The 144,179-nt window shown below is 37.6% G+C and overlaps 1 protein-coding gene across 1 annotated transcript; it reads left to right on the forward strand.

Annotated features, from left to right (window-relative positions):
• Nucleotides 1–67,503: 67,503 nt before the first annotated feature.
• On the forward strand, nucleotides 67,504–68,835 carry LOC111915358 (exosome complex component RRP41-like). The gene is made up of 4 exons (XM_023911020.1): nucleotides 67,504–67,574; nucleotides 68,405–68,483; nucleotides 68,547–68,696; nucleotides 68,797–68,835. Exons 1-4 carry the CDS (start codon nucleotides 67,504–67,506, stop codon nucleotides 68,833–68,835), a joined length of 339 nt encoding a protein of 112 aa, XP_023766788.1.
• Nucleotides 68,836–144,179: the final 75,344 nt, after the last annotated feature.

The raw sequence follows: 144,179 nt of genomic DNA on the forward strand, positions 1-144,179 counted from the left end.
ATATTAATTTATACTGCCTAGAAGGACGCCTTCAAGTAGTTGTATGATTTGATTTGATATAGATTATGAAGAATAGGATAGGCAATACATCCTTAAGGAAAGAAAGGTTTAAAAACACGAATAGTTTTCGATCAAATAAAATTATAGAACAGAAAACTATAAAACCTATGAACTCACCAACTTTATGTTGACGTTTTCAAATTACATGTATTCTCAGGAAGATGAGCCTGGAGGGTAGCTGTGGAAGGAAGGAAGTTATCAAGGATGTTACTGGAAGTTGTTTATGTTTGTTTTATGCCTAGTAATGAATAGGAAATGTGATTGGACGCGTTTCCTGATAGATTAAGTCATAGTCCGTAATCACTTTGGTCAACTATTGTAATATTTATATGAATGAATAGGAAAGTGTTATTCATGTATTTGTATTCTTACGTGTTTTATAGGATAATATGTGTAAATTATATGAATATTTAATAATAAATTAAATTAAATTAAAATACACATCGGAAATAAACGATTACTTAAAGCATATAATCTTAACCTAGTTGTAGTATACGTTATAGGATTCCAGAGATAGAAGAAGCGGTCAGATTTGACTTCGTATGAAGAAGTTGTGTTTTTCGAAGTTTGCGATTAAATTGACACGACTCTATGTCTCGTAAAAAGTTAATTTTTGATAAACTACTTATTAGACTTAGTGATCTAAATAAAAGTTGTAGTTGTCATCAAACTGAGAGCGTGCATATATAGAACATCCAAATCTGACTTCGTGAGAGGAAATTATGATTTTTCTATGATTCGACACATCAATATTCAGCTCAAAATTTGAATTTTAGATTGGTCGACTTTTAGCCAAAATAATTAAACAAGAGTTGCAGATCTCGTTAACAGGAGTCCAAAAATATAAAGTTTGTCAAAAACGAACACCAGATGAGAGAGTTGTGCTTTTTATATGGACTTTAACAGTCTAAGCATGTGTGAAAAATATAAATTTACAATTAGCCAATGGATTCTAAACGAAAGTTGTAGATCTCGTCGAGGGCTTTCAAGGGATATAAACAACATCAAAAACAGAATTCATATGAAGAAGTTATGTAATTTTAAAAATCTAAAAAAAAAAGTACGCGTGCGTGTCAGGAGACCGGCGCGCCTGACAAGACCACTCAGCCCCACCCACTTTCCACTATGTGTCATGTCTATATTCTGCCATATCATTTTGTCCTGACCATAGGTGCGGTGCGCCATGTGATTTTGTCCCGACCGTAGGTGCGGTGCGCGTCCATGATGCGCAGCACGCACAACTCTAATTCGCCCTATAAATACCAGCTCATTTTTCATTCATTCTAGCCTATAGTGAAGCCCTAAGTACTCATCTAAGTAGTAGACTTCAAGTAGGAGATCTTGAGTTAGTATTCTGCCCACTTAGATCTCGGTCATCAATAGCCCTCTGTAAGTGATATACACTTACTCTGATTCCGTGTAATTAATAATTATAGTTATAAGTCGTTACTAGGAAGACTTATCAATGATTCCAAATCGTTATATTGTTTGATATACTTATGGGAGTGAAGTCTAGGCTGGATTTAGTGAGGTGTTTAAAGTGGGATTTCCAAAGAGTATACTCTATATACCAAACGGACCCTACCTCCGATATGATCCAACCCAGTTATTCCTTATTAAGATCTCGAAGTAGACTTTGGGATTATTGAGAAATCTAAACCCTTATGATAATAATTCATAAATCGTGAAATTAGACTAAGACTTAGCATCACATATCTAGGTCTTTTGGAAAAGGTGTAAGGCGAAGCTCTGTCCAATTCACCAATCACCAGACACTTTTGTCTAGTGACTGCGTAGTTATTACCGAGATCATAATCTAAAATAAAAGTATTATTTATATGAAACATTAAATGATGTCCTGTATTATGTGTGTTATATGTTATTCGTATAATTAGGATGATACTATCAGATTAAAAACCGTATTAGAAATCGATTACCTTAGTTTTAAGTCTTACCTTAGGTTTAAGAATATGACTTGTACAGGTTGCTTAGTTAAAATTAAGATTGACATCGAATAGGTCTCATGAATGGGGTAGAGTGTGTGAGATCACAATAGAGTGTTTCTCCTCTTTCTTGGATGTCCGGAAATGGTGGGTCCAGATCAGAAAACTAGCAAGTATGTTTGGGTCATCGACCAGAATAGATGACAACACTTGACTATTCTAGGCAGTCTAGTGAACTACGTTGCTAGCATGGACTTATGACCAATGTACGTAGATAAAATAGGATACCATATTTATCAAATCTCTAAACATTGGTATCCTATTTTATCTACGTATATTGTTCATAAGTTGATAGTCTTAAAGTAAAAAACATGGAATTAATAAAATACCCTTAATCAAACAATAATCATATAAAGATTTATATAAACTCTTATAAATATACCTACATATCTTAAATATCATCCAATTAAATCACAACTTAGGATTTTAGTTGAAAAACGAATCCTAGGGTTAGTATAGTATTGTGGTCGTACCACAACTAGACCTAGAATGTGAAACTAAGTTTTATTATGGTCCGACCGACACACACCAAAACCTGGATGTCATATTTGACAATCTAAATGCTTAAGGATTTATGGATCGATAACTTAGTTTGATTAGTTGATTTAAGAGTTAGACTGAGACCTACTGTTTGAGGATTTTTGGGATCAGTGGCCTAGATGACTTCTTGAGGATCGGAGACTTAAGTCGAGAACTATTATGGAAGGATTCAACACTTATTTTGAAATGGTACACCTTAAGGATATTCGTATTAATGGATTAGAGTCAGGTATTCGACTTACCCCGATATAGAGAATCACAGGAGATACGGTACTACCTACTACATACTTATAATAGGAAATTATTTATATTTGATGATTCTCATACTGTCTCTTATAAACATCTTTCCTGTTTGATGTCTTATGCAAGGTATTGGAGTGATATGGATGACATATGGGTAGGGATGCCAGTCCCCGATCCCGCCCCTGAATACCTCTATTACCCCCGATCCTCCTTTTTTTTTTTTTTTTTTTCTAAAACAATGTTATAATTTATATTAAAAAACTATAATTTCTATGAATTAAGAACCATCGATGATTGATACTTATTAACACAAATCAAATTAAAATCAAATTTATGATAAACAAAAACAATATTATCACATTATCAGTATTTCTAAATTTAACCATAACAGATTTCGAATAAATCTACATTACATGGTATAAATCTGGACTGTAAACAATTATTGAAGCATATTTGTGGAATATAAAAAATTATTCAAGCGGATTCGACAAATCAAATTAAAAATAACCTCACCATAATTTCATTCGAGAATCAAGAACCATTAATACTTCATGTTAATTTTTATTCTTGAAAAAAGAGATGGGGCAAAGCTCAATTGCTTACTCATATAACCGCTAAGAATAAGAACTAAGAAGGTAAATACTCACACACAAAAAACTGATAAAATTACTTAAATTAATAAGGGACACGGGGTGTGAGGGTGAAGACAAATATCAAGAATTAGTTCTTCGTCTTCTTCATGGGCAAGCAAATGTCGGCAGGTGGATGGCGGAAGGCGAACGACGACAGGCGGAGGGCGAACGAGGACAGGCAGAAGGTAGCAGAGGTTAACTGTGAAAACCAAGCTCAAAAATTAGCTCTTCCTTGTTCTCATCGTTCGATTTCTACTATGAATAGTGAAGACGAAGGTTGATGGAAGTCGTAAGTCGGAATCTGATAGTCTTCGTTCGCTAAGTGAAGATGGTTAGAAGCGTGAAAGTGTAGAACGAGATTTGATTTTTGTCTCTTTAGATGGTGGCATCCCACAAGGAAAGGAACAAATAAATCCTAAAATTTGGATATCTTAGGAGTTATGTCAATACATATATTAAGATATTAAATAATATATATTTTTTACATCCATATACAAACAGGGCCCCCATGGGAGTACAGGACGGAAATACCTACTCCGAGCTCAATCCCGGAAATGAACGCTGTTTAATCCTGCCCCAGCCCCGGCTCCCGCTAATGAATTTTTTTTGAAAACATAGTCTCGTATGGTATCGGGGTCCCTCGGTGGTTTTTGACATCCCCATTTTCACGGTCAGAAAAGACCGATTTTGTTTATGCTTTATAAAAATCAGAGTACTTCTTTTATTAATAATGTTGCGGAATTTGTTCACAGAAAAACACGATAAATACGTTATTAAAACATTTTCGAAGAAACATATTTTATTCATTTTAAAACATTTGGGATGCCATCGTTAATGCAGATTCATAAGCATAAACAGAACTTACATTTATTTACACTAGTGATCTACATCTCTTTAAATCTCTCAGTGTAATGTGACTTCATATCAACACCTGTGATATAAATAAACTGAGTGGGTCATGTTAGGAAACCTGGTGAGTACATAGGGTTTTCAACCCACAATAATATATTTATTATGTTTAAACAATCAAACAATCAACCCAATTACCCATCCCCATTATCTTCTTTAGTTTTAAGGATCTACCCTGAGAATCAGCTATTCCTCGTTTATTTATTCCTATGGATCATCCTAAGGAATCGGCACGAATTCCATTGTTACCAAGGCTTATAGATTATAACTGGTGAACACGTAGTCCAAAACATCTGGTAAACACATAGTTCAAAAGTAACTAGTGAACACACTTAGTTCAACATACCTAGTGAACACACTCAGTTCAAAAATACCTAGTGAACACACTCAGTTCAAAATACCTAGTGAACACACTCAGTTCAAAAATACCTAATGAGCACCTTGTTCAAAAACACCTACAGGTTACGAGCCTGCTAGCGTTCCACTTGACTGTCTAGTATCGTCCATGGTCGTCATCTATACTCCACTAGATGACTGGATCACTGTCAACATTGATGTCTTTCATTGTGTTATCACACAACAACTATTTCATCTACCCATGTTTTACCCAACACATTTTGTAGATAAAAAAATACATATACAGTTTAAATCATTTAAAACATGTATCAAAATCTTTCACCCATCATAGACAGCAAGTATTCAGACAATATGCACACATAGCACGTAATTTATATTAAAATACTTCATATCTATGTGTAAGATGAAAGGGACTATGCACTCACTTGAAAGGTGGTGACTCGGCACTTGGACAGCGCTTCGATACTCTCAAAACAATTTCCTTCGATAAAACCTAGTACCAATACAACTAGGGTTTAGTCTAACGATAAACCGCGACAAATTAATAGTCTGACTATTATTATTATTATATAAGCGTTAAATAACACTCAAGATAACTCATAATAATAGCCCAAATAATTATTTGAAGGACCTAATAACATTACTATAATTATTTGGAAGCTATATTAAAAATTGCATAAGCGTAGCTCACTTACAACGATTTTAACGAAAACCGAAACCTTATTTGGAGCAGCATTTCGAAACCGAAAGACCCTTTTTCTCGGGACTCCGGGAGCCTCGGGGTTTCCTTAGGGTGCTACGAGGTTTATCTAGGGTTTATGGGGCTTAAGGAGATAGAGAGAGTGTAGAGAGAGAGAGAGAGAGAGAGAGAAGACTTGAATTTGTGTGGAAGGAAGGCTGCACCTCGCACCCTTTTATAGCCCTGCAACCTCGGTTATGCTGGGCGTAATTCCGAGGTACACTGGGCGTACTCTTGCATCGTACAACACGCGTGGCTTCGCTGCTGGGTCATCGTGGCTCTCCTCGGAACCGCACAAGGGTCGGAACGCGGGGCGTAATGTCTTCGGAAGTGAGTCATATGCGAGGGCTATGTGTCATCTATCTGAAGTGAGGCGTGATCAGCAAGCGACAGTCCAGATGCTGCCACGTCATCAACTTTGCACCAGATTCGTGATTTTCTACCCCGACTTCTAAACATCATAACTTTCGCATACGAGCTCCGTTTTTGACGTTATTTATTTCCACGCGAAGGTGGGAACATACTCTACAACTTTCGTTTATACTCCGTCGGCTAATTTTGACTCGATTTTAAATTTTATATTGTTAACAGGCCAGAACAGGATGGGTCCGTTAAATCCTCATAACTTCTTCATCTGACGTCCGTTTTTGCACATCTTTTTCTTGTTACGCTACTCTTAACGAGATCTTTGATATTCTCTTTTAGGTCGTGTCGGCTAAAAATCACTCTATCTAATATTCGAATTTCGGGCTGTACACCGCTAATCCGAAACTTCGAAAAATCATAACTTCTTCATACGAAGTCAGATTTGGGCGTTCTTTTTATGGACGCTCTCGGTTTAATGTATTCTAAGACTGTCATTCATATCTCTAAGGCTAAAACTCTAACTTTCGTAAATTCACTATTTACGCTTCCCGGTGCCGTGCCGGTTCCGTCGCTAAACTTCGATGGGTCATAACTTCTTTGTTATAACTCGAATTTCGGCGTTCTTTATATGTACGGAAACCTTGAGACATATTATACAGCTTGGATAAGATTATTTATTCTAAATAATCTTTTGTCGAAAAGTCGTTTTCGACCCCTATTGCCTCTAAATTGACTAGCCCAGATCTGCGGGCGTTACAATTATCTCCCCCTTAGGATGATTACGTCCCAAAATTATCAATGAAACAGGGCTTGTATAATGACTCCGTACGTCCTCTCTTCATCCTAGATAATAATTATAACTTCTATATTCCTTCAAGTCTATCTTGCAGACTTATTGACTGTAAGCAGTACTCGATCGTGCACCTGCTTTCTATCTCAGGTTAGACTTCAAATTATGACCTTCAAGTCACAATGTCAATCCTCAGTTGATACGAACTTAAGATGAGTTCTTTTATTACTACAATGGAACGATGTGTCATATTCTAATGACCTATCATCATGTGATGCATTGCTTGGACTCAGGTCGTGTAGAGTCAAATTCCGGAACAGACTATACCTTCCTTCATGTTCTAATCACATCTTAAAGGGTAGCATTTATAGCAACCGTCGCGATACTTCTACTGATCGCTTTGATTAATTCTTCTGGCTTAAGCCGGTGGTACACCGAACTTGGTTCTCCGAACCACATAACATACTCATCGTAGTCAGACTCAATTCGATATAACCACTAGGGTCGGAATATCAACAACACACTTGAATAAAACGAAATCAATTACTAGTTTCTGGGTAACCTTGTGACATTCCCTGATCCAAGCGTGAGTCATGTGCTTCCGGTAGTATATGCATCTACTACCTTTCACACCTACTCATACTCGTCCTAAGTATTGTCTCGCAGTTTTCCAAGTCACTATGCAAGAAAATCACATAACAGTTTAACACACCAGATAACAAAACGAAGGTTTTATATTATTTCTTGAATCTATTACATAGGTGTTCAAGTTCACCCTAGACTATGCCTCTAATAGGCTACATCATACGATACTATGGCTACTGCATAGCTTGATCTTCGGATATGAAGTCCTCATTCTTGATTCCTCGCATGGTTTCCTGCTTTGTCGAGGATCATGTGGAATGCCCTTGGCCTTGGTGGCGTGTTTGGCCTTGCTACCTCGCTTTTCTTTGGGCAATTCTTTGAAAGATGCCCCCTTCTTTACATTCATAACACAACCTCTTGTTGGATGTACACTCATTGGCGTAATGCCCAGACTTTCCACACTTGAAACATGTCACCTCTTCGCCGCATTTTCCAAAGTGTTTCTTCTTGCATTTATCACACCATCTTGCTTCACCTCCTCCTCCAGGCTTTGAGAATTTGCTCTCCTTGTTGGACCTTGAAGATCCTTCAAACTTCCTCTTCTCTCCTGCCTTATCTTTTTCTAGACCCTTTTCTCTTATCTGGGTCTCTACGTTCTTAGCTGCCCTAACAGCTGTTTTCAAGGTAGTTGCCATTTTGACCATTGGGCCAAAGTCCGTGGAAGGTCCCTTAGCAAACCTATCGATCCTTTAGATTTCATTAGGAACCAAGTAGGGAAATAGCTTCATCCTCTCGGTGAATGCGATGGCGTACTCATCAACACTCATCTTCCCTTTCTTCAGGTTCTGAAACTCTTTGCTCAGGTCTATCAGATCTATCTCTGAGCAGTATTGCATTTTCAACTGTTCCATGAACTCTTCCCATGACATCCTTAAGGCTTCTCCTCGTGGCATCGTATCTGCCAATAGCTTCTACCAGCTCAAGACTCCAGTTTTCAGTTATCTTACAGCGAAGACGGTCTTTTGTTTCTCGCTACAGTTGCAGCTCTCAAACACCATCTCCATCTCAGAGATCCAATCCATAATCTCAACATGCTTTGGGCTTCCTGAGAGACTTGGTGGTTTCACACCCAAGAAATTCTTATACATTCGCCCATCCTTGTCGTTTCTCCTCTCCGGGCCATCCCTTCGTTCACCTTGAGTCTCCACTTGACTCACTTGGCGGCTGTAGTTCCCTTCCTCCGATTGCTCGCGAATAAGTTCGGTTGCTAAATGGGCATAGTAGGTTTGTCCCTATTCAACATCCGCCTTATTTCTCCCCTTTGTTCAGCCAACATAGTCCGAATCATGGCTTGTACTCCAGCCATGGTGACTGGCTCAGGTGCAACTTCTTCTACAATAGTTATTTGCTGAACCAACGGCGGTTGGTTCCTATTCTCATTTGCATTCATGTTTCCGCTACGGGTCCTTTCCATCTTGATCTATACATCGAATAAGGTGAATCTAGACCTTTATTTAGGATTGACGTTTAAATCATCCTTATCACTCCGAAACGTTTGCATGCTAGTTCTAATATCGTAGTCGTACGTTTAGAATCCTAAACATATAAGGTTTCCAGATCCGGTCGGCAACATACCAGAGATCCGAATAAATAACAGAATATAAGGTATAAAGCATTTAGCACGTAAAAGCATTTTAGGCATAATTCCTAAAATAAGCTAGTGCTCACACCTCACAATCATCGCTTAGCATTCTAAGTTTAAGTCTAGAAATAAATCTATATTCCTAGTTCGCTTAAAGTAATGCTCTGATACCAACTGTGACATCCCCATTTTCACGGCCAGAAAAAACCGATTTTGTTTATGCTTTATAAAAATCAGAGTACTTCTTTTAATAAAAATGTTGCGGAATCTGTTCCTAGAAAAACACGATAAATACGTTATTAAAACATTTTCGAAAAAACATATTTTAGTCATTTTAAAACATTTGGGATGCCATCGTTAATACAGAAACATAAGCATAAATAGAACTTACATTTATTTACACTAGTGATCTACATCTCTTTAAATCTCTCAGTGTAATGTGACTTCATATCAACACATGTGATATAAATAAACTGAGTGGGTCGGGTTGGGAAACCTGGTGAGTAAATAGGGTTTTCAACCCACAATAATATATTTATTATGTTTAAACAATCAAACAATCAACCCAATTACCCATCCCCTTTATCTTCTTTAGTCTTAAGGATCTACCCTAAGAATCAGCTATTCCTCGTTTATTTATTCCTAAGGATCATCCTAAGGAATTGGCACAAATTCCATCGTTACCAAGGCTTATAGATTATAACCGGTGAACACGTAGTCCAAAACATCTGGTAAACACATAGTTCAAAAGTAACTAGTGAACACACTTAGTTCCATAACTAGTGAACACACTCAGTTCAAAAATACCTAGTGAACACACTCAGTTCAAAATACATAGTGAACACACTCAGTTCAAAAATACCTAATGAGCACCTAGTTCAAAAACACCTACAGGTTACGAGCCTGCTAGCGTTCCACTGGACTGTCTAGTATCGTCCATGGTCGTCATCTATACTCCACTAGATGACTGGATCACTGTCAACATTGATGTCTTTCATCATGTTATCACACAACAACTATTTCATCTACCCATGTTTTACCCAACACATTTTGTAGATAAATAATACATATACAGTTTAAATCATTTAAAACATGTATCAAAATCTTTCACCCAACATAGATAGCAAGTATTCAGACAATATGCACACATAGCACGTAATTTTTATTAAAATACTTCATATCTATGTGTAAGATGAAAGGGACTATGCACTCACTTGAAAGGTGGTGACTCGACACTCGGACAACGCTTCGATACTCTCAAAACAATTTCCTTCGATAAAACCTAGTACCAATACAACTAGGGTTTAGTCTAACGATAACCACGACAAATTAATAGTCTGACTATTATTATTATATAAGCGTTAAATAACACTCAATATAACTCATAATAATAGCCCAAATAATTATGTTAAGGACCTAATAACATTACTATAATTATTTGGAAGCTATATTAAAAATTGTGTAAGCGTAGCTCACTTACAGCGGATTTTAACGAAAACCGGAACCTTATTTGAAGCAGCGTTTCGAAACCGAAAGTCCCTTTTTCTCGGGACTCCGGGAGCCTCGGGGCTTCCTTAGGGTGCTACGAGGTTTATCTAGGGTTTATGGGGCTTAAGGAGCTAGAGAGAGAGAGAGAGAGAAGACTTGAATTTGTGTGGAAGGAAGGCTGCACCTTGCACCCTTTTATAGCCCTGGAACCTCGGTTACGCTGGGCGTAATTTCAAGGTACCTTGGGTGTACTCTCGCATCGTACAACACGCGTCGCTTCACTGCTGGGTCATCGTGGCTCTCCTCGGAACCACACAAGGGTTGGAACGCGGGGCGTAATGTCTTCGGACGTGGGGCGTATGCGAGGGCTACGTGTCATCTATCCGAAGCGAGGCGTGATCAGCAAGCGACGGTCCAGATGCTGCCACGTCATCAACTTCGCACCAGATTTGTGATTTTCTACTCCGACTTCTAAAAATCATAACTTTCACATGCGAGCTCCGTTTTCGACGTTCTTTATATCCGCGCGAGGGTGGGAATGTACTCTACAACTTTCATTTAGACTCTGTCGGCTAATTTTGATTCGATTTTAAATTTTATATTATTAACAGGCCGGGACAGGATGGGTCCGTTAAATCCTCATAACTTCTTCATCCGACGTCCGTTTTCGCCCATCTTTTTCTCGTTACGCTACTCTTATCGAGATCTTCGATTCTCGTTGAGGTCGTGTCGGCTAAAAATCACTCAATCTAATATTCGAAAAATCATAACTTCTTCATACAAAATCATATTTGGGCGTTCTTTTTATGGATGCTCTCGGTTTAATGTATTCTATGACTTTCATTTATATCGCTAAGGCTAAAACTCGCTCTATCGTAAATTCACTATTTACGCTTCCCGGTTCCGTCGCGAAACTTCGACGGGTCATAACTTCTTCGATATAACTCGGATTTCTGCATTCTTTATATGTATGGAAACCTTGAGACATATTCTACAACTTGGTTAAGATTATTTATTCTATATAATCTTTTGTCGAAAAGTCATTTTCGACCCCTATTGCCTCTAAATTGACTAGCCCGGATCGGCGGGCGTTACACTATAAATGGTTTTGGGTGTCGTATCCTTTACCGGAAGAGGACCAGGTTGTGCCATACACGCTAGAGATAGAGAGTAACTATGATCATATAATGCCTTTACCCCCTTACCAGTATTAGTCGAGGAGGAATGATAAGACATTTAAGGACGGTGAGGAGCCTGTTGTGGATGATGAGAAGCATGATGATGAGTTTGGTGGGGGAACCAACAAATATCTCACTGTACCTAGATTCATTCTCCCATGATGACCCTGTGGAGCGTGCTGAGACTAAGGAGGAGGAAACTGCTGAGTCGAAACCATCCCGAGAGATTGTGACACCGCTACCCTCATCTTCTATTCGATCCTTCGGATTTCATACTTCAGTTCCTAGGCTAGAAGAAAAAACATGGGTATTCCAGCCCGATGGCTGATTGGACCGCTGCATGTTGACATTCCAGTCATAGGACTGATTCGGCCTGGGCATTCCAATTCGATGATTGTGGGTCATTATTCATGCTTGTATGTTTATCGTATGTGGTATTTTGGGCTTACCTAGTTGTTTCTGTTTTTTAAGTTTCATCGGTGATCGTGGGAAGGTGAAGGTATGACTGTACACACACATCAGTAACATGACGATTCTGCATTTTTATATTAATTCGATTGTCAATAAATGTATTTTGGAATAAACAGTTTTCTTAATAATGGGTTTATAATTTGTAAGTTTTAACTTAATAAAATGAAAATTTTGGTTATGAAAATGGGACGTTTCAAGTTGGTATCAAAGCCCTACTTTGAGCAATTTGGAGGAACACTTGTGTAAATCCAGTCTCAAACTAGGATCCGAGATTTTTCACAAAAATGTTTTTAAAAGACACTTATAATAAAAGGATAGGGTTTCTTATTTGATTGTTGGCTTGAGATTGGGAACATGGACCCTTACTTAACTTTGGTTTTTACAGGAAGATACAGGGTGTACAGTCAGCCAGAGCCCGAAAGGGAGAGTGGTTCCCAAAATATCCATACTTGCTATATGTGTTGAGTTTTGATTTTGTTGATATGTGAAATGTTAGAAAAGCATGCTATTGGATACTCTAGGGTTCATATACGGACCGTTGGATAGAAGCGTATGATTTTAGTGATGCCTTATGATATAGGGAATTGCTTGTTATATGTTACTTGATTGTGTGATTGTTGCGTGTATGTTGATTAGTTGTATATGGTGCGGGAGCGAGGATAATCCTAGGAAGAGTGCCTAGGTAGTTAGTTGTAGCTTGTAGGAGAAGTAGGTGTTAGCACAGGACCTTGGGATGAATTTTGAATCGACTACGGATAAGTGTGAAAGTTAATATGGGCCCATACTATTAAAAGCACAGGATCCATATGAGATTCAAGAGGAACCTTGAGGTTACTAAGGAACTAATATGAGGGTATCCTGGTGTGTTTAGCACTGTGTTTGATGTCCGATCTTTCCTCGGTATATTTTTAGTATGGCGGTTATTGATGGTTAAGGATCAGGAGTTGGCATCTCTGGAAGAATAGGTGTGAGTGAGAAGGAGATTTGCAAGATCATTGTTACCGAAGTGGCCAAAGCGACCTGCGAGGCGACTCTGTAGTTGTTCGGGTTGGTCAAGACTGTGGTGATCGAGGAGTTTGACCAACATTATTCCTCTGTCACACAGGTAGTTGTTGTTGCAACCATAACAATTATCGTCATTACAGGATCTCAGAGACACGAAGCAGTGTAGTACCAAGAGTTCAATTATACAAAGCCTCCGGAGTTCAGAAGCGACAACGACTCGATCATTGCTCGAGATGGATTTTTGACGTGGAGGGATGTTTCTTCATGTGTTCATGTTTCGAGGGCCAGAAGGTGAAGTTTGTGATGAATCTTCTTTGTTGGGGGCACGAAGGATTAGTGGGAGTTTGTGACTAAGGGCTTTTCACATGCAGAGCGAGCCGCAATAACTTGGGAGCAGTTTTTGGATATGTTCCGTGTGGAGTATGTTCCTCTTGTGGAGTGGGAGCGACTGACATAGGAGTAGTTGTCGCTAAAGTAGATTACTGATTCGGTGACAGAGATCACCAAGATGATCACAAAGAAAGCTGTCTTCTGCCCCAAGTATGTTGTTTCAGTGCAGGTGCAGATGTCGTGATACTTAAGTATGCTCAAAATGGAGATTCGAGAGTTTGTATATACTCAACATTATCAGACCTTGACCGAGATGCAGTCATGAGCCCGGAGGAGGGAGATTGAGTTGGAGATTCAATAGAAGGAGGAGGGATCGACTTCAGGACAGTATTAGCCAACGACCAAGTGGGTCAATTCCGCCGACCCAATTTCAAGATTAGCTAAGGGGAGAATTCCCGAGTGAGGCAGGTGCAGGAAGTTTCATGATGGGAGGTGTCAATCGTTTATATATCGCAGGTGTGGCAAGGAGAGTCATTTTAGTAGGGATTGCAGACGGAGAGTCATTTTCTATTGTGGCCAGGAGGGCCACATCAGAGCTCGTTGTCTCTTTATCGTTTTTGCTGAGGTGTTGGACTTTGCACCCCTTGCTTGGCAGTTACCTGACGGTTGTCATTGGACGACCGGAGTCCCGAAAACTGATGTTTGAGTTATCAGTTATTTTGTTTAGCAATTGTTATAATATTGGTTTTCATATGTAATTCATGTTGTTATTTCAAAGTTCAGTTGTAATCTTGGATAGTCAATTGAATGGAATTATCTTATTTAGGTCTGTTTAAATGGATTTCTTGTTATGAATGGATTAGTTATCTTTGTCCTCAGTTGCATGTGTATTGAAATTTTTGAATGTTCTGTAGGTTCATATTCTCATGTGTATTTGGATATCAGTGGTTGGGATCAAGTGGTAGAGTTCAATATGAAGCAACTATACTACAAAAGACTAGTTAGATGACATACCTTTTGATGTAGCTTGAAGTCTTGAACTTTAAGAGCTTAGCCCAAATAGTGTGGAAGCCTTAAGTGGAATCACAAATCACCAAAAACACCTTGGAAAACTTGAGAGAATAGAATGCACATTAGAAATCGGGCCACCATTGTATCCTCACACCCTAGTGCCATTTCATGTGCCAAATACCTCTTTATATGGTATGGAGGATTGGGGTTTCATCCATGTAAGCCCTAATACCCATGACCTTACATTTCCATAGGATCTATGGGTTAAAAACTCCATGGACTATCCATGCAAGCTTAGCCCAACCTAAATGAACTTGGCCCATGTTATATATATAAGAGTCCATATTTAATTAGTTCCTTTCGATAATTAATTCTAAATTAATAATTGATCAATACTAATTAAATAATATGATTCCAAAATAATATGTTAGAACTTATAATATATTAATATAAATCATAAACATACTATTCTTAAAAGACTATCCATATAAATTGTTTCGGTGAAGTGCAACCCAAATGGACCATATCAAATCGGGTCAAGTACATACTAATTTTAGTTATGGACTTAGAAACTAATCCAACAGTCTTCCACTTGGATAAGTCAAACTATTATTGCGTATGAATCCAAAACCCGACTAGCAATCATAGCTCTTAAAGCCGCTACCGAACTCTGACCTAGTCAATGACTTGTCCATTAGATAAGGGATCATATATTCCTCCATTCTAGATATCATATGGACTGAGACATGGATTATAATCATTATCTTTGTCCATTTCTTGTTTCCAGATTTCCGATTTATGACGACTGACTAATTGAACAAATCAAATCAGTCCAGGCATGGCTAAGCACTTAGGGGTGTCATCACTAATTCATCGAGGGGCCCATATATATCACTTTTATCCCTTCAAGGGTAAAAGGAATGGATAAACTTTGACTCATATGCATGTCCTACTACTTTTTGATTCATACACAAAGACACGTTTTATAACATCAAGTTACTAATGCGTTTTCGTACAATCAATGTATAACCAACTCATACTCAACAAGTCATGTCTCTAGGTTTGAAGAATATAAGATATTATCGTCTCATGATCACTCGTAATAAAATCCAGGAATTGATTCAAATGAGCGTGGGTTTAATCCAATACTCAGAACTTATGAGCACTCATGAATGTTGTAGCAACTCTTGTTATGTCCAACACCTTAGACATCTACAAGCCAACATATGTCATGATAGTCTTGATTCATACCTACTTCCAACATATGAACTACTATGGATGGTTTAAATAACTTAGTCATTTGGGAAGAATGACCTGGTTATTTTGGAAGTCAAAACATGCAAAGTGAAACACAAGAATAATACTAATTCAATAAGGCCCCAAGCAATTTTGAGAGTAAATAGAACACCTTTTATTTAAACACCATATTGATTGCTCATTATTCATTGTATAATGTTTCGAATTTATCAACTTAATACTTGAATTAAAACAATAGTTGTCCCATGCTCCAAGCATGTACACTATGTTTTCTAAACAATAGTTATGTCATACACCAAGTATGCACACTATGTTTGTATATGATCCTTACTTTGTGAAATAGATCAATTGAACATAATTTCAATGATTCTCATTTCACAATCCCAAATCCATATCGTAAATGTAAGATTCTAAATTCCTGCCATTTACCGAAATCTGTTAGATTCTAAACTAATATGCATTGATCCTCTTGTGATGACTATGCACAAAGTCACAAAGACTTGTCAACAAACATTACAGAGTATTCCAATGGAGATCATTCCAATGAAATGAAGTCTCAAATTCAAAGTACATTGCTTTGAACATCCTTCTTGCATTAAGTTTCCTAATCTTACACAGATTTAATGAATAACTTCCACCTTTGGGAACATTTCCATATTCTCATTTTGACTATCACTTCTGAACAAGAGTTGCCTTTTTTCAGAATATGTCAATATAGTCCTCTCCAACAATTTACACCATACTTCCAACTGTCCTTGAGCAACCAATCTTTGGTAAACCTTAGATTTTCCTCGACAATTCCTTAACACTACAAGAAAAATACCCTTTAATGACGCGCAAACAATGACACTCGCAGATTTACAATACGCATTTTTGTGTGTCCTTAAAAATAATGTCAGGTTACCAAAAACTGAAGGATAGAAGACACGCATTTTTGCTTGCCCTGAAATTGGTGTCTCAAGAAAAAAAATTAAAACACGGAGGGCAGCTAACAAAAAAAGCGTGTCCTTTAAAGGTATCGTTTAATATTTTTTTAGGAAGGCGCGGGTTCTCCATTTCGTTTAATAGCTGGGAAATGAAATCCCAAAAAATTAAACACCACGCCATGTATCTCCTTTTTCTCCTTCTACTAATGAACCCTAATAGAATTGTGAGGCTGTCAATCCTTTTAAAGCAACCCATTTTCCTCTATCTTTGCACTCTCTATCCCTTCCCTTTGGAAGCCCTAACCGCCACCACTAGCATCGAACCCCATCATCTCTACGTGTTCGAAATGCATCTGATGAAATCGACAACCGGTCCATCGAACCCCATCAACCCTAATAGAATTGTGTGGAAGGAAGTTGGATTGACTGCGTAATCAGCAACGAGTACCGCTGCTTATTTCACTCGTACTCCGACCGCCGCCGCCTTCCCCTTTCGGTTGTCAACATCTGTAAAGGCAACAACATGCTTGTCATCATCAGATTTTTTCTTTGCTCTACCTGGTTTCCCCTCTCAGCACACACTTTTTTTCCCGCTTCCAACCCACTTTCCTTGAGACAGACCCACCTCCGCCCACCATCACTAACACGTCACCGTCGACCCTGCCTAGTGTCACACCTCCTCTAGCTACTTTGTAAGAATTAGAGAGAATAAATATTGTAGAAGAAGATACGTGGTGCACACACTACTACACTTATCCTTCTTTTCCCTACTCTTGCTTCTTGACGCCATCATCTTCTTTCTCCCCACATCGACTGTTAGCTTTATACATCCCATTCCCAATTCTTAATACCCTATTTCTATTTAATTGAAAATATTTTCCCTTCAGTCTAGACGTCTACTTTTCCTCCTTAGACAATGATTACAAGAATGTTGGATGAAGCTGCTCGCCACCTGTACATATCCCTTTGCCGCCACCTCCTCATGTCACCGACTTTCCCCATTGGCTACATATTTTGTCCAGTTGAATTGAAGGCTAAAGGTTTGATTTATTTATTCATCTCTTGCTTCAAATTAACACTTCATGCTTGGATTCTAATTGACTCTATCTTTTTTTCTTATAGGTTTTTGCCGCGCAGCTCTATTCTTTGATATCAAAGACTTCCAGATTCACATACATCTCGAAACAAGATGGTTTTTCCAAACGATGATGATCTACTTAATCCCCCAGCTGAGTTGGTGAAGCAGCATAAGCTCAAACAACTTGTGCAATCTCCGAACTCTTTCTTCATGGACGTCAAGTGCCAGGGTTGTTTCAACATAACAACCGTATTCAGCCACTCTCAAATGGTGGTGGCATGTGGAAACTGCCAGACGGTGTTGTGCCAGCCGAGTGCAATACTCACTGAAGGATGTTCTTTTAGAAGGAAGGAAGACTGGTCCTATTGCTTGCTTTTATGTATGGTTAATCAGAAGTTGCTTTGGTGCTATTATTTAAAAAGTTACAAGTTGAGTCTTTTATTCTAGTTTTTCTTGTTGGACCCCAACTATCATCTTTTAAAATTAGGGTTTGTGTTTGAGTCATTTCATTGAACGACATGTGAATCAGACCGTCTTCTCACTGTTAAGCTTCTATTAGTATAGATTTTTAAAAGTTTCTTTGAATTTTTTTGTTGGTGACTGGTGGTATCGGATCCAAGAATGGATTTTTAAACTTCCATGTTCATGTGTATGTTTTCATAAAGCATATTTTGCTATGTTTATCAGTTGGTTTCTTTTGCCTATCATGTCAGTTACTGTTAAGGATTGACTATAATAGAAAGTTACTGGAATGATGTATGTGATCTCTAAGTGCAAACATTTGTTCAAAGAAAACACATACATATCAAAGTAAGAATTGGTTTTCGTGCGATTATCTTAGTATTTGTCAAGGTTCTCATAGCAATCTGAATGTTTATAGTCTCACATTTGTATTGATAATTTGATGTGTGCATATATAATTGTAATTCATGTAACATTACATCTGTTAATATACATGACATGAAAGAGGTAACAATGTACTTTTGGGTTCTGATGCAAGGGTATTTTAGTCAATTGCGTAGTTGGTAGAGATTCAATTTGTATGTATAGGAACAGCTCGTCTCCTTGTCTCATCTGATCAAACTATAAGAATAGAAACCAGTGCTCAGATTCTTATTATGAAGGATAGTCATTTAGTTCTTTCATTTACAATGGTATTACTTGTCCCCACTTCTTACATTCACTCCATAATTTTTGAAATGAGGCGAATCACTCAAGTTAATATTCACAATCTTTCAAAACAATACCTTCCAAAAGTGGCTAAACATGATGATAAAATGCTGATGGTAAATATTTATTCTATAGTTAATTAAAATGTCAACAAATTGCAGGAATTAGCAACTTTTTTTTACTCTTTTTACCAATGTGGGGGCAATTAGCTTTATATTTTATCCAGAATATTTCTAAACTAAAAAGTACAGGGACCAAACCCATAACTATGCCATATCTTGACAATTAAAAGGTATACATAATAGCAATATATAACTCACAAAAGTAACATACTTACATTTCAATACCTATAAATGCCAAATATTTGTAGGAAAATGTAAGTACATTGCTATTTGCAGGAAACAAAATAAAGTGTATTGCTAATTTGCTATTATTTGTAACAAAATGTCAGTATACCACTACGTTTATCTCTCTCTCACACACACACACACCTACACATATCATCATATAAATAAGATTATGATTTTCTTTTCCATCCATGAACATGACAGGTTAAAAAGTTGGCAGAAAAGTTGAAGACGAACCCTGATAAGGGAATCCATGAAGATGAGTCGAGCATATTAGAGAGAAAAAATGTGTTTGGGTCAAATACATACCCAAGAAGAAAGGGAAACAGCTTTTGGGTAATTTATCTGTATATTTTTTCTCTCTAAAGGCAAATGAATCGATAATACTCATTATTTGAATATAATTTATTCTAAATTAAAATCGTTGTGTAATATGCATTTGATAGAGGTTTCTGTATGATGGTTGTGGAGACACCATATTAATCATCTTGATGGTAGCTGCTGTTGCTCTTTTGGCACTAGGTATAAAAACAGAGGTTAGTGAACATCTTTAAGTCTAATATTTTTATGTTTTGTTATTTAATTCGTTTCTTTTATGGAAAGATGACATCTTTATGTTATCTACTCCATGGGATCAAAGGATGGTATGATCGGGGAAGCATAGCTTTGCGTGTTATAATGGTCATGGTTGTTAAAGGTACTCTATTTCTGTTTTCTGACTTGTAAGCCAATCGAGAATAAGATAAAGAAAAAGATTATCTCACATAGTTTGCTCTCTTTTAACATGCCATTGTTATTTCGTGTTCTCTAGCCATGCATGGGTATAAAACTTCACTTAAATTTCAAAACTTGAATGAGGAAAATCAGAACATACAGTGTCAGGTGGGTTTTTAATGAATGTATTGATCTTTTCATACAATCATATTTGTCTTTGTTGATAAATAAAGATATGATACTGCAAGGTTCTAAGAGGTGGTAGGAGGATGATGATTTCAATATTTGATATTGTTGTGGGTGATGTCATACATCTTATGATAGGCGACCAGGTAATATGTTTCTAATTTCTTGTGATTTCCATTTTTGCCCTTGTTTACATTTCATTCATAAACCAGGTTCCAGCTGATGGGATTTTCATTTCTAGTTACTCTCTTTCTATTGATGAATCAAGTATGACTGGCAAGAGTCATACTGTATGTTTTCGTAAATTTCTGTTGTTTACATTGTGTTTTATTTCGATTCTCTAGTTTTCAAGGGTAGATAACGTAACTTTAAAAAAAATGATGGAATAGGTTGATAAAGATCATAAATCACCATTTTTAATGGCTGGGTGCAAGGTGGCTGATGGCTGTGGTACTATGATGGTAAGACTTAATCATTCTAATCCCATGCAAAAATACATAAAAAAAGTCTTTTTGACCTTTTTTTTTTCCAAAAGACAAAAACATAGCTTCTGATTTTGGAAGATGTTTTCTAAGTTCTAACCCTATGTGATATTTCTTTTTCCATCACCACTGCCACCACCACCGCCCCACCACCCCCACCTCCCCTACCTCCACCACCACCACCACCATCGCTGCCACCACCAACACTAAAACCACATGGTCTTTTTGTGGTGGATATGTCACAACTTACAACACATACATTTGGACACCCAATGCTAGTTCATAACCATTGATTTTTTCATCAGGGCTTTATCAGATTTACCATCTTCTAAAGGAGTAGATCCTTGCAGTTCTTGTCAAGAGATAAGTGACAATCTGTTCGATCTTGTGATGTTCAGAAATTCCTTAACTTTATCCGCTTCCCACTTCTTGGTCAACTTATAGAATAAATATTTGCATCAATGACATTTTTATGTGGACCTAAATTGTTATCATTCTCCTTCATCCCATTGCTGACAATTTTTCACTTATGTAACCATATTTAGGTCACTAGTATTCAAATTAATACAAAATGGGGATTGCTTATGGCTAGCATCTCAAGTAATGATAATGATGAGGAAACACCATTACAGGTTAGTTCTCTAAACATGCTCTAACCTTATAAAATTCGAAAAACCACACAACAAGTCTTAAAACTGTCATCAAGTTGTTTACAATATCTTATACAAAAACTTTAGGTTCTTATTCATAGATGTATTGACTATGAGTTTTGGTAGGTGCGTTTGAGTGAAGTGGCAATGTTTATTGGTAAGATTTGGCTTTTAGTAGCCGTATCCATTCTTGTCATCCTTCTCATCAGGTAATTCAAAGTTGCATGGGTATAATCACCTTTTCACCCCTCTTTCTTGCTTTTAAGATGCTAATTTAACTAATTTCTGGTTGCTAGGTTTTTCACTGGATACACGGAGGATGATGAGGGAAAATTAGAGTTTATTGCTGGTAAAACTAGTGTCAATGATGCTATGGATGGAGTAATCAAAATTTTCACTGTTATAGTATGTATCTTCTGCATATATATTTTAATTTAGTTTCATTTTCAACTTTGTAATTCTTGAGGTGTCTATAAGTAGCTATTGTTTATGTTGCAGTGCCAGAAGGGCTTCCATTAGTTATTACATTTACAGGTCCTTCATTGAAGACTCTGGAGCTAACATTAAGATCTCCCCACAGGATCATAACTATATTGGATTAAATGATAGGCTTGTAATAGTGATTGGCACCCTACAACAACTGGTGCAAGCTATTAATCTGATTTTATTTAAATTATCCGAAGATCTCTACTATCTTATGTCCATTGGCCCCCCATTTCCATATGTTGCTGGTATGTTTTTTTTGTTACTGATTTCCCTCATACACAGAAGAGTCCAACAAGACTCATCACAAGCATGGCACAAGTAACTACTAGTCTTCTTACTAATACTGTTTATGCCATAAGTGATGTTGCCACCCAAGTCAGTTGAGTAGCACATAAGGTACATTTAATTCCTATTTTTAGTTTGAAGTCCATGGTGTTAAATTAAACTAAGATGTTGCCCAGGGTATTGTTGCTTTTACAATGGACGGCCTATCTACATCAGCTTTTTATCTATTTATTTTTTCTATTATCATATCTTGTAACTTCTCAATGACATTATGTGTTTGTTATAGGATCAAGTTCCAGAGAATGATGTCAAAGGAATTTCTAAGGATAAGCCACTGTATGATCTATCTGTTTCTTTACTTTAATGAGTAAAATTAAAGTTCTAAGGATATTCATATTCCCCTTCATTCTTGATTTATATATCTACATGGAATAATTAATTTTAATTCTTCCTTTTGCTAAAAGTTATGCTTTTGATCAGAAGGAGGCTTTGCTTTCCTTGAAAAAGAGTGGCAAAATTGATGAATTATTATTACAGGTAAAGCCAGTTGACCATTTTTTTATTTTTTATATTAATTTTTTAAATTTATAAGACTTAACAAGATTACCTCAATCATGCTTTTCAGGGTAAAGAGTACATCTTGTTGCTAAACTCAGATAATTTGGCTGAAGTTGTGGACCCAAGTATCCTTTTTAAGTTTATAATTGTTAGTTTCTTTTGACTTAATGAACTTAATATATATATATATATATATATATATATATATATATATATATATATATATATATATATATATATATATATATATATACATGCATGTCGTCTTCTTTTATGACACAGGCTTCCTTGATACGCTTTGCGTGTCATAAACACGCGCGTCGTAAGGTTACGACACGCAAATGCGTGTCGTCTTCCTTTATGACAGGGCCTTTTTTGATACGCGTTGCGCGTCGTAAATGCGTGTCGTAAATGTGCGTCTTAAAAAGACGACATGCAAATGCACGCCGTCTTCCGTTATGACAGGGCCTTTCTTGACGCGCATTTGCGCGTCGTCTGAGCGTTTTACGAAACACATTGTGTGTCGTAAAAGACTGTTTTTCTATTAATGTAATCAAATTAGTCATATCCAATTCTAGTACTTTTTCTCTCTTAATGCCATATGCATTTGCAAAAATTTAGAAAGGATAAATATTATAGCACATGTAATCGAACCTATAGCCGAAGCATATGGGACACGATTCATGATGTCTCATATAAAGACATGATCCTTGATCAGTCTTTTGCTACAATATTTTTTAATTTTCCATGTTTTCATAATTCGATTATGAAGAGGGATGTCGAAATCATAATCGAATTTGAGAACGCAATATATATAGAATTTCCTTAAGTTGAACCATTCCAACATAAAATTCATATATATTTCCTTGACTAAAGATGATTAAAATCTCAATCTAAGCTTTTAGATTTGAAATGAAGTATAATTTCCTCTCCCTTAATTATAGCAAAACAACTTTTTCCCAATTAAAACTTTTTTTTCTATAATTAACATTGCTAACTTGTGACACTTGTTATAATTATCATGCTCCCACTAACATGATGATTATTAGCATAATACTTATGCTACCACTAGCTTTGACATGTACTCAGAAATCAGCTGGACTTCTAGAAATCAATACTTTATTGACTTTCTTACCAAAGTTTTGATTTCTGATACAAGATGCTTTGATAACTGGAATGGGCACAAAAATAGGAATATGTCAACATGATAGGTTATAAACCTCAAGTCGTGTGCTAGTGATAAACTACAGGTTTTATTCTTGATTAGATCTTGAAACTCTTTCAGGATCTTTTAGACTACCACTGTCGTCTTGACATATAAGACTCTCTTGCCAAGACTCATTCCTTGACAAACAAATATTCAAGAGATAGTGCGGATTCTTATCAAGACACACATTTCACACAATTGGCCTTAGTTGGTCTTTGTTTTATCCAAAACATCACAACTTACCAATTTCAAATTTACAAGAGTAGAACACATTTTACCCTAACATTTTACAAGTGTTATAAACCTTTTTTAAGATATGTCACTCAAGTTACAATCTTGGAGTATGACTCTATGAATTGTTTTGGAACGAAGTATGACTCATTTTCTTGATTTAACCATTTCAACAATTCAAGATTCCTCGTCTTAGCCATAGGAATGCACTAAGATGTCCTTAGAGGACTAATTGTGGTATGATTTCTTAATCATTAAGATGATCAAAAAACATGATCCTAAAGTACTCTCCCATCTTTTCAGATTTGAGAAATTTTTATCTTTCTGCCAAATTTGATTCTTCTCATTCGTTCTGCTATACATCAAAACTTTTCCAATGCTTCAGAATTATACTTAAACTTTTAAGTATAACCATATTTACTAAACTTTAGTAAATCATGACGAATAGTCTTATCGATCTTTTGTGGTGGACTTGACCAGTGCACACGAATGTGTACTCGATCCCTTTGTCCTTCACTTGACTCACATATACATGTGAACAAGGAATTAGTCTTAATTTTCCAAAGATGAAAATTCTCATTCATCATACGACTTGCATGATTCCAAGTTTCTATCCAATTGAAACTTGGGTGATGAGAATCTTTCCTTATTTGGTAAATTTAGACAATACCACAAATGAAAGAATCAAATTCATATTTCCATTATTGCTAGAAACATACAAACATGAAATTTCCATAAATGCCATTGCAATGAGATATAAAATAAAGTAAAACACAATTTTATTTATTTATAAATGCAGAAAAAAACTTTTCCTTATAATGCAACTTTAAATGAAAACTATGCTATTACATACTTTCTAGCAATCTATCATAACTCCTAAGTAGTAGCTCAAAAATCCGATATTCGAACCATGCGATTGAAATCCATCTTCGCGACTAGATTCAACATACTCTTCCTTTAAGTTTCCTTCCCTTTGCTTGATCCTGAAGCAGAGTCAAACTTTTTGATTCTTCCTTCTCTCAGATCTTTTAAGTAGCCAGGGCAGCTTCGCAACCAATTCCCTTTCCTTTAGAAATAGAAGCATATTGACCCTTTGGGAATGGTACACTGAACTATCTCAAACTTAGCCTTTCTCTTTACCATTTGTTCAACCGAGTTAAGTATGGTTGATCCCTTTCCATTGGGAAGAGAAAGCTTTTCTGGATATCCAATATTACCATTGTCAATATCCATGGAAGTTTGGGAACTTAATCTTCTAATCAAATTTGCTTTACCAGTGCTCCAAATCATTGATGATTCAGTAGCATCAAGCAAATAGGTAAGATCATTAAGGGTCATGTCATAGTCTGTTACATAGTAGTCCTTAAAGAACTCACTATGTGAAGTGAATTGTAATCGAGATTTAGAAAGCAATCATGATTATATGAATGAAAAGTAAGAACACAAGGAGTAAATATTAATCAAATCTTTTATTGATGAAGAAACTGATTACAGACTTAAGTAGAGAAACATGCGAATGACTAGTGGATCACTCGTTGAATCAATCGTTACTCTACTTCTAACCTCAGTCCCTATTTATAGGAAACATGAGTGTACAAAAAATATACTAAGTCCTTAACAATACGCTTCGCACAAATGAAGACTTATTAAAATAATTAACATGCGAAACTAAGAACAGACACTTCGACTTTTACAATTTCTAGACTCTACATTCTCCCCCTTTGTAAACAGTCGAAGCTATTCAGTTTGTGAGATTATGAACAGCTGAGTGCAATGTTCTTCGAATTTCTGAATACCAAGTGATGTTCTTTTTAAGCTCCTTCTTGTCTCCTTCGTTATTCTTCGTGCAATTATTCATTTGAACAATAAAATTCGTATATTGCGAAGTGGTGTATCTTTCAATCTATGAGACTTTAAACAAAAATCTTTTAGGCTTCTCCTTCGTGTCTTTGCCTACGAAAACCATGCCAAAAGGTTTAAGGCATTCTCCCCATCTGCAAACTTCTTCAATTCTGGTTGAGGCAATGTTGATTCCCAAGAAACTGTGACTTTTCTTGCAAGGCCTGATGCGAGTTCTTCATCAGTTAACGCCAAGCAATCATAGTAGTTATCTATAAATATCTTGATATGTGCGAAACCAAGTCTGAACACATCAGTATCATGTCCTTCGAGCTTGTTTTCCTCCATGCCTTTCAGGATAAGAGCCACTTGAATGAGATCATTTAGATTCATTAAGGGAAAGTCAGCAATGGTAAAATCGAAAGACTTGTTATCTGCTTGGACAACGAAGTATCGAAAATTTTGAAGCATGTTCTCGAACATTTCATCCTTCTTGATATTTAGCACTTTCTTTATCTTCATCAGAGACCAAACTTCCTCTTGATTCTTTACAAGTACAGCATGAAATGTGATTTTCATGTAGGTGTATTCATCAGCATTTTCAAACTTTTCACTGATCTTGTACTGCGCTGTGATAAACATCATTTCGTTTATCGAAAAGTCAAGTTGGCATCTGTCTAAATTCGCAACATCCTAACTTCTTCTAGGATTTTTCTCAAATTCGTACATGTGATTTCCCAAGACTTTGGATTCGATGGTTTCGAATGAGTACAACTTCGCAGGATCACCCTTGTTCAAAGTTGGTGGATCATTTGCTCTTTTCCTTAGAATGCTCTGAATATGTCTTTGTTTTTCCATTTCAGCTTCAGCCTCTACTTTCTTTTTCTTCTTTTGACTTTTTATAAGCCACCTCTTTACCTTTTCCAGTATCCACTGTTTGAGGTTTCGCACTCGAACTCCCTCCTACTGTTGAACCAATTATAATTCCCTTAGGAATTGGCTATGTAAATGGCTTTGTTGTTACCATTGTTGAAGGAATTGGTTTCGTGAGTATAGGCAAAGTTGTTTTAAGCTGAGTCGAATGTAGCTTTCCAACGGTTTTCGCATCATCCTCTTTACTTCCTTTTCTTTCTCCCCCTTGCACCCCTGTGAAAGCAGGTGGGACATTCTTCAGTAAAACAAAAGTAAAATTTGTGATGAGTCCAATGCCTTCTGAATAGCTTGCTCCAAAGTATTGACTTTAAGCATTAAGAATTCTGGAGTAAGATTGAGAAGGCTTCGAAACACAACTTTTTAATTCAATCACCAACTGAATTAGTTTTGCGAACTGCTCCTTATTTTCGTTGTGCTTGGCTTCGATAATTGGAGCAGGTGACTGATAATCAGTGACAATCTTGGTAAGTGCTTCAGCAACAACATCAACACGTTTTTGCACTTCCAAGTTTTGTGAATTAGGATCTTGAAGCTCTTTTGCAATCTCCTTCTTTAACTCCTCAACCTTGAAGTTGACATCTTCCCTGACCTTCTTCACATCTTGTACGAAAAGAACATGTCATTCTTTTGTTGCAATTGTCAGATCTTTTACAACACCATCAAAAGATTTCCCTTGAGCTTGAATGCGAAGCTCATTATTCTTATCAGAATCATCAACTTTCGTAGCTATTCTTTTCTCTGCAGCTTTGATCATTTTTTCAACCTCCAAACCCGATACAGAAGACTTTGTACCAGAATCAGCTTGTGATTGAAGGATTGCATTCAACTTTCGATTCAGGATTTTAAATTGCTTACCTGACATAAGCATATGATCAGGGATTTCCTCCTCCTCTGAATCAAAGTGTAAAGCTTCAAATGTTCCTCCAAAACCTCCTCCTTTGGTTTCTTCATCACACTGAGCTTGCGAAGATATAGGTTGTGGTGTTTCAGGGGATTGTGATGGAAACAATGTGGTGAAGAGATTTTGTAAAGGATGATCAAAGATTGATGATGTGGTTATATTTGTATTCGGGAGAATGAATGGTGGTAATGAAGTAGATAAGTTCTCGGATGAGATGGGTAATGAAGTAGATAAAATGATTGGCATTGTAGTTTCAACACTCATGATAGGTGCCCCGTATCATATACGTTAACAACCATATCAGAAGTAGGTACCTCATCATGAACTGATTTGGTAGTGACTACTTCGAGTGGAATGGTTGTTATAGTGGGAATTTTCAAAGTAATGGGAAGAGAGATGTTTACCATTGGTGAAATTGAAACATGTGGAGTCTCAGGAACCACTTCATCTTCTGATGACTCGTTGCGAATAATCATCTTCCTTTTCTTGTATAGCTTCTTAGTGATGTGCTTCGCAACATCTTGAGCTCTTCTTTTCATTGACATAGGAGAAACATGAGCCGGAATTTCTCTAAACATAGCCCCTTACTACTCACTTCAGTTTTGCGAATAGTAGGAGAGGCAGTCTTCGCATGTGACAGTTTGCGAAGCTTCTTTAAGACCCCTGACTTAGTCGGTATGATCTCATTCGTAGGTTTGGTAGAAGGCTCAACTTTCTCAACCTCTTCATCCTATGATACTTTTGGAGATTCGCATTTTATCTTCTTTTGAGTCTTCTTCTTCTTCTTGGATGACTCACCACTGACTACAAGTAGCACTCCAGTTCGCACATTAGGATCAAAAGTCTTCATGTATCGAACTAACACCTTGTGAGTAGAGGACACTTTGCGAAGCATTACATCAGGAATTCTTGCAATACTTGTGAAGATATTCGCATCATCTTCAACAGCTTTGGGAAATTGGTACAAAGAGAACTCTGTGACATCTTCTCCTTCAGGAACTTGAATTCCTTCTTTCGCATATACTTTTTCCAAAATCAAACTCTAGTACCTTGCACAAGAAATCCCCTTATCAACACTGGTGTTTTCTAAGCTTTTGATGAACTCCTTCCAAAGCTGCGTTCCATAATCGACACTTAGATCATAGTAAAGGACTATAACCATTGCATAAACCTTCATTCTTCCCCTGTCTAGACCAACACTCCTTCCGGTCAAGCATCGTAGAAAGATTCCCAACAAGAAGTTCCAAATGCAGGGTAAGCTTGATTTCCTGAAATCACTTATCTTTTCAAGAGTGGGCTTATGTCCCATCAAATTGAACATGAAGATAATCTGTGAGTTGGTTGGCTTAAAGAACGGTGGGTTATGAGGAATGTTCAAGAAGTCGATGAACATGTTCTTGGTAATACGAACCCTTTTTCATTCACCAGGTTGAACGTTATCACATCTGTTGCATAGTTGAATGACGCAGTTGACACCGCTATTGACAACCAAGTCATAAGAACTGGGAATGAACTGAACATAGCAGTTGACAATGCTGATTTTTTCAATGCAACGATCAACATCTTCAATTCTTCTGGGTAAGATGAGACATTGGGATCAACTTGGAAATTTTTGCTTTGAATCTTCATGAGGGACGTTGAAATAACTTCTTCTGTGTTTGATTGAGTAGCAGCCATTGTTAATCTAAGAAATTTCTTGAAAGAAAGATTAGGGCTTTTTGTTCGTCTGAAATTTTTGAATCGCGTAATGATTCTCAGAAAAGATTATCCCTTTTATATGTTAATCCCAAAGATGAACCGTTTCCAAAAATAGAGTAGGCTACGTGTTCCTGGAAACGTGCAATCAATAGCCGTTGTAATGATCATGCCCCCATAAAGTGCCTTGAAACTAGGGCCAACGGTTACTGGAAACTATTCGTGAGTACAACTGTGTGAAAGAAGATCCTTCGGTATCGAGGTTGGGCTCTTTCGTTTATGGGATTTTAAACGAAGTCATTTACCAGTCTTGCGAAATCTTCAGCCTAAGTTGGTATTACTTAGAACCTCAAGGATTTCGTTAGTGCATGTGATTAAAAGAAATGAGATAAGAATCAAGTTATTTTTTTTTTTGGGATTCTGTGATGTCAAAATTTAGTGACACAAAGCAGTAAAACCCCGGGCAAAGGTTACTTCATTAATTACCAAGAGAGGTAATCAAATGCTTTCGCATTTTCCCATGACATACAATCGAATACTTATAGAGAAGTATCGAAGGGATTCTTTTATAGGCTTAATATGGTGGTTTGCGAATTTCGTTACATATCATCCTAAACATAAGGTGAGTAATTGTAACCGAAATGACTTGTTTGAACATTGTGTTCAAAGACAAAAATTGCTTTGGATTATTTTTGAAGAGTGACAAGGATTTAAGATATATACTCACACGGAAATTATATTCAAAAAAAAGTTTAAGTGCTGGACCCTGTTGGGAAACAAACTTCGTGGGCTTCGAAAATTTGATCAGGATCACTCATAAGAATGAATATAATTTGGAGTATATGAAATATTAGATACAGAAACAAGTGTTTCGTAAAAATATGGAACATAGTTCCCTGTTAATTCCTTAATTTGCGAAGTTTGTGGGTTTCACTTATTTCACGGACTCATGAAACAAGATCATTAACATAGAATGATGATATGTCTAAATCACGATTGGTTTGATCAAGTGACCTCATTGACATGTGTCTTTGTGTGTGTATCATGTTAAGAAATTTTGTGATGAAAAAGATTTGTTATAAGATCGAATGTACCTCTATTATTTGTTGATCAAACAGAAAACTCTTTACTCATTTGAGAAGAGTAAGGTAGCTCTTTTGACTAATGCGAATATAAGCCTGATTGGGAAGAAATTTTCATAAGATAATTTCATTAAGGCTTTCGTTTCTTACACATAGAGTCATATGAGGCTTGGGTCAACATGCTGCAGCATGCTTCTGGGGACATCCTAACTAGTACATGTTTGAAAGAAATGATACCTTCCCATAGAAACATAAGCATGACCTCTTCGCATTTTGCTCTTGACTAATACTAAAAACACACCAAACTTAAAGAACAAAGTTAAAAGAAAAATATTTTTGTGATTTTGTATTTTTCAAATATAAAAGAACAAAAACGAAATCTAATTTTAACAATCTTAAGAAAATATTTTTGAGTTTTATATTTTTCAAAAATGAAAGACAAAATAAAAGAAAATCTTTTTGTTGTTTTTGAATTTTTTTTTTTTAAAAATAGACAAACAAATGAAAATATTTTTGGTTTTTCGTTTTTTTTTTTCGCAAAGCAGAAACAAACAAAATTAAATTGAACCTCAGTTACCAAATGTGCGAATGCGAATCAATGCGAAGCCGCTTAACGCACAGTAACTTCTGAATGATTCTGATTCAGAGCTGCTGAATGGACCTTTCATTCTTGAGTGATTGATTTTGGCACTGAATTCGCATCGATCATCCCTAAACCTGCTAAAATTATCACAAATGATTTTTCATCAAGAGGTTTAGTAAAAATATCAGCAAGTTGTTCAGTGGTTTTAACAAAATGTACTTCTATATTCCCATCTTCCACATGATCTTTGATAAAGTGATATCGAAGAGCAATATGTTTTGTCTTTGAGTGTTGTATTGGATTATGACAAATGCGAATTGCACTTTGAGAATCACAATACAAGGGAATCTTTTTCACATTTATAGCATAATCACGAAGTTGACTCTGAATCCAAATGATTTGCGAAGTGCAAGCAGCAGCTGAAATATATTTAGCTTCAGTAGTTGATATAGCAACACAAGTTTGCTTCTTCGACTACCAATTCACCAATTTTCCATCCAATAGTTGACATCCACCACTTGTACTTTTTCTATCCAAATTACATCCTCCTAGATCAGCATCTGAAAAACCTTGAATGAAGAATCCCGATTTCGAAGGATACCAAAGTCCTAACGAAATTGTCCCCTTAAGATAAGGAAAAATATTTTTCACTGTAGTTAAGTAAGGTTCTCTGGGATTAGCTTGATACCTAGCACAATTACATACTGAAAACATAATATCAGGTATGCTTGCAGTTAAGTACAATAAAGACCCTATCATGCTTCGATAAAGTGTTAAATCAACAACAGAAGTATCTAACGAAGGAGTTAGCCTTGTTCCCACTGCCATTGGTACTCTAAGATTCGTGCTGTTTGTCATTCCAAACTTTTCGAGCAGATTTTTGTATATTTTTCTTGGTTGATTGAAATTTCATCCCTGTTCTGTCTTATATTTAAACCAAGAAAATTATTAATTTTTCCCATCATGCTCATTTCAAATTGACTCTTCATGAGATTTTCAAATTCAGTAGACAATGCTGGGTCGGTTGAGCCAAAAATAATATCATCAACATAAATTTTAACAAGCATAAGATGATTCCCAACTTTCTTTCGAAATAATGTAGGGTCAACTGATCCTTGTTTAAATTTAGATTGTTTCAAAAACTTTGTAAGAGTTGCGTACCAGGCTCTTGGTGCTTGTTTTAACCCATAAACTGCTTTGTCTAGTATGTAAACATGATCAGGATGTTCCTCATTTATAAATCCCGGTGGTTGTTCAACATAAACTGTTTCTTCTAGTTCTCCATTTAAGAATGCACACTTAACGTCCATTTGAAAAACATCGAAGTCTTTGTGAGCTGCATAAGCTAAAAATATGCGAACTCTTCGAGTCTTGCGACAGGAGAAAATGTTTCTTCATAGTCTATTCCTTCTTGTTGCGAATAGGCTTTAACAACTAGTCTAGCTTTATTTCGAATAATATTGCCATCTTTGTCGGTTTTATTACGAAAATCCATTTTAATCCGACAATCGAAACATCAGAAGGTTTAGAAATTAATCTCCAAACCTTGTTTCGTTCAAACTCAGCCAGTTCAGATTGCATAGCAACAACCCAATCTGAGTGTTCCATAGCATTCTTTACTGTCTTTGGCTCTATTTTCGAAATAAAAACATTAAACATACATAATTCTTGGTTCGCATTCAGTACCTCATTTTTCGCACGGATTTGAGCACTTGTCACCATCTTGTGGATTCCCAATCACCTGTTCTTTGGGATGATTCCTTGTCTATTTCTCAAGTGGTGGAAAATCAAGATTGAATTCTAATGGTGCATCTTCGTACATATCTTCATTTTCAAATCCTGCAACAGAAAAATTACCATTTAATTCATGAAATTCATCATTTTCATCAAGATTAATTGTCTCTGTTTCATCATCCCCCCCCCCCCCCCTCAACATGATGTTCATCTTGATGCTCCCCCTCAAAATGATGTTCCTGTTGATCATTTAAAGGTAATTGCGAATGCTCCCCCTCAACTTGATGATTCATAGTCTCATTCTCCCCCTCGAAAGTTTGCTCTCCCTGTATATTTGTGGTCATATGCTCCCCCTCCATACGAACTTCAGGCACACTTTCGCAAGATATTGAATTCATAGTAAGTGTTGAATCATTAGTATGTTTTGAGGATTATGATGTTTGATTATCAGGAGCATGAACTTCCGCATCAATTGCCATGTCAGGAATTCCAAAAATTAAGTCATAATCAAAATCATTGATATCTGAATTTTCAATTTGAGTATCTGAATCAACAAGAATTGATTTATTTTCAAATTTACTATCCGTTTGTTTAAGATAGTAATCATCAAAGGTTAAGTTGAAAGTTTCTTCAACTTTTCTTGTTCGCTTGTTTAACACTCTGTATGCAACTGAATTTTGTGAATATCCTAAGAATATGCCTTCATCAGCTTTTTCTTGGAACTTGGTCAAATTATCTTTTAGATTCCTTATAAAACATATGCAACGAAAAACATGGAAAAATTTTACATCAGGTTTTCAATTGTTGAGTATTCCATATGGAGTAATATTGAATCTTCGATGAATGAATGAACGATTTTGAGTAAAACATGCAGTCGACACAGCTTCAGCCCAAAGATATTGAGGTAAGTTCGCATATGTTAGCATGGTCCTTGCCGCTTCGCATAGAGACCTATTTCTTCTTTCAACAACACCATTTTGTTGTGGAGTATATGGTGATGAGAAATTATGTGAAATGCCTTTGGCTGTGAGAAATGAGTCCAACATTTGATTTTTAAACTCAGAACCATTGTCACTTTTAATTCTGGGAACATTCTTTTTAAGACTCATCTCAATCTTTTTGATAAAATCAATCATCGTTTGAGCAACTTCAGATTTTAACCTGAGAAAGAATACCCATGTAAATCGAGAAAAATTATCAACAATAACTAAAATGTACCGCTTTTTATTGATTATAGCAACAGTCGACGGTCCACATAAGTCAATGTGAAGAAGCTCCAACGGTTCCACGATTTTTGAATCTATCACAATTGGATGACCTTTTCTATGTTGTTTTCCTTGTTCACAAGCTGCACACAAAGTATCATTGTCAAATTTCAGTACAGGTAAACCTCGAACCAAATCTTCAGTGACAAGCTTGTTAATATTGCGAAAGTTCAAATGAGATAATCTTCTATGCCAAAGTCAGCTAACATCATTAGAGGCCTTCGACAATAGACACACTGCAGGTTTGCCCACAATCGGTTTGATGTCAAGTGTGAACATGTCTCCATATCTTTTGGATTTGAGAAGTACTTCATTTGTCTCTACTTTCGAAATGATACTTCCTTCTTCATTGAACACAGCCTGATTTCCAGTACCCACAACAAGTTGCAAAACACTAATCAAGTTATGTTGAAAACCTTGGACATAAGCAACCCAGTTAACTGTGAATTGTCCATTTGTGACTTTTCCATAACATTTCACTTGACACTTGTGATTGTTTCCAAATTTGACTACTCCAGCATTTTCCAAGCTTCTATAATCTCGCAAGTTTTCCTTTCTTCCAGTCATGTGACGAGAGCAACCACTATCAATATACCATTTCGCATCATATTGCTCGTCACATATCACCTACATTTAATGAAAGAATTTAGGAACCCAAGACTTGTTGGGTCCATCATTAGTAGCATTGAACAAATTCTTTGAATTTAAAAACTACGTTTTCACTTTGTCTGTGACACTATCGATTAAATCAACATCATCAGATCTAGATATTGAAATATAGTTGTTCGATAGTTTTGTATTTCCATTGACTTTCACCTCATCCTTCACAACCTTCGCAACTTTCACAACTGGTTTCCACATTTGTACTGGAACTTGCGAATCATGAGATGAGGAACTACCAGTAAAAGACTCATTCACAAACTTGTCGAATGCAGTCTTTATCTGTTGCTTTGAAAACTTTCCATTTTGGTATTGTTTTCCTTGGCCTTCAAGCCAATTGTTGATTGTATATACATCAGATTTTCCTTTTGTATGTGAAACTTTGGCCGGTTTTCTGATCGAAGGATTTGGAAATTTTGGTTGTTTGGGTGAAAATTTTGGTTTTGTTTGAGTTTTGACATTCAAAGTTGTTGAATGATTCGTTAATTTTCTAACATTTTGAAACTTACGATCATTCACAAAATTTTGCGAAGTCTCAAATTTTCTAATGTTGTCAAATTTTCGAACAAATTCATCCTTATTTTTCATTAAAATTTTGTCAACAGAATGTATTGGTTTGTGAAAACTTGTATCCTTTTGTTTGTTTGTTCTTTGAAATTTTGATGGTTTTGTTCTTGGAATTTGTGCTTTCGCAACTTTAGGTTTATCATTAGACACAACTTGCCAAAAGATTGCTTTTCTTGCTTTTCTTTTTGGAACATTGTTTTCTTTTAAACACTTTCCAACCATCAACTTAAATTCGTGAGAGTTCAATTTCACTTTCATCTTTGGTTTTTCATCTTTTTCACTTTTAACCATCCATTTTTGTGATGATTTATGGCGTTGAAAAACATAAGAGTTTTGAGTTAAATTGTTTTCTACCGTATTTTGATTTGCAAAGAAACCTTCGGTAGTTGACCTTTTGTTGTCATTTTCAATCATTTTGTTGAGTTCAGGCTTAATTTCCTCAACATTTCTAGCTGTGACGAAGACTTGATTTGGAAAAACCGTGTTATCAGTGCATGTAAAATTCGGATAGACCACAGTGTTGGTTTCCAAATAATGTGCACCTTTTTCATTAAGAACTTTGTTGAATTGTTTTCTATCACCAAACACTTGATTAACAACAACACGTTGAGGTGATTCATGCGAATCTTTCACTTCTTCTTCATCTTCATCAGTGTCATCTGACTTATAGCTTTCAACTTCCACATTGTCAAAGTCACAAGTTTGCGAAGTAGATGATTTATCATTTTCATCCTTTACTATCGTATCAACTATAATTTCTTTAACTTTGACCTTAGATGTTATATTAATGATAGACAATTGAGAACAATCAATCTCTTCTTCCTCTTCGATATCACTGATTTCACTCATATTATTAGAATTGTCATCGACATCAGCATAATTGTGTTGAGAATCAAGAGTTGAAGTTTCAGTTTTCTTTAAGATTTTCACTTATTCATTCATTGTCAAACTTTCATTAACAATATTAACCAATTCATTCGCATTCAAAAATTCATCAATTTTGACAATACCATATGCGAATCTATCATCATGTATTTTGTCAAATTGAGCAATAGTATTCTCGAAGTCATAAGAAACAACATTAAATTTTTCGCGTTTAAATTCAAGAAAAGGTAGTAGTTTCCTATATTGTTCTTTGCTTATCTCAGATGAATGATGTAAAGCTGTCAATTTCGCATATAAACATTTAGCAGAGTTACAATAAATGTTTCTTTGTGCTAGTAACAACCTAACTTCTTTATCAAGATTGTCCCTATCACAATTTACATTTGTCATTTGTAATTCAAGTTTATCTACTCTGCTTCATTTTATTTCTAATTGTCTTCTTGTCTCAACTAGTTACGAATTTAGATTTTGTGCTTCAGTACTAGCAGAAAACATAACAGCATCAAAATAAGCAACAGTATCATCAAATGAAGTTATTTCAGCATCATAAGCAGATAAAGGAATATTAAAGGATTCAAGAATAGCACGTACCTTAGTGGTTATTGGAGATTTATCGGTGGACTTGGACACAAAGCATTGTCCAGAAACATTCTCTTCGCAATTTTCTTCATAACTTGTGAACATTGCACCATGAGTTGTGTAGCACCTGGTTCCTGGTATGTAAACTTGATTATTAACTCTCCTTATATATTGCATTTTAATCTGGGACTCGGCGAGTTGAAGGACTAACTCGCCAAGTAGAAGCGGGACTAGACGCGAGATCTACTCTGTCTAGTCGGCGAGTAGGCTTGTGGGACTCGGCGAGTAGATCCTGTCTGGACTAAAACCGTAACCCGGGTGTTTTCACCCTATTTAAACGATCTAACCTAGCCTCCATTTCCCCTAGCACTCCTAGAGATCTGTAGAACGAAACCCTAGCCCCCCTTTGTGTCCTTGTGGGTGATTTTTAGCATTGTGAAGGTGGTTTGGAGCTTGGGAGAAGAAGGAGAAGGTTGAAGAGTGCAAGAAGGGAAGAAGATCCGGAATCTACTCTGTGAAGGGCTTCTATTCAGGTAGAAAAGTTCCTACCTTGATCTTTAGTTCATTGAACCCCCCCTTTTTGTCCTTAAAAAGAGGTTTTAAGCCCTAAGAACCTAAATCTCTATGTGTTTATGGTTAATGTTCTGCAAGGACTTCGGATTTAGACCTTTAGGACATCCTAGTAGCATAAAGTCTCTGTGGTTGAGGTGATTGAGGTCCTTATTGAGTGTAGGACCTCTTAAAGAGCTTGGAATTGCATGTTTGAGCTCATAGGGCCGTGCATGCACGTAAAGTTTGCAACTTTACGTGGTAAACATGCCCTAGGACCATAGATCTGTGGTTTTGAAGCATTGCATGTCTCAGATCTGGCCTACTCGGGAAATGGGTCGAGGGACTCGGCGAGTCCCAAAGTGGAACTCGGTGAGTTCTATGAAGATGGTCTTAGACTCGGAGAGTTGGATGAACAAGTCGGTGAGTCCTATGAAGATTGCCTGGAGCTCGCCGAGTTGTTCTTCAAATTCGGTGAGTCATATGAACTTTCGCAGATCAAGAGGGGTTTAAGCATTGAAGGATCAACCCTTCATACCTGCACGTGGAATTAACCGTGTAACGAAGTCCCCAAAACCCCAAACCCTCGTATGGGGTGTTCTGGTGTGCATTGGAAGCGAGTAGGGGATCCACTCAAGGAACTCGGCGAGTTGCTCGCGGACTCGGCGAGTCGGGACTCGAGTCGGCCCCCTATTCCCAAGTGGTGAGTCATGGGTGACTCAGTGAGTGGGGAGAGGGACTTGGCGAGTAGGACCGGATTAGTAAGGGAAGGACTCGGCGAGTTGCTCGCGGACTCGGCGAGTCCAGTTAACTGGAAGTTGACTTTTACTTGTATTTCGACTTGGTCAAGGGTAAAAGGATCATTTTACCCTAAGTACATCTAGCAGTGTTTGACTGATCGTTTTGTGGGAATTATAGCCGGAGGACGTCCGGAGCAGCAGCAATAGTAGACAGTCAGTTCCCGATCAGATCAGCAGCTACTTTGAGGTGAGTTACCTTCCAGTAGCGGTGGGTCTACGGCCACAATGCCGGCCCACCAATAGGAGTTGTATGTAGATGATTGTCTCTGTGATATTCATCTAGGGATTACTACTACATGTGTTATGTTATGTGCTAGTATGATATGATGCTATGTGCTTGTGACAGTAGGGGGAGATAGTCCCCAGGATATCCAGTCGGTAGGGCCGAAGGGGTAGTCATACCCAGCCATGCTAGATAGATTCTGATATTGTGATACATGTTATGTGGTAGTAGTAGATGGGAGGAACAGTTCCCAGTATCCGGTCGAGAGGACCGAAGGGGAGGCCAGCACCCAGATATGCTAGGCAATATCCGGTCGAGAGGACTAAAGGGGAGGCCAGCACCCAGATATGCTAGGCAGTATCCGATCAAGAGGACCGAAGGGGAGGCCAGCACCCAGGTATGTTAGGCAACGTCCGGTCGAGAGGACCGAAGGGGTAGGTCGGACACCTAGATATGTCTGATAATATATGTATGTTATGTGATTATATGGTATGTGGTACAGTGGGGGAACTCACTAAGCTTCATGCTTACAGTTTTCAGTTTTGGTTTCAGGTACCTCTTTAGCTAAGGGAAAGGAGTCGGCGCGGTAGCAGCATGTCACACACACTCTTGTTTTTCCGCACTAATGATTTTCTGGGATGTACACTGAAATATTATTATGATATTACCAGTTTCCAGACACGGAGTATTATTATGAATGATTTGTAATGATGTTTTACGTCTTTTAAAAATGAAATTTTTAGCCGGTATTTTTAGGGCATTACAAGTTGGTATCAGAGCCTTGGTTTTAGGGATTCGGACTCACCTTCGGGGGTGTCTGAACTCAAATCGAGGGAGTAAAAGATTTTCCAAAAAGAAATGTTTTCTAAGAATTAAGAAAAGGGATTGAGAAAGAACGAAGTGTGTGATGTGCGCAACCCGCCGAGCTCAAGTAAGTATTCCCCAAAGTACCCATACAAGCTTATGTTGTGTTTATCAGTTTCAGTAGAACAGCATGCTAGAATAGGACTAAGGATCTAGTAGTGATGCCTTATGTGCCTGTTTTATGTGCTTCAGTGTATGAAAATTGCATGCTAGAATTGAGTAGACAGCAGTAGGATAGCCTATTAGGTTATGCCTGATAGTATGAGTATTAGCTCTGTATGCTAGATAAGTTTCTCTCTATGAGAGCGGATTTGCTTGAGATTGTTCCCTTAGTTCGAATGATGCTTTCTTTGTGCTTTGTGGGACCCTGAGTGGTGGGAGTTAGCCATTAGGTGAATACGTCACGTCACATGTGATCAGGGTTGAATAATCTTATAGTACTGGATTTGGCTCTATTGCGCAGCTCTCGTTTGAGTCTAACCGTTGTAGGGACGAGTCTGTTACTCAAAGGATTATCCGAGCCTCACCCCATGTGATGGTATTCAGGTAACGGTTAACTGGCATTACTAGGAGGCCTTCAGCAGCTGAGGACCTGGTAGGGTGGAGCCTGAAATTTCCCAGGGCAAGCCTAGGATGAGTATAGCGATGATCAGCAGTAGTGGAAGGAATCTGGTGGATTCGAGGCAGTCCTTCAAGAAGGTACAGATAGATATGGAAGGTAGTATGGGCCCATACTACTGAAAGCAGAGGATCCGTACCCGAACCAAGGAAGGCCAAGATAAGACCAGGGAATTTGTAAGTGGTTGCGATCCCTCAAGAAGTATCAGTATCACTAATGATTGTTATTTATGTATTGCAAATGGTGGTACTACGATCGAGGCTGATAGATGGCGGTTTAGGAGAGGAGTCAGGTTCAGGATCAGGTTCCAAGCCAGTGGATGAGGGACTACGCGAGTTCATCGCGTCAGAGATCACCAGGGGTATCCTTGAGTCGACCCCCATTATCTTCTGGTCGATCAAGGAAGGGATCATCAAGTTGATGGAAGATCGCCTCCGGGCATTCAGGAGCGACATGGCATCTGGCCAGTCGGGATCTCGCACACTGTCCTTTAAGGACTTCAGGGGCAGTGGTGTGCCGGATTTCCACGGGGTGAAAGACCCCATTGCCGCTAGACGATGGATTACAGACATCGAGTCCGCACAGTTGACTAGCTTCTGCCTCGAGGGGTCGAAGCTGAGGTATGCAGCAGGGTGTTTACGAGACCGAGCTCGAGACTGGTGGGAGTCAGTGGGTGACTCGTTGGGAGCCTCAGCGGTCGAGGCTATGACCTGGTCGGACTTTGTGACCAGATTCAGGGCAGAGTTTGCGCCGGCTGTCGAGCTTCAGCAGCTGGCCAGGGAGTTTTTGGACATGAGGCAGACGACGGAGACTGTGGCAGAGATCACCGCCAAGTTCCGGGAGAGGGCGTTGTTGGTGCCCCAATATGCGGGCGACGAGGACATGAGGAGGACCCGCTACCATGACATGCTCCGAGCTGATATTCGGGAGCACGTTAGTTTTTCAGCTTGCCCCACCTTGGACTCCATGATTGCCAGGGCGAGGGAGAGGGAGATAGATTTGGAACACATCCGGAAACGGAAGGCGGAGGAGGGACAGCCAGGAGGGGCTTCGGGGAAGAAGCCCAAGGGATCAGATTTAGGGCCAAAGGGCCAACAGGGACGGGGCCGCTGCAGGAAATGCGGCAAGTCGCACGAGGGGGCGTGCATATTGGGATCATCAGGCTGCTATAAGTGCGGCAAGCCTGGGCACTTTAGCAGGGATTGCACTACTCCGGCTGCAGTTATTCAGCGTCTGAGTTGTTGTGTTTCCACTGCAACCAGAGGGGCCACAAGAAGGCCAATTGCCCCCAGTTGACAGTTTCAGCGCCGGTAAAGGCGCTAGCTCCAGCGACCCTGCGGATCACAGATGGCCGGCAGGGCAAGGCAGAGGCTCTAGTGGTGAGGAGCCGGGCATTTCAGCTGACCGCCGAGGAGACACGCGCTGCACCCTATGTGGTGACGGGTATGATTCTTTCCTTCTCATTTATTTATATGATGTTATGATACTGATATGTGCTCGGTTTATGTATATATGTATTAGGATTGTTCCATGTGAACGGTATCCCAGTCCAGGTGTTGTTCAACTCGGGTGCTACCTGATCGTTTGTTTCCCTTGCGCTTAGCAAGACGTTCGCTGAGTCTTCGGACATGTTCGATTGCCCTTTAGAGGTGGAGATTGCCGACGATCGATCGGTGCGAGCGTCATCAGTGTTCAGAGATTATGTTCTGAGGTTATTCGAGGAGCGCTATTTGATGGATCTGGTTCCCATTCTGTTGCGTGGGAACAAGGTAATTATAGGCATGGATTGGTTGAGCCCTAATGGGGCGGTGATAGATTGCGCGCAACAGCAAATGCGAGTCAAGACCCCAGGTGGGGGAGAGTTAGTGCTTCATAGCGAGAGGCCGCAGTATGGACCCGTAGTATGTTCAGCAGTGAGGGCTAGACACTACCTTCAGCAGGGATGCGCAGGATATGTCGCATACGTGATGGATACCCGGGAGGCGGGTAAGGCGACGGTGAGCGAGGTTCCGGTGGTGCGAGATTTCGCAGATGTTTTTCCAGAAGAGCTTCCCGGGATACCTCTGGAGCGACAGGTGGAGTTTAGGATCGACCTCATTCCTGGTGCGGCTCGGATAGCCAAGGCACCGTATCGGTTGGCTTCTTCTGAGATGCAGGAGTTGTCTACGCAGCTGCAGGAGCTGTTAGACAAGGGATTCATTCGACCGAGCAGTTCACCCTGGGGAGCCCCGATTCTGTTCGTGAAAAAGAAGGACGGGTCACATCGGATGTGTATAGATTACCGGGAGCTGAACAAGGTAACGGTGAAGAACCGTTACCCACTCCCGATGATTGATGATCTCTTTGACCAGCTCCAGGGAGCGTCTTGGTTTTCCAAGATCGATTTGCATTCGGGTTATCATCAGATGAGGGTCAGAGAGGAGGATGCGCAGAAGACTGTGTTTCAGACGCGCTATGGCCATTATGAGTTCGTGGTGATGCCGTTTGGGCTCACCAATGCTCCTGCCGCATTCATGGACCTCATGAACCGCGTATGCAGACCGATGCTGGATCGGTCTGTGATAGTTTTCATTGACGACATCTTGGTTTATTCCAAGACACAGGAGGAGCATGAGGAGCATCTGAGAGAGGTTTTGGAGACCCTGAGGAGGGAGATCTTGTATGCCAAGTTCTCCAAGTGCGAGTTTTGGTTGCGCGAGGTGCAATTTCTCGGACACCTTGTCAACCAGAACAGGATTCTAGTCGACCCGGCCAAGGTTGAGGCCGTGATGAGAAGGGAGGTTCCTAAGTCTCCATCCGAGATTTGGAGCTTCCTAGGATTAGCAGGCTACTATCGGAGATTCATTAAGGATTTCTCCAAGATAGTCGTACCCCTGACGCGGCTGACGAAGAAAGCCGTGGTCTTTCGGTGGGGACCCGAGCAGCAGGCTGCGTTTGAGACGCTGAGACAGAGATTGTGCGAGGCACCAATCTTAGCTCTGCCCGATGGCGTAGAGGATTTTGTGGTATATTGTGATGCGTCGATCTCAGGCCTAGGTGCAGTATTGATGCAGAGGGTGCATGTCATTGTTTATGCCTCGAGGCAGCTGAAGCCTCACGAGGCGAACTACCCGACGCATGATTTGGAGTTAGGGCGGTGGTTTTCGCTCTCAAGATTTGGCGGCATTACCTCTATGGGGTTCGGTGTACCATTTACACGGACCACAAGAGTTTGAGGTACCTCATGGATCAGCCGAATCTGAACATGAGGCAGCGTCGGTGGTTGGACGTGGTGAAGGATTATGATTGTGAGATCCTTTACCACCCAGGAAAGGCCAATGTGGTGGCCGATGCGCTTAGTCGCAACGCGGCGCCAATCAGGGATATTTGCATGAGGATGACTGTGGTGACTCCCCTGTGGGAGCAGATTCGGGAGGCTCAACAGGAAGCTATGAAGGAGGAGCATCGGAAGAGTGAGCGAATAGTGGGTCAAGTCACCTCTTTCGATTATGATAGCCAGGGGTTATTGACACTACACCATAGGGTGTGGGTGTCGTATGATGGAGGTGTGCGCCATATCTTAATGGAGGAGGCGCACATATCCCGATTCTCTATTAATCCGGGGGCGACGAAGATGTATCGGGATCTTCGCCTAGACTATTGGTGGCCCTGCATGAAGCGGGATGTGGCATGGTACGTCGAGCGGTGCTTGACCTGCAGGAAGGTTAAGGCCGAACATCAGAGACCGCATGGAAAGATGCAACCGTTGGACATCCCATTGTGGAAATGGGAAGATATCACGATGGATTTTATCACAAAGCTTCCCAGGACCGCGTGTGGAGTAGATTCGATTTGGGTCATCGTAGATCGATTGACCAAGAGTGCTCATTTTATTCCGATTCAGGAGAGCATTTCGGCCGAGAAATTGGACGACATCTATATTAGGGAGATTGTGGCGCGACACGGGGTGCCAGTATCTGTTATCTCTGACAGGGATTCGCGTTTTACATCCAGGTTTTGGAAGAGGTTTCATGACGAGTTGGGCACTCGTTTGCATTTCAGCACCGCCTTTCACCCGCAGACAGATGGTCAGAGCGAGCGGACCATCCAGACTCTAGAGGATGCGTTGCAGGCATGCGTGCTAGACTTCGGTGGTAGCTGGGATACTTATCTTCCCTTGGCTGAGTTCTCGTACAACAACAGCTACCACGCGAGTATCGACCGCCCTCCATTCGAGATGTTGTACGGACGGAGGTGCAGGACCCCGATATGCTGGGGAGAGGTTGGTGAGAGAGTTATGGGGAGCATCGAAGTGGTGCTTAAGACTACCGAGAGGATTCAGTAGGTTCGGAGCAGGCTGCAGACCGCGCAGAGTCGGCAGAAAAGTTACGCCGACAAGCGCTGATCCGACCTAGAGTTCCAGGTTGGGGATATGGTTCTCCTGAAGGTGTCGCCTTGGAGGGGCGTCATTCGATTCAGGAAGCGGGGCAAGTTGGGCCCAAGGTATATTGGGTCGTTCAAGGTTGTAGCCCGGGTGGACAAGGTGGCGTATAGGCTGGATCTGCCAGCCGAGCTCCATCAGATACACAACACTTTCCATGTTTCTCAGGTGTGGAAGTGCCTGGTAGACGACTCCGCAGTGGTTCCGTTAAAGGACATTCAGGTCGATGGCGGCCTGAATTATGTTGAGAGACCAGTGGCAATCATCGATCGGAAGTCGAAGGATTTGAGGAACAAGCAAGTGGAACTCGTGAAGGTGCAATGGCAGCACCGGAAGGGATCACAGTGGACTTGGGAGCCGGTGGAAGAGATGATGGAGCATTACCCCGAGCTATTTTTGGAGCAAGCAACAGACTTTGAAGACGAAGTCTAAAATAAGTAAGGGAGATTTGTAGCACCTGGTTCCTGGAATGTATTCTTGATTATTAACTCTCCTTATATATTGCATTTTAATCTGGGACTCGGCGAGTTGAAGGACTAACTCGCTGAGTAGAAGCGGAATCTACTATGTCTACTCGGTGAGTAGGCTTGTGGGACTCGGCGAGTAGATCCTGTCTGGACTAAAACCCTAACTTGGGTGTTTTCACCCTATTTAAACGATCTAACCTAGCCTCCATTTCCCCTAGCACTCCTAGAGATCTGTAGAACGAAACCCTAGCCCCCCTTTGTGTCCTTGTGGGTGATTTTTAGCATTGTGAAGGTGGTTTGGAGCTTGGGAGAAGAAGGAGAAGGTTGAAGAGTGCAAGAATGGAAGAAGATCCGGAATCTACTCTGTGAAGGGCTTCTATTCAGGTAGAAAAGTTCCTACCTTGATCTTTAGTTCATTGAACCCCCCCCCCCCCCTTTTGTCCCTAAAAAGAGGTTTTAAGCCCTAAGAACCTAAATCTCTATGTGTTTATGGTTAATGTTCTGCGAGGACTTCGGATTTAGACCTTTAGGACATCCTAGTAGCATAAAGTCTCTGTGGTTGAGGTGATTGAGGTCCTTATTGAGTGTAGGACCTCTTAAAGAGCTTGGAATTGCATGTTTGAGCTCATAGGGCCGTGCATGCACGTAAAGTTTGCAACTTTACGTGGTAAACATGCCCTAGGACCATAGATCTGTGGTTTTGAAGCATTGCATGTCTCAGATCTGGCCTACTCGGGAAATGGGTCGAGGGACTCGGCGAGTCCCAAAGTGGAACTCGGTGAGTTCTATGAAGATGGTCTTAGACTCGGAGAGTCGGATGAACAAGTCGGTGAGTCCTATGAAGATTGCCTGGAGCTCGCCGAGTTGTTCTTCAAACTCGGCGAGTCATATGAACTTTCGCAGATCAAGAGGGGTTTAAGCATTGAAGGATCAACCCTTCGTACCTGCACGTGGAATTAACCGTGTAACGAAGTCCCCAAAACCCCAAACCCTCGTATGGGGTGTTCTGGTGTGCATTGGAAGCGAGTAGGGGATCCACTCAAGGAACTCGGCGAGTTGCTCGCGGACTCGGCGAGTCGGGACTCGAGTTGGCCCCCTATTCCCAAGTGGTGAGTCATGGGTGACTCAGTGAGTGGGGAGAGGGACTTGGCGAGTAGGACCGGATTAGTAAGGGAAGGACTCGGTGAGTTGCTCGCGGACTTGGCGAGTCCAGTTAACTGGAAGTTGACTTTTACTTGTATTTCGACTTGGTCAAGGGTAAAAGGATCATTTTACCCTAAGTACATCTAGCAGTGTTTGACTGATCGTTTTGTGGGAATTATAGCCGGAGGACGTCCGGAGCAGCAGCAATAGTAGACAGTCAGTTCCCGATCAGATCAGCAGCTACTTTGAGGTGAGTTACCTTCCAGTAGCGGTGGGTCTACGGCCACAATGTCGGCCCACCAATAGGAGTTGTATGTAGATGATTGTCTCTGTTATATTCATCTAGGGATTACTACTACCTGTGTTATGTTATGTGCTAGTATGATATGATGCTATGTGCTTGTGACAGTAGGGGGAGATAGTCCCCAGGATATCCGGTCGGTAGGGCCGAAGAGGTAGTCATACCCAGCCATGCTAGATAGATTCTGATATTGTGATACATGTTATGTGGTAGTAGTAGATGGGAGGAATAGTTCCCAGTATCCGGTCGAGAGGACCGAAGGGGAGGCCAGCACCCAGATATCCTAGGCAATATCCGGTCGAGAGGACTAAAGGGGAGGCCAGCACCCAGATATGCTAGGCAGTATCCGATCAAGAGGACCGAAGGGGAGGCCAGCACCCAGGTATGCTAGGCAACGTCCGGTCGAGAGGACCGAGGGGTAGGTCGGACACCCAGATATGTCTGATAATATATGTATGTTATGTGATTACATGGTATTTGGTATAGTACGGGAACTCACTAAGCTTCGTGCTTACAGTTTTCAGTTTTGGTTTCAGGTACCTCTTCAGGTAAGGGAAAGGAGTCGGCGCGGTAGCAGCATGTCACACACACTCTTGTTTTTCCGCACTAAGGATTTTCTGGGATGTACTCTAAAATATTATTAGGATATTACCGGTTTCCAGACACGGCGTATTATTATGAATGATTTGTAATGATGTTTTACGTTTTTTAAAAATGAAATTTTTAGCCGGTATTTTTGGGGCGTTACAAGTTGGGTGCCTCATCTCTTCATCATCAAATCCTGAAGACCAGATTTGATAAGTTCCAGTTTCTTCTTCTTCAGATTCTCCTTTCGCAACCAAAGACAATCCTTTCGCCTTCGCACGCACCTCCTCAAGCTTCTCTGAGTAGTAGGGTTCGTCTTTGATTTTGCTCTTCTTCTCCTCTTTCTTCCTCAACATCCAATCAGCTGCAAAATGATTTGCACCATTGCAGTAATGACAATCAATTCCAGAGTCACCTTTTAGTTTCTTCTCTGCTTTCGCATATTTCTGCTTTTCTTCAACCTTCTCAAATTTCTTCTTCTCCTCACCTCCAGCTTTTATGAAACCACTCTTCGCATCAGTTTGCTCTCCTTTTGGATTGAAAGGCTTTTTGAAAACTTTCTTAACTCTGTTGTTCGAATAAAATGCAACTGCTTCATCATCTGAATTCATTAAGAAACCTTCATTGTCTCATTCTTCCTTCTCTCTAGCATCAATTTCTTAACTCTGTTTCGATTCTTCAAACATTTCTGTAACTTCGCTTTCATGTGTTTTCAGCTGGTTGTAGAGATCATTCAAGGTGGAAGTATCAAAAATTTGTTGGTTCTTTATCATCATACTCACACTACGCCACTCTTTGCGAAGACCCATTATGAATATTAGATTGAATTCCATGAGAGATCTTGTGATTCCATACCTGCTGCAACGATAAACAAGCTCATTCAGACGATCATAGTAGTTTTCAATTGTTTCAGCATCCTTTTGTCTGAATTCCTTAACCTCAACAAGACATTGCTTAACATAATTGATCTTTGTTTTCTCACTTCCTTGATACTTCTCTTTCAGTATGATCCAAATCTCCTTGGCTGTTTTACAACTACGAATGTAATTTTAAACCACAGGAGGCAGTGCTCCTGTTAGCTCCCTCATACATCTTTTCTCATTCTTCTTCAGGCAATTATGTTGTTCAGTAACATCGTTTGAAGAAGCAGATGCTCCAATTGATTGAACATTTACAGGAGGTAGAACTGTTCCATTGATACAATTCCAGAGCTCTTCATCAGTTCCATTTAAGTAATCCTCCATCCTATCAGCCCACTGATCATAGTACTCAGGGATTAACATTGGAATTTTGGTTGAAGAACCAAGCAAGTGAGAGAATGAAGTCATGGTATTCATGTTGAAGTTCGCCATTGATGAACACGAGAATTTTTCAGAAAAACTTGAGAAACTTGATGAATTTGTGAATTGATCAAATGAATTGATCACCGATTGCTAATCGATCACTCGACTAAACAATTCAAATGCAGAATCGATTCAAATCTGAAAATCAAGAGAGATTTTCAGAACCAAAATGTGCGGAAATTTTTTGAGTAAAATCACTACTCAAAAAGCAAATGATTCTAAAACGAAAATCGGATCAATGCAGTTTGAATCCTGCTCTAATACCATTTGAAATGAATTGTAATCGAGATTTAGAAAGCAATCATGATTATATGAATGAAAATTAAGAACACAAGGAGTAAATATTAATTAGATCTTATATTGATGAAGAAACTGATTACAGACTTAAGCAGAGAAACATGCGAATGACTAGTGAATCAATCGTTACTCTACTTCTAACCTCAGTCCCTATTTATAGGAAACATGAGTGTACAAAAAATATACTAAGTCCTTAACAATACGCTTCACACAAATGAAGACTTAGTAAAATAATTAACATGCGAAACTAAGAACACACACTTCGACTTTTACAATTTCTAGACTCTACACTATGTGACATATAAAGTGATTGAAGAACCTAGTCAACAACCAACTTCCTCAAGCCTTTGACACCCAACTCTCCCGACTTGTCAATATGTGACTTTATCTCCAAGATGTGAGTACACATAGACTTGTTTGCCAATAGGGCTTGAGTGACCTTGAAATATTCAAGAACTTGTGGGATAGGGAGAATAATTGGAGGAGGTGCAGGAAGAGAAGTATGATTTCCATCATCCAACCACGGAACATTATCCTCATTCGGAAAGCTTGTTCCAAGAGATTTGGGAAGATCATAGTTATCTGAACCAGACATCTATAATGGGAGAAATTCAAGTTAGTTGATTTAAAGTCCTTAATATAACACCTAATATGACGATTCACCAATTTCCACGATGAAAAACGAAATAGAAATTAGGTTTAATTGGTTTTGAAACTCCTAGATCTTTTGAGATTCACTGAACTTATCAATGGCATGTTTCAATCTCGATTGTGCCCTATCAAGTTTTGTAACTGAGATGCCGAGGATCACAAAACAAGGTGTGAATAACCATGCAAATATACTTGGTACTCTTAATTCTTATCACCTGATCGATGTGTCGGTTAACCACACGCGCTCCACTGATCTATGATAAACAATAAGCCACCCTTTTACAACCTTGATAAATCCAGGTTAGCGTGTCAGTTAACTACACACGCTCCACTAACGACTTAAGCAAAGTGCAAAGTGTAATTTCATGGGTTAGCACCAAATTCACATTTTCCTAAAGTAACTAAGATTGTGAATTTATAAGAGGTTTAGTTACTTTATATTTATCATTATACTTATAATGAAGGGAGAATTAGAGTCTTTTCAAACCCGTTCAGCTAACGGCCCTCCACCACTCAAGGAAGCGGTGGGTGAGAGTGGACACCCATTAAACTGCCATTTTATAGGCAGTAACCTTATACACCTCCTTACAAACCGACTTCGTGAATGAGGCCTACTAACAGTAAGACTGACTTTGTTCTTATACATAAATATATTATTAACTTATAATACTATCAAGTATAAGGGTTGAATTTTAACTTTGAAAATTCTAAGGGTTTCTTGGAATTAAAGTATTCATGAGGGGAAACTTTACAAATTCCAAAACTAGAGGGAAAGTTTTGAACTATTAAAGAACTTTTGGATTTTCATAACTTATGAGTTTAATTAAGGTTTTAAAAAATTTAATGAAGAGACTCTTGAACATCCATAACTTGAGGACAAGTTATGCAGTTCATAAAACAAAAAGACTCTTCAATTGTGTAACTTGTGAATTTTAATGGATCTTTAAAAGAAATAACTTTTGGTAATCCATAACTTGAGGACAAATTATGGACTCCATTAAAATACATTTAGATCAAAAATTAACTAACAACCAATTTGCAAATAATTCCTATGATCTACCAAAACTCATAAGTGTATGAACTGTAACATCCCGAAATATCAAGAGTAGAGTTGAAGGGCTAAAAGAGTAATTTGGGAAAGAGCGACTCGGCGAGTCCATGGATGGACTCGACGAGTAGAGTCGCGACTTGGTCGCATGTTAAGTAGCCGACTCGGCGAGTCAGTGAGATGGACTCGGCGAGTAGGCGCTGAGTGGAGAAAACCCTACTTCTCGGGGTTGAGCCCTATATAAAGAACATTATGTTTCCTCCCCAGCCTCCTTATCACCCCTTGAGTCCCAGAAACCCTAATTTCGTGGAGAAACCCCCATTGTTGAGCAAAATGGAGCTTGGAGAGGTGGTTGTTGAAGAGATCTTATAGAAGAAGAGGCTTGGATCAGAGGGCTTTGCAAGGATTCGGGATAATCTTCTCTTGGAGCTTCCTTTTGAGGTATCTTTCCATTGTTTGAGCTGCTATTGTTTAGATTCTTCATTTTAGGGTTTGTGGGGAGCTTATCTTTGGATGGATTGGAGTTTAGAGGTTAGATCTGAGGTTGCTACCTTACATCTGGAATGGAGAAGAGTTGGAATGCATGAAAGTCCCTGTGTTGAGTGTTGGTTGAAGCTATCATGTCCCAAACCTTAGCCCTAATGTGCAAAATGCATAGATCTCTTCGGATTCACGTAAAGTTTGCCACTTTATGTGATGGATGAGTTGTAGGAGGCTAGATCTATGTGTTGGAGCAATTGCATGGCCTGGAATGCTTCTGTATGGATTCAGACCGGTGGTACTCAGCGAGTCACATGGGTGTACTCGACGAGTTACTTGAAGATGAGTTGGAACTCGACGAGTTGGAAGACCAACTCGGCGAGTTGGATGAAGATGGCCTGGAACTCGGCGAGTTGTATGAACAACTCGGCTAGTAGGTTGAAGATAGCCTTAGACTCGGCGATTCTGTTCTTGGACTCGGCGAGTTTTGTCGAAGAGTCCCAATATTTTCTGGTTGAGTCGAGAATCGGTGAGTCAAGGGATGACTTGGTGAGTTGTGTGCTAGTGGACTCAGAGTTGTTGAACTCGGCGAGTCTCGGGGTGACTCGGCGAGTTAGGTCGCGGATTGAGTGAAGTCCTGAGTACGGGGACTCGGCGAGTCATCGGGCTGACTCGGCGAGTAGAGTCAATCAGGGGTTGACTTTGACCTTGTCTTTGACCAAGGGTTGACCAATGGTTTCCAGGGGCATTTTGGTAATTGTTGATTATTGTTTTGAGTTCAGTGCATTGGTGGTTGTCCAGTGGTGGAGATCGTATCAGTGATCGGAGCAGCTTGGGTTATCTGTTCAGTCGGCAGTTTCGAGGTGAGTTATCCTCACTATTTCAACAAGGTCTAAGGCACCAAGGCCGACCCTTATCGGATTGAGATCTGGGTAGTTGTTGCTATGTTGTTGTTATGTTGTTTCTGTGATATGTTTGCATCCTGAGAGTTAGGATGGTATATGTTAGAGGCCTGATTGAGATCGGTATCCTGAGAGATAGGGAGGTGCTATGCTAGTGACCTGTTAGGTCGGTATCCGGGTTAGGATGATGATATGTTATGTGATCTGTTTGATCTGCTTGTTGACTGTGAATTCCTATATGATTGTATGTATATATGTGCACATGGTTGTTTGGACTGGAGTTGGGTTGAGGCGGGTCCTGCTGTGTGCTGTAGGCCAAGATACCCAGGGCGGACCGGTTGTTCCGAAGGCCTAGCAATCAGTCCGGATAGGCTGTAGGCCTCATGAGGGCGGACTAGACGTGCCGAAGGCTCGGAGAGTGGACCAGACAGACTGAAGGCCCGGTGCGGGTGGACCAGTCATATTGTAGACTCAGAGAGTGGACCAGGTGGATTGAAGGCCCGGGAGCGGGCGGACCAATCACACTGCAGACTCGATGTATGTGGATAGACTCAGAGGGTGGACCAGGTGGACTGTAGGCCGGTGCGGCGGACCAGTCACACAGTAGACCCGAAGTGCATGGATGTTCTTTGACTAGATATGTTGTGGCATGATATGCGTGTATGGTATTTGCGGTTGGTATTTTGGGGATATCTCACTAAGCTTTCGGGCTTACAGTTGTGGTTTTATGTTTTTCAGGTTCTTCAGGAGACCGTGGCAAGGCGAAGGCGTGATCGTACCGCTCCTCATGATTTTGTAGTAATGTGATTCTGGGAACACGTTAAATGTTTTGTATTGAAAATCTTTTTGTAATGATTTAATGGAATCGAGATGTTTTTGAAAAATTTAAAATTGGTTGTATTTTTCGGTCGTTACATGAACAATCATATCAACAATTTCAAGAATTACATAAACACAAATAAAACTTTAAATTTGATAACAACCTTGAAATTGGCTTACGATAATCATTACCACGTCAAAAACAGGTTTTATAAGTCCAAAACAGTTTAAGGTAATGATTCTAGACCAATTCCAACCTTAAAACTCGAAGATATGCTGTCAGAGGGTCCAACTCGTCGAGTGCATGAACCAACTCTACGATTTGGATGCATTTAGGCATGGACTCATCGAGTCCCTTAATGGACTCGGCGAGTCAGCTGTCCAGACAGCATATAAACTTCGTTTTTCAGCAATTTACATTAAGTATAAATGAAAACAAGCCTAGGCTCTGATACCACTGATTGGTTTTGAGCATTCTAGCACTCCTATGGTGTACATGCAACCCTATAAACCTTGGATCTATGTTTTCTCTGTTATACATGCAAATATTCAATATTCCAAGGTTTCATCCTTACTAGCATCATATGAAGCAACTATACTATAAAATCCTAGTTAGATGACATACCTTTTGATGTAGCTTGAAGTCTTGAACTTTAAGAGCTTAGCCCCAATAGTGTGGAAGCCTCAATTGGAATCACAAATCACCAAAAACACCTTGGAAAACTTGAGAGAATAGAATGCACACTAGAAATCGGCCCACCCTTGTATCCTCACACCCTAGTTCCATTTCATGTGCCAAAGACCTATTTAAATAGTATGGAGGATTAGGGTTTCATCCATGTAAATCCTAATACCCATGACCTTTCATTTCCATAGGATCCATGGGTTAAAAATTCCATGGACTATCCATGCAAGCTTAGCCCAACGTAAATGAACTTGGCCCATGCTATATATATATATATATATATATATATATATATATATATATTCCATATTAATTCTAAATTAATTATTGATCAATACTAATTAAATAATATGATTCCATATTAATATATTAGAACTTATAATATATTAACTTAAATCATAAACATACTATTCTCAAAAGACTATCCATATAAATTATTCCCGTGAAGTGCAACCCATATGGACCATGCCAAATCGAGTCAAGTACATACCAATTTTAGTTATGGACTTAGACACTAATCCAACTTGCGATTACCCTAATGTATTCCCTAAAGATCCCTAACGTGTCAAGTCAAGTTCTGGATTGATCTAATTCCTGGAGCTGCCCCAATAGAAAAGTCTCCTTACAGATTGGAACCGTCGGAGATGCAAGAACTCTCCAGTCAACTATAGGAACTTCTTGACATGGGTTTCATCAAACCAAGCTTCTCGCCTTGGGGAGCACCATTCTATTTGTAAAGATTAAAAATGGATCTTTTTGAATGTGCATCGACTATAGGGAATTAAATAAGTTAACTGTTAAAAATTGATATCCACTTCCCCGAATCGATGATTTCTTTGACCAACTACAAGGATCCAATTATTTCTCAAGGATCAACCCACGATTTAGATATGATCAACTTCAGCTAATGGAAGAAGACATTCCAAAGACTGTGATCAGAACCTGATACGGTCATTACGAATTCTTGATCATGCCTGTTGGACTGACCGATGCCCCAACTATTTTTATGGATCTCACGAACTGAGTATGCAATCCCTACTTGGAAAACTTTGTGATAGTATTCATCGACGATATTGTGGTTTATTTACAAACCCTGGAAGAGCATGGACAACATCTTTAGGTGATCCTAGAGGTACTAAGGAAGGAAACGTTGTACGCAAAATTATCTAAGTGTGAATTTTGGATTAAAGAAATACATTTTCTAGGGCACATAGTAAGTAGTAAAGGAATTCACATCGATCCTTCCAAGATTGAGTCTACAAAGAACTGGGAAGCGCCTAAGACACCAACCGTGGTTCGCTAATTCATAGACTTAGCAGGCTACTACTGGAGGTTCATAGAGAATTTCTCTAGGATAGTCAACCCCTCATAACATTGACACAAAATGAATTTTTTTTGGGGGGAGACAAACAACAAGAAGCTTTCCAAAAGATAAAGGAAATGTTCTTCAGTACTCCAATACTATCCCTTGTAGAGGGTACTGATGTTATTGTTGTGTATTTTGATGAATCGCATCAGGGATGGGGATGTGTATTGATGCTAAAGGAAAATGTCATAGCATACACATCACGTCAAAAACTACACCACCCACAACCTAGAGTTCGGAGTTGTAGTTTTTGCATTAAAGATCTGGCGTCATTATCTTTCCAAAACAAAGTGTATAATATACGTGAACCACAAGAGTCTCCATCACGTCTTCGACTAAAAAGAAATCAACATAAGACAACGAAGATCGTTGGAATTTCTTCATGACTATGAATATGAGATTGGTTATCATCCAGGCAAGGCTATCGTCGTAGCCGACACCTTAAGTCTTAAAGAAAGAGTTAAGACTCGTAGAGTCAAAGCGCTATCTATGACTATCCAGTCTAGTCTAATTCCGCAGATTTTAAATGCTCAGCTCGAGGTACTAGCGAAAGAAACATCAAGGCAAAAGGCCTCCGGGGAATGGAAAAGCAACTAGAAGTTAGGGATGATGGAGCAATATACTCAATGAACCGAATATAGGTTCCGCAGGTTGGAAATGTCAAGGAACTAGTTTTTGATGAGTCCTATTGGACTAGGTACTCCATCCATCCAAGATTAGACAAGATGTATCTAAATTTAAAAACTCTTTATTGGTGGCTGTACATGAAGGCTGAAATTGCAACCTAAGTTAGTAAATGCCTACCATGTTTCGAGGTCTAGGCAGAACATCAACGACCCTCTGGATTATTGCAACAACCATAAATACCTAAGTAGAAGTGAGAAAAAATCATAATGGATTTTGTGACCAAATTTCCTAAGACTGCTAGTGGTTACGACATTATATGGGTAATTGTTGACATATTAACCAAGTCTGCCCATTTCCTACCAATAAAAGAGACAGATAAAATGGAGAAGCTGACCAAGACATACCTTAGAGAGATTGTAAAATTACATGGAGTACTGCTATCTATTATATCCCACAGAGATAGCTAATTTACCTCCCGATTCTAGCAAAGTTTGCAAAAATGCCTTGGTACTCACTTGAATATGAGTACATCCTATCATCCTCAAAACCGACTGTCAAAGTGAAAGGACAATCTAAACACTTGAGGATATGCTTAGAGCAAGTGTGATAGACTTCAAAAATGCATGGGATACTCATATTCCATTGATCGAGTTCTCATACAATAATAGCTATCACACGAGCATCAAGGCAGCATCGTTCGAATATTTATATTGTCAAAAATGACGATCTCCTATTTGTTGGGCGGAAGTTGGTGATACCCAACTAGCCAAGAAGTTCGCGGTAAATACCCTACGAATATGCCCAAAGATTATTCATGAGACGATTGAGAATATAGTGCAAATCTGCAAGCCCATGAAAGCAACATATGATCGTCAAAAGAGCTATGCTGATGTAAGATGCAAAAATACTTGAATTCCAAGATTGAGATAGAGTGATGCTTAAGGTCTCTCCTTGGAAAGGAGTTATAACTTTTGGAAAAAAGGGAAAACTAAATCCTAGGTACATAGGACCGTTTGAAATCCTCGACCGGATTGGTCCAGTGGCTTATTGGCTTAGGTTACCCCAAGAGCTCAATAATGTGCATGATGTGTTTAATGTGTCCAATCTTAATAAGTGTCTCTCCAACGATAAACTTGTCACTCCACTTAACGAAACTCAAATCAACCCTGAACTGAACTTCGTTGAGGAACCAATCGAAATTATGGATAAAGGGGTCAAAAGACTCAAATAGAGTCGGATTCCCATAGTCAAGATACAATGGAACTTTAAGTGAGGACCTGAGTATGCATGGGAACGAGGGGACCAATTGAATAACAAGTATCCTCACTTGTTTGAAGGAATCCCGACGATAAGATAAAATTTCGCGACGACATTTCTAAAATGGGGGGAGAATGTGACAACCAAGAAAATTTATGTCACCAACCACCTTTAGGATATAGTAGGTAAAGATAAATGTAATAGCATAACATTATAATGTTTGATTTTATGAATAAATATAATCAAATATGCCATTATATTTAGAAATAATTCAACGTTTAGACTAAAAAATAAGCTTCCAAAATGTTGTACAGTCTTTTAAAATGGTTAATATATTCGGAAAGTACTCGTCGATATGATTCTGAAGATATAAAATAGGTAAACAATCAACTTTGATTGGAGGAGTTATCATTTTTGTAAAAATTAGAATCAACTGTGTAAATAATTATTACGATGTCGAAACGGTACATAGAGATTGATTAAGTTTTGACTAGAGTTATAAAAAGGAGAATCGTAATACTCCTCGAGATAAGAACTTTAGGAAAAAAAATTCCGAAAATGAGATACGTATGAGAGAGATATAATTTTTATAAAATTATTTATTTTTCCCCCGCTAGACAAAAGAATGAAAGTCAAAACTAGCCAAAACAACTTAATGAAAGTTATAGTACTAGTTTAGACCATCACATAGATATAAAGAGGATAAAGATCGGAGCCCTTATGCATAAGATATGGATTTTTCAAAATCATTTTTGTGCATGCGAGGTGTGCCTCATTGCCCGGCGTGCACCTGACACCGTATTTGATAGGATTGCGAGTGACATGGACCAAGGAGAGAGTATCACATGGCGACTCCCTGATGGAGCCACGATGATTACGCGCGACACAACAGATATTTGCACCACATGCACTCCAAAACCTAAAATATAAGTAGCAGGGTCAATAGCTCCATTATGTACCCTCAAACACCTCTCTATCACTCTCTCTTGGAGCTGCTGCAATCCCTAGGCCATCCTGGAGTCCCGAGCCCGAATCAACCCTACATCTGTGGTATCACGCGTCGAAGGTGAGTTTACGACTCCACTTTTATGGTTTTAAAAGATTTTACGGGGAGAATACATTCTTATCAGACTGCTTTATTAGTATTATATATATATATATATATATATATATATATATATATAAACATGAAACGATAGGATAATGTGTTGGTAAAAACTCTGTCTAGACTTAAGCAATGATATTTTTCCTAATCGTTTCGTTACCTGATATACTAGGAAAAGATTATACCTAGATGTTATGATGACCATATTTTATATGATAACTTAGTACCTAGAAGTAATGCTAGCCAAATCTTAGGATAAACATTGTACTTAGTTGTTACCCTATTTTAATATCCTTTTATCTAGATAATCGTAATTATTGTGTGTGTCTATATATATATATACATATATATATATATATATATATATATATATATATATATATATAAGTAGGATCAAATGAGAACATTCAAAAGGTTGAGAACGCGAGAACAGATCTAGACCATCTAAATATTCAAATCTATGGTTATAATCAGACAGACCATTTATATAAATTATGAAATTTAGTGGTATTAAAGTGTAACTTTAAAACACTAAAAAGGGCATAATAGTAACTGAGCGTTTATTTAATTCCTATAACTTCTCACACTCTTTCCTTTCCTTTCAATTTGATCTCTCTCTCTCTCTCTCTATCTATCTATCTATATATATATATATATATATATATATATATATATATATATATATATATACCTAGGGAATGCCTCCGCAGCCACATTATCACCGCCATCACCAAATGAAATGGAAGTGAAATGTAACGCCCGTAGATCCGGGCTAGTCAATTAGAGACGATAAGCATCAAAAATGACTTTTTAATGGAAGATTATTTAGAAGGATTAATCTTAACTAAGTTTTTGTATATGTCACAAGGTTTCCGTGCATATAAAGAAAGCCGGAATCCGAGTTATAACGAAGAAGTTATGACCTGTCGAAGTTTCGCGACAAAATCAGCACGACACAGCACGACGTAGACAGTGAATTTACATTAGAGTGATATTTGGACTTAGCGATCTAAATGAAAGTCATAGAATACGTTAAACCGATAGCGTGCATAAAAAGAACATCTAAATCTGACTTCGTATGAGGAAGTTATGATTTTTCGAAGTTTCAGCATTAGCAGTATGCACCCCGAAACTCGAGATTGAGGTAGAGTGATATTTAGCCAAAACATTTTAAATGAGAATTTAAGATCTCATGAAGAGTAGTCCAATGATAAAAAGACAGACGAAAACGGAGTTCAGATGAAGGAGTTATGAATTTCGAACGGAGTTTTCCTGTCTCGGCCTACTAAAAGTAATATATTAATAATATATTTAAATTAAATTAAAAATTAGCCAACGGAGTCTAAACTAGAGTTGTAGAGCCTAATCTCACCTTCGCGTGGATATAAAGAACGTTGAAAACAGAGTTCGTATGCGAAAGTTATGAATTTCTGAAGTTCTGGGCGCGAAACCCCAAAACTGTCAGAGCTCACGACGTGAATACAATGTTCACGACGTGAACTCAGTATTTATGACTTCTGGAGTCTGACAAACACAAGTGGCGATGACGCACCTGATGACTATTGAATTCACGACATTAGAACTTAAAATTCACGATGTGGGAGCTGAAAAATGACCCTATAAATAGAAATCGAGGGTCAACCGATTTTGGTTGCTCTATCTCTTCTCTCCCACTCCCGATACACCCTCTAAGCCCTATTTTAACCCCCCCCCCCCCCCCCCCCCGAAACCCCGATATCATCCCAAGACCCAAAGCGAGTCCCGAAGCCCGAAGATCCCGAGAAGTGCGATTCCCGAGCCGAAGCTCTGCCCGCGAGAAGCCAGTTTTTGTGAAGATCTTCCAGATCTACAGAATATTACTTCTACAAGCCGTAGTGTTGTCCAATCATCTTCTGATCAAGTGAGTGTGTGGTTACTCTCTTCTAACACATAAATATGAAGTATTTGTTATGAAATACGTGCTATGTGTTTATATATTGTTTTTTATTTGAGATGAGTGTGGAATGGATGTTTTATATAGTTTTTAAATGAGTTAAAGGGTATATGTATTTTATAACTACAAATATGTTGGGTAGGACATGGGTAGATGAGATCCGTGAGTATGGATTAGATCAAGAGATTAGTTTAGATCCGTGAGTAGGGATCAGATCAAGAGGCTAGTTTTAGATCCGTGAGTATGGATTAGACCAAGAGGTTAGTTTTAGATCTGGGAGTATGGATCAGGTAAAGAGATAAAAGTTGTTATTAGTCCGGGAGTATGGATTAAGACTAAGTTAATTGTTATTAGTCCGGGAGTATGGATTAAGACTAAGTTAATTATCCCTAGTCCGGGAGTATGGATTGGGCACAGTTATACATACGGGAGTATGGATCAAATCAGGATTAAAGTATAGTTAATTGTCCCTATTCCGGGAGTATGGATTGGGTACAATTATTGATCTAGGAGTATGGATCAGATCAGGAGGTTAGTTTTAGATCCGTGAGTATGGATCAGGTAGTTTTAGATCTGTGAGTATGGATCAGGGGAAAAGGTTAGTTTTAGATCCCTGAGTATGGATCAGGTGAAAAGGTTAGTTTTAGATCCGTGAGTAGGGATCGGGTGAAAAGGTTAGTTTTAGATCTGTGAGTAGGGATCATGTAAATAGGAAAATTTTTGATACGAGAGCTTAGATCGTGTTGTTGTGAGGATCAATGGGCTGGTATAAGAGTTGCCTTTATATGGTGAAATTGTACAAGTTTGAATGTTCTATATTTATAAATATATGATATAACATTGTGGGATGAAAACCCTATATGCTCACCAGGCTCCCAAGCCTGACCCGCTCAATTTTCTTTGTATCACAGGTATCGATACGAAGACATATTTCACAGAGAGATTTAAAGGAGATATAAATCATTAGTGTAACTGAATGTAAGTTCTGTTTATGCTTATATGTCTGTATCGGAACATGACATCCCGATGTTTTATTATTAAATAAATATACATGCTCTTTGAGAAATGTTTTGATAAGTTATTATCATATCTTGTTTTGGGAACAAATTCCGCAACCATTTTCGTTAAAAGATTACTCTGATTTTAAAAACAAATCATAAACAAATCGGTCTTTTCTGGCCGTGAAAATGGGGATGTCACATGAAATCTTCCCAGGCCTCTTTCTACCATCTGAAAATGCTCCGACTTTCTCTTGTTTTTCGTTCTTATCTCCACCTTGCAAGTTCCTTAACTGATTGCTTGAATCAACCGTAACATCTTTCACCATTTTCAGCCTCTCAAACTACCTGATGATCGAACTTATCACTTCATCTTCGATCACCACAACTCTGAAGTCGATAGGGAATTTAGAAGCAGGTTTATTTCTGTTAATCCATTCCCAAGACGAAATTATTTTTGAATCATTTAAGGTTTATTGTTGTTAATATTCTTCTTATTTAAGGTTTATTTTTGTCAATACACATGAATAAGATGGTATTCGGAACTGTAACTCAAAATTGGATTTAATTAACCAAATCGGAATTTCTTTTGGATCTTAATTGGAACTTGCGATTCATAGTTTCTTGCATCGAATCTAATTTTGACTTTAAAAGTCAACGAATGGCTTTCAGCAATTATATCAAGAAAATGAGTTATTTTTTTTAATTCGGTCCCCAGAGATTTGGCAAGGTGACTGTTTAGTCCAATTTCCAAAAGTGTTACAAATTACTGTTATTGAGCCCATCTTTTATCGTTTGTTGTTCATTCATTCCATTTATTAAGCCTAAGGTTTTTATTCACTATTTGTTGGTTTCGCCCATATATCCTGATCTTTGGAATCACATACTGCAATCAACATCAAAAAGTGGGTTCAATGGAGGTTTCTTGGGTCTTGATTTACTCAAAATTCAACAACTAACTATGACTAGAAAGGTAATTTTTTGTAGTTGTTCTTTGTCTTTGATTTCACTAGCAAATTAAGCATTAAAAGGGTACTTTTGGTATGGTAATACTTGACAAAAAGGAATGAGAAAAGAGATGAATTGAGGGCTGAAACGAAAGGGTAACAACTATTTTCTTATATTCATTTGTGAATATCAGTATATTTATGTGTGAATTTATGTTTGCATTATTTATGAATCTTAAGGTGTTCATGTGTGATAAATAAGTGTATATATTTATAATTAGGGGGATTCATTTTATGAAGAAATGATAATTTTTACACTATTTGTATATTGTATTTATTTATGAATAGCAGTGTATTCATTTGTAAATATCAGTGTATTTATGTATGAATGACTATATAATTATACATAATTGTTTGTTTAACATTTTTGCGAATACAGTGAATAAACATACATATAGTGGAAGGTGGGAGATTTACCAAATGAAACACTACACCAATACATTTGTCGAAGGAGCACAAATATGTTTTATTCATTTATAATTGTAATTGTAGTACTAGTTTCCGTGTCAAAAAAATATATACTGTAACTTATTCATTTACTATTATAATTATATTCTTATATGAGTAAAATGTGTTTTATTTGTTTATATATGAGTACCATTTTAGTTGATTTTATAATCTTTTTTTCGGGTTTTATTCATTTATGATTATACAAGTGTATTCATAAATACAACTGAGTTAATTCATTTATAATTTATAATTTTATTCATTTCAAAATGAAATGTATAAATCATTATTTATGAAGATACTTTTTTTAAAAAAAATAAATGAGGTAAACCGATAAATTATTCATTCTCTTGATATTTGATTTCTAAAAATGAAACATAAAAATGAAAAACGTAAAAAAAAAAAGAAAAAAAAGAAAAAGAAAAAGACGTTTTCATAGATAGACATTAAATCACGATTTTATTAATTATTGGTTAATTATAGGGAAAAGATCTATAAAATGTGATATTTTGGGTAATTGTCATCATAATCACTAAAATTTAGGAAATCAAAATTTAATTAGATGGTAAAATTCCATTTATGCCCTCATAAATGGATTGGTCTACAACTGTTCTCGCGTTCTCAACCTTTTAGGTGTTGTCATTTGATCCTCTCTCTCTCTCTCTCTCTCTCTCTCTCTATATATATATATATATATATATATATATATATATATATATATATATATATATATATATATATATATTAGATGTGTGTCTGCACAAAGCGGCACAATGAATAACTCTTTTGGCGAATAGTTTTTTTTACTGAAAATAATTAATAGATTTTATTATTAATTAGTATCTAATAAAAAATTACCACTTTTAATAAATAAAATATTTAAGTTTATACTTTATATTTATATTGTTTGTTTATACATTTGATATAAATTAATTAATATCGTTGTCTAGTTTAAGAAATCTAAATTAATTTATATACATGAATTTAATATTTTAATATTATCATTTTGCTCAAATTAATTTTCTTAATAATCTTTCTTAATTCAAGTCGTTAAATTTTTGGAAAGTATTAATGATTTATTTATGCATAATTGATTTGTACAAAAAATATTTTTGTCTTATACCTCTTAAAATTCAAAATATGACTTCATAATAAATATATATATATATATATATATATATATATATATATATATATATATATATATATATATATATATATATATATATATATATATATATAACTTATCAAAGAATATCTATGAAAGATAATTATTATATATAGGATTAAGTATATATGAATAATTATGTAAACATATTTGTATCAAAGAAAGTTTAAGTAAGGAAAAGAAAAAATGATAATCAAACTAAAGATAAAATAAATACGTGTTAGTGATCTGCTATTATTCATCTCATAGTCTGATTAAGTTTGGCTAACCCCCACGAGAGCAAGAAAGATATTTATAGATATATACAGGGCTGACACCCCCACTTGTGATTACTAGCTACAATCTCGGCATGATAACTTTCTTAAGTATAAAAATAATATTATTCGGCGTCCGATGAAGTGTCGTGTGGGGTATATATCGACCACAACGTCGATTATAGGGGCTCATGGTAATGTTATTCGTAAAATCATAATTTAAACTGCCTAGAGGGATGTCTTCAAGTGGTTGTATGATTCGATTCGATAAAGATTATAAAGATTTGGATAGGTAATATCCTAAAGGAAAGAAAGGTTTTAAAACATGAATAGCTTTCGATCAAAGAAAATTATAAAACAGAAAACTATAAAACATGTGAACTCACCAATGTTTTTTTGACGTTTTCAAAGTACACGTATTCTCAAGAAGATGAGTGCGGATGGTAGTTGTGGAAGGAAGGAAGTCATCTAGGAAGTTGCTAGCAGTCGTTTATGTTTGTTTTATGTATAACTATGATTAGGATGTGTGTTTGAACTCCAAACAATGTAACCGTAAAATAATTTATGATAAATAAAAATAATGTTTTTGTTATATTTTTATGTATTGTTCAATATACATGTCACCGTGATTCAATATCCCTACGTCGAATAGCCCAACGTTTCCACCGTCGGTCGGGAATGTGACAAAAGGAGTCTGAATTTGTGTCATCTTTTTAAACCTGATATGGTAACAAAGTTTTTTGAGTCCCGTTCAAAACAATTCAAGGACCAAACTATTCCAAATATTAGGGATGACAAAAAAGCCCGAACTCGACGGGAAAACTGAAACCTGATCATTTTGGATCGGGTAACGGGTCGTTATTGGGTTCGGGGCAGGGAGTGGGTTATTCTCGCCCAGCCCCGCCCCGATTATATATATATATATATATGTTTGAAACCTTTTGATGTTAGTTGCATGGGTTCAAAGATAAAATACTTATTATGGACCATCTTTTTAGTTATTAACAATCTGGTGTGAATGATATTTTTTATGTTTTGACGTATTACACTAAACTTAAATGAAATAATTTTTGATATAACGTCAAATTTATTTTATTAAAGTGATGCATCGTATTTTTAATTTAAAAAAGATGCTAGAACATGTATTTTTTATAAGACATCGGGGTATCCTAAAATGGAATAAAGATTTCGTTATGAATTGTTGTAAACCAGATAAGATACCTGAAACCCGACGGGAAAACATAAAACCCATAAGCTGGCTCGGAAACCCTCGTTAGAGAAGTTCCCTTTCCAGAAAAAACATAAAACCCAATGGGGCGCCCTAATAAGATACCCGAAAGATATCGAGGCGGGTTTGAGAAACCATGCCCTACCCCGAACCCGCCCCGTTGTCATTCCTATCAAAGATGATTCTACATACTTTGATAATTAATATCATTGTTGATTTTTCGGTTACTGCTCTTGTATCATTAAATTCATTTAATTACATGTGATATCTTGTTTTCTATAAATAGAAATTAAGCATGTTAGGGTTTCAACGGTTACCCTAATTAAATAGACACATGGTCCTTAGTAGGAAGGTACAAACCCATTGAGGCATTGAGGACCATACAAACAATTGGCTCTTAAGCCTCAATGACCTACCAAAAACCATAGGTGTGTTAAAAGTCTATCCATCCAACCAAGGGCAATGCTGTCCATCTTTTTCTGACACGCTTTTGAAAACACTTCCACAATTCCAATTATTCGAACACTTTGCCAACAATTCTACTTGGTAAAAAGTTGGACTGGTAGACCAAAATTACATTAGTATCCATGTCTTCATGATGTTCAGTTTGCCTTGCATTTTTATGTATTTTTTTTAACAAATGCGGTTGATTATATGATATGTCATAAAACGAACTACGGACAAAATTGGAATCTGAATTTTATTATCGTTTCCATTGTAAAAATATGACGTCCTGTCATATCTGTGTTCTAAATTCAACACAATATTAACATGTCTTTCATATTTATAAGATTTAGTACAAATAAGATAAATTCATAGTTATTTTATATTATAAATTGTTTTTCTTTGTCTACGACAAAACTTGAATCATCAATAACTGCTTAGGAAATAAACATCTTTTCAAACCTTTTATACTACTGCACAATGATCTAAAAGGAAAATTAAAGCACTTCCAATATGGATGCTCATTTTCAATAATTGTTTTGATAACCAAAAATCTTATCACAAACTTATGTACGAGCCATACAATAATTTTTTAGTTGTAGTTGTAAAGTAAAAAGAATAAAAATATTATCAACTCATCGAAAACTCTATACATATAGCTTATATTATAATCTTTTTTTTTTCTTTTTTTTACTACAAGACTTGAATCATCAACAACTTCTTATAAAATAAACATCTTTTCAAACACTTTTATACTGTCAGTCCAAATCTCTATTTTGTTTTACATATAGTCATATATTTTAATTGTTATCGTACAATGAGTGAGATGGCAAACGGACAACAAGCTGTGCCGCTAAGCCTTTTTGAATGGTAAAGCTAATTCTTCTAAAGACTACATCCGAAGATCTAGGGTATATAACATTACTATGCAAGACTCGTTGTACTCTTTTAAGAAGCTCTACTGCATCCGGTGCGAGGAAACCAAACGTATCAAATACAAATGGTATGAACACGTGTTGATTTTCCATGCATGATTTCTCATGTTTGGTGACTTTGCATGTAGCTGCTGTTAAAGCAGTATGTCCAGCCATGAAACCCCCAGCCCTCAGGCCCACGAGAGGGGATACCCCTGTAAGATCCACACATGCGTGTTTCCCTCCACCCCATCCAAAAATCAAAATGTCAGCCGGTATGAGGGTTGACCTTCCTTCTGTCGGGTCAGTCAAGAAATTAACAGGTGTCTCTTTCTTAGCGGAAACTCCGGCACGCTTAAATATATCAAACAAAACATCCATAACTATATCGTGCCTGTATTTGAACCCCGGGAGTTCTTTACAGTGAACTCCAAAAGAGTCCAAAAGACTCCAAACATACCTTGCGACACACAAGACATATCTTCATTGACAATGATCTAAAAGACAGAAACAGAAACATGGATGCATTTTCAATAAACTTTTTGATAACCAATCAATAAACCAAAAATCTTATCACAAAACTTATGTACGAGCCATACAATAGTTTTTTAGTTGTAGTTGTAAAGTAAAAGAATAAAAACATTATCAAATCGTGTATAACTCTATGCACGCAGCTTATAAATTTACAAACAAATTGAAAGTTTAAATGAACAATAAAAGAAAAAAAAAAGGTTTCACAATACTTTTTTTTTTTCTAACTTTATTAGATTTATTTGACCCAAAAAACTTTCTTAGAGCTAGCGATCGATTATATAATGAGATTTAAAATTATTGTAATTTCATTTCTCCACTAAACATCACTCCAATGATGTTGAGAAATTATAAATGATCAAGCAAATGATAATTAGTCGTAAACAAATAAGAATTAATTGTAGAAAAAGTTGTCTTTAAACATGTTTTGAAAACTCTTGGATAATCTAAAATATCCAAGAACTATGTTTTTTAAAGGAAAATATATTATACTCATAAATTATTCATAATTCCATGTATGTTTCAAACCAAAATTTAAACAATCGATCTTAAAAAGAAAAGCAACATATGATACCATTGGATTAGAAACCTTTTAATACGTGAGAATTATACACGATCAGTCTCATGTTTCATTAAAAGTCCATCATGAAAAGTTGATGGCACGTTTTAGATACACTACTCGTCTTTATATTAAAATCCAAATTTGAAATCATGCCATGATAAGTTTCTATCTTTGTAACTTAAACCATTCATACAATATAGTTAGACCAACGGAATTCATTTTGGACATCATTTGATTCGTTTTTAGCAAAAAGTAGGCATAAATTGATAAGCATACCTCGAGTTTTTAAACTACGTAAATATGTCTATTACATGTTATATTTTAATAGGAACAAACTGATTTTGTTGTTATTATTAAACAAATAATTAATAATTTGTAAGGTAGTGGATTTTGTTTCTGTATATATATTTTGTTACTAAAGTTCTTCTTCTTCTATTTTTTTTAACATGTCTTGTTTTCTGATTTATTTATCTTATTTGAAATTGTTATATATATATATATATATATATATATATATATATATATATATATATATATATATATATATATATATATATATATATATATATATATATATATATAGAAAGAATCATTTGAGAACCTATAATTTCCAAAGAACCAATCGAGGATCGTTGGATCAAAATAAACGATGGTTAGGATGCTTTATGACATTTTTGTAAATACGTGGGAAAGAAAAGGCACGGGGGCATGTTTTTGAAATGAATCAAGGGCATTTTAGGATAACAAAATTCATACCCTTTTATCGAACTGAATCACGTCAACTTCTATGCTCTCTGGCTCTCTTCATCCCGCCTCAATGGCATTCCTCACCGGTAGTGATATTATCTTTGACAGAATTGGTGGAGTTCTCGGTGATGCTCGTCTCCGGTACAAAGCATTTGTCATAGCTCTCCGACTATGATCGAAAAATAAATATCGACTTTGGAGTTGTCACTTGTTCTCATAGTGCTCAGGAATAACCAAACCCTAACACAATCACATCACTATATCTTCTCTCCTGCCAGTTATCCATCGCGATTTTGTTTGGTAACGAATTTCAATTATCGATTTCGAAGGATAATGGTTAGATCTCGCACTTTTGTTATTCACTCTATTTACTGATTTTTGTTACAGATAACGGCATCATTGATTTGTTTAAAATTTTGTTTCTTGTTCATCCATTCTGAATTTTGATTGTTTTATGTGATCGGATTTGGGTTAATTTAAAGTTTCTACTATTTTTTGGTCTGGATTGGCGATGTACAACTTATGTATTTTTGAAAGGAATATCAAGGACGATGCTTTCAATAATCGATATAAGATCTGGAAATATAAATCAATTATTTCCTCTAGTTATCATAAATACACAAATGGAAGATGGTGGAAGTTTGTGCAAGGGATGGGCTACAGAATGAAAAGAATATGGTTCATGCATCTGTTAAAATAGAACTAATTCAAAGACTTGTTTCTACTGGATTGTCTACTGTTGAAGCCACAAGCTTCGTTTCCTTAAAATGAGGTATGGTACCTCAAGTATCTTTTCTCTCACTATGCTTATTTCTTATGTCTTCTAATATCAATATTACATATTTATTACCATTTATCTGTGATTATTGGTTTTGATGAACTAGAAGATGCAAATGGTGTTATGAACACATTTAAGAACTTTGATTATGTAAGATTGCCTGCATTGGTAAAATTATTATTCCTTTGGGAAGATTGGGTTTCTCATGTGCCACTCTTGCTTTAGCAGATGTAGGGATTATGATGTTTGATTCGGTTGCTGCGGTTTCTGTCGTATGTATGCATAATCTTGTTATTTTGATTGACTGTGTAAGCTTTTTTTTTTTTTTTGTAAAGTCTTGTGTGGGGAAGAATCTTGTGATTGACCCTGTTTCAGAAAAAGAAAATTATCAAAATGGTAGTCTTATGATTGCTTGTTTACCCTCACGTAATGAGGTTACTCAGTTGATAATAACCGAAGAATGGTCTTCCCCAAAGATTCATGAGGTATGCCATCAAAATGGCATTTTTGTAATTAATGTTTTAAAGTGTTACTTATATCATTTAACTGATACAAATTTGTTAAATATGATATATAAATTAACAGGCAGTGGAACTATGTCTTGATGAGTGCACAAAAGCTTAAATTTATTGATCTCACTCTTTTTTATTTGACTATGTATTCCAGGCAAACAAGTCTACACTAGTTGATGAGGCTGTAAACCATATAAAAACCCTTCAACAAACCCTCCAAAAGCTTCAAAGAAAGAAGAGAGAGACGTTTCATGGTTTATCAATAAACACCACTATTGCTTCCATAATTCAACCACAAGTGATAGCAATTAACAACATCAAGTGAAAGAATTATAATACATATTTAATAATCAAACAAGTTTTAGTTTTCTTTTTTGTAAATATATGTAACTGATTTTTTTTGTTTCAACACATATAAGGGGATATTTTAGCCTTCTGGTTACATGTGCTTCACATGTAAATCACATGTGATTCACATGAGAATCATAAGTGGATCATATATGAATTACATGTGATTCACATGTAAATCACAAGCGAATCATATATGAAATACATGTGATTCACATGTAAATCACATGTGATTCACATGTAAATCACATGTGATTCACATGTAAATCACATGTGATTATATAAATAATAAGTGAATCACATATGAATTACAGGATTCACAGGTAAATCACATATGAATTACATGATTTATATGTAAGTCATATGTAATTCACATATGAATAATATATAATTCACATGCAAATCACAAGTGAATCACATATGAATTACAAGTGATTCAAATGTAAATCACAAGTAAATCTTAAGAGATACAATCACATGTGAATCTTATATGAAACAGTCACATGTGAATCTTACATGATTTATACATATGTTTTTATGAATGTTCTTGCATTAATCATTTTTTTATTTTCTTATAGATTTGGAAGAATATTGGGAAAAAATTGAAGAAGTGAAAAGTGATAAATTGAAGAAAATATAGAAATCTTGACAAAAAAACATGAAAGCGCTTTGAAATTTTTTTGGCATTTTTGTTTTTTATATTTTATTTTGTATGGAATAAAATACTTGATCTAGTGTGTTTATAGATTAGTAAGTAAAAAGTATTTTTTTTATGATTTATTTACGAGTATTATAGTATAAGAAATAGTTGGATTAGTGTTTAAGGCTGTAACTATATTTGGTAAGTACTTGACCCGGTTGTGCATGGTCGTTTTGGGTTGCCTTCACCATAGCAACTTGACAAGGTGATTTATATAGAGAGAAGAGATATTATTATTATTATTATTATTATTATTATTATTATTATTATTATTATTATTATTATTAATGTATTATAAGAATAATATGTTAAAGGAATAATAATATTATTTGATTGATATAAATCATAAATTAATGAGGAATTAATTTGGTGACTTAAGGAGATTAATTGAATAAAGGGGCATAAACTGTCAAATGTGTGATAGTTGTGTTTAGGGCTATGAATCCTTATGGATATTGGAAGGGACGATTTTAAGGATATGGATATCTTAAAAATCGTCCAAGGCCTTATCTAGAAGGATCTTTAGATTGCTTTGAGGCTAAGTTATCCAATTAGGGTTTAAGGTGAAACCCTAGGAGCTCATAGTATAAATAGACCCTTAGGGTTGGAGAAATGGGACACTCTATCTTTGAGGAAACCCTAGAGCCGATTTCTCACCTCTCCCCGTCTCTCAGATCATCTTCTTGCTAGTTGGTGTTTGTAAATCATCAGAGGAGTGACAATTGTGACTCTAAGCTCCAAGAAGAAGAAGTATCAAGCAAGTAATCCAAGGTATTGTTCTAGATCCTAATTCATATGATTAGAATCAATTGTTTACATTAGATCTAGTATTGAAAGTCTTAGATACAATGCATGTTCAATTAGAGAAACCTAGATCCAAGCAATTAGGGTTTGCATGTGCACATAGGAAAGTTCTTGTGGCTCAAACCCATCAGTGGTATCAGAGCTTTGATTGATTTCTATTGAATTGATGCATTGGTTGATTGCTTGTTTCTTGAAAAATTTGATTTTGTGATTCTGACTAATGAACTCGGCGAGGTCCACTGTGGACTCGGCGAGTCCATAGTGGGAACTCGGCGAGTTCGAGCGTCAGAAAGAGGGAGTTTCAGGATTTCTTGCTGTTTTACTTGAGGAAACTTACCTTAACTGCTTTGGGTCATTAAAATCCGATTTTAAACATATATATGAGTATATTCTTGACCAAACAAAAGATAATTACCAATTAGTTGAATAATAATTTCCTTATATGATAATAATTGATTATTTGAATTGAATTGGTGGATTGTCTTGCAAGTAATATTGAATAAGATCAAATTGAGATAATCTAATTAGTTGATTTATATTATTTGCTATTTGATCCTTATGTTTTGAAAAATATAAAACTTGTCCTCAAGTTTTGAAATTTATGTTTTTTGATTAAAAGTCTAATTTAAATAATTTAAATTTCAAACCCTAGAATTTTACAAGTTTAAAATTCAACACTATACTAATATATTATTACAAGCTTAATATATATATATATATATATATATATATATATATATATATATGTATGTATGATTAAAATGCTAGTCTTACCGTTAGTAGGCCTCATTCACGAAGTCAATCTATAAGGTGGGTATAAGGTTGCTTCCTATAAAATGTCGCTTAATGGGTGTACACTCACAGCCACCGCTTGCTTGACTGGTGGAGGGTCGTTAGCCGAACGGGTAGGATATGGAAAACCTCTTCTCATTAATAAGTATAATGAATCTATTTAAAGTAACTAAACTATTTTATAAAATTCCCAATCTTAGTTACTTTAGGAAAAGTGAATTGATGTAATCCCATGAAATTACACTTTGCACCCTTGTTTAGATGTTAGTGGAGCGTGTGTGGTTAACCGGCACACTAATTGGTTCTAAGCAAAGGTGGCAAAGGGAGATTCATTGTTTTTCATAGTTCGGTGCAGCGTACGTGGTTTACCGGCACATCGAATAGGTGATTATAACAATGAAGGCACCATGTAGATTTGCATGGTTATTCACACCCACTTTGTGATCCTCGGTATCCCAGTCACAAACTAGAGGGGCATATCGAGATTTAAACATGCCATTGAAAAGTTCAATGAATCTCAAAGAATCTAGGAATTATCAATACATTTAAAACTTAAGCTTATGTTTTTTCATGCTGAAGAATTAGTGAATCATCATTCACTTACCTCCAAATTATTTGCATGTTGGATCACGGTATCCCTTTTCTAATGTGTAAATAATGTTGTTGGGTCCAAGCTCTAAATTTCCATTTTGGGTGTTAATTAGGGACTTAACTCTAATCAACTTTATTCCTTTCTATTTGTAGATGTCTAATGCAAACAACGCTGCTGCTTGCTCATTCACGCTAATGAGCCTTTGTCAAAAAGTGACTTTCGATGGATCGAACTTTAGCGAATGGATAAGATACATTCGCACGATCGCGCGTTACGAGGACAAGGAGTATGTTCTCAATGAGAAGCTCGAAAAGATCAATCCAGAAACTGCTACTCCCGAAGAAATGGCTGTGTTTGAGACACATGAGCGTGATGCAACGAAAGTCCATTGCATCATGATGGCCATAATGAACTCCGAATTCCAAAAGTCCTATGAGGACATGTATCCTTATGAGATGCATCTAGACTTGATGGAGAGATATCACCAAAGCGCGAGGCAAGAGCGCTATGAGATCATAACAAATATGATCACTGCTAAAATGGGAAGTGGAGAGTCTCTAACCGTGCATTTGCAAAAGATGCAAAGGTATGTCGATCGTCTTCGCAAGTTGAATGCCAACTTTGGGGAAGATTTGGCTATCGACATTGTTCTTCACCCCTTTCCCTTATGCTACAATCATTTTAGGATGACCTACCACATGAACAAGGAAAAGGTCACCCTAAGCAAACTCTAAGGGCTCCTAAGGACTACTGAGAGCAACCTAAAGGACAAGTCTGTTGCACCAACTCCCAATCCATCTGTTGCTCCTGTTTTGGCTATTGGGCGGGGAAGGGGCAACAAGAGGAAGGCTTCTTTGAAGAACCACCGCAAGGGAAAGTCCCAAGATTGTTCCTCTTCTAGTGGGACCAAGGTTGATCCTGCTAAGCCCAACCCTAACCCAAAGGAGGTAGACTGCCATCATTGCCACAAAATAGGGCATTGGAAGAGAAGTTGCCCGGAATATCTGCAAGCCATCAAGGATAGAAAGATCAAGCCATCTTTTGCAGGTATATACACAATTAAATCTAATAATTCATCCCATGCTATTTCTTGGGTTCTTGATACAGGGTGTGGTTACCATATTTGTTCTGATTTGCAAGGACTAGGAAGAAATAGGGATGCGGAGCTTGGAAGAATAAATCTAATCATGGGGAACAGAAGATCGTCGCCTATTACCAAGATTGGAGTGTATTATTTAGTACTTAGTAATGGATTGAATTTAGATTTAAATAATTGTTGCTACTCGCCAGATATGGAAAGAAACATCATTTCTTTTCATGGTTTGTTTAGATAAGGATTTAGATATTCGTTTAATAATGAGAATGGTTCGATTTATGCATATCTAAATGGTGATTTATATTTTGAAGCAATGCCATGTAATTGAATTTATGAAACTATTATGGTTGTAGATAACCTAGGAAATGATGTGTTGTGTATGGATTCTTCCAATAGTATGGATAAAGCATCCTTGTGGCATTGTCGTCTTGGAAATGTCAACAAGAAGCACATAGCCCAACTCCAAAAGGATGGAGTGTTGGAGTCAATTGACCTTAGGGAAGATGACACGTGAGAATCTTGTTTACTTGGAAAGATGACCAATTCACGCTTCACTGGCACTTGTGAGAGGGGTGAGGGTTTATTGGATCTCACACACACCGACGTGTGTGGGCCCTTTAGATCCACCACAAAGGATAGGAACCGCTTCAACATGACTTTCACCAATGATTATAGTAGATATGGGTATATTTACTTAATCAAGCACAAGTCAGAAACGTTTGAAAAACTCAAAGAATTCAAACATGAAGTGGAGAATCAATTGGGAAGGAAACTCAAGATGCTTCGATCCGATCGAGGTGGAGAGTACCTTAGTCTTGAATTCCATGACTATCTCAAGGAATGCGGAATAGTTTCGCAATTGACATCACCTAGGACACCACAGTTGAATGGTGTGGCAGAAAGGCGTAATCGAACCCTGTTGGACATGGTTCGTTCTATGATGAGTCGTGCTTCACTACCTATCTCATTCTGGGGGTATGCCTTAGAGACTGCCGCCCACATCCTTAACCGAGTCCCTAAAAAGAAGGTTGCCAAAACACCTCACGAGATGTGGACAGGGAAAGCTCCCTCGTTGGCACATATCAAGGTTTGGGGTTGTGAGGTTTTCGTAAGACGAGAGACTCACAACAAGCTCGAACCTTGTAGTGAGCGATGTATTTTCATCGGCTACTCGTAGAAATCCTTTTGGTATCTCTTCTATAGACCGAGTGACAATGTTTTCTTCGTTGCAAGGAGAGGGGTTTTCAGAGAGCAGGAACTCATAAGCCAAGGGGACAGTAGGAGGCAAGTCGATCTTGAAGAGATTCAAGAGTCGAGTGATGAAGGAACCTCTAACGCTGGCGCTCAACCCGAGGAGGAAACTCCGGTTGAACCGATTGACGAGTCCTTACCTCTTAGACGTTCCGAAAGAGTTAGAGTTCAACCACAGTTTTATTTTTTTCATATTACTACCGAAGGGGACACGTATATTAGTGATGGTACACTAATAAATCTAGATGAACCTAATAGCTATAAGGAAGCCATGGCAGGCCCACAGTCTGCAAAATGGAAAGAGGCGATGGACAGTGAGATTCAGTCCATGTATGACAACCAAGTTTGGAATTTGGTTGACAATGTGCACGAACGTAAGACGGTTAGGTGCAAATGGATCTTCAAGAAGAAGACCGACATGGATGGGAATGTGCACATGCATAAGGCACGATTGGTGGCGAAGGTCTTTACTCAAACTCCCGCAGTTGACTATGATGAGACCTTCTCACTAGTTGCTAAGATAAAATCTATTAGGGTGATGCAAGCCATTGTTGCATTTCATGATTATGAGATATGGCAGATGGATGTCAAGACCGCTTTCCTTAATGGGAAGTTGGCTGAGGATGTTTACATGGCTTAGCCAGAGGTTTTCGTCAGTCTGAAGCATCCTAATAGAGTGTGCAAGCTTGAAAATTCCATTTATGGACTTAAGCAAGCATCCCGCAGATGGAATCTTTGCTTTGATGAGAAGGTCAAAGAGTTTGGATTTGTACGAAGTGAAGATGCATCATGTAACGACGTGATTTTTTCAAAACAATTTTTCATTTCTTAAAAACATATTTTCATCCAAATCCAACCATAAAAATCCCATGTATCATAATCATAATACAAAACATGTCAAATACCAAGATCAAACAAATCCAAATCTGACTGCATGTGTGTGTGTACGAGTCATGACGGTGCCTTCCCACGGTCCTCGCTAGTACCTGAAACACATAACACCACAACTGTAAGCATAAATGCTTAGTGAGTTCCCTAATATACCACTTACACACATACGCCCTTCCAGGCCATGACCTTCCGGTCCATGTGTCTCAGGGAACTTCCGTCCCGACCCGGTAAACCTTCCGGTCCCACCTGTGTCGACCTTCCAGTCCACAGCATGATGCCTTCCGGCCCATAACATATTGCCTTCCGGCCCATATCAAGCATAGCATACATAACGCATACAAAACAGGCAACTTCACATATAATTCATATATATTATAGCATACCAGACCTTCCGGTCACACATAGATACCCTTCCAGGTACAGTATAGTGAGAAGACTCACCTCTTATGATGTCTAAGTCTCACGTGCTCGATATTTCTGAATCTCGTAACCTTGACCTAGCCTCGCCTAATCACATCAAATAATCATTCTAAATCAATAACGGCTCGCAAGGCTATACCATATTCCTTCTAAATTCAACAGAAGGGTAAAAGACTATTTTACCCCTCCCTGGCCCCAAAAGTCCACATGTTGACTAAAACCCTAAAAGTCAACAGCAAGCAGTACGCGGGGCGTACCAGCTCCTGTATGCGGGGCGTACTCTTGCTTCCAGAAACGGGGTACGCAACCCCTTACGCGGCATGTACTGGGATTACGCCTAGCGTAATGCCCAGTTTCTTTGTTCAACTTATTCGGGTCTTAAACGGTTAAGACTTGCATCCAAACTTTAGATCTGACCCCTCTAATACGTCTTAAACCATAAAGTTGGAACCTTTAAGCCTTTGCATGGCTGTAAAGATCACTTTGTGCTCAAAACACCCTTCCTCTTTCCATAATGTGACTATAACTCATGCATGCCACAAGATCCACATCCAAGACTCGATTTTTATGACTCCTCAATACATTTTACACTAGAAAAGGTCAGATCCAAACTCATGGAGACTCTTTGCACATAAAGTCTCCAACTTTGAACCAAAACCCTAACAAATGGTCCAACAAGCAAAGCTTATGAAGAACAAGGAAAGCTTTGAGCTTTTTACCCCAGGAAGGATCTCCAACCACTGAAAAACTCAGATCTATACTAGTTCTTCAACTTCTAGCTCCAACAATGGCTTCCTCTTCTCCTTCTTCACCTTGCAAAGACAACTTCAAGCTCAAAAACTCACACACCAGCTAAAGCACGAACCTCAGCTCTCTAAGGGTTCTCTCAAGGGTGCATGGTGGCTAGGGCAAAGGACTACATGTTCTTTTTATAGTGCAAGGCCACAAATTAGGGTTTTGCATCTGGGTCGGTTACACCCGGCGTAACCTTGGGTACGCCCAACGTACCCGGATGAACACGCGTATGAATTAAGCGCATGAGTACGCGCGGCGTATGCCCCAGTACGCCCAACGTACTCACCAAATCATCTTTTCAACTTCAAGGGACTAAAATGCCAATTCACCAAAATAGAAGGGCCATAAAGCTAACCTGGAATTCGGGTTGTTACAATTCTCCCCCACTAGAACCAGACTTCGCCCTCGAAGTCTCACGCTGTGAACAACTCTGGATGTTGCTCCCACATTTCCGACTCCGGCTCCCAGGTCAGCTCGGACCCCTTCCGATGTTGCCACTGAACCTAAACTAGGGGCACTTCCTTGCTCCTCAGAACCTTGATCCTCCGATCCAAGATTGTGATCGGCTTCTCAGCATAATTCAGACTCACATCGACCTGGATATCATCTAATGGCACCACTACCGACTCATTGGCAATACACTTCCTCAGCTGCGATACGTGGAAGGTGTCATGAATCTGGTCCAACTCCGGAGGTAGCTCCAAGCGATACGCTACCCTGCCCACCCGTGCGATCACTCTGAACGGCCCAATATACCGGGGTCCCAGCTTGCCCCTTTTCCTGAATCGAATCACTCTTTTCCAAGGAGATACCTTCAGGAGCACGAAATCGCCGACCCGAAATTCGAGTTCGGATCGTCGCCTATCCGCGTAACTCTTCTGGCGGCTCTGAGCGGTCAATAATCTCTGTTGGACCTGTTGTATCTACTCTGTCGTCTGAATCACTATCTCTGTACTACCCATGACACACTGCCCTACCTCGCCCCAACAAATGGGGGTACGACACCTCCTTCCATACAACAACTCAAAAGGTGGCATACCAATGCTCGAGTGATGGCTGTTGTTATAGGAAAAATCAGCCAAGGGCAAATACGTGTCCCAACTTCCGCCGAAATCCAATACACATGCCCGAAGCATGTCCTCGAGCATCTGGATTGTCCGCTCGCTCTGCCCGTTGGTCTGTGGGTGGTATGCGGTACTGAAATGCAGCCTCGTACCCAATTCCTCGTGGAACTTCTTCCAAAATCTGGAAGTAAAACACACATCTCGGTCTGAAACAATCAAGATCGGAACTCCATGCCGTGATACCACCTCCCTCACGTATAACTCTGCTAACCTTTCAGCAGAGGAGCTCTCACTGATAGCAAGAAAGTGAGCGCTCTTCGTCAACCGGTCCATAATCACCCAAATCGCATCGACACCCCTGGCAGTCCTCGACAATTTGGTGATAAAATCCATGGTGATTTCTTCCCACTTCCACTCGGGAACCTCTAACGGCTGTAACTTAACATGCGGGTGTTGGTGCTCGGCCTTAGCCTTACGACAGATCAAGCACCTCTCCACAAACCATGCAACATCCTTCTTCATACAGGGCCACCAATACTCCTTCTTCAGGTCCAAATACATCTTAGTGGCCCCTAGGTGGATCGAGAACTTTGATTTATGCGCCTCCTCCATCAAGACGGTACGCATTCCCCCCATAAACGGTACCCAAACCCGACCCTGGAAGGTCATAACTCCTCGACCATCGGTAACAAACTCCGATACCTGCCCGATCACTCGCTCTCTCTTGCGGTTCTCCGGTCTCACGGCCTCCGCCTGGGCCCCTCGAATCGGGGCGCCCTCCGCCCTACGGCTCAGGGCATCAGCTACCACATTAGCCTTGCCCGGGTGGTACAGGATCTCACAATCATAATCGTTTACTACATCTAGTCATCTCATCTGCTGCATATTCAGATTGGGCTGATCCATCAAATACTTCAAGATCTTGTGGTCCGTGTATATCGTACACCGAACCCCATACAAATAGTGATGCCAGATCTTGAGGGCGAACACCACCGCTCCCAATTCCAGATCATGAGTGGGATACCTCGACTCATGAGGCTTAAGCGGCGTCAATGCATATGCTATCACATGCCCCCTCTACATAAGCACCACTCCCAATCCGGATATCGATGCATCACAATACACCACGAAATCCTCCATCCCTTCCGGAAGGGTTAACACCGGGGCTTCACATAATTTCTGTAGAAGTGTCTCGAATGAGGTCTGCTGCTCCGGACCCCAAGAAAACGCAACACCCTTCCGGGTCAACTTGGTGAGTGGCACGACGATCTTGGAGAAATCCCAGATAAATCTCCAAATAGTAGCCTGCCAACCCTAAGAATCTCATGATCTCAGAGGGTGACCTCGGCACTTCCCAACTCATCACAGCCTCAATCTTGGCTGGATCGACCAATATCCCCTGCTGGTTAACGAGATGCCCTAGGAACTAGACCTCCCGTAACCAAAAATCACTCTTGGAGAATTTAGCGTAAAACCTCTCCGATCTCATAACTCCGAGAATTTCCCTCAAATGCTCCTCATGTTGCTCTCTGGATTTTGAATATACCAAAATATCATCGATGAAAACAATCATTGATCGATCCAACATCGATCTGCGCACTCTATAAATGAGATCCATGAATGCGGCTGGTGCATTGGTGATTCTAAAGGGCATCACCACGAACTCGTAAAACCCATAACGAGTTCTAAACACTGTCTTCTGGATATCTTCATCCCGAACCCTCATCTGATGATATCTCGACCTCAAGTCAATCTTGGAGAACCAAGACGCTCCCTGCAACTGATCGAACAAATCGTCGATCCTCGGTAACGCGTAACGGTTCTTGACCGTTAGCTTGTTCAACTCCCGATAATCAATACACATCCGGTGTGAACCATCCTTCTTCTTGACAAAAAGGATCGGCGCTCCCCAAGGTGAGGTGCTCGGTCTAATAAACCCCTTTCCCAACAGCTCCTGAAGCTGCGAGGATAACTCCTGCATCTCATACGGCGCAAGGCGATAGGGTGCCTTGGCAATAGGTGCCGCCCCAGGCACCAAGTCGATACGAAACTCCACCTGCCTCTCGGGAGGCACACCCGGAAAATCCTCAGGGAAAATGTCAGGGAACTCCTGCACAATTGGGACCTCATCAATCGAACTCGACCTCCCAGCGGTCACTCGTGTGTCCATCACGTAAGCCACTTATCCCATACAGCCCTATTGTAAACTCTTCCTCGCCCTAGCAGTCGAACAAAATGCTGACTCAGGACGGGTACCCTCACCGTACACCGTAAGTACTCCCCCACTAGGGTCTCGTATCGTCACCAACCGACGCTTGCAATCTATAACAGCTCCAAATCAGGTCAACCAATCCATGCCCACTATGACACACACGTCCCCTATCGCAATCGGGACCAGATCTATCGGAAACTCTACACCGAAGATCTCAAGGATACATCCTCGAATCACATCCATGGCATACACTGCTCGCTCGTTAGCTATAGAAACTCGCACAGGTAGACTCATGGCCTCTCGAGAAATGTTGATATGACAACTGAAGGCTAACGACACAAAAGACTGACTTGCTCCTGAGTTAAATAACACTAAGGCAGGCACAAAATTCACAAGAAAAGTACCTACGCATATCATAATATAAGCATAATATCTCAGACTTAAATAAATAGAGAGAAGAATACATACCGGCCACAACGTCAGGTGCTGCGCGGACCTCCTCCGCTGTCAACTGGAAAGCTATCCCACGAGCCTTCGGAGCCTCAGCCTTTACCGATCGAACCTCGGTAACCCTAGCAGCAGGTGCAGATCCCTGTGCTGTCCCCTGATGCAGCTGCGGATACTCGGCCTTCCGATGCCAGTCTGGTTGCAATGAAAGCAAACCATGAATCCCTTAGGGCAATCCTTGGCGATATGCCCCTCCTTACCACATTTGTAGCAAGCACCCGATTGACAAGCTCCCTCATGACCCTTGCCGCACTTCCCACAAGTACGGCCCTTCTGGCCTCCAGTCCTCGAATCAAAGGGCTTGGCCCGCTTGGCTGCCGGCTGAGACTGAGCCGATCGCCGATCCATCCTCTAGGACTCGGCCTCCTCCCTGGCCTGAGTCTCCAACTCGATCTCCCGCTTCCGGGCATTTGCCTGAAGCTCAGCAAATGTACGGTACGTCGAGTTCAACATGAACTCTCGAATGTCCCTCCTCAAATTGCCCAAACAGGGTTGGCACAGGTACTGGGCGGCTTGGGCAATGGCCCAGGGCATCAGGTTATTGGGGACATAAGTATGAGCCCATATAGGTATATCAGTGTATATGGAGAAATTCTGGCCCATTTTCTTCAATCAGATCTGTATCACCCTATTCAGCTAGAGAGGAGTTATGACGGCAAATAATAATAATAATAATAATAATAATAATTGGGCGCGTGCGGTAGAACAGAAGTCGAAGAGGCAAGTCAGAAATTTCAACACATGTAATCATTATACAACCTTCTTAACGCCATTATTTACGCCATTGGTGAGTATTCGACGGTTGGAGATTTCATAGATGCAACAGACGTGATTTCTGATTTTTCTTTAGCAATATTAATCGAAATTGACATCTCTAATCTCCACTTCCGTAATCATCTGTGATTTGTTATGCTCTAATCTTCGTTTAAGCTTTAGTCTGTCACTTGCGGAGTCACAATATCAATTCTATTCTCGCTGCTCGTGTTTTTTGTCTACAGGTTGTTGTTATAATGAAGATTTTAGAGTTAAGTTAGAGGTTATCTTCCTATCTTTAGTTATTATGGGATTGGGCAAAACTAAGTTCAAATTTGTATTCGGACTTTTAGAGATAATGGTTACTTTTTATCGCAAAAACACATTTGGATTCGAATGAAAATATTTGATGCCCTGTTGGAATACATTAGCTTGGCTGTAGCACAAAAAGTTAAATTTGTATCTGTTTAGTCACATTTACTGTTTGAGTTTTCAATTGTTTATCTTTAGTATGCTCTTCTTTTGACTTTGCCGTAGATTACTTGAATGTTTAGTTACCTTCAAGGTTTTAACCCTTTGATTGCTTAACATTAATTTGTAATTGTTTAGTTATTAATCTGTTTTAAGGATTTAAATTATAATTGTTTAGTTATTTTTAGAATTGTTCATATAGACTTCAAGGATGTACATAAATGATTTGAAGCTCTATACAAACCAACAATAACTGTTCACTGTGCGAGATTATACACATCATAAATTCTCCATATAGGTTTGCATATTATATATTTGAGGCAGGAAACAAAGTTTAAAAGTTCAAAAGTAAAAACTCAAAAGTTTAATGCTAATGTTAGTCTCAGTTCCAAATTACATTGCTTTTGTGTGCATTGGTGAAGATGTTTCTCTCACCCAATGATTCAATATGTTTTAGAGTCTGAATTGAAGGTTGTGTGTTTCCATGAGTTTGATGTGGTTTTTGACACAAATTCATGGTATAATGAAATTTTGTTTTGAACGATAGCTTGTGATGTAAATTAGAAAGCTTGAATGTGAATTTGTGTTTTAATAACCTCTGGCAGGATAAAAAGGAGTTGGCATTATGTTGCAAATAGTAAAAATTAATAACATATATGCTTGTCTTTGTTGAATCTATTTATGTCAAAGTTTTTTTAAATGATAATTCTTATTTGAAGCTTGGAACAATTTGTTTAAAACATAGTTATTTAAGTGTAATTTATGGAACAAGTCATTTTAAACATTGTATTTAAGTGATTTTACTAGGGTTTTTTGTTTATATTAGTATATTTAATACAAAATATATTGCAATTTTGTATTATAAATTATGTTGTAAACATAAGGGCAATATTAACTTATTTCGCCCTGGGTAGTAAAAACTAATGGACCGGCCCTGTGCCCAAATACCGGATCATCCGTGCCTGCTCTGTCGACACCTGCTCAGGACAGAACATCGCCCTCTCATGAAACTTCCGGGTAACCACAGTAACCGAATCATTACCCTGCTTGAGGGTCAAGAACTCCTGAACCAACCATTCCCTCTCCACCGGGGGAACATACTCATCTCTGAACATGGCGGTGAACCTATCCCAGATCACCTCAAAAATCTCAACCAGAGTGAAGCTTGCTGTCACGAACTTCCACCAATCCTTCGCTCCCAAGCGAAGCTGGTTCAAAGCGAACCGCACCCTCAAGTGTTCTGGAAAATAACACGTATAAAAACACCCCTCAATGTCAGAGATCCACCTCATTGCTGCTATCGGGTCCTACGTCCTATCGAATTCTGGTGGCTTCGTGTTGCTGAACTCCCGTAACAACAACGAGTCACCTCCTTGAGGTCTGGCAACAGCAATAGCTGCGGTAGCTGCAGCAGCTGCAGTCTCAGTCACTGCTGCATACCGCTCATCGAAGGTCTCAATCAGTGTGGTCTTGATGTCCCCAAACATCTCTGGAATCTCAACCTGGATGGCAGCATCCACCTCCTCATGAATCAATCGACGGATCTCCTCGTCACTAACCCCACTGATCTCAGGTGTGTGTTGTTTCCCAACCATGATGCCTCTGAAATACAACATAAAAATATCAAAGACTCGATCGAGCATACTCGTACTCGATAACGCAACCCTACTCGTCCTCCAATACCCAAAGGATTCTTACCTTGGCTGCTCACTGATCCGGTGTCTTCAGTAGTACGGGCCTTATACTACTGACTACACCGCATCAGCATTCACCCCAAGTCCTCCTCCCTGGATCCCGGATCACAAGTACTCTATTCTCGCTATGATTTGACTACCTACTCGGTCTCAAGGCATCTCATAGCAGCAGGATTCTCCTAGGCTAAGGCATCACAAATCAGGTCACTCTAGTCCTAATATGAATACCTAGCCCACTCTAGCATGCATAACATAACATAACATATCTCATAACACATATTGTAAGAGTATCTTGGGAATTCATCGTTCGAGCGCTGGCTGACTGTACACACTGCTCTGCTTCTGTTTGTTTCAAAACTCATTGTTCTTTTAGAAAATTTAAGTTTTTATTATTGAAAATTTCTCAAATCCTCAGTTTGAGTTCACATACACCCAAAGGTGCATCCGAGTCCCTCAAACCAAGGCTCTGATACCAACTTGTAACGACGTGATTTTTTCAAAACAATTTTTCATTTCTTAAAAACATATTTTCATCCAAATCCAACCATTAAAATCCCATGTATCATAATCATAATACAAAACATGTCAAATCCCTGATGAGTTTAAAACTCTTAGATCGAATAGATCTTTCACAAGTGCAACAAAAGTAATCAAACAGTTTAAGATCAATATGAGAATGAACACAGAACATAATCAAACTTATGCTTATGATTCAAAACTGAGTCATGCCTCAGCAGAGCTCGATGAAGAACTTCCGCTGTAGAGGCGAGCTAGGGTTACAGAAGATATGAAACAAAAACAATGAAAGCTGTAGCACCTAGTTCCTGGTATGTAAAATTTATCTTTGTGTTTTTCATTTTTAGCCTTGGACTCGGCGAGTTGTAGGTCCGACTCGCCGAGTAGAGACGGGATCCGGAGCGTGTTTAAGTTGGCGACTCGGCGAGTCCATATTCCGGACTCGGCGAGTCACCGCTGTCTGATGAAACCCTAATTCCAAGGGTTTGCCCCCTATTTAAGCTAGCTTGTGCGGCCCAAGCTCGCCCCCTATCACCCTCAGAGCGACCTACATCAAACCCTAACTCGTTTCTTGTGAGATTGAAGTGATTAGAGTGATTCCATGAAGTTTTTGGTAGAAGAAGGAGAGTGGAGCAAGAAGAGGAGAAGGATACCAGATATCTTGGTGCTATTTCAGAGTTCTCTGAGGTATATCTCTACTCCATTCTGTTTGTATTCTTAAAAACCCATTAGAGCACCTTTTGAGCTCTTCTTGAACCTTTTTCCAAGCTTGTGCATGAAGTAGAATTCGTAATAGGTTGATTATCCACTAGATCTACTCATGTTTGAGCTCCAGAAGCTCAGATCTGTAACCTTTATGGGAGTAAATTGCTTGAATGTCCTAGATCTACCTTCTTAGCCCTTATTTCGCCTTTAATCCCCATTCTATCCATTTCTACACATAAAGTTGGAAACTTTACGTGAAAATCCTGCCCTAAGAAGCCAGATCTGTAAATGGCATGGACTGGATTCGATCAAGATTGAGTGTATAGTATTTGCATGTGGCAGACTCGGCGAGTCACTCATCGAACTCAGTGAGTCGGGTCGCGAGTCCCCGAGTTTTCCCCCTTTTCGTTTATGCCGAGTAGAGTAGCGAGTCTTGGGTGGACTCGGTGAGTTGGAAGCTGAACTCATACGCGAAGGAACTCGGCGAGTCAATGCCCTAACTCGGCAAGTTCAAGGCAACCTTCTTAGATCAAGAACAGAATCGACGAGTTGTTCATACAACTCGGCGAGTCATAGCATAAAGTGTTCATCGGATGAAGATGAACTCGGCGAGTTGTTCATACAACTCGGCGAGTAGGATGAAGGACTATTGGCCTTGGGTATAGAAGGAAAACTCGTCGAGTCTACGTTTAACTCGACGAGTAGAGATGGATTTATGGTCAGACTAAGGGGAAAGGGACTTCGCGAGTTGGCAAGCCAACTCGGCGAGTCTGGTCAACTGGCAGTTGACTGTGACTTGACTCTTGATTTGTAAGGGTAAATGGTCAATTTACCCTGAAGTCGGTTAGCAGTATTTAACTAAGGGTTTTGTGGGAATTATAGCCGGAGGATTTCCAGAGCGGCAATAGCAGCAGATAGTCAGTTCCCACACAGATCGGCAGTGACTTTGAGGTGAGTTTCCTTCCAGTAGTAACGGGTCTAAGGCGCCAAGGCCGGCCCGTATAGACGAGATGTTAGTATTAGAGTGTGGGTCGAGCCTGTATCTCTTGGTTGAGTTGATTATGATATATGCCAGTATGATAGAGTTGTCTATACTTGTTGTCTGTGTGATACTTGTATATTATGGGTTAGTAGCTGAGTGTGGGCGAGGCCCGTATCTCTCTGAGAGTGGAGTGTGGGCGAGGCCCGTATCTCCCAGATAGTGGAGTGTGGGCGAGGCCCGTATCTCCCGACTAGCGGAGTGTGGGCAAGGCCCGTATCTTCATGAGTGTGGGCGAGGCCCGTATCTCCTAGCTGTACATTGTATGCTTGCATGGTATGAGGTATTATGTGGGAACTCACTAAGCTTCGTGCTTACAGTTTTCAGCTTTGGTTTCAGGTACCTTTTCGTCGAAGGGGAAGGAGCTGGCGCGGTAGCGGTACATCACACACACACCTGCTTGTATTCCGCATTATGACATCTACCTGGGAAATTGTACTCTGACATTTTTATGATTATGATAATGTTTTCTGACATGCAACATCTTTTGTGAAATGAAATGGTTGTTGAATGAATTGTTCCTAAATGTTTTGCTAAGTACATGTTTTAAAAACGAAATTTTTGGCTCGTATTTTTGGGACGTTACAAAAGCGATGACTTCTAAGTATGCATGCATGCAGCTTATATACTAAACCCTAATACAAAATTATGCACGGCTGGACAGGCCCAATACCGGCATTCAAACTAGGCTACGGACCGATCCCATGACACAACCCAATAGACTCAACAATCTCCCCCTTTGCGTCAAATGAGGCGAGAGATTATTTCTTCTGAGCAGGCCTCACTGTCTTTATAACTTTAAACAGATGAGGAATAATGGCAAGAAGAGTCTGTCTGAACTGAATGTACCACCTCAGCATGTCAGTGAATAGTTTCTTATCAGCAGCACTGTTCTGGTCGCACCTCTGATTGATCTCCAAGATATGCTCAAGACAAGTCGTCGAGAAGAGGTGTTTGTCAATAAGAGCGAACAGACATTTTTGACCTTCGCCCCTAAGAAACATAACCGTGTGATACTTTGAATCTATCTTCCCCTTGATCATGGTATTGACATTGCCAGCTCCGCCCATCGTCTTGATCGTTGGTCGCTTGTGTATGGCAGAGGCAATCTCCTGGTCCATTTTCGCTACCTCATGTATGTAGCAAACAAGCATACGCTTGACATGATCGATTATAGGCTGATATTCCTGAGGATTCGATAAAAGAATGTTGTTGAGGAGTATCCAGTCATGGGGATTGAGGTTTGGTAGATCAGCAAGGGTAAAATAGTAGACTGAGCCTTCGGTTCCTCGAGTCACCCTGAATTTGACATTAATAAATTTCCCTGCTGAATAGGGCTTCATCACCTTGACTTTAGTTATCTTCTTTGAGCTCCAGGTCAGGTTTTGGGTTGAGCAAACTCCAAGTAAAACTCCAGAAGATCCCTATCTACCTTCGGGTCCAGAGATGGAATGGCAACAGTCGAGTTGAAGCAGTGGAAGATGAATGCCTTTCGAGTGATTGACATATCGAACTATGCATCCTTGGAGTTGTCACGGCCAAAAGACATTATTGGCTTGAGCCAGAGAACAGTTGGCTCGTCGATTGCACACCTCTGAAGCGAGTCTTTTGTCCATACAGGAAACACATACTTTTTCTTTTCTAGGAGCTCCGCCTCCTTTCGCTTCTGCTCTAGCTCAGCTCGCTGCTTCTTGGTGATTTCTTCTGTTTCTATTTCAGAAGTGTTATCCTTCGGGACAGGCTTCTTGGGAATCTCGAAATAGACATCATCTTCATTGCCTGTGTCGTCTTTACCAATCTTTTTCTTCTTTTTATCTTTGTTACTGACCGAAGCTTCATTACCCTTTGCTTCAGCAGCTGGTTTTGAGCTAGAAGGAGGAGGTTGCTTTGACTCTTTCTCTCCCCCTGGTTTCGGTTGGACCCCAGTCACCGAAACACCCTCGATACGGCTAAGAACGTCCAGTGCCGGTCTGAGCTTGTCTGCCAAATGCCTTCTAACAGTGATAGTGATAAGCGGATCATTAGCCTCAATAAAATGAAGAAGGATGGAGTGAACATCTGTAGCAGAACTCTGGATAACCTCCCTTTCTGACTTGAGGTCATTAATCTCAGCATTAGCAGTACGCAGCTTGTGTGTTTGCAATTTAAGCTGGGCTGTACATCTGTCGAGCTCATCCACAATCCGATTTTCCATAGCTAAGTCCGCTTCCAGTTGAGTTAAGCGTTCGTTGACATTAGCATGGAGCGATTCACTGGCTTCTTCAATGGCATGGCGTTCTGCTGCAATGTTGGAGCACTCAGATTGAAGAGTCTTTGGAAGATTCTTTACTGAAGTGTTGACAGTTTCAGCATTCTTGGCAGTAGCAGGCTGCAAGGAATCTAGAAACAAGTGAGCTTGTCAAACTAGTTTATCGACTTTTGCGGTCGCTTCCTTGCACTCCTTAGTAGAGGCATCAACAACAAGAGAAGCCTGTTGACATTGGGAAGTGGAGGCTTCAATAGCCTTGGCTGCAGCAGATAAAGAGGCACTATTTTTGGCAATGACCAAAGAGAACAAGGCTTTTAATGCAGCGTCTGAATAAGCTCCAGAGGAAGAGGAGGAAAGCAGTTGATTAAGCTTGTCGTTTACTGCCTTGAGATGTCGTTTTGTGATAGGCTCATCGTCATCATCCTCACTCTGTAGGCGATAAGGACTGAAATATGTGGAATCGAATTCTAAGTCCTCACGGCCTAAAATAGGGGTTATTTCAGTAGATGGTGTTGGGGATAAAGGTTTTGAAGAAGGTGGAGGTTTGGTTGTTACAGGAGGTTCGGTTACAGGTGGATTAGGAACAGTAAAGGTAGGTTTTGTAGTAGTGGTAGAAGTTGTATCTATGAAAATGGGAGTGGGAATAGGAATTGTAGTGAAAGGTTGAGAGGTGGTTATTGGAGAGATAGGAGGGATAGAAACTGGAATGGTAACAGGTGGAGGTGAAGGAGGAAAAGAATGAACTGGAATTTATGGAGTAGGGGAGCGAGGTGGAGTATCCCCTCGGCCCGAAGCCTCTTCATCATAGCTTTCGCTCTCAGATTCTGAAGGAAGTGCGTTCTTCTGCATAGGAGGAACATATTCTGAATCCGAATCACTGGAGGATTGAAGAATAAGTCTCCTAGCGGGCTTCTTCTGCTTTTTGGGTTGAGGTTGGGAAGTAGCAGCTTTAACAGTTTTTCGCTTCATGGGGGTTTGCCCCTTGGTTGGTTTTGTGAGCGGTCCCTCCTTCTGTGTTTTAGGCTTCTTACCCCTCTTGGCTGGCTTGTCAGCCTCTTCAATGGAACGAAGCATTGCCGGCGTAAGCTCTCTTGGACCAACAGATGGACGCTTCCTATACTGTTGAAGAACGTTACTCGATGCTGAAATACGACCTAGCATAGCTTCAGGAATAGGTCCGATGAATGAAAACGTTGTTGGATCAGTGACAATGATTTTCGTCGTGTGAAAAGTGGCAATAGAGGAGAGCAAGGAATCCGCCATTATTGGGACACGATGACGATCTATTGCCCATTTGGTGATGAGAGACCAGAAACGCCCACATGAAATCTCAGAATGCCTGGATGAAGAAACCAGGCTTTGAACCACTTGCTGCCAAATAATGGACCCATAATCGAGGTTAAGTCCATTGTACAACCCATACAGCACCGTCATGAATGAATTGCTAGCACCGTCAGAACCAGCGCTCCTCTCAGACAATCCCTTGAACAATAGCGTGAAAAGGCCATTCCATTGAGGCGGAAGGCAGGACTTCTTGAATTTGGTGACAGTTGTTAGGTTTTGGTATACCCCATCTGATAGAACATAGTGAACAGTTGGCCAGTGGTAATGGAATCAGGGTTTACCAGAGATGGATCTTGAGAAAGACCAATAAGGGCACATAATCAACTCTTGGAGATAGAGATCTTCTCATCGTGAAGTTCAAAGTGAATTCTTTCATTAGCCTTGTCGTAGAATGCAGTAGAGTAGACAAGAGACAAGAACGACATAGGAACAACTTCAACTTTTGTTAGTGCGTCGACGAGTGGTGAGTATTTGAAACACTCAACCACATACTACATATAGGGCTCATATACGAATGGAGTGAGATCAATGATCAGGTTCTGTTGGGCTTTAATAGTGAGTAGGGGTTGACGAACTAAGGTATCGTGAACGGATGAGGATTCTGCCATTATAGTAGCTTTGAGAAGATGATGAACAGTCTCAGAGAATCATCGGGTTTCATTGAGAGAATTTTGGAAGTGATAAAGGATGAGAGTGTACCGTTCCAATTCCTTTTATATGTACAATGAGGAGAGAGAAAAATCCGGCTGAAATCTTGGATTATCTCAGAAATAGCGCCTGAGTTGATGGGTGAGCAGTTGGCATGCCGAGGATGACGCAGGAGAGAGAAAAACCGTTTCCCTTTTACACGTCCTTTCATAAAACTCACTTTTTCGAAACGCCAAACCGTTTGGATAGCTGCTGAGTCAGCGTCCACTTTATTCCAATCGTTTCTCCTTATGACGCTTGAATCTCTGTGCCTTTAGCGCTTTAATGATCAATCTGAATCAGAACTAGAATTTGGAAAATTAAAAAATTTCGTGCATAGGGTGTAAAAGATAAAGAAATAAAACGAGTTTTTTGGGATTATATATGATGTCGTAATCTGACATAAAATAATTGATTCTGGGCAAAAATCGCTTCCTTCAAAGTCAAGAGAGACATTAAAGTGCTTGCTTGGTTTCCCATTGAATAACGATCAAAAACTTTTTGAGAAGTTTTGAAAGGCTTCTTTTTAAAGGTTAAAGAGGGTGGCTTTCGCTTCAATTCATAATTTCGATACTTAACATAAGACCGAAACTGAATGAAGTACTTGTAAGATCATTGTGATCTGATGAACAAGTAGGTATGATAAACTTTATAGTGACCAGAGAATAATGGAAATCGCAAAAAAAAAAAATAAACTGGGTCTTTTAGGGTTAGAGAAGCCTTAGTGAGAGGCAAGCTCATCAAGATCACGCAAAAGAAAAAGCGATTTCATTGGGTAACAAGTAAGAGCTTGAATTGTTTAATTAACCGTCAATTGATTAGTGGTGTTGAACTTTGGGTTTCACTTAGTACATAGTGGCATGAAACTAACATCATAAACACAGACTTGGTATAACCATAAACCTCAGTGGTTAAAACTGAAAGTCTGAGGGGTTATATTGATGAAATGAATTATAATGGAGAAAGATGATAGAGATGGTATAAGAAGCGAATGTACCTCTGCTTTAAAGAAAAGAAGGACCAAGCAGAAAACTCAAAACTCAATATGAGCAGAGTAAGGTAGCTCAAGATTAGAGTGAATATTATAGCTTGTATTGGGAAAACATGATGGGTATAAATCATGTTATTAAGGCTTCACTCAAAATCAGTCGAGGCTTTGGTCAACACACAACAACATGCTTCTAGGGACTCCTAACTAATAAACCCATTATCTTACCTTAGCTTTGCCATTGAGAATCACACTTAAAGAAAAACGCACACAAAAAAACATTAGATAAAAATAAAAAATATTTTTGTGTTTTGAGAGAATGAAGTATTTGAACAAAAAGAAAAATATTTTTGGATTTTATAAGAATTTTTATGAAAGCAACAAAAAAATGTTTTTGGAATTTTATAAGTAGAAAGGAAGTAATGAAAAGGTTGTACACAAGAAAACAGTTGAAATGCCTTAAAAAACGAACGAGTTAAGAAGGACCGAACCCGAAATAGACTGAACGCTCGATTCATTTCGGTTCATGGTCGAACTTCACCCGAAATAGACCGAACGTTCGGTTCATTTCGGTTCGCTCTATTTCGCTTGTTACCTTTATGAGAGCGAAGACAATTTCGGTACAGACTCAGCTTGCATCATTCCTACGCCTTGTAGAATCTCATTGAAGCTTGCTTCGGGTAAGGCCTTTGTGAATATGTCTGCCAGTTGATCAGTCGTTCTGACGAAGTGAATTTCTACGTTACCGTCTTCGACGTGATCCTTGATGAAATGATATCTCAGTGCTATATGCTTAGTCTTAGAGTGTTGCGCTGGGTTGTGACAAATCCTGATTGCGCTTTCAGAGTCACAATATAGTGGGGTTTTATTCATGTTTAACCCATAATCCCGGAGTTGACTTTGTATCCATACGACTTGAGATGTACAGGATGTTGCAGCAATATATTCGGCTTCTGCAATGGATAATGAAAAACATGTCTGTTTCTTTGATTGCCAACTGTGACATCCCTAAAATCTCGGCCAGAAAAGACCGATTTTCATTTATGCTTTTAAATAATTTCAGAGTAAATCCTTTTGATTTGAAAGAGTTGCGGAATTTGTTCCCAAAACAAAACATGATAAAATAATATTTATCAAAGCATTTCATCAAGAGATGCATATTCATTATATAATCAAAACTCGGGATGTCATGTTCCGATACAGACCATAAAGCATAAACGATAAACATTACAAGTCATTCAACAAATATTTACATAAACAGACTTGTAAACAAAACAACAAGATGACCCATCCATCTTACGCCCTTGCGCCACTTCCTGTAATACAAATAAAACTGAGTGGGTCAGGTTTGGGAGCCTGGTGAGCATATAGGGTTTTCAACCCACGATAAATAAGTTATATTTAATTTCACCAACCAATCACTATCCTGATTACCCATTCCCGTTATCCTCACTTTACGTCCCTAAAACAACATCTATCTCAAGGGACCTAATCTAGGATTTTCATCGGGACGGACATCACTGCTAAGGGGTTTCCTCAACAATAGATATCCTAAAGGCAACCATGAGGGGGATAGATTACACCGGTGAACACATCGTTCACAACACCTACAGGTTATGGACCTGCTAGCGTTCCACTGGACTGTCTAGAAAGAGTCAGTGGTCGTTATCCATACTCCGCTGAATAACTAAATCAACAACAACAACAACATCGAGGCCTCTCATCTGTTTATTACACACCAACTATCTACCCATGTTCTACCCAACATATTAGTAGATAAGAATATATATTTTCATACATAGTTAATAACCTGTATATCATTTTCATTCAATATATATATATATATATATATATATATATATATTCCACATAACAGATGAGGCATACCACATAACACGTAATTCATAGAAAGCAATTCAGATCTATGAGATGGAAAAAAGTGAATATCCATTCACGCATACAATCACAAAATATACACATAACAAGTATATCGCATAAAATACTTCATTGTTACTTGTTAGAAGAAAGTAACTGCACCCTCACGCATATAAACCACAATTTACTTAATACACTCAAACCGCACTTGTATTATTATCGTGTTTATGAAAGGTAGTATACACTCACTTGATCAGAAGATGATCGGACAGCACTACGACTTGCAGAAGTAGAAATCCACAGCAGATCTGGAAGATCTCCACAAAAATCGAACTTTTCGCGGGCAGAGCTTCGGCTCGGGAACCGCACTTCTCGGGATCTTCGGGATCTCGGGACTTGCCTCGGGGATAGAGTATGATACCGGGGCTTCGGGGTATTTCTGGCACGCAAAACGATGCAAAACGGGAGAGAGAAGAGAAGAAATTGGCAAAAGACTCCGCTGCCTTCGGATCCTATTTATAGGAGGCTGGAGCCTCGGAGTACGCGGGGCGTACGCCAGTACACGGGGAGTACTGGTCCGAAGTCGTCATGGCATGCGTCATCCGAAGCCACTTGCTGCGATGTCGACACCTTCGGAGTACGCGGGGCGTACCTCGGATCAGATCGGTGACTCGCTTCGATACCAACAATGAGATCTTCGATTCTCATTTAGATTGTTTCGGCTAAAAACCGCTCGATCTCAAATCGAGTATTTCAGGCTGCATACCGCTAAGTCGAAACTTCGATAAATCATAACTTCCTCATACGAAGTCAGATTTGGGCGTTCTATATATATTCGGAAACCTCGTTTCAACTACTACAACATTAACCAAAGATATTAAGTTTATTTTACACTTAAATTTTGACGCTTATTTTTATTCTTAATTAATCAAACCACATAATTAAGCAATTAAGCACAAAACACATAATACTCAAATAATACATTCTTATTATTTCAAAACGGGTTACAAAGGTTAACCTAGACTATTACATTGCTAAAAATTGCAAGCCCGGAAACACAGGCGTTACACCAACTGACTAATTTACCATCAAGAAATTAACATCCTCCTATGGTGCTTTTACGATCCAATCCACAGCCACCCAGATCAGCATCTGAAAATGCTTGAACGAAGAATCCTGAGTTGACTGGATATCATAGGCCGAGAGAGGAAGTTCGCTTCAGATAGCAAAAGATGTTCTTCATGACTTAAAGATGAGGTTCTCGTGGGTTGGCTTGAAATCGTGCATAGTAATAGACAGAGAACATGATGTCAGGTCTACTGGCTGTGAGATACATCAGAGAACCAATCATCTGTCGATAGAGTGTTGTATCAGTTGCTGGTTTCTCAAATGATGGTGTGAGTTTAGTTCCAAAAGCCATAGGTACTTTCACTTTAGAATCTCCCATCATTCCAAACTTGGTTATCAGAGTCTTGGTATATGCTTCCTGATTAATAAAGATGCCTTCGGGTCCCTATCTAATGTTCAATCCAAGAAAAAAGTTAATTGGACCCATTGAGCTCATCTCAAATTTGGTTTCCATCAACTTTCTAAATTCAGCTGTTAAGCTAGGATTCGTGGAGCCAAAGATGATGTCATCAACATAAATTTGGACTATCATAAGGTGGTTACCTTTTTGCTTACGAAAGAAGGTTGGGTCAACTGAACCTTGTTTGAATTTAGACATTTTTAAGAAGCGTGTGAGAGTTTCATACTAGGCTCTGGGAGCTTGTTTGAGGCCATAGATAGCTTTGTCAAGGATATAGCAATGATCAGGATACTTCTTGTTCACGAATCCTGGCGGTTGCTCCACATATACGGTTTCTTCAAGTTCACCGTTGAGGAAAGCACATTTGACGTCCATTTGATAGACTTCAAAGTTCTTGTGAGCAGCGTATGCAAGAAAAATATGAATAGATTCCAATCTTGCCACGGGAGCGAAGGTTTCTTCATAATCAATTCCTTCTTCCTCACAATATCCATTGACCACCAGTCTTGCTTTGTTACGAATGACATTCACTTCTTTGTCCATCTTGTTTCTAAATACCCATTTGAGACCTATAACCGAAGCATCCTTTGGAGTTGGTATAAGATGCCATACCTTGTTTCGTTCAAACTCATTTAACTCATCCTGCATGGATTGAACCCAGTCTGAATGATCAAGAGCTGAGTTAACAGTCTTTGGTTCAATTTTAGAAACGAATGAATTGAACATGCAGAACTCTACTTTTGCAAAAAGTGCGGCCTGTTTCGCTTTAATTTGAGAGCGAGTTAACACTTTTTCTGAGGATTTCCCAATAATTTGAGTTTGAGGATGATCTTTGGTCCATTTGATAAGTGGAGGAAACTTTGGATCATAAATAGGATCCAGTTCAGCATGGATTTCTTCCTCTAGTTCAGACATGGTGTCATCATCACCAACATTGGTGTTCTCCCCCTCGAAGAATAAGTCCTGTTCAGGACTAGCATTTGTATCTCCTTCATTGGCTGGAATTTCAGTAGAGCTATATGTATTTGGCAATGAGTTCTCCCCCTGGAATGAAGGACCTTGATCATGATGAGTAGAGGAACCCTCCCCCCTGGACAGTAGGATGGTCACCAGAAGGTTCGGTTGCGTTGCGCCTTTGGTGTCTTTGGATTGATCTTCAGCCATCTTCTTAGCAGCATCGTCTACAACTTGTTTTAGATTATCAACTTTGTTGTCTTTTGCAGTTGATTCAGAGTCAATCGCCATATGAGGCTCATCAAACAAGAGCATGAGTTGGTCGAAAAGATTCGAGATGGAGATAGTAACCTGACCATTCTTTGGAAATATGTCTTGTGATGCATCTTCTGTTGGTTTCAACTTCTTAACATAACTATCGTCAAAAGTGACATAGTATGTTTCTTCAATTTTCTTCAAGCGTTTATTGAGAAGTCTATACGCCTTGGAGTTCAGGGAGTAGCCTAAGAAAATTCCTTCATCTTCCTTGACATCGAACTTGTTTCGATTCTCTTTGGAGTTGAAAATGAAACATCTGGAACCGAACACATGAAAGAATTTCACGTTTGGTTTTCGATTGTTCAGGATCTTGTAAGGAGTAATTGAGAACCGTTTATTCAAATATGATCGATTATGAGTATAACATGCAGCCGCAATTACATCAGCCCAGAAATACAATGGCAGGGACACGAAGTATAACATGGTACGAGCAGCTTCACATAGTGACCTATTTCTCCTTTCAATAATGCCATTTTGCTGCGGAGTATAGGGATCTGAGAAATTGTGAGTCGTCCCTTTTTCAGCAAGAAAACCTTCAAAGTGTTTGTTCTTGAATTCCAGGCTATTGTCGCTCCTTATATTACGAACTATCTTTCTTAGTTGCATCTCGATCTGTTTAATGAAGAGCTTGAGCTTTGAGTAGCTTCAGACTTTTGCTTGAAAAAGAAAATCCATGTAAACCTCGAGAAATTGTCCACAATAACCAGAATGTATTTTTTCCCCCAACGCTTTTGATGGACGAAGGACCACATAGATCAATGTGCAGTAATTCCACTGGTTCTATCACCTTAGTATTGATAATAGAAGGATGACGCTGTCGACTCTGCTTTCCCATTTCACATGTTGCACAGAGATGTTCTTTATCGAATTTTAGAACTGGTAGACCTCGAACGTGATCACCTAAGACCAACTTGTTGATGTCCTTGAAGTTCAGATGAGAGAGTCTTCTATGCCATAACCAGCTTTCATCGGAGTGAGCCTTTGTGAGTAAACATACTGCTGGTTTACCTATTATAGGATTGAGATTCAAAGGATACATTTCCCCTTTTCGCTTTGATTTCAACAGAATGTTGTTTGAGCTCTTTTCGACAATTTCAGAGCCTTCATCGTCGAATGATACTTTTAATCCGGTACCAAGCACCAGCTGTGATACGCTAATGAGATTGTGTTGGAGCCCTTCAACATATGCAAACTTCCTTATGGAGAACTCGCCATTAGTTATCATTCTATAGCCTTTGATAGTTCCAAAAGAGTTGTTGCCATATTTTACAATACCCCCATCTCTAAGAGAACGAAACTCTCTTAGTTCCTCCTTCCTTCCTGTCATGTGACGCGAGCAGCCACTATCGATGTACCATTCTTCGTCAAACTGCTCGTCATAAATAACCTACAAAATATTAAGCAGATTTAGGAACCCAAAGTTTCTTGGGTCCTTGTGAGCCTTTTACAGGACAGGGAATAGTAAGAGAAATATCAACCATATATGTACATTTAATCAAAGTTGTTTCATCATTTCTTTTAATGGTGAAAACTTTAATTTTTGTTGATTTAGGAGGACTGGGGTTTTTGACTGAGGAACTGGGATTTAGAGAACTAGATTTAGAAGAGACATTAGATTCCCAGTTTTGTTGATCAGACTTGCAGGCATGAGGACCGAAATTGCTATTTTGTTTGCCATGGGATGAGGGACCGAAACTCTCGTTTCGGTTGTTGTAGGATGAGGGACCGAAACTCTCCTTTCGGTTGTTGTAGGTTGAGGGACCGAAACTGCTCTTTCGTTTGCCATGGGATGAGGGACCGAAACTCTCATCTCGGTTGTTGTAGGATGAGGGACCGAAACTGCTCTTTCGGTTGTAGTAGGATGAGGGACCGAAACCGCTCGTTTGGTTGTTGATGGATGATGGACCGCAACTACCCTTTCGGTTGTTTTCAGTCGAGGGACCGAAACTACCCTTTTGGTTCCTATCTGTTGAAGGACCGAAACCTTCCTTTCGGTTGGTATTGTGATGAGAAACGTAACTGTTCTTCTGGTTACTTGAGTTTTCTTCTAATTTAGACTTCCTTTCAATCCTTACAAAATCAGGATTCTGAGAGTTCCGAAATCGCTTTCTTTCGGAGAGATTCTTCTTATATCTCAGATTTCTTTGATGCTTTCGATCAGCCACCTGTTTTGGATTTCTATGAATGTTAGCCTTTCTTTTAGAAGCATGAGCACAACATTCACTCTTTGTTGAAGAAGTATCACTCGTGGTTTGCATCGCTTCGTCCAAAGAGGGTTTAGTTCCACCTATGCTCGGCACATCGTACTTTGTAGGCTCATTTAGTGGTTCAGGTCTGTATCTACCTTTCACTCTCCATGAGGTTTTCTGAGAAAGACCCTTCGTCTCGTCTGCGTTGTCTATTGGGGCCGACCAGAAGAATTCATCACATCCACCAGCATTGTCTTTTTTTACCATAGCAGCTAACTCTGCAGTTTGTTGTGGAGTGATTCCCGGTACTGTGTAGACTTGGTTTGGAGTAGTTTGAACTTTTTGTTACACAACAGCTTTAGCTTTGAGAACTTTGGACTTGTCGGTAGAGGAACGAGCAAACTCAACAGAGTTTTCAGAAATTAGGTTCTTATGGGACTTAGGTACGTTTTTGGCTAATTCCGAACAATCTACCAAATCTTCTATAGAAATTTCACTCATATCATCATCCTTATTAAGTTCAGATGTATTTTCAACATCAAATTTGTTTTCTGAACTTAAATTGGCATTCAAGGAGTCAAAATTTTGTATAGTTTCGGCTCTCAATTTCAATCTATCATTTTCATCTAACAGATTTTTGAGCATGTCCTTGTGGTCCTTGGACTTTATGTAGGATTTAATTTTGTCCAGACCTATTTTATACACTGGAGACACTTCGTCAGAAGACACAACACTTTCACAATTGTAGGCTTCAGCATCGATTTCATCCTCCTTTAATTCAAGGAAAGGTAAAATCATACGATGTATCTTTTTCCCTATTTCTCAATCAAGATGCAACTGAGTGATGTTAAAATAGAGTCTCTAAGCATTTAAACAAAAAACATTTCTCTGTTTAAGAAGTTTAAGATTGTCTCTCTGTAAATATATATAATCATCTTTAGATCTAATTAACTCCTTTTCCTTCTGCTCGATCCACATTCTTCATTCCTCACTCTTTGAAGAAATCTTGCTGATTTGATCAGTTAGGTTAGAATTTCTGACACGGATTTGGGTGAGACTGCTACTTATGCTTAAGAATTTTGACTTTAAATTATTTAATTCCTTTTCATAATTATTAGCAGGTATTTTTAGAGAAGCAAGAATATTTTGTACCTTTTTGATTAACTCATCACATTTGTTGATCTGAGCACTAACAGGCTTGGTAGCAAAACATTTGTCCTCTCGCTCTCTTTCTTCTTCAACTCCCCCATCAGTTGTGTATCCTATCATTTGGGACACACCCTCGGTCACTGCAAAGCATCTCCCCGTTGCCTGTTATGCTTTTGCCAGCATAGCTTTTCCGTGAGTAGGCTTCCTTACTTCATCATCCTCAGAATCTGTGGACCAGAACTCCACACCACCGAACTCATCACTGTTATTTGTACCCTGCACAATCAAGGCATTCATGGTAGAGTTATTAACAGCAGACTTTCTTTTCTTTATTTCCTCCAACCTTCTCAGGAGGCTCGCTTCCTCATCTTCTTCGTTTGTCTTTTCTTCTTTCTTTCTCAACATACAGTGTTTAGAAAAATGATTTTTGCCTCCACAGTAATGATAGTCGAATCCTGAGTCTCCTCCAACTTTAGCTTCCTTCTTTGACTCTTCGGACTTTGAACCCATCTTCGGTTCCTCCTTTATCCTTTCGGCGCTATAACTTCCCTGCCAGTTTCGGTTCTTGTTGGATGGGAATTTCTTCTTAATGAATTTTCTGGGATTTGACACCATCATGGCGTATTCTTCGCCGGTTAGATCAAAATCTGCCAGATCTAATTCCTCTTCTTCTTCAACCGAACTCTTTCTTTTGGAGACAAGAGCTAAAGAAACCAGACCCGAGACCACATTCATTTCCTTTGATAAAGCATTCTCATGGGATTTGAAAATACCCACCAGTTTTGCAAGAGAGTAGGACTTGAACTGTTCATGAGCTTTGACGGTTGACACAATAGCCATCCATTCAGGTTTGAGGCCATTCATGAAAGTGACCTTTTGTTCAATTACCTTTCTTTCAATTCCATGCTTTATCATCTTACTCAAAAGATGATTGAAGCGATCAAAAATTTGAACAAGTTTTTCTTCAGGCTTCTACTTAAAGTCACCAAACTCAGATAACAAGAGACTTTGGATAGAGTGTTCCAGATCTTCATCTGTGGAATATAATTCCTTCAATCTATCCCAGATCTCCTTAGCTGTAGCACAAGAACTCACTAAATGAAACATATCCAATTGCAGCGCAAACCTTATCATCCTCAGAGCTTTGATGTTGCATTGAAACTTCTCGTTTTCATCCTGAGGAATGTCTTTGATGTCATTGACAAGTTGATTGTATTCTTTCTGTGTTTTAACAATCTTTGATGTGCTTGAGTGAGCGAATGGGCCTGTAGTGATTGCTTCCCAGATTAGATACCCATTGTCCTCCGATCCAATCACGTAGTCTTCAAAGTGATGCATCCAAACTTCATAGTCTTGTGTATACAAGATTGGTATTCTTGTTGTAGACCCTATGTTGTTGGAGATATTGATCGGATTGGTTTTTGAATCGTCCATGGACATTGTAAATACTTTTGATCGATAACCTGTAAAAGATCAGACTTGTAATATTTCGTTAGGGTTAGATTAACAATTAATGAGATACGTCAATAAAGAGTGACGGCTCAATAAATATCAATCAATGCGGAATTAAAACCCTATGAACTTCTTCGACAGAAGAGGTGTGTATGGATTACACAATCTCCTGCTCTTATACCAATTGATGAGTTTAAAACTCTTAGATCGAATAGATCTTTCACAAGTGTAACAAAAGTAATCAAACAGTTTAAGATCAATATGAGAATGAACACAGAACATAATCAAACTTATGCTTATGATTCAAAACTGAGTCACGCCTCAGCAGAGCTCGATGAGGAACTTCCGTTGCAGAGGCGAGCTAGGGTTTACAGAAGATATGAAACAAAAACAATGAAAGCGATGAGTTCTAAGTCTGCATGCATGCAACTTATATACTAAACCCTAATACAAAATTATGCACGTCTGGATAGGCCCAATACCGGCATTCAAACTAGGCTATGGACTGAGCCATGACGCAACCCAATAGACTCAACAACCCCAAGAACAAACAAATCCAAATCCGACTGCGTGTGTGTGTACGAGTCATGTCGGCGCCTTCCCACGGTCCTTGCTAGTACCTGAAACACATAACACAACAATTGTAAGCATAAATGCTTAGTGAGTTCCCCAATATACCACTTACACACATACGCCCTTCCAGGCCATGACCTTCCGGTCCATGTGTCTCAGGGAACTTCCGTCCCGACCCGGTAAACCTTCCGGTCCCACCTGTGTCGACCTTCCGGTCCATAAATCCTTGACCTTCCGGTCCACAGCATGATGCCTTTCGGCCCATAACATATTGCCTTCCGGCCCATATCAAGCATAGCATACATAACGCATACAAAACAGGCAACTTCACATATAATGCATATATCTTATAGCATACCAGACCTTCCGGTCACACATAGATACCCTTCCAGGTACAGTATAGTGAGAAGACTCACCTCGTATGATGTCTAAGTCTCACGTGCTCGATATTTCTGAATCTCGTAACCTTGACCTAGCCTCACCTAATCACATCAAAGAATCATTCTAAATCAATAACGGCTCGCAAGGCTATACCATATTCCTTCTAAATTCCATAGAAGGGTAAAAGACTATTTTACCCCTCCCTGACCCCAAAAGTCCACATGTTGACTAAAACCCTAAAAGTCAACAAAAGTCAACAGCAAGCAGTACGTGGGGCATACCAGCTCCTCTACGCGGGGCGTACTCTTGCTTCTAGAAATAAGGTACGCAACCCCTTACGCGGCGCGTACTGGGATTATGCCCAGCGTAATGGCCAATTTCTTTGTTCAGCTTATTCGGGTCTTAAACGGTTAAGACTTGCATCCAAACTTCAGATCTGACCCCTCTAATACGTCTTAAACCATAAAGTTGGAACCTTTAAGCCTTTGCATGGCTGTAAAGATCACTTTGTGCTCAAAACACCCTTCCTCTTTCCATAATGTGACTATAACTCATGCATGCCACAAGATCCACGTCCAAGACTCGATTTTTATGACTCCTCAATACATTTTACATTAGAAAACATCAGATCCAAACTCATGGATAAGTCTCCAACTTTGAACCAAAACCCTAACAAATGGTCCAACAAGCAAAGCTTATGAAGAACAAGGAAAGCTTTGAGCTTTTTACCTCAGGAAGGATCTCCAACCACCGAAGAACTCAGATCTATACTCGTTCTTCAACTTCTAGCTCCAACAATGGCTTCCTCTTCTCCTTCTTCACCTTGCAAAGACAACTTCAAGCTCAAAAACTCACACACCAGCTAAAGCACGAATCTCAGCTCTCTAAGGGTTCTCTCAAGGGTGCATGGTGGCTAGGGAAAAGGACTACATGTTCTTTTTATAGTGCAAGGCCACAAATTAGGGTTTTGCATTTGGGCCGGTTACGCCCGGCGTAACCTTGGGTACGCCCAGTGTACCCGGATGAACACGCGTATGAATTAAGCGCATGAGTACACGCGGCGTACTCCCCAGTACGCCCAGCGTACTCTCCAAATCATCTTTTCAACTTCAAGGTACTAAAATGCCAACTCATCAAAATAGAAGGGCCATAAAGCTAACCTGGAGTTCGAGTTGTTACACATCATGTGTATATGTCAAGGCTAGTGGGAGTATAGTTAGCTTCCTCGTCTTGTATGTCGATGACATACTGCTCATAGGAAACGACATCCCGACTATGCAGAAGGTTAAGTCGTGGCTCGGGAAGTGCTTCGCTATGAAGGACCTTGGAGAGGCTTCCTATAATTTGGGAATAAGGATAGTGAGAGAACGAAGTAAGAGACTAATAGGACTTAGTCAGAATACTTACTTGGATAAAGTACTACAACAGTTTTGTATGCAAAAATCGAAGAAGGGAGAACTACTGATACAGAGTAATGACAAATTGAGTAAGACTCAAAGTCCGAGTACAGAAGTCGAGATAGCTGAGACGAGCCGAGTACCCTATGCTTCTGTAGTTGGCTCAATCATGTACGCTATGACTTGTACTCGCCCTGATGTGGCCTTTGCTTTGAGCATGGTCAGTACATATCAAGGGAACCCTGGCAGATCTTATTGGATTGCGGTTAAGAATATCCTTAAGTACCTTCGGAGGACCAAGGAATGGTCTCTAGTCCTCGGAAGGAGTGATGACTTAAAGGTGCGAGGGTATAGTGACGCCAGTTTCTAGACCGACAGGGACAACTACCATTCGCATTCAGGCTGGGTCTTTACCCTTAATGGAGGAGCAGTAACTTGGAAAAGTTCCAAGCAGGAAACTGTAGTTGATTCAACGTGTGAATCAGAGTATATTGCAGCGAGCGAAGCGTCAAAGGAGGTGATATGGCTGAAGAACTTCATTGGTGACCTTGGAGTTGTGCCTGCCATAAAGGAGCCTATGGAAATTTTCTATGATAATGAAGGAGCGGTTGCCTTGACCAAGGAACCGAGGGATCATGGTAGATCTCGGCATATCGACATAAAATATCACTTTATTAGACATCGAGTAGAAGGACACCTCGTGGTTAAGAGGATATCATCAGAAGATAACCCAGCAAATCCGCTTACGAAGGGACTAAGCAGGGTTAAGCACTTGCAGCATGCTAGGAGTATTGGGCTGAAGGATGATATTAGTTTAGATTAGATAGTTTGGAAACTTGTAATAAATAAATGTAATTGACATTTGATGACTAAATAAAGGAGTATAATTTATGAGTAAAGCTACAGTCTTATGTTAATTGCTTAACTATTGTTTCATTTTGCATGTTTTGACTTCCTGAATAATTGAGTTATTAAGAATAATCGAATTATTCAAATGGTCCACAATCGTTCATATGTTGGGAGTAGGTATGAATGAAGATTGTTGTGAATTGGTGTGAAGATTGTCTAAAAGGTATTAGATATAGAAAAAGTTTGCAGCAACGTTCATGAGTGCTTATGAATAAGTTTTAAGCATTGGAATAAACCCGCGCTTGCTGGAATCACTTTTTGGAATGAGACACAAGTGATCGCAAGACGATAATATCATATGGTCTTAAAACCAAGATATATGGTTTATTGTTTATTAATTGGTTGTGCATTGATAATGTGAAACCGCATCAGTAAATTGATGTCATAAAACGCATTGTTGTGTATGATTGATTAGTAAATAGTAAATGCATATAAGTCGAAGTTTATCTGTTACTTTTATCCTAAGAGGGTAAAAGCGATATCAGGGCCCCTCGATGATTTGATTTGACATATGTGTCGGGCCCGGTCAGGACTGAATTGATGTGTTCAATTAAGTTCTATGTCAAATGAATCTAAGATCGAGAAACCAATTGTTGGACAATAAGTTCCATAAGATTGCCCGCATAATATCTAAACAGAGGACTATACGATCCCTTATCTAAAGGACAGGATACTGATAAGATCAGAGTTTGACAGCGTATCTGAGAGCTACGATTACTAATCAGATTGTTTTTGCATATATAGTTACTAGACTTATCCAAGTGGGTGACTATTGGATTAGTGTCTAAGGCTGTAACTATATTTGGTAAGTACTTGACCCGGTTGTGCATGGTCGTTTTGAGTTGCCTTCACCATAGCAACTTGACAAGGTGATTTATATAGAGAGAAGAGATATTATTATTATTAATGTATTATAAGAATAATATGTTAAAGGAATAATAATATTATTTGATTGATATAAGTCATAAATTAATTAAGAATTAATTTGGTGACTTTAGGAGATTAATCGAATAAAGGGGCATAAATTGTCAAATGTGTGATAGTTGTGTTTAGGGCTATGAATCCTTATGGATATGGGAAAGGACGATTTTAAGGATATGGATATCTTAAAAATCATCCAAGGCCTTATCTAGAAGGATCTTTGGATTGCTTTGATGCTAAGTTATCCAATTAGGGTTTAAGGTGAAACCCTAGGAGCTCATAGTATAAATAGACCCTTAGGGTTGGAGAAATCGGACACTCTATCTTTGAGGAAACCCTAGAGCCGATTTCTCACCTCTCTCCCTCTCTCAAATCATCTTCTTGCTAGTTGGTGTTTGTAAGCCATTAGAGGAGCGATAATTGTGACTCTAAGCTCCAAGAAGAAGAAGTATCAAGCAAGTAATCCATGGTATTGTTCTAGATCCTAATTTATATGATTAGAATCAATTGTTTACATTAGATCTAGTATTGAAAGTCTTGGATACAATGCATGTTCAATTAGAGAAACCTAGATCCAAGCAATTAGGGTTTGCATGTGCACATAGGAAAGTTCTTGTGGCTCAAACCCATCAGAAATATGTATACATGTACTTGAAAAAATATGTATATATACTCCTAAAACATTGATTTTTTTGGTTTTTTTTTTTAAATATTCAAGTTTTTTTTTTATAACTTTACTAAGTTTTAAAAATTTTATGTTTCTTAAAAAAATGCAGTTTTTAAAAAAAAAATTCAACTTTTTTTTTTTTTTTAAATTTATGCTTTCTAAAAAAAATTAAAAAATCTGCAATAAAAAAACATAATTTTTTTTTTTTATAAAAAAATCTGGAAATTTGTTTTTTAATGTTAATTTGAGAGCTTTTTATTAATATTTCCAATAATACAAATGATTAAATGGGATTTGTATGATGACGATCATGTCCTTAATGACTTAATTTTAATCCAACGTTCCACCTTTAGTTATCAGGTTCTCGGAAAACTATGAGTTCTCAACGGATCTCACCCATATATATATATATATATATATATATATATATATATATATATATATATATATATATATATATATATATATATATATATATATATATATATATATATATATATAGGGTTAGGTTATTTTGTTTTCACTATCTATTGTATGCATGTATGATTGATTTTGGACCAATCATTTTAGTTATTTTAAAAAAGTAATTAATGCATATTACATGTTGAAGATATAATGGATATTAATCACATCTTCAGCATTTAATATACATTAATTACTTTCTTAAAATAACTAAAATGATTAGTCCAGAATTAATCATACATGAAAAGTTTGATTCTTTTAGAGCAGCAACTTCTTTGTATTGGTTGATTTTTTTATTTAATCTCTTTTTTTGTTTACGTGTTATCTCCTCAGACAACCCACCGCCCACCCCTTTGATCGGAGACCCTCATTGTACACGTGTTGACCTCTGGAGATCAACCTGATACGTGTTTCGTTTGAATATTGTCACCGATTATCTATCTTCATCACCGTTTCTCTCCCACCTGCCACCGTTTCGATACGAAGAATACAACAAAGGATCCACCGCCTGTATCACCCAATACCATAAATATCGTTCACAGTCTCACTCCTTGAACATTTTTTCAAAATACTTTCCACCCCAACCTCTCCTTCGGCGACGTATCAACCGTTCTCCCATCTGTCGCACCAGCCAAACGCCGTCAACGGTGGTTGCAGTCGCCTCCACCAAGTCTACAACAAATGGAAGTCTGCCTAATGGGATTGGCATTAATCTACTCGCTTTATCTCTCTTAAAACGAACCTATCGACTATCGCAACGATTGAAAACTCTATAAAACACTGGTGGCTAACTGTGGAGCTGGTGACGCTAACAATGGCCATCTTCAAAGGTCCATCGTCATACCCAACAACTAAACCCCTTTCCGGTATGTTGCATTTTTATCAAAAATTAATCGAAATCAAACAAGACACGCATTGTTCAACTTTTGTTATTTTTCAATTCATATAGTAGGTACCAGAGTTACTATCCGACAATTTCCTATTAGGAAATAATTGTTGTACTCTTCCTAACCATGGCACACATGTTGTTTCAAATTCACTTCAAGTTTTTCTGCCACATACTCAATGAAATGCATTAGAGAAAAATTTGTGGTTTATTTTTATCTTAATTTTCTATTTATCAATATACCACTATTGTTAGCATTAAAAATGATAATGAGGTATTGTAACTAAATTATTTTTGCATAGATTCCTTTGTTGCTTCTATCCTTTTTTTGTGACAAATCATTTTCCTTTATGTATAGACTTCTACCAATAGCATGGAAATTGGGGGAAAAAAATACTTAGAACTGAGCACTCACAAAACTTTCATATCTCATTCCAGATTATCGAAAACGTTTTGAAAGTTACATGGATCGAATTTTACCGCATATTTTTTTATCAGTTTCTCCAAAAGAATGAATTTGACAATGTTTATCTTATGACATCAGTATCCTTAGTTCCCCTGGAGCATTATACTCTTAAGGTGATGGATAACTCGAATATTTTTCTAATTTGGGAACCAAAATTTAATGAAGTTGTTACAAAAATCTAAGCATGTGGTCATTTTTTTTCAGGAATCGGAAGTTTTTATTGTTAAGTATGTCTCCATGGAAGAGTATAAGTGAGTATAAGTAGGTAATGAGTGATATTATCCACCAGGTTTGCTTCATTCTTTTATGGAATATCTGAGGTATTAATTTAGTTAGAAATATCAGTTACTTTGCAACGCTTGAAAGAATACCTTAGAATTCTGGTGAATACAATGAAGCATTTGTTAAGAAGATTAAAATATTTCATCATGAACTCAAGGATTTATTTAATGCTAGAAGGTTTTTTATTTGGAGTTTTATTTATGACAGTTGTTTGTTTATCAATGATTCACTAATACCCACATCATATACTATAGATAGGATACATGTAATATTAGTATTAACTTCCTTGATGTGATTCTTATAAAAAAAATGCTATTTACATCCTTATAGGCTTACACAACAACTCGAGTCAATAAAATAATTGTTTCATGAAATGAGAAAAGCAAGCCTTTTATTGCTCTTAGATTGTAACAAGATACTTTTTTTTCATTTTGTATGCCATCTAATCCCTGTTTTATCTTTTTTTTTTTATTTTACGAAAAAATGACTATTTCTTGATGTTCTGCCAATTTTTTTTACATGGAAAGTAACTTGATCGTCGTATTAAGGAGAAAATCTTTTTTTAGCAACATTTCAATCTTATTTTTGCTTTCTTTTTTAAGTTAATAGACTTAATTGGAACAAGACATAGGGGTTGTTTCTTAAGACTTAATTGGCTTAACGGTTTAAAGAGTTAATATGTACATTCATTTGAGAAAATGACTCAATGGGTTAAGCCAAATGCCCGGCTTAATGCTTTCAGACGCAAACCATTTACCTATTTGTCCTTCCTTTTTTTCTGTCTCAATTAATGTTTTTAAATGGCATGTAAAGGCTGATGAGAATGTTAGATCAATTCCTAGTCATGTCCTAATTGGCAAAATATGTCCTTTTCCCTCATTTTACCACTTCTTTGTCAATTATAAATTAAATTACAAGTATTTTATGTTAATTGGTGTGTACATGTTAGTGGATATTCTTACCATGTTTCACCTTATATCTAACTTTCTTTCCATATGTTTGAATTAAAAAATTCACGCTCCCATTAACCTCTTCTTTTCTCAATTAATGACGTTAAAAACTTTAATATAATTAGTGAACTTAAAAACTTTAATATCTATATTGTAGTTTGCAAATTTTGATGGTTTCTGTTAGTAGAATCTGCAACATTTTTCTGTTTGTGAACTATTAGGAGTACCTGGTGGTAAACTCTTTGACTTTTTTAAAATTATTGTTAGAGATAAGTGCAATTTAAATTTAAAAAGATAGTATGTTCTTCAATTTGATTCAAAGAAGAAATTAACAACACATAAGGATAACTAATTCAGTAAATATCTAAATCTATGAAGTGAAGGGGAAAAAGGACCTTCACATGGCCAAACTGACACTTGGTTTTTGGTGTAAGAGGTAGTAACGTACTTTGATTTTTTTCTTTGTATTTTCCTAATATAGCATCCTACTTTCGTTCACTACAAAAGTTTAAAAAAAAATGCGTGTAGTTAAAAAAAAATTCACATGGATAGCTTAAAAATGTTTTTTTTTTTTTTTGGGTTATTGACTGAAATACCTTCATATGTGGATCCTGTCCATTTTGTTTTCCATTTTACTTCATCTTTGCTTATTAATGTGCAACTTTTCTTATACAGATGAAGGGCTATATTACAAACCTAAACATTTGTTTAGAGCTATTTGACCAACAACTGACACAATAACTCATCAATTGGTGGCCATACAATGACTTATTGAAAATGTTGTATGTAAGGCATGCAAAGACATGTTGGTTCCATAAACTTAAATCTACACAAAAGTCACACACCAATATTTACAATTTACATTGGTCTTTTTCTGTGTTTTCTAACTTTTATTTAAATATTTTTTCCATTGTTTTATAGTTGATCTAACAACAAATGTTGTTTCCTAAATTCTTTCTATATTATTTTATTGTTGGTTTAATAGCATCTGTTGCTTCCAAAAATATTCAAAGTGTTATACTTTTATTTTAATCTTTTTTTATTTTACTTTTTATGGAATCAAATGTCATAGTTGACGAGGATTCCGCTAATATTTTCATTTCTTAAAAGGGTCTTATTACAGAATGCATTGGAGAAACACTACATTAACTGTTTTGTTACCCATTTATCTAATTACATTGTTTGTACCCGACTAAACTATCAAAACACTACTAATTATAAACTTTTATTAATAAATTAAATTATTCCATGATTTCAGTTCACAGTCACGAAAAGTTGGTCGTAATGCTTCAGAAGAACAACATTTAATGGATGGTCTTCATTGGGTGGGTGATGTAAAGGAATTTAAAGCTTCACATAACTAGATTAAGGCCAATGCCTCACATAAAGTTTCTAAATAAAATAATGGTTTTGGTATTTTAGTCGACATTAATACAAGAAATAGAAATGTACTTTAGTTGATTTTGATTTTGTTATTATGATCATCATAGTGGTATTTTAGTCGACATTAATACAAGAAACACAAATAGTAATTTTTCTTGGAACATTCTCCTGATTTTCTATGGTATTCAAGTTTCAGTTCCATGAATTTCTTGAATCTCTTGGTTGTATAAATCAATATACCCTTAGATTCTTAACAATTATGATTATGATTCTTAATTTCTATATCTACTGTTGTATTGTGTGCAGAAGACAATGAAGTATGCATTCTTTAATTTGATGACATTACTTTTGCAGGTATAAGGCTCTACCCAATTTGTTGCAAGTAACCGTGACTGTTGACTTTTTGAGTGGATAAAATAGATTACTTCACCCAAAATGAGACTTTTGACTTTTTTTTTTTTACATATTTTAAGTGTGTGACTATTTTAAAATATGATTCAGATATCGTGGCCAAGCGAAAGAAGACTCACAAGGATGTCAAAGAGTTGGATAAAGGACAAATCATGAGAAGTAGCAAAGTTTGCAACTATAGGTAAGTCATTAAGCTTGAAAAGTTAGGTATGCATTTTGGAACAAAGATAGATGTGAATACTCTTTTTGATTTTTTCTACTTACTTAACATAAATTAATTTACATTGTTATTTTCTTGCATTCAATGTTTGAATGTTTCTTTTTAATGTCTATATCTATCTTTGTTTAGTGGAGTTTTATATAGTTCATTTCACTCTTAATATCATTGTTGTGTTTCTGCTTGATGACACTACATTGAATAGCTTGGTAAGTATTTTTTTTTTTTTCAATTTTTTTGTATTAAAATAGACTTTAGATTTTCTTTATTGTATATTACGAGACTAAAGATATATTATTTGTCACAAATTTCCTTGGTATTGAATTGCATACTTTCTCCTTTGGACATGTGCTTTTGTTGTTTTCCAATGGACCGTTCATGCGTGCATTGCATTACTACCGTAGCGACTTCCACGTCAATCTATAAATAAATAAAATATTCATCTTAAGTTACTTTTGCAAACACTCGAATGCATATCCAACCCCCGCAAAGTTGGGATACTTCACTAGTCATTAATTATTTAATACATATTTAATCAATATTTTTTAGACATATTTATTCTTTACTTTTATTAACTTTCTACATATTTTTTTTATCATTAATCATACATAATATAAATATGCTCTATTACGTATTAATATAATGATATTTATGTAAAACATATATTTACATATAAAAAATATTTTATAAATAAATATGTGTTTTTTTGTGTATAAATACATATTTAAATGTCTATGCACGTATTTATTCATATAAAAATCATATTTCATATATAAATACATATATTTTATTTAAACCGTATACTTACATATATACAACATTTCTTACAACCAAACCATGTTTTTAAGTAAAAAAACTTATATTATTTATATAATTGAACCATATGTTAATGTATAAGTATGTATATTTACCTTATTGTTATACTTATTTGTTTCCTGTTGATATTATGATCATCATAGTGGGGCTTAATGCCTTATTCCTGATTTCCGTGGAGCAAAATATTATCAATGGTTTGTTTAGAATAGGGGTGTTCATCAGTTCAAATCCAATATACTTTGATAGAACTAACAATCCAATAATCTATTGGATGTTGGATTTTTTTTTTCAACCGATCCAATTCGATTCGGTATTAAAAAAACAAACTAAATGATCCAATTAGATGTTGGATTTGATGGGTTGTATCCATTAGATATTTTTATTGATTTAATAAATCGGTATCCATTATCCAACCATTTCTAATCTCTTTCTATCGAATAACCAAATATAAGTATGATAACTAAAAATAAAATCACATATCATTGTGTTATATAAGACCAACAAAGTAACATTAACTTCAAGTCTTCAACTTCAATGCCTAAGGTTCAAAGTTCGACCAAATAATATTGGATATTTATTAGATTAACATTGATATCCAATTGGATCTGTTCGGTTATCCATTGGATTTTCAGGATGATGCAATAAAAAATCCAATCTAAATGATTTCAAATTTTGCATATGATCTAATCCAATTATAATTGGATATCCAATCCAAATCGGTTGGTTCATAATTGGATCGTTCTGTTCCAATTGGATTTGTTAATTTATGCACACCCTAGTTTAGATCTTGTCGATTTGAATCCTCAAAATATGAAAAAACATATGGATGTTGATGATGGAATGATCGAGACCTTTCTCGACGACTATACAAAATAAGGTTTAATTTTATGATATCTGTACGTAATAAAAACAATATACATACATATATGGAACACTTAAATCCTAGTATGTTTCTTTATTGTCCTTGTTATTATAAAAGTTGCATTTTGGTCCTTGGGCAGGACCCGGGGCGTACCACATGATACGCTTAGCGTACAAACTATAATGAGAGTATGTGCGGTGTACCACTTGATACGCTTAACGTACTGATGCGAGGTTGGGTCGGGACTCCGGACATGTATGTTGGGCGTATATTTATGTACGCAGGGTGTACATGAGATATGTTCAAACCCTAATTTAGGGTGTTGCGCCCTATACAAAGGCCTTAAGTCCTCATGGATGGCATCTTTACTAGCCTCCATTTTTGCCTTTGTGAAGAAAATAAAAAAGCTTGAAGTTGCCTTGCTTGGTGAGGAGGTTTTGGATCCAGAATCCTCATCTTTTATGAAATCTTTCTGAAGTATCAAGTTTAAATCTTGGCTTCTAAATGTTTAGATCTCCTCAAAGTTTGTTTTGTTATGCTTTTGGTCCCTTTTTGGGTTGCTGGAAGAGTTAAGACGTTTTAAGGGCTTGTTGTTTAAGATATATGAGTTTGTATTGGATTCCTTAAGCATAAAGGTGCAAGCTTTATGGGATTTTTGGTCACATGCATGCATTAAGTAACTTATTAAGTCCTTTTTAAGCTTAAGAGCTTCATTTAGCGATGCATGAACGTAAAGTTAGCAACTTTATGTGATAATCTAGCTTAAGAAAGTCAGATCTATGTTTTGGAGCTTTGTCTTAAGGGATTAAGTGTTCAAATCAAGTTTTGGGATGAAGGGGTGAGTACGTTGGGCATACAAGCAAGTACGCTTAGCGTATAAGACTTCAACCAAGTATGATGCGTGTATGTGCTGAGTATGCCTCATATACTAAGTCTGTTGGGCCTCGCATGTTTGGGCTTCGAGTTTGGGCTTTCTTTTGGGCTTAGTTGCTTGGCGCATTAATGGGCCACCTGAATGCAAGTATTTGGCCTAGGAAAAACTGTTGCGCCTTAGGGTAAGGTCCATGTATGGATTTGGGCCCAATTTAGAAAATTGGGCCTTAGTTGGATAATTGGTTTTTGGGCCTTTTATATTGAAAGTTTGGGCTTTAGACTTGGACCAAACTAGGTAAGGGGTAAAATGGCATTTTTACCCAAAGTATGGATTGAAGGATATAGATTTGAAACCAATTGTTAAATAGGTGTTATTTTATATTGATAGTTCGGGGAATTGTTGGACTAGCAAACAGGGATTATCGGTGTTATTCACCAGTCTGAGGTGAGTTCTTCACCATGTGTAGCGGGTTGAAGGTACCAATGCTAACCCATGATCTGTTATGTTCAAATACCCATTGTCTATGTGATACTAGTATGTATATGTGCTTGTATGCTTACTGGGCAGGGCTCGATGACTATTATGTATGCTATTACTGATCATGTAGTAGGAATTGTATGTGGACGGGGCCTGTTATGCGAGTTAGGGCGGGGCCCGTTATATGAGTTAGGGCGGGGCCCGTTATACTCATTATACGGGGCCCATTATGTGAGTTAGGGTGGGGCCTGTTATATTCTTTGGGCGGGTCCCGTTATGTGTTGTATAATTTGGTATGTGGTATCTTAGGGATCTCACTAAGCTTCATGCTTAGGGTTTTCAGTTTATGTGGCAGGTACTTCCAGTTCCAAGGGGAACTGCTCGGGAATTCCTTCTACAGCTGAGGGCAGACAGTGGTGTGTAGTTTTCCCTAAGAAAACCTAGGATTAGATCTAGTGTTGGGAGCCTTATCTGAGAGGGGTAATTGTATGGATATAAAGTGATTTGGTGGAGTCAAGGCAATCCTTGCGCGAAGTACGGATAGAAGTGGAAGGTAGTATAGACCCATACTACTGGAAGCATAGGATTCGTACTCGATTTAAGGAGTGTTGCGATGAAACCATGGAGCTTGTGGAGTTTGTGATTCCCCGATATATATATATATATATATATATATATATATATATATATATATATATATATATATATATATATATATATATATATATATATTGATGTGTATTATGATGGTTTTTCTGATCTATTTTCAGTATGGTGACATTGCGAGGCAGACCTGTTGGCAGTTCTAGTGCTGGATAGAGCTCGGGCATAGGATTTGGAGCTGGGCAGCTAGATGACCAGACGAGGGAGTTCATCCTGTTTGAGATTACGCATAATATCCTTGAGCATACTCCTATGATCTTTGGCACGGTCAAGGAGGGCATTCTATAGATTCTGGATGAGCTGTTAAGCACTATTTGCTCAGAGATGGTGGATTTGGTTGGGGCGCTTTCATTGAACTTAAAGGAGTTTTGGGCCTATGGAGCTTCGAATTATCATGGGGTGAAGGACTCGATAGCGAGCAGGAGGTGGTTAGCGAATGTTGCTAACACTTTCCGCACCAGCCATTGCCCCGGGAAGGACAGGGTTAGACTAGCTTCCTACCTTTTAAAGGACAGGGCACGAGAGTGGTGGGAGGAGGTAGGACGTGCAGTGAGTGGCGATGTTGTTGATGTGATGTCAGGGATGATTTCTTAACCAAGTTCCGAGCTGAGTTTGCACCAGTGATTGAGGTGCAGCAGTTAGCATGATAGTTTCAGTATCTCCGCCAGATTACGAAGACGGTGGCTGAGATCACCGCGATGTTCTGGGAGAAGGCACTTCTGGTTCCGTAGTATGTGGCGGATGAGGAGATGAAGAACTCCTGGTATCGTGAGATGTTGAGGAGTGACATTCGGCAGTTTGTGACCCGATCCAGCTGTAGGACGTTGGAGGATATGATAGAGAGAGCTAGAGAGAGGGAGAATGATCTTAGGATGGAGAGGAAGAGGAAGCCAGATGAGGTTCAAGTATTAGGGGTTTGGGTAAAAGGCCCAAGGTTGTTGATACGAGAGGGAAGGGCCAGCAGGGCCGAGGCCGCTGCAGTAAGTGCGACAGGTCGCACTAGTGGACGTGCAAGGTGGGTGGTTATGGCTGCTTCATGTGCGATCTAATTTTCTTTCATTACAATCAGAGGGGCCACAAGAAGGCCCATTTTCCGAGTTTGGCTACAGCAGGACCGGTGTCAACACCTGCTCCCGCAACTCTTAAGATTATCGACGGCCGCCAGGACCGGGCAGACACACCTGTGGTGAAGAGCAAGGCTTTACAATTGACGACCGAGGAGGCACGTGCAGCTCTTGATGTGGTTACGGGTATGTATCTTCTCCGTATCTCTTTATTTTTATTGAATTGCTTGCTTGTGTTTGTGTGTTTTATTTTAGGATCGTTCCTTGCGAACGATACTTTTGCATTGGTATTATCTGATCAGGAGCTATCTGATTGTTTGTATCGCTTATGCTAAGAAAGAGATTTTTTGGAGCTATGGGGGAGCTGGATTGTCCTCTAGATCTCGAGATTGCCGATGATAGGTTTATTCTAGTAGCGAGGGTTATCGGGGTTGTACTCTCTAGTTATTCAGCGAGCAGTATCCGATTGATTTGGTTCCCATTCTTTTGTGTGGAAACAAAGTTATAGTGGGCATGCATTGGTTGAGCCCTAATGGGGTAGTGATCGAATTTGAGCAGCAGTTGGTTCGGGTTTAGACTCCAACTGGGGGAGAGATAGTAGTTCATGGGGAGAGTATAACGTCAGCAGATTCGGGCTAGTCAATTTAGAGACAACAAGCGTTAAAAATAACTTTTTGATAGAATATTATTTAGGATAAATAATCTTACCCAAGTTATAGTATATGTTTCAAAGGTTCCGTACATATAAAGAATGCTAAAATCCGAGTTATAACGCATAAGTTATGACCCATCGAAGTTTTACGGCTAAACCGGTTCAACACCGTGTAACGTAAGAAGTGAACTTTTGATAAATTACTTTTTAGCCTTATGGATCTAAACGAAAGTTATAGTATATGTTAAACCGAGAGCGTGCATAAAAAGAACATCCAAATCTGACATCGTATAAGAAAGTTATGATTTTTCTAAGATTTGGCATAGCAGTATGCAGCCCGGAATTTGAATTTTAGATCAACTTATTTCTATCCGACACAGCCTAAACAAGAATCGAAGATGCCATTAATAGGATCTCAACAGTAAAAAAACTGACAATAACGGACGTCGGATGACAAAGTTATGAACTTTTAACGGACTTTACCTGTTCAGCCCTGTTAAAATATAACTTTAAAAATAAAGTCAAAATTAGCCAACGGAGTCTAAACGGAAGTTGTAGAGAACGTATCCACCTATTCGTGGACATAAAGAACGTCGAAAATGGAGCTTGTATGCGAAAGTTAGAGAATTTAGAAGTCGGGATGGGCTGTTGCGAGGGTGAGTACGCCCCGCGGTCTCGTAATGCTTCACTCCGAAGCCTCCACGTCGCCCCATCCGAAATGCACCACCTGGCCCTACTACACGCAGCTTAACCTCGTACGCCCAACGTACCTCCTGCCTATAAAACGGATGCGAGGGCTGCCATTCTTCTTAAAACCATAACCCTTCTTTCTCTCTCTAACCACTCTCCAAACCCCTCCTAAAGCCCTAGTAACTTCTAAGTGCTAGAAGAAAGCCATGGAGCGCTAGAAGGCTCTGAGAAAAAGAGCTTTTCGGCTTAGAAGTTCTGCCCCTGCAGAGCCCGGTTCCTAGCTAAACCTCTAGGTAAGTGATTTATGCTTACCCTACTTTAAGTATAGCTTAGGCTTAAATTTATTATCGTTATTATGAACTTATAAACTATATATATATATATATATATATATATATATATATATATATATATATATATATATATATATATATATAGAAGTAAGTTCAAATAAAAACAATAAATAGTGTGACAACGTAAAAACACTATGTTTATGTTGTTATTCTGTAATGAATATTGTATATGTGTAGTGTTGAACTAATTCTCGATTGAATAGTAACGTTTGATTATTCATATATTCATTAGAATGTTATTATTCTATTATAAATTTGTGTATGTGCATTTTTGTAGTAAATTCTAATTGTAGTTTAACCTATGACTATTCGTTTATTCATTGTTGAATAATAACATCAAGTTGTGGATACAAAATTCATTGCAGAATAATAACATAAAAATAGTGTTTTTACGTTCTCATACTATTTGAACCATATATATATATATATATATATATATATATATATATATATATATATATATATATATATATTAAGTGTTATTATAATATTTCTTAACTACTCGCGGTACGAGGAATCTGGTTTGAAGAGCCGTATAGGGTTGTTGGATTTCTAAAGTGCTATAATGCCAAAATGGTCATGCCCTCCGGTGTTTCATGCATCGCCCCTGTTTATACATAGTGGTTGAAAGGTATTTTTTAACACTTATAAAACAATATCACTCGTAAATAGTCACTATAAATATTATACTAAAATCTAGTGGTAATAATATTGGGTTTCATCGATGGAAACGATTGTTAGAAGCGAAGCACTGTCCGAATTTCGAGTCATCACTTTAACCAGTGAGTGCATATTTACTTTCATCTTACAAATAGATATGAAGTATTTAATATAAATTACGTGCTATGTGTGCATATTATCTGTGATCTTGATATCTATGCTGGATGACCAAAATATACATGTTTCATTTTATTTAAACTGTATATGTATTTTATACCTTTAAAAATATTGGGTAAAGTTGGGTAGATAAATGATGAGAGATGAAAGATGATATAGATGAACATTGGAAGCTATGGACTTAGTGCCAAATAGATAAACCCTGACGGCTATGGACTTAGTGCCTTACAAATACATATTAGCAACTATGGACTTAGTGCCTTACAAATGAACGTTGGCAACTATGGATTTAGTGTCGTATAAATGGATATTGGCAGCTATGGACTTAGTGTCGAACAGATAACTGTTGGATTAGTGTCTAAGGCTGTAACTATATTTGGTAAGTACTTGAATCGGTTGTGCATGGTCCTTTTGGGTCGCCTTCACCATAACAACTTGACAAGGTGATTTATATAGAGAGAAGAGATATTATTATTATTAATGTATTATAAGAATAATATGTTAAAGGAATAATAATATTATTTGATTGATATAAGTCATAAATTAATTTGGTGACTTAAGGATATTAATCGAATAAAGAGGCATAAACTGTCAAATTTGTGATAGTTGTGTTTAGGGCTATGAATCCTTGTGGATATGGGAAGGGACGATTTTAAGGATATGGATATCTTAAAAATCATCCAAGGCCTTATCTAGAAGGATCTTTGTATTGCTTTGATGCTAAGTTATCCAATTAGGGTTTAAGGTGAAACCCTAGGAGCTCATAGTATAAATAGACCCTTAGGGTTGGAGAAATCGGACACTCTATCTTTGAGGAAACCCTAAAGCCGATTTCTCACCTCTCTCCCTCTCTCAAATCATCTTCTTGCTAGTTGGTGTTTGTAAGCCATTAGAGGAGTGACAATTGTGAATCTAAGCTCCAAGGAAAAGAAGTTTGATAGCAAGTAATTCAAGGTATTCTTCTAGATCTGATTTCATATGTTATGAATTGTTTGTTTACACTAGATCTATGATTCAAAGTCTTGGATACAAAGCATGTTCAATTAGAGAAACCTAGATCCAAGCATTAGGGTTTGCATGTGCACATAGGAAAGTTCTTATGGCTCAAACCCATCAGTGGTATCAGAGCCTTGATTGTTTTCAATTGAATGTGATGCTTAACTGTTTTGCTTGCTAAAAATTGTTTTTTTTTGGCCTCTGCCCGACCCAACTCGGTGAGTCAGTGTCTGGACTCGGCGAGTTGGCCCTACTCGGTGAGTCCAAAGCTGACTCGGCAAGTCCGAGCGTCAGGCAGAGGATATTTCGGGATTTTGTTGTTGTTTTGTTGGATTTGATACCTAAATGGTTTTGTTATGTTAAAATCCGAATTTTGACTTAATTTTATGATTATCCTTGACATAACAATAGATAATTTCAAATCTTTTGAATATTGGTTATTTATATGATAAATATGGACTATTTAAAATTATTTGGTAATTAACTAATGACTAAAATTGGATTAGGTCAAATATAGATAATTATGAAATTAGTTATTTAATTATTTGTTATTTGATCCCTTTAGTTTTGAAAAGTTCAAAATTTGTCCCGAAGTTTTGAGATTTGAATTTTGTGATTAAAAGTTTAATTTAGAAGAATTTAAATTTCAACCCCTAGAGTTTTACAAGTTTAAAATTCAACCCTATACTATTATATTATTAAAAGCTTAATGAATATATATATGTATAATTAAAAGGCTAGTGTTACCATTAGTAGGCCTCATTCACGAAGCCGGTCTATAAGGTGGGTATAAGGTTGCTGCCTATAAAATGGCGCTTAATGGGTGTACACTCACACCCACCGCTTGCTTGACTGGTGGAGGGTCGTTAGTCGAACGGGTAGGATATGGCAACTCTCTCTTCTCATTAAAAGTATAATGTTAAAATATAAAGTAACTACATGTTTTTGCAAATTCCCAATCCTAGTTACTTTAGGCAAAAGTGAATTGATGCAATCCCATGAAATTACACTTTGCACCCATGCTAAGAAGTTAGTGGAGTGTGTGTAGTTTACCGGCACACTAATTAGTTCTAAGCAAAGGTGGCAAAGGGTGATTCAGTGTTTATCATAGTTCGATGGAGCGTGTGTGGTTTACCGGCACATCGAATAGGTGATTGTAACAATGAAGGCACCGTGTAGATTAGCATGGTTATTCACACCCACTTTGTAATCCTCGGTATCCCAGTCACAAACGAGAAGGGCATATCGAGATTTAAACACGCCATTGAAATGTTCAATGAATCTCCAAGAAAATCTAGGAATTCTCAATGCATTTAAAACTTAAGTTCAATGAAGAATTAGTGAATCGTCATTCACTTACCTCCAAATTATTTGCGTGTTGGATTACGGCATCCCTTTTCTAATATGTGAATAATGTTTTTGGGTCCTAGCCCTAATTTTTCATTTTGGGTGTTTAATTAGGGATTCAATTCTAATCAAACTTTGTCCTTTCTATTTGAAGATGTCGAACGCAAACAACGCTGCTGCTAACTCGTTCACGATAATGAGTCTTTGCCAAAAGGTGACTTTTGATGGATTGAACTTTAGCGAGTGGATAAGATACATTCGCACGATCGCACGCTGTGAGGACAAAGAGTATGTCATCGACGAGAAGCTCGAGAAGGTCAACCCCGAAATCGCTACTCCCGAAGAGATGGATGTCTTTGAGACCCATGAAAGTGATGCAACGAAAGTCCATTGCATCATGATAGCCACAATGAACCAAGAATTCCAAAAGTCCTGTGAGGACATGTATCCGTATGAAATGCCTCAAGACTTAATGGAGAGGTACCAGCAAAGCGCGAGGCAAGAGCGCTATGAGATCATCACGAATATGATCACTGCTAAAATGGGAAGTGGAGAATCTCTTACCGTGCACTTGCAAAAGATACAGAGATATATTGACCGTCTTCGCAAGTTTAATGTTAACCTTGGGGAGGATTTGGCCATCAACATTGTTCCTCACTCCTTGCCCTCATGCTACAACCAATTTAGGATGACCTACCACGTGAACAAGTAAGAGGTCACCCTAAGCAAACTCCAAGGGCTCCTAAGGACTACTGAGAGCAACCTAAAGGACAAGTCTGTTGCACCAACTCCCAATCCATCCGCTGCACCTGTTTTGGCTATAGGGCAGGGAAGGGGCAACAACAAGAAGGCTCCGTCAAAGAGCCACCACAAGGGAAAGTCCTAAGATGGTTCCTCTTCTAGTGGGACCAAGGTTGATCCTGCTAAGCCCAACCCTAACCCAAAGGAGGCAGAGTGCCATCATTGCCACAAAATAGGGCATTGGAAGAGAAGCTGCCCGGAATATCTACAAGCCATCAAGGATGGAAAGATCAAGCCATCTTTTGCACGTATATACACAATTAAATCTAATGATTCATCTCTTGCTATTTCTTGGGTTCTTGATACAGGATGTGGTTACCACATTTGTTCTGATTTGCAAGGACTAGGAAGACATATGGATGTGGAGCTTGGAAGCAATGTTTTAAAAGCTGGGTTTTTAGTTGACCCGGTGTGATGACCGTTTCTCGGGTCAACTGGTTCAACCGGTTGAACCGCCGGGTCAACCCGGTTTATGATCTTTTTCTATTTTTATATATTTTTACTTTCATGCATAATCCATAAACATATAAAACCAATAATTTGATGTCCACAAAGTTTAAACATTGAAAAATATTAAAGAAACCGCAAACGGCTCGTTGTTTTGGCGTTCGATACTTGTATCCAACTATCCAAACCCTATTAAAAAGGGTCAATCCGGTTTTAACCGGTTCGACATAAGCGGTCGAACCGCGGTTTAGGGGAAACCCGGCCGGTTCGATCCGGTTCGTATTTTTACAAAAAACCGGTCTCAATTGACCCGCCTTCTACACCGGGTCACGGTTCAACCGGCCGGGTCGACCCGGGTTTTAAAACATTGCTTGGAAGAATAAATCTAATCATGGGAAACAGAAGATCGTCGCCTGTCACCAAGATTGGAGTGTATTCTTTAGTGCTTAGTAATGGATTAGGTTTAGATTTAAATAATTGTTGCTACTTGCCAGATATGGCAAGAAACATCATTTCATTTCATGGTTTATTTAGACAAGGATTTAAATATTAGTTTAATAATGAGAATGGTTCTATTTATGCATATCTAAATGGTGTTTTATACTTTGAAGCAATGCCTTGTAATGAAATTTATGAAACTGTTATGGTTATAGATAACCTAGGAAATGATGTACTGTGTATGGATTCTTCCATTGGTATGGATAAAACATCTTTGTGGCATTGTCGTCTTGGACATGTCAACAAGAAGCGCATAGCCCAGCTCCAAAAGGATGGAGTGTTGGAGTCATTCGACCTTAGGGAAGATGACACGTGTGAATATTTCACTTGTGAGAGAGGTGAGGGTTTATTGGATCTCATACATATCGATGTTTGTGGGCCCTTTAGATCCACCACAAAGGATGGGAACCGCTTCTATGTGAATTTCACCGATGATTATTGTAGATATGGGTATATTTACTTAATCAAGCACAAGTCGGAAACGGTTGAAAAGTTCAAAGAGTTCAAAAATGAAGTGGAGAATCAGTTGAGTAGGAAAATCAAGATGCTTCGATCCGATCGAGGAGGAGAGTACCTAAGTCTTGAATTCCATGACTATCTCAAGGAATGCGGAATAGTTTCGCAATTGACGCCACCAAGGACACCGCAGTTGAATGGTGTGGCAGAAAGGCGTAATCGAACCTTGTTAGACATGGTCCGTTCTATGATGAGTCGTCCTTCACTACCTATCTCATTCTTAGGGTATGCCTTAGAGACTGTCGCCCATATCCTTAACCGAGTCCCTAAAAAGAAGGTTGCCAAAACACCTCACGAGATGTGGACAGGGAAAGCTCCCTCGTTGGCACATATCAAGGTTTGAGGCTGTGATGTTTTCGTGAGACGAGAGACTCACGGCAAGCTCGAACCTCGTTGTGAGCGATGTATTTTCATCGGCTACCCGCAGAGATCCTTTGGATATCTCTTTTATAGACCGAGTGACAATGTTGTCTTCGTTGCGAGGATAGGGGTTTTCCGAGAGCGAGAACTCATAAGCCAAGGAGACAGTGGGAGACAGATCGATCTTGAAGAGATTCAAGAGTCAAGTGATGAAGGAACCTCTACCGCTGGCGTTCGACCCGAGGAGGAAACTCCGGTTGAACCAATTGACGAGTCCTTACCTCTTAGACGTTCCAAAAGAGTTAGAGTTCCACCCCAGTTTTATGATTTTCATATTACTACCGAAGGGGACACGTATATTAGTGATGGTACACTAATAAATCTAGATGAACCTAATAGCTATAAGGAAGCCATGGCAGGCCCAGAGTCTGCAAAATGGAAAGAGGCGATGGACAGCGAGATTCAGTCCATGTATGACAACCAAGTTTGGAATTTTATTGACAATGTGCCCGGACGTAAGACGGTTGGGTGCAAATGGATCTTCAAGAAGAAGACCGACATGGATGGGAATGTGCACATGCATCAGGCACGATTGGTGGCGAAGGGCTTTACTCAAACTCCCGGAGTTGACTTTGATGAGACCTTCTCACCAGTTGCGAAGGTAAAATCTATTAGGGTGATGCTAGCCATTGCTGCATTTCATGATTATGAGATATGAAAAATGGATTTCAATACCGCTTTCCTTAATGGGAAGTTGGCTGAGGGTGTTTACATGGCTCAGCCAGTGGGTTTCGTCGATCCGAAGCGTCCTAATACAGTGTGCAAGCTTGAAAAGTCCATTTATGGACTTAAGCAAGCGTCTTACAGATGGAATCTTTTCTTTGATGACAAAGTCAAAGAGTTTGGATTTGTACAAAGCGAAGATGAATCATGTGTATATATCAAAGACAGTGGGAGTATAGTTAGCTTCCTCATTTTGTATGTCGATGACATACTGCTCATGGGAAACGACATCTCGACTTTGCAGGAAGTTAAGTCCTGGCTCGGGAAGTGTTTCGCTATGAAGGACCTCGGAGAGGCATCCTATATTTTGGGAATAAGGATAGTGAGAGAACGAAGTAAGAGACTAATAGGACTTAGTCAGAACACTTACTTAGATAAAGTACTAAAACGTTTTGGTATGGAAAACTCGACGAAGGGAGAACTACCGATACAAAGTAATGCCAAGTTGAGTAAGACACAAAGTCTGAGTACTGAAGCCGAGATAGCTGAGATAAGCCGAGTACCTTACGCTTCCGTAGTTGGCTCGATCATGTACGCTATGACTTGTACTCGCCCTGATGTGGCCTTTGCTTTGAGCATGGTCAGTACATATCAAGGGAACCCTGGCAGATCTCATTGGATTGCGGTTAAGAATATCCTTAAGTACCTTCGGAGGACCAAGGAATGGTCTCTAGTCCTCGGAGGGAGTGATGACTTAAAGGTGCGAGGGTATAGTGACGCCAGTTTCTAGACCGACAGGGACAACTACCGTTCGCAGTCGGGTTGGGTCTTTACCCTTAATGGAGGAGCAGTAACTTGGAAAAGTTCCAAGCAGGAAACTGTAGCTGATTCAACATGTGAATCAGAGTATATTGCAGCGAGCGAAGCGTCAAAGGAGGCGATATGGCTGAAGAACTTCATTGGTGACCTTGGAGTTGTGCCTGCCATAAAGGAGCCAATGGAAATTTTCTATGATAATGAAGGAGCGGTTGCCTTGACCAAGGAACCGAGGGATCATGGTAGATCTCGGCATATCGACATAAAATATCACTTTATTAGACATCGAGTAGAAGAAGGACACCTTGTGGTTAAGAGGATAACATTAGAAGATAACCCAGGAAATCCGCTTACGAAGGGACTAAGCAGGGTTAAGCACTTGCAGCATGCTAGGAGTATTGGGATGAAGGATGATATTAGTTTAGATTAGATAGTTTGTAAACTTGTAATAGATAAATGTAATTGACATTTGATGACTAAATAAAGGAGTATTATTTAAAAGTTTTGTCTTATGTTAATTGTTTAACTATTGTTTCACTTTGCATGTTTTGACTTCCAGAATAATTGAGTTTATTAAGAATAATCGAATTATTCAAACAGTCCACAATTGTTCATGTGTTGGAAGTAGGTATGAATGAAGATTGTCATAAATTGGTGTGTAGATTGTCTAAATGGTATTAGACATAGCAACGGTTTGCTACAACGTTCATGAGTGCTTATGAACAAGTTTTGAGAATTGGAATAAACCAGCGCTTGCTGGAATCACCTTATGGAATGTACCACAAGTGGTCGCAAGACGATAATATCATATGGTCTTAAAACCTAGATATATGTTTTATTATTTACTAATTGGTTGTGCATTGATAATGCGAAACTGCATCAGTAAATTGATGTTATAAAATGCATTGTTGTGTATAGTTGATTAGTGGATAAGTAAATGCATATAAGTCGAAGTTTATCTGTTACTTTTATGCTAAGAGGGTAAAAGCGATATCACGGCCACAATAGGATTTGATTTGACTTATGTGCTGGGCCCGGTCAGGACTGAGTTGATGTGTTCAATTAAGTTCTATGTCAAATAAATCTGAGATCGAGAAAATAATTGCTAGACAATAAGTATGAAAAATGTTTCATGAGATTATCTGCACGATATCAAAACAGAGGATTGTACGATCCCTTACCTAAAGGACAGGATACTGATTAGATCAGAGTTGACAGGGTCTTTGAGAGCTACAATTGCTGATTGGATTGTGTTTTCATTTATAGTTACAAGACTTATCCAAGTGGGAGACTGTTGGATTAGTGTCTAAGGCTGTAACTATATTTGGTAAGTACTTAACCCGGTTGTGCATGGTCCTTTTGGGTTGCCTTCACCATAGCAACTTGACAAGGTGATTTATATAGAGAGAAGAGTTATTATTATTATTAATGTATTATAAGAATAATATGTTAAAGGAGTAATAATATTATTTGATTGATATAAGTCATACATTAATTAGGAATTAATTTGGGGACTTAAAGAGATTAATTGAATAAAGGGGCATAAACTATCAAATGTGTGATAATTGTGTTTTGGGCTATGAATCCTTATGGATATGGGAAGGGACGATTTTAAGGATATGGATATCTTAGAAATCGTCCAAGGCCTTATCTAGAAGGATCTTTGGATTGCTTTGAGGATAAGTTATCCGATTAGGGTTTAAGGTGAAACCCTAGGAGCTCATAGTATAAATAGACCCTTAGGGTTGGAGAAATCGGGTACTCTATGTTTGATGAAACCCTAGAGCCGATTTTTCACCTCTCTCCCTCTCTCAAATCATCTTCTTGCTAGTAGGTGTTTGTAAGCCACTAGAGGAGTGACAATTGTGACTCTAAGCTCCAAGGAAAAGAAGTTTTCAAGCATGTAACTCAAGGTATTCTTCTAGATCTGATTTCATATGTTATGAATTGTTTGTTTACACTAGATCTATGATTCAAAGTCTTGGATACAGAGCATGTTCAATTAGAGAAACCTAGATCCAAGCATTAGGGTTTGCATGTGCACATAGGAAAGTTCTAAGAGATAAATATATGATCGAAAGTTTGATGAGGTAAATTTCCGATTGAGGGACAAATTACATTAAACATAGATTATTTTGGAGTAATTTCTTATATTAGATTTGTGATATTTATGATGTTTGTGATATGTGGTATATGAATTGTACAGAGATCTAGATAATTGATTTTATTGAGAAATTATTCATTACTATAAGTTAGATCATTATCAAGAAATATATTACAATTGATAGATTAATTACGATTAACATATAGACCATGATTGATAGATTGGTCATGAATAAGTTATAGATTAGGATATAAAGATTAATTCTCATTGAAAGAGATTGATCTTGATAGAGAGAACTATTAATATTGAGAAAGATGGGTTATGATATATATATATATATATATATATATATATATATATATATATATATATATATATATATATATATATATATTTACATACATTATGATTGAGAGACAGATTATTGATTGAGAGATAAAGCTTAATTGCTAGATTGATTTTGAATGAGATGTTCATCTTGATATATATATATATATATATATATATATATATATATATATATATATATATATATATATATATATCAAGATGAACATCTGATTCAAAATCAATCTAGCAATATATATATATATATATATATATATATATATATATATATATATAGAGAGAGAGAGAGAGAGAGAGATCTTTAATCGAGAAAGTGATTGCAATTGAGAGATAGATTATTAATTGAGAAATAGAGTATGAATGAGTGGTAGATTATTACTAAGAGTTTAATTATGAGAATACCACTAAGTAATATAAATTAATAGCTATTAAGAAAATGATTTATTATGTAATTTATTTGATTTATCTTATTATGTTTTGGTATCCACTATTCACTATTCTGTGAGGCTTATGTTGTTATGATGATTTGTTTTGTAGGTATACTATTGTGACGTCCGACTCGATCCTATACTTGAGGTCAGTACGATCCTTGTGGTAGCTATTTGTGTTCTTGAATGCTAATGCAGACCAAAATTGTTGTAAATTGTTTAATGAGAATGAAAATTTGGGGTATAATTGATATGAAATCCTGGCCGTTACATTATTGGACCCTAAAATTGGGGATGTCACACTTCCCTTCATGTATTCCCTTCTAGGAAACTTTGAAAATTCACCACCATGATGTGTTTGCAAAGAAAACATGGTTGGGTGTCCATCTATAAAAATAATGTAATGTTTGATTACCAAAAATTGTTATGAAGAAGAATATGCATCATTATTGTATAAATTAGAAGGAAAATAAAAAGAACATATTGTAAATGGAATTTACGTCTTCATGATACTAAAATGCATGTTCCACATTGTTAAAACCATCTTCAACTTGGTCAATCAAGTTTACATAAAATGCAATTAGGGTTTTGAACAAAGAATTTTCACAAGGAAGAAAATAATTAAGTGAAGAGACGTACGTTTTGGAATATTAAATGAGAGTTTAATTTTAGGGATGGTCGATGAGATCATCATCATTTTATTAGGTAAATTGGGTGGTAGTAGAAGAAAGTCGTGTTAAAGGACTTAAATGGCCATCATATGCATGTCACATGATCCAATTTAACAGGGCTAGCAAAGGATGTTGATACACAGGATCATATGCATGTAAAAACAATACTTTAGATGGATTGAGGTCAAAATGAAAATTCATGAATCGATTCAAATAATAGTATATAAACACGTATAACATTTTTTTATTTCCCCTATTTTTACATTGTTTACTAATTCAACAAAAAGGTGTAAATTTTAGAAAGAAATTGTACACAGAAAGAGTCTCACTCTAAAAATATTTTTAGCTACAACGCGAAAAAGCAGGGATTGAACGAATGAAAGTGAGAAACCAATAGTGAATCAAGTCCTGAAATTGTAGAAGCTTTGAGTAAACATGTTCATGAAGAAACATATATAAAGATCGAAAGTGAAGATACTAGTCTAACAGAGAATAAACATAGCATGACATAATCACCAGTATTGTTATATGGTAGATATCTTGGCTTCAAGGGTGTCCCGTTGACTTTCAGAGCCCTATGCGAAAAATAAAAATGGACTCCTAAATATAACATATATATATATATGTGTGTGTGTGTGTGTGTGTGTATGTTTGCTTTATGGTATATATTTTGGCTTCAGGGGTGTCCCGTTGATTTTGAGTGCCCTGTGCAAAAAATAAAAATGGAACCCTAAATATAATTTTTCTCATATATATATACATATATATATATATATATATTGTAATGTCACACCTTATGATTGGTGAATCAATCACTTTACACATTCGTCAGCGTCAGCGTCAGCTTCAGCACATAGCATAGTTATTCTATGTAATATTTTGTATATTAGGTAATGATATAGACAAGTGATGGTGCATCTGGGAGTAAGCCGAAAGGAAAATCTATTCCCGGATATAAAAAGGAAGAGAAAAGGGTGTTGAATCTCGATGTAAAGGTGAGAACTGTTATTGGAAACTTACTCCCTTTTGTAACATACACGTTTTGAAATCGTGTATTTTAAATTATAAAAGAGAATAATATTATGAAATATTATTTGAAATTGAGTGTTGAGTTCTAACGGATAGATCTTACTAGAATTAAAGTAAAACTATGTTTAGAATCACTCAGAAAATAATGGAAGTCTTATAAGATTCCAATTAAAATGTCAAATAGTGAAATTTAGCGAAAATATAAAATTTGAAACAAGTAAAACTTTATTATTGAAATTTGTAGATAACCTCGTTAGAAACATGTAGGCGAAAACCTCGTCGAAATCCGAGTTATAACAAAGAAGTTATGACCAATCGAATATACGCGACAAAACCGGCACGGCGTCAAATGACGTAAAAAGTGATTTTTGGATAAACTACTTTTTAGCCTTAGTGATCTAAATGAAATTTGTAGTATTCGTTAAACTGAGAAGTTCGATAAAAAGAACGCCAAAATTTGACTTCGTATGAGGAGGTTATGATTTTTCTAAGTTTCAGCTTAGCAATAGACAGCTAAAAACTCGAATTTTAGATCGAGTGATTTTTTAGCCGACACAACCTAAACGAGAATTGAAGTTCTCGTCAATAGTAGTACAACGGTAAAAAGGTTGACGAAAACGGATGTTGGATGAAGAAGTTATGAATTTTTAGCGGATTTTCCTGTCCCGGTCTGTTAAAAATAATAATATTAAAAATAACTTCAAAATTAGCCGACGAAGTCTAAACGAAAGTTGTTGAATATATTCCCGCCTACGCGTGCATATAACTAACGTAAAAAACGGAGCCTGTATGAGAAAGTTGTGTAATTTTTTGAAGGTTTGGGTGCAATTTCCGAGGAATCTCGCTAGGCCACGTCACCTTCGCTCCATGCACGCCCGTGTCCGATCCGTGACTCATCCGAAGTTGGCTCCGCCGCGTGTCGCACACCTGTCGCCTTTCGAGTGGACTGAACCATGGACCAGTGCGGGTCCGACGTGCCTCGCACAGGTGCCCGCGTCCGACCTCGCATGCGTATCTCTCTCCCTCGCTGCCACCTGCCCTCGCTGACTCACCCCTCTCGGCCGATGACTTCGGATCTCACCCTATAAATAGGAGGGTTGCGAACCCTCCCGAGTAAAATGGGAAATTAGCCATTTTTCACCCCCTTTTTAATATTTTTTTTATTTTGACATCCACCGAAGCTCCGTCATTTTTAACACTCGAAACACGCCCCGAAGTGCCCGTGAAGCCCGAGAAATTTTTCTTTTCGGTTTGTAGCTCTACCTTTGCAGAGCCCGGATTTTCAATAAATCTCTCGGTTTTCAACGAATAAAGTCATATTTGGAGCCGAAATGCTGCTCAAATTACTATTTTAACCCCCGGTTATTTCAAGGTGAGTTTAATATATAGGAACAATTGTATGTTATGTTTTATATGTGTTATGCGTTTTTCAGTGTTATTATTCCGGGTTATTTTCTCATATTATTTTTATTCGCTATTTTTAATAGCAAAGAAATACCTTTGGCCATGTGATAAGTGAAAGGACTTAGATTCACATTGGTACTGGTATGTAGCCTCTGGCCATGTAGAACATGTCTCCGTAAGAGAATGATTTCTATTTTATGGTATTGGCAGAAGGTTAGACAGGGCTATAAGCCTGAAATCTACCAAAATGTTAATCCGGAGTTGTATGTCTTCTGTACCATTTCGGCCAAAGCTTTATTGATGTATATCAAGTATGAAAATTGTTATGTCTCAATGATTGTATATCTTTGAATCAAATCAATGATTGATATGGAAAGTTTGTCACATGATTCACATATGCCTTTGTTGCTCCTTGTTCCTCTTTGCTTTTACAATATTGAAGTATATATATCGCATAACGTTATATTGTATGTATTATTGAACTCACTAAGCGTCACGACTTACCCTCTCAATGTTTAACAAATTTATAGGAGATAAGTGACCAGTATAGTCGTATGTTGTCGGAAGGATTAGAATAGTTGTAATATTACTTTTGTATTTAGGGATCATGTATGTATAAATGTTTAGTATCCTGGGGAGTTGTGTAATATATAACACTTTGTAATAGTCGGCATTAAAATTTTTCCCCACTTATGATGATTTTGTCCGTGAAATCACAAATCAACAGATAAATGTGATCTCCACCGCTTGTTTTCAGTTTCTTTCCTAAGTCACAATTGTCTCTGTACTGTGCTTCTACGATATTAAATCACTAACTATATTGTCTTATACTCAATACAATATTCTAGGTTCCTTTATGGCAGCTTATCAGCATGTCGACCTAGTTTCATCATCAGAACATCAACTATGTTGTTTAAAATTTTACTATAACCAAAAAACTCTTTTTCACAAAATTTCCCCACACAACCATCCCCTTTATCACTAACGCCTTGTTCTTGTGTTTTTTGTAAATTCATTAAAAAAAGGGGGGAAGGAAAATATTGACAGGACGAAAGGGAGGGGAAGGAAAATTTTCCTTATTCAGTGTTCCCAAGTTCAAAGGAAATAAAATGAAAATTTTAAGTTTCTGCGTTTCCGAGTTAGGAGGGAAAAAAATTAAAGATTACTATTATACCCCTAATTACACATCATGTTTAGGACATGTAAACAATATGAATCAACTAAGTGGGAATGAAAAACTTATAATTAAATAGTCAACTAATGAATCAAACTCTGTCAACAAAGAAAAACTAGAAAAATCAAAATTTCAACTCCTACAAATGAAGTCCAATGCAAATTACCATACAAAAAAACCCACAAAACTTGAAGATATGACTCACGTTTTAGTTTCATTCATCATCTTTCTTAGAAAGATCTTCTGCATCTTCATTGAAGAACTAAAAATTATCCTTGCATCGGCTTAATTAGGCGAAAAATATATGAAAGCATCTGCAAATTCATTGACATCCAAGCCCATCAGCTCTATTTCTTTCTCGATTTCCTCACCTATATAGTCACAAGATTTGTTCCTTTCCTTCATAACATCAATAATTTCTTCAAATGTATACATAATACTGTGTTCAAAAGATTCTAGTTGAGGTACAGGTTCAACTACTACTTCATTTTCTTCTTGAATTTTTCTTTCTAATTTTTTTTTTTTTTTTTACTTTTTAGCTTCTTGGCTTTTGAACTCTCCACGGGTGAAACATCCATTACTGACACTATTTGAATATCCGTATCATCATATTTGTATTTTTTATCTAGAATTACCTCATTATTTGGCATTAGTTCATCAACATTAGCAACTTTTTCTATTTTAATTTCTTCAGATTTGCTTAACCGAGTGTTTTTCTCTTTTTTTTGTTTCGACTTTTGATCTCGATGCTCTATCATTTGAAAATAACATCTCCAACTAATCGTAGTTTGAAATTTTTTGGACCTGAATGTAGTTGCATCAGGGTTTGTTGTTTATAAACAAACCCAAAAATTAATTAGTATAGTTAATGGTAAAAAATATATTAAACAATAAATCAAATGTAAAACCAACACATACACTAATTAATTGTGTCTATGCTTCCTCCTCTACTTCAATGTATTTTGTTTGAGAATTCTAGGAGAACCCATTCATTGAAGTACTCCTATACATATCATACCATTTACTAAAATTAACTTTTAAAGTTTTCATTCGGTTTTTTAATTGATCTTTTGTGATAGACATTTTAAACTCTTTACTCATCACAGCAATCATGTTCGCATAAGCTTGCAACGTGAATGTACCATTCACCCGATTACCTATGACATCTTCATTTACCAGTTCTTCAATGAGAACATTATCCATCATATATGTCCATGTCAAATTTTCTTTTTTCACAACACTTCCATTAGCTGCCCTTTTGGTCATGATCACTTTGTACTTACAATCATAGCAAAATGAGCCATACATTGTTAACAATTTGGATATATATATATATATATATATATATATATATATATATATATATATATATATATATATATATATATATATATATATATATATATATATATATATATATATATATATATATATATAACACCATGACACTTTCTTATTCCTAAAATCCATTTAACAAAATTAAGCTAAGCCTCTTACAATTAATGGTGCAGACATTGAAAAAATATGATAGTTTGTCACACAAATCATTCTTATCGCTTTTTGAATATTGTAGTTATCATTTATAAGAATTTATAAATGTCTTTGATTTCTCGAAAGTGTGAATGATTGTTTGTAATATAATGTGTTTTATTCAATTTAAATTTTGTTAAATACTTGAGGTCAACTAATTACGTTTGCTATGGGCAATAGGCTAAGAACAAATCCAATTATTTGATCAAGAAAAAAAAAAAAAAAAAATCTCATCTATCCTAATAAATGAAAATGTTATTGCCACTTGTCATTCTCTCATTTATTTGGCCACATGTCATAATTTTGAAATATATTTATTTTTCACTTGTCAATTACTTCATTATTCATTTCCACTATATCATTAATTAATTTAGTTTCCATAAATTAAACCTACTATAATAACTATTAATTTCAAATTTGAAATTTCAATTTCAATTTCAAATAAATTTACATTTTAAATATTTGTATTTAACATTTTATTATAATAACTCATTTAGTACACGGGTCTAACAATTAAACACATAATTTTAATTAATTTATTTTTTGCACGTTTTTTTTTCATAATTTTCATTTATTTTATATTTCAAATTCAAAATAAACTTTTCATCTAATCGCTCTTGTTTAACATTATGTTTTAATTAACCCGTATAATATACGGGTTTCACAACTAGTTGACAAAGAATATAAATTAAATGTTGACTTCCAAATATTTACTATTGGGAATGAGTAGACGTGTAATTGTTAATAATCAAGAAATAAAGAAAAAAAATCCTAATGACAAAGAATACAAATAAACTATTGACTTCCAAGTATTCAACAATCTAGTTATAAACGAACATGTTTGTAATTGCTAATAATCTACGATCAAATAATGTAACTAAATTCGTCGTTATGATGACAATTTTGAGGTAGAAATTCATACGGTATAGCAATCTGCATAAATATCCAATACGAAATCTTGTCAAATGTATTATGGGACCAAAAGAACACAAGTTTATGTATGCATTACTCCTTTTACATGCTATATGCAAACACATTAATTAAGAAGGATTTAAGGATTTAGAAGGTATACAACAATTTCTATCAAAATAAATAAAGGCCTAGAACTTTCCTAACACGCACGTCTAAATCAGAACAAAAATTTTACAACTATTATAAAACGATTTAACCAATAGCATGGTGTTTTTCAAGTGTCTAGGTATTATGTGATTCATGAATCAACAAAAACAATAAAAAGAAGATGATCAGAGAATTAGAACAGTGAAGTCACATGGTAGCCATAATGTAATCCTTGCATATTGATGGGTTTCATGCAAAAAGAAGATGATCAGGAATAGAGGAAGAAGATTGTATAAGGAGTATATCGAAGATGTACCTTATCAGAGGGATGAATTGAGCAAGACGATTGTACAGTGAACGTGAACAGGACGAAATTGTTTGTGTAGGGAGGAATTGAGTATGCAGCTACATGATTTTATTTATAGGGTTGAGGGTATAATGGTCCATAATATTTACAATGCACGTATCCTTCCAGTTTTCTTCCGGAGTCTGTCCAATTTAGGAGGAAAATTTGGAATGAAAATGTGGCTTCAAAATCTATCCCCTCCCCTCACTTTTCTTCCATCATTTAAACTCGGGAACACGATTTTTCCTTTAACATCCCTTATCTCCCCTCCATATCAATCCATATCCCTCGTCAAGTAGAATTCGGAAACAATGCGTAAGGGTTAAAGGACAAAGTTTACGAACTTAACTGTTTCGTATCCCCTTTGGGTTTCGAATTTGCTGATTACCATTGTTCTCACATTATCTCTAATATAATTTATCTCAAGAAATATAAGAATAATAATAATAAAAAAAAAAAAAAAAAAAAAAAAAAAAAAAAAAAAAAACCTTTACTCATTCTTGATAATGAGTCTATGAAAACATTCTCCATTGACTAATTCTTCATATATGTAATGCCCAGAAAGGCTTACTTTTATTACTTGGTCAACTATAACTCAAAATACATCGTGGTCTCTATCCTAGGACACTTGATGATAAGATCTAAGATAATATATTATCATTTACACATAGGTAAAGGTCTCAACTTTCCTCACGATAATTAACTTCGTCTTCTCATTTTCCAACCAAAGCATCCATTCTATCATCTTCATAAAAACAGTTGAAGCTAATAACTCTCTGTTAGCTTCTGGTGTTGCAACTCTCCTAGATCTTGACGTTGAATATGAAGTCGAGTTCTATTTTGCACTTTTGCCTTAATGGTTGGTTCTCCCCCACTTGAGTCCGTATCCTCACCTGCCACTATACACAATCGATTAAAGCTTAATTTATCTATTCCTATGTGATTTGTAGCTGTCTTTCTTCTTGGAAGAAACTCGTGATTATCATATCAATAACTTTGTCATCTCTAACGTAGTATCACTGTTTGTGCTCGCAACGAGTGATCTCCTGTATTTCATAATCACGGTCTAATCAAGATCATGACAAGCACGAACTTGTCTACAATGTACATGTGTACAAAATGCTATAAGATGGTTTTATTAACGTAACACTAGCAACAACAACGATTTTTGAACTCAATATTTTCTCTTCCTCTTTACTAGGACGATCAACCTTGTTGTGCTCCTAATTGATCTTCTTGTAACGACCTTTCCGATCATATCTGAAAAACTTGGTGCAAACTCACACAAGACACTCCTAACATCACATATTAGCTAAAACGAATGTAGTTCTTCTATCTTTCTGAGTGAAAAATAAATAAGTTGGAACTTATTAGCCTAAGGTGTTGCTTGAACTTGGACTTGTTCTTTCATCCACCGATGGACCTTCAATCCCAACTCTTGATCCACAAACTTGACTTTTATTCGAGACTCTCGTTCCTTCTTAAGTGGGTTTAAAAAAACAACCTGAGATAAGGTCTTTTACTCCAGATACATCATCAAACCGAATGGTTACATTCTAATGAACTTCCATTGCATGACGCAACAGATAGAACCGGACACATTATTCCCACGGGATCATCATCACAACTACTAATACTTTCATTAATATTATTTATCCTAAATAGTCTTTAATTTTTACACTTTATTTAACGTAATTCGTGAAATTTATAAAAATGTTTTATACAAATATTATAATCCCATAATATTTGTGCATAAAACATGCACACAATATATAAATATCATTTATATAACTTGTATCGCATATGAGGGATTCTTATTTATTTACGATTATATTATTCGAGTAATTGTTCTATGAAATGAATATTTATAACTTATAATCCTTAAAACTTCTGGACTGAACTCGATGGTGTTAAAATTTGGTTGTGGATCAGTGCAAGCATCACGAGGTAATCTGGAGGTGTTAAGGTAGTGGTGGCGTTGTAAGCATCGATTCTTGAACGACAATGTGAGGTAGATGTGTCAGAGTAGCAAAAATGTAGACTCGGGTTGGTGTTTAGAGTGAAAGTCATGATCCACTTAGAGCATTTAACTAGCCAAACACACAAGTAGTGAACGTGGTGTTTCTCTTGATTTAGTGTAACGCCTGTAGATCCGGGCTAGTCAATTTAGAGATAATAAGGGTCGAAAAGACTTTTTGACAAAAGATTATTTAGAATAAATAATCTTAACCAAGTTGGAGAATATGTCTCAAGGGTTCCGTACATATAAAGAGCGCCGAAATCCAAGTTATAACGAAGAAGTTATGACCCGTCGAAGTTTCGCGACGGAACCGGCACGGCACCGGGAAGACGTAAATAGTGAATTTATGATAGAGATAATTTTAGCCTTAGTAATCTAAATGAAAGTCCTAGAATATGTTAACCTGAGAACGTCCATAAAAAGAACACCCAAATCTGACTTCGTATGAGGAAGTTATGATTTTTCGAAGTTTCGACTTAGCGATGTACAGCCCGAAGTTCGAGTATTAGATCAAGCGGTTTTTAGCCGACACAACCTAAATGAGAATCGAAGATCTCGTTATTAGTAGTGTAACGATAAAAAGACGGACGAAAATGGACATCGGATGAAGAAGTTAGGAGATTTTAACGGACCAATTCTGTCCCGGTCTGTTAAAAATATAACTTTAAAAAATAAAGTCAAAATTAGCCAACGGAGTCTAAACGAAAGTTGTAGAGTACGTCTCCACCTACGCGTGGATTTAAATAACGTCAAAAACGAAGTTCGTATGAACGAGTTACAAATTATAATAGCATATTTACATATTAAAATAAACTATAAATCATATATACGTACACATATATATACATATGTATATATCATTAGAAAGGTATCGACGATGCGGTCATTATAAGACTAATGTTGAGTTCTTTCGACATTAATTTAGTATAAATATCGTTAAATCTATTTAAAGTAGTATTATAAAGGGGTGTTTAGTTGTTTATATAACTATAAGGTCATTAAGTAATTATGGAGGGTAGTTTTTGAAATTTCAATTAGTATAAATAAGGGCCTTTAGCTCTCATATTTCTTGCACCATTCTCTTGATTCAAGAGTCTTTCTCTTTTTATCCCCCGAGCATTTCGGTCCCTCATGATTCGACTTCTCTTTCTGTAATTTTAGTATAGTAAAGTGAGCGTCGAAGCGCTGCACGAATCTTTCTTAGAAAGATTCAGCGACGAAGTTCTGCCCCTGCAGAGCCCGACTCCTAGCTAAAACCCCCTTGTAAGTAAGTTATGCTTACCCTTTTTTAATATAGCTTATATTTAAAATTAGTATTGTTATTATGAACTTATAATAAATATTTGAGCTATTATTATATAAGTGTCGTTATAATATCTTTTTAACTACTCGCGGTACGGGGAATCTGGTTTAAAGGACCGCATAGGGTTGTTGGATTTTAGAAGTGTTATATGCCAAAATGGTCCTGCCATCCAGTGTTTTATGTCTGGCTCTGTCTGTACATAGTGGTTGGAAATTATTGTTTAAAAACTTATATAATAATAATAGTAAGACTAATAATTAGTCACGGTAATATTAGACTAAAATCTAGTGGTAATAATACTAGGTTTCGTCGAAGAAAATTATTTTAAAGTAAACGAAGCGCTGTCCGAGTACCGAGTCACCACCTTCTCAGGTGAGTGCATGGTCTCTTTCATCTTACACATAGATATGAAGTATTTAATATAATTTACGTGTTGTGAGTGCATAGTTACTTTCATCTTACACATAGATATGAAGTATTTTATATAAACTATGTGCTATGTGTGCATATTATCTGAATACTTGTTGACTATGCTGGATGAACGTTTTTATACATGTTTTAAGTGATTTAAATTGTATACGTATTTTATGTATACAAATATGTTGGGTATGACATGGGTAGATGAATGATGAGAGATAAAAGATGATGTAAGTAAACATTGGCAGCTATAGACTTAGTGCCTAATAAATAACATCGGCAGCTATGGACTTAGTGTCTATTGGACAAACACTGGTAGCTATGGACTTAGTGCCTATTGGACAAACACTGGTAGCTATGGACTTAGTACCTATTACGAATTGGTAGCTATGGACTTAGTACCTATTATATAAACACTGGTAGCTATGGATTTAGTATCCGAGGAATAAACTATAGCAGCTATGGAATTAGTGCTTTACAAACTAGCATTGGCAGCTATGGATTTAGTGTCAGTCCCATAACCCTGGAAGCAAGGGACTTCAGAATAAACGAATGCAGGATAGATGACTCTTAGGATAGATCCTTAAGAGTCAAGAAGATAATAGGGATGGGTAATTGGCTTAATTGTTTCATGATTAAACATAATAATTATATTATTGTGGGTTGAAAACCCTATGTACTCACCAGGTTTCCCAACCTGACCCACTCAGTTTATTTATATCACAGGTGTTGATATGAAGTCACATTACACTGAGAGATTTAAAAGAGATGTAGATCACTAGTGATAATGAATGTAAGTTTTGTTTATGCTTATGTTTCTGTATTGACGATGACATCCCAAATGTTTAAAATGAATAAAAATACTTTTCTTCGGAAATGCTTTGATAACGTATTTATCATGTTTTACTAGGAACAAATTCCGCAACATTTTTTTTAAAAGAGGTACTCTGATTTTTATAAAGCATAAACAAAATCGGTCTTTTCTGGTCATGAAAATGGGGATGTCACAGTTGGTATTAGAGCATTAGTTTAAGCGAACTAGGAATTTGTAGGAAATTTCTAGACTTAAACTTAGAATGCTAAGCGACGATTGTGAAATGAGTGTCTGCTATAATTTAGACACGAGCACTAGTTTATTTTAGGAAAGATGCCTAAAATGTTATATGTGCTAAACGATTTAGGTTATAGCTATAAAGATGTCTTATACGCTGTTATTTGTTCAGATCTATGGTCTGTTGCCGACCAGATCTGGAAACCTTATGTGTTCATGATTCTAAGCGTATGATTACGATATTAGAACTAGCATGTAACGTTTCATTGTGACAAGGAGATTTATACGTCTATCATAAATAAAATCTTTCATATCTTAAATTCTCATCTCGGTACACCGAACGTCTGCTTGTGTGTACAAAACAAGAGGAAGATGACAACATGAGCCTAAGAATGTGATGGGTCATACATCGGTCGTTACGCCTGCACCCAAACCTATCATGATGGCAGAAGTTTAGGAAGTGATGCGAACCATGATAGACTGGGAAAATAGAGGAAATGAGATGGCTTACAATACTGAATCATACCTATCAGAAGATATCATAAGCGAGGTATCTTGTGTTTAGAATACGTCTGATAAAATAGCAGTACGTTTATAGAAGTAGGGTACATCTGAATTTACACATTTGATTGGCGGGATGATAGAACGATTGATGTAATTCCTAAAGTTTTCCTATAATTTGGAATGTCCATCACCAACCGAGTTGAAGCAGAATTGATGCTTTAAGATATGCATGGAAGAAGTCCTAGTAGAGTCTAGGGAAATTTTTATGATTATTTGGACATACTCGTATGTGTTAAATTGTTTCGTGATTTTAGGACTTGGGGACTGCGAGACAATACTTGGGACGAGTATGAGTAGGTGTGAAAGGTAGTAGATGCATATACTACCGGAAGCACAGGACTCATGCTTGGATCAGGGAAAGTCACAAGGTTACCAAGAAGCTAGTAATTGATTCCGTTTTGTTCATGTATGTCGTTACCATCATTTCGGTAATGACTAAGAAGATGATTATTATTCCGACCCTAGTGGTCATATTAGATTGAGTCCGATTACGTTGAGTATGTTATGTGGTTTAGAGAATCAAGTCTGATGTAGCGTCTGACTTAAGAAGAAATATTGAAATAAAAAGCGATCAGTAGAGGTATCACAAAAGGTTGCTTGTAGCTAGAAATGCTACCTTTTAAGATGTGGATAGAACATGAAGGAAGGTATAGTCTGTTTTGGAATTTGACTCTAAAAGACCTGAGTCCAAGCGATGCATCATGCGAGGGGAGGTCATTAGAACATGACCCATCGGTCTATTATGATAATCGAAGGAAGAAACATATATCAAGTTTGTTAAAGAAGGAGTCTCCAATAAAGATCGAGATTGCACCATGAAGATAATGATTTGGAAGTCTAACATGAGATAGAGAGCGGGTCCAAGATCGGGCACCGCCTGCAGTAAGGAAGTCTTAAGGTCAGATACTCATTCGAAGAAACATCAAAGTTATGGTTATTACTTAGAATGAATAGATATCGTATGAAGTCATCATGTGAGTCATGTTTCGTTGATGATTCCGGGACGTAATCATCCTAAGGGGGAGATAATTGTAACGCCCGTAGATCCGGGCTAGTCAATTTAGAGATAATAGGGGTCGAAAACGACTTTTTGACAAAAGATTATTTAGAATAAATAATCTTAACCAAGTTGTAGAATATGTCTCAAGGGTTCTGTACATATAAAGAGCGCCGAAATCCGAGTTATAACAAAGAAGTTATGACCCGTCGAAGTTTCGCGACGGAACCGACACGGCACCGGGAAGACGTAAATAGTGAATTTATGAAAGAGCAAATTTTAGCCTTATTAATCTAAATGAAATTTGTAGAATATGTTAACCTGAGATTGTCCCTAAAAAGAACACCCAAATCTGACTTCGTATGAGGAAGTTATGATTTTCGAAGTTTCGACTTAGCGGTGTACAGCCCGAAGTTCGAGTATTAGATCAAGCGGTTTTTAGCCGACACAACCTAAACGAGAATCGAAGATCTCGTTATTAGTAGTGTAATGATAAAAAGACAGACAAAAATGGACACCGGATGAAGAAGTTATGAGATTTTAACGGACCAATCTTGTCCCGATCTGTTAAAAATATAACTTTAAAAAATAAAGTCAAAATTAGCCGACGGAGTCTAAACGAAAGTTGTAGAGTACGTCTCCACCTACGCGTGGATTTAAATAACGTCAAAAACGGAGTTCGTATGAACGAGTTACAAATTATAATAGCATATTTACGTATTAAAATAAAGTATAAATCATATATACGTACACACATACACACACACACACACACACACATATATATATATATATATATATATATATATCATTAGAAATGTATCGACGATGTGGTCATTATAATACTAATGTTGAGTTCTTTCGACATTAATTTAGTACAAATATCGTTAAATCTATTTAAAATAGTATTATAAAGGGGTGTTTAGTTGTTTATATAACTATAAGGTCGTTAAGTAATTATGGAGGGTAGTTTTTGAAAATTCAATTAGTATAAATAAGGGCCTTTAGCTCTCATATTTCTTGCATCATTCTCTTGATTCAAGAGTATTTCTGTTCTTATCCCCCGAGCATTTCGGTCCCTCGTGATTCGACTTCTCTTTCTGTAATTTTAGTATAGTAAAGTGAGCGTCGAAGCGCTGCACGAATCTTTCTTAGATAGATTCAGCAACGAAGTTCTGCCCTACAGAGCCCAACTCCTAGCTAAAACTCCCTTGTAAGTAAGTTATGATTACCCTATTTTAATATAGCTTATACTTAAAATTAGTATTGTTATTATGAACTTATAATAAATATTTGAGCTATTATTATATAAGTGTCGTTATAATATCTTTTTAACTACTCGCGGTACGGGGAATCTGGTTTAAAGGACCGCATAGGGTTGTTGGATTTTAGAAGTGATATATGCCAAAATGGTTCTGTCATCCGGTGTTTTATGTCTGGCTCTATATGTACATAGTGGTTGGAAAGTATTGCTTAAACGCTTATATAATAATAATAGTAAGACTAATAATTAGTCACGGTAAATATTAGACTAAAATCTAGTGGTAATAATACTAGGATTCGTCGAAGGAAATTATTTTAAAGTAAATGAAGCGTTGTCCGAGTACCGAGTCACCACCTTCTCAGGTAAGTGCATGGTCCCTTTCATCTTACACATAGATATGAAATATTTAATATAAATTACGTGTTGTGAGTGCATAGTAACTTTCATCTTACACATAGATATGAAGTATTTTATATAAACTACGTGTTATGTGTGCATATTATCTGAATACTTGTTGTCTATGCTGGATGAACGTTTTTATACATGTTTTAAATGATTTAAACTGTATACATATTTTATATATATAAATATGTTGGGTATGACATGGGTAGATGAATGATGAGAGATAAAAGATGATGTGAGTAAACATTGGCAGCTATAGACTTAGTGCCTAATAAATAGCATCGGCAACTATGGACTTAGTGCATATTGGACAAACACTGGTAGCTATGGACTTAGTACCTGTTAGGAATTGGTAGCTATGGACTTAGTACCTATTATATAAACACTGGTAGCTATGGATTTAGTACCCGATGAATAAACTATAGCATTTATGGAATTAGTGCTTTACGAACTAGCATTGGCAACTATGGATTTAGTGCCAGTCCTATAACCCTGGAAGCAAGGGACTTCGGAATAAATGAATGCAGGATAGATGACTCTTAGGATAGATCCTTAAGAGTAAAGAAGATAATGGGGATGGGTAACTGGGTTGATTGTTTGATTGTTTAAACATAATAATTATATTGTTGTGGGTTGAAAACCCTATGTACTCACCAGGTTTCCCAACCTGACACACTCAGTTTGTTTATATCACAGATGTTGTTATGATGTCATGTTACACTCGGAGATTAAGGAGATGTAAATCACTAGTGATAATGAATGTAAGTTCTGTTTATGCTTATGTTTCTGTATTGACGATGACATCCTAAATGTTTTAAAATGAATAAAAATATTTTTCTTCGGAAATGCTTTGATAATGTATTTATCATGTTTTACTGGGAACAAATTCCGCAACATTTTAATTAAAAGAGGTACTCTGATTTTAATAAAGCATAAACAAAATCGATATTTTATGGCCGAGAAAATTGGGATGTCACATTTAGGTAGCACAAAGAGACACTTGTCTATCATTTGGTCGGATAGATATAATTAAAAGTTGATTATATGATAAGAGGTCGATCATATATTAAAAGGATGATCAAATATTTAAAGTTTTTTATGTGATAAGTGGTCGATTATATATTAAAAGGTTGGTTAAATACTAAATGGTTGATTATATGATAAGAGGTCGATCATATATTAAAAGGTTAACTAAATATAAAATGTCAATTATTTAATAAAAGATTAATTAGGTATTATACCGTTGATTAAATTATATGTGAATCAACATGTTGTTGAATTTATATATATGTTTTACGGTAGAAAATTCGGTTGAACATATATTAATGTGGTTTATAATGTGGGAGAATGATTATGATATGTTATTGCTATGTATGCTTTATTATAATCTAGATGATGGATCCGTTTGGGAATTATATGATTTTCTTTTTACTATCTACATCACCAGGCAGAAAGGAACATGTGTCGCATACAGGAGGGTCGACCAGGCCAAGACACAGCGCACTTCATGAAAAATGGCCCTATAAATACCACAGCTGCCTCATTCGATTTCCTACACCTTTTATTACTTCTCTCTCGAGTTTCTCTCCATTTTAAAAAATTCCTTTAGCTTTTAGTTTTTGGTAAAGCCCTAAGGTCCTGTGAGCCTGGTAATTAGAGGCTATCAAGTCGATGTTCTTCTAGTGTAATTTTCAGACTTTTGTCAGGAAAATCTCTGTAAGTTAATCTACACTTATAGTGCTTTCAGTGTAACTTATGTTTATAGTCGTTATTATGAACCTATAAATAAGATTTATCAATATTTAGTGAGGTGTTTAAAGTGGTATTTCTAAACAGTATACTCTGTAGACCAAATGGACCCTACTTCCGATATGATCTTACCTAGTTGTTCCTTACCTAATAGATGTTAATGTAGACATTAGGACTAGTGAGGAATCTAGACTATCACTAGTCTCTAGGGATATAAGACTAAGACTTAGTGATATGAACCTAGGTCACATCAAAGGAAAATCTAAGTGTTGAAGCGAAGCGCTGTCTAACTTTCCAGCCATCTACTTTTAACATGTGAGGCATAGTTACTTCCATCTTACACATAGATATGAAATATTTAAATAATTGTTATATATTTGCGTATATGAAAGATGTTTTGTGTTAGATGAAATATTATAAAGATAAATTTTATATGATTTATACCATATATATATATATATATATATATATATATATATATATATATATATATATATATATATATTCATATTTATAA

The sequence above is a fragment of the Lactuca sativa genome, chromosome 1 (assembly GCF_002870075.4).
Source record: "Lactuca sativa cultivar Salinas chromosome 1, Lsat_Salinas_v11, whole genome shotgun sequence".
In the NCBI taxonomy this organism is placed as follows: Eukaryota; Viridiplantae; Streptophyta; class Magnoliopsida; order Asterales; family Asteraceae; genus Lactuca; species Lactuca sativa.

What these genes read in the sequence shown, in the direction of transcription:
- LOC111915358 (XM_023911020.1), top strand. Translation starts at nt 67,504, where the DNA reads ATGGCATTCCTCACCGGTAGTGATATTATCTTTGACAGAATTGGTGGA. An exon ending in CGGTTGCTGCGGTTTCTGTC is followed by an intron (nt 68,484 to 68,546) that starts GTATGTATGCAT and finishes TTTTTTGTAAAG; the next exon opens with TCTTGTGTGGGGAAGAATCT. An exon ending in CTTCCCCAAAGATTCATGAG is followed by an intron (nt 68,697 to 68,796) that starts GTATGCCATCAA and finishes ATAAATTAACAG; the next exon opens with GCAGTGGAACTATGTCTTGA.